Source organism: Protopterus annectens, chromosome 1.part1 (genome assembly GCF_019279795.1).
Source record: "Protopterus annectens isolate FY-2018-M chromosome 1.part1, PAN1.0, whole genome shotgun sequence".
Lineage (NCBI taxonomy): Eukaryota > Metazoa > Chordata > Ceratodontiformes > Protopteridae > Protopterus > Protopterus annectens.
Window position 1 is genome coordinate 1,222,979,256 of NC_056726.1, and position 144,179 is coordinate 1,223,123,434.

A 144,179-nucleotide genomic window follows, 5' to 3' on the forward strand; every position below is an offset into this window, starting at 1 on the left:
GCCCAGTGTCAAAATTGCCCCCAGTTCTATATTGATAAAACTAATAGGCACTTTAGAAAGAGAATATATGAACATTTACATAGCATTAATAGGAAAGATGTAAATAATGCTTTAGCGAAACATATTATTGAATGTCCTGAGTATTCATTTTTGCTTTTTTTAATTGAACAAATACACGCTAATATTAGAGGTGGGCCAGTATCTGTGGAGTTAGAACTTAGAGAATTATGGTGGCAAGTATTAACTAATGCTTACACCTATCCCGGTTTAAATGAATACAGTTCCATTAAATGTATTTTGAAGCTTAAGGCCATAAATAGATGTTAAATGACCAATTGTGTACTAGTTTTAATATTGTTATATGTTTTAATATACTTGTATATATTTATATGCTTTTATATGTTAATTAATGTAATTAATTATGTTTTCTTAAAAGTGAAATGAACTTTATGTAGAATGAAATATGTTTTTGTGATTTCATTGTGATTTAATGGACAATATCTTTTTAAATGTTTTATAGGATATGATGTCATTGATGTGGAGGGTTATTTAAACTAAGCCACTAACTGGGCGGCACAGTGGTGCAGCAGTTAATGCTGTCACCTCACAGCAAGAGGTTCTCTGGTTCGATTCTCGGCTGGCGTGCCTTCTGTGTGGAGTTTGCATGTTCTCCCTGTGTTCGCGTGGGTTTCCTTCGGGTACTCCAGTTTCCTCCCACATTCTAAAGACATGCTTCTGGAGTGTTTCTCCCCGGGCCTCTGCTGAAAACAGGATCTGTGGAACCTAGTCGGACTTTCCCGGTCAACAAATGTTAAATAAATAAAAAACAAAAAAAATAAAAAAGTCAGTTAACAACTGTGTTTGTCTGAGGAAGTTTGTGAATTTTTACATTCGAAGCGCTTACAATAAATTGAATTAGTTCTAGTCCAGTGAATGCCCTTTGCCTGTTTGTTTCTTTAAGTTATTTTGTTTGTTTGTTTTTTGAAAAATATGTCACTTACATATGACTGTAGCCTCAGCTATGCCATATAATTCCTGCCATACCACTGTAGAGACATGGTGATCTGAGGCACATTAGGTGTAAACGTGTGTGACCAGGTCTGTGTGCCCAATTCGTTCACCCCTGAGTATGTACATCCCATGTTGTGACTGATGTGCTACTTACCAGGTACATAGGTCTAACTGATGGAACTGATACTACATATATATTTGCATGGAGTTTATGGCCATTACTATGTCAACGGGTATGTGTTCACAATACCCTCTTGCAGGATAGTGACATACCATAGAGACTCTATGAGTGCTCACAATTTGCAGGCATCATCCAACATTGCTAGCCACAATCAGTAGTCGCATGTATTGTAATTGAATGAATTCCAAGCAGTAGAGGATGCAGGACTGCACACCATTGAGAACTGCTGTTGACAGATTAGCTATTGGAGGCAGATATCCCTATGTTGCATATGGCTGCCAGCAATGGGCCAATTATGGTGATAGTATTATGGATGCCTAAGTGGGTTCTTTGTAAAGGTTCCCTGAGCAGAGGATATAGTCAGATGGTTTGGCTGAGTCTAGGTGGTTGTATGCCCTGATGTACCCTCACCCAAGTCCATTGTGACTGCCTAGGAAATGTCCACCACATGTAACAGACATGCTCCCCCTGTCACACATCCAAACTGTGTAGAGTCAACTGTGTGTAGAACACATATATGTGTGTGCTGATCAGCCATTGTCCACTCAGCTGGTGTGCAGCCAGTAGTGTCGATATTATTGCAAGGGTGTCCCATCCCAATGGTGATAGTAATCCTTGTCAGATCACATGTGGGATGAAGCCTGGAGAGGCCAGTTATGAGCAGCTCTGTAAATATGGAAGTTATGGGACAGGTTGTAGGAATGCCATGTGTCACATGTGGTGGGGACAAGGCAGTGTAGTTGACACAGAAAGTGTGGTTGTACAGGTTAGGTATGAGTCTAGACTTATCATATGTGGCATCATGATGTATGAGGTTACTGACAATCTGGGCCTGCCCTTTGAGGTCACACACATAACTACACAGTGCATTGTGGTTTTGCTTTGTGTAGGTAGCTACTTTTGTCACTTACTGTGTCTACTCAACATCACAACAACATGTGCTTCTTTTAGCTGAGGAGGTAGCACCTCCATGTTGGGGGGGGCACCCTCATCCCAACTGTCACACAGCACTGTCCATCTGTTATTGTACAGTCTGCTAATGGCAGTTGTCCACCAGTCAGGTTTGCTGAATCATGGTGAGCCTGTGTCCCTTCTGTCACGTACAATCTAGTTCATGCCATCGTAATGCTGCTGTCATAATGCATGGGTGTAGAGCTCTGCATACTTGCCTGTCCCATCTGAAGGGGGAGGTGCAGTAACACTATGTCAACTATCCTGCAGGAGGTGATAAATGGCTGTCTTGACATATATGTATGTATAGTCTGCAAGAGGTGGGGTACATGCTGGTAGTTCTAAGGGGACTGATCTGTAGCCAGATCCCACCAGGGAGGACCTCACATTGGGGGGCTGTACTGGTCATCCATATTGGTAAACACATGATGCACTATGTTGGTTCCCATGTGGGGATGTCATGGCACTGCTGCAGGGCATTGTAGGTAAGGACCTGGACCATCCTTTGTGCAAGTGAGCCACAGCATGACTAAGCAACACACTGTGTACATATTACACTTAACTTACCTAGTGTGTTTGTCTGTGCCCTGTACAGACACCTTGCATGACTCTTTTCCTGCAACATATTGAAAGTAACTGCAACGCTTACTTGCACAGAGCACAACTACCATGTAGTGCCAAGCGGTGTCCCCAGAGTCATGTCACCTGAAATGCCATGATAGGAGTTAGCATGGATACAAACACAGACACTGTCATACACCTAGTGACAGTGGATCAAGTACTGTTACTTTTGCTCAAGGCCAGATCATGCTCACCAACTGTAACCAGCAGAGCCCTTTGACTGTTACACTATGCAATGGATGTTGGACATATGTCTCACTCCACCAACCATGGCCTGGCAAGGTGCATGACAATATTTGGCCAGCAGGCCTTGCTGGAAACTGTGTACATCATGTACAGAGTGCTATATCAACTGGTGGATAGGCAAGTTTCTGCAGTCATAATCTGGGATGATAGCATTGGGAGACCTGTGCTGCAATGACACCAGTCACCAGTGGGGTTCACCATCCTCCATTATTGCCATAGTCTGTCTACTTATTCCCTCTCTGCAGTCACAGCCACTGTTATTGACCTCTGACTGAGTACATTAGCAGGTGATTGCATATTGGGAGCTGTCACAGACTCCCACACAGAACCATCAGTTATCCAGGATGGCCTAAGACACAGTCAGTTGTACTTTGAGCCACTGACAAAGACTTACTGCCAACAACTGCACAATACTATTCTGTGGGAAATCATCCACCCCTGAAAAATATTGTAGTGTCTGCACACCGCACACAGTTGAGCCATTACACATGGAGTTATGGTCACAGAGAGTAATGTAGCCTTTGACTCTCACTGGTTGGTAAGATGTGAGGATGCATTCACTGTTGTACACCCTACACCAACAGGTGTGGGATGTAAATCCTAGACTGTCACTGCATGTGGCAGTCATTACAGCTATCACTGTGTGCAATGGCACCCTTGCTATGTCACTACACAGGCATATCATACAACTGTAACAGTCACACAGGTTCCATGGTACACCAATACACAGAGTAGATAGCATGTCCTATGGAGTCCACGTCATGACTGTACATATGTAGTCTGTCTCCTAAATGCTTTGGAGGGGATGTGTATGGCACCAATAAGTTAGGTGTCTGATCCCACTGTGTACCTCCTACATATCCATGACAGGACTAACACATATCTCACCTGTTCTACATGCCTACAACATCACTGTGGTATACATATTACATGTTGGAGAGACAGGTATGTAATACAGACAGTACACCGTACATGACATAGGTCCCCCATGCATGTGAAGCACACATCTGCTGTGACACAGCATGTGCAGGTTACAAAATGGGATGCAGAACATGACAATCACAAAGGGTGTTGGGCAACTGTCTGTACTGGATACAGGATATTTATAGATGGGCCATTTCCATCACCACAGCTTGTAGATGTGTGAGTTACCAAAACCCTGGTGACACTTACCAAGAGTAGCAGACCTGTGCACAGATTAGGGATGCACGAGTAAGCTGAATGCCACCATTGTTCTTGTCAGCCTCTTATACACATATAAACCTATGGAACCATGCACTTATAGTGCTATACCTTGCTAAAGACATATTTCTGCTGTGCTGACATGCCATTTTGTGTTGCTTTATTGCCACTGTGTATCCATAGGTTACCCAAACAGACTCTTGAAACAGAAGCATAAACAGGTCCATAACACATCTGTCATTGTGCAACTATACAGCCATTACAACATCATACACATAAGGTACACAGAAGTATGTGGTGTACTCATGACAAATGCCAGCCTGCAGTATCTGTCATTAACCACTACAGGTGGCATGGCAAAATAACACTGCATTACACAAGTACATGTTAACTAATATAGTCACCCTGTGCATCAGACACGAAGCTTCATTTCCCTGCATCGATGGTGAGGATGACAGGGATGTGGAACAGGTATCATCACTTGCAAGGGTGTTGTGTGGGGGTGCAGGAGGCCTAGGCAGACCCAAAAGGTTGACAGCATGTGTGTCAGTCAGGAAGGGAACCAGGTAAGGTGGACCATGGAAAGGTGCAGTGTGTGTCTATAGGTGACCTGCATTTGACAGTGATGTGTGAGTTTGTGTGTGTACACAGTCAAGCTCAGTGCTAGCCCTACATGTGTGTATGTTGGACAGCTTTGGACCATACATGGTAGAGTTGACAGTTCACCATCTCTGGCCCAGAACACAGGAACTGGCTCTGCCAGGAGTAGCACTGGCACCCCCATGCCCAAGGTCAGAAGTGGTGCTAGTACCTGATGGTGACTGCTGTCTGCTGGGACTGTGTCCACCACGGGAACACCCAGGACCATGAGCCCATGGCCTGCAGCATCATGGTGTGGACAGCACACTCCCCTCTCTAGTGCTGGATGTGCTGCCACTACTGGAGCCTGATTGTGCACAGCCACATAGACTCTCAGCAGATGAGGTTGTTGAGCTATGCCCACAAATCCAACGCTCAGCTCCAACTGCATGTTCCAGCACAGACAATGTGCAGTCCAAGACAGACACTGTCTCAGCCCACCTTCTGAGTACTGCATTAGTCAACCAATCCAGTGTGTCCCCAGTGTGGTAGAGGCAGTCACGGATGTCAGACTGTGCTGCATTCATAACCCTAGGCATACAGCTGATGTTCTGTTCAGAATGTGCCTGTGCATCAATAATGGTCTGAAACATGTGCCAAGTGACCTGTGATGTGACAGCTGCAACAGGTGGTGAACAGACAGTAGGCCTCCTACAAGCACCCCTGTAAATCTGCCTGTGTGGAACCTCACCAGCTGTCTGGCTATGGTCAGTGTCTACACTCACTGGAACCCTAGTTGTCACACTTTCCTGTTCAATGTTCCTACCCTCTCACTGTCCAGTATCTGTGGCCTCTGAGGACTGGGTATGTGTGGGCATACTGACTGTGTGCAGTGACAATGGAGGCAGAAGGATGATGTCTACCTCTGGGACAGATTCAGCCCCCAACACCCCCACCTGTGCCTCACTGTGGCCACCATCATCATCAAAGTCTGAAGAGACACTGACATCAGGATGTATAGGGAACAGAGACCAACCCCCCCCCCTCCACGGTCACCTATGATAAGAAAGAAAAAAGTGATACATGAATACCTGCACTATTGTATATGATAACTCCACCAATACTCATAATAACAAAGACCCACAACTGGATTAGTGGTCAAACTTTTTTCTTCTCCACTTTCATCCAAAATAGACTCCTCAGAACAAAATACACATTCAATGCAAGACCTTTATAGCAATCACATCAAGTAAATCAAGTAAAACATGACCAGTAAAATTTACCTTTTAATTAAGCAATATGACACTATACTTGATAAAACAACACATTAAAACCCAGTACACCTATCTTAACAAATATATTGAAATACACGTTTTACTGCCTAATTTAATGTCCTTTCAATCTTATCTGTTCTTAATTGTCACTGCCAAAGTGTTTCTATTTGTTCAACTACACTCCTGTGATTACCCCCTCTAAGATCCTTATGTACCTGTACCAGAATGGAAAATAAAAACATTCTACCTTGTTTACACAAAATTATATTTAAAGAGGACATTATTCTGACCCGTAACTTTAATAGAATATAAATGTTCCTTAACAAAACAGCGTCATGCTTACCAGGAACAGGATCACAGCCATGGACAATACCTGATGGACCTGTGAAAAGCTGAGGGTGAGGTAATGTCAGTAATACACCCATATATCTCACATTTATAGTACCTACTGTGTTACTTGTTTTATTGGTCATATTCTGAGTATGAGAGTACAACTGAGGTACCCCCTCCCAAAGAATAAAGCCCTGACACCCACGTAAAAGTATGTATAGCCTGACGCACTGACTGCTACACTATTGCAATGCTGATCTCAGTAAGCTTACCTGCAAGCTCCTCTGCTGTGGAAACTGTGTCACCACCTCCACGATGTATGGTGTGATGGATGCCTGGGAGCTGTCATGTGTGCCTATCTTTACCTCTTCTCCTAGTATGTTTTCTTAGCAAAGCTCTAGCCTCTCTTGTTTCTGTGGCCAGAAAGCTCTGGTTTTTCATGCCCGTATGTCTGTTTTTATACTATTTCTCCAGTGAGCACGAGTATTCGTACAAGTGCATGGAAGGTGCCCTAAATGTTTGGAAGCTTATGTAGGCATCTGATCCTTGGCAGGATATGTCTCTCCTTTTTAATTTCTCCAAGTCTTTTGGGTTTCTAATACCATGATGGGAATGGAGCTCTTTCCTAGGTCAAAGTATGATTAAAGTTCATGAAATTAAATACTGTTTTAATCTTGATGTTAGCCAAAAGTGCTCTTTGCAGCACCCGCGATGTGTCCTGTAATGACTCCTGCAATTAATATGGAGTACATGTATCGATAATATATCTAAGTATGATTGTAAATTCTTTTTTATAAGAGCCGTTGTTCCTACTACTACTGGAACTGCCTGGGTATCCTTCTTCCACATTGCCCTCATTTCTGCCTGTGAATCCTGATATTTTATGATTTTGTGTGTGTCTCTCTCTGTGCGCAGGACACTGTAGTCACTGGGTGTAGCAGTTTCAATGATCACTGCTACTTTTGTCTTCTTTTCATGGACTACTTTATCTGGTTTTCTCCCATCTATTTTTTGAACTGTTGGTAATGGGTGATCCCATGTGATATAAATGTCATCCTTTTCTATAATGCTTTGTGTCTAACGTTTCCAATAATTTTCAGCTACTTCATTATTATAATGTTTGCACAATCTCCAGTGCAACAGTCTTGCTACATTATTATGCCTTTCAGTATACAGTCCTTCTGCCATTAATATGTCACAACCAGCAACAAGATGTGTGACTGTTTCCAATACTGTTTAACAAAACCTACATTTGTCTGTTTCTCCCACATGTTCAATTTACTTTGCAAACCAACATGTACATAGTCCACTGTATTGGGCCATCAATATTAACCTTTCCTCTTTTGGTTTAAATTCACCTCTCCTTAACCATTCCTTTGTTCAATCCTGACCAACATGAGGTTATTCCAAGAGTTTTCTGTACTTGCAGCTATATTTATGCATTTTCCACATTTCTTGCCTTCTAATCTGATCCTTCACTTTGTATTCTTTCTTTTGTTTTTTGGCATTTTCAGTTGCTGCCTGATTTTTATCTACTTCTGGTTTGATTTCCATTCCCACTTGCCACTTATATGCTTCTGCTAAACTAAGCAGGGAAATCATCTTAGATTTATTCTCCTCATGTTTTAAAACTTTCACTACGTTTGGGTCTTGTGAGGTCAGTAGATATGCATGCAGTCCTACAATTGGAGATTTATACATGTAATCAGTTTTGAGAAGGTCCATACCTCCTACAGAACGTGGAATATATTTTCTTGGCATACACTTTTTATAAATCATTTGATAAGCATGATGCATCCTGCTTGTTTTTCTGTCTAGTCAATCTAACACCCTTTGGGGCCAGTCAGTCACTCCAAAAATGTAAGTTAGGATAAGAAGAACAAATTGGTTTATAGCTTGGTTTCTAGATGTCAGTGCTGTTTTCAGTAGTAATTTTAATCTTCTAAAATATTCCTTACTAAGTTTTATTTGAATTTGCTCACATTTTATTGATGATCCTTCATCAGTTCCCAAATATTTATACATGTCTTCTTGCTCAAGTTTTTTTTATATCATATTCCTGTCCCAGACTGAAGTTTTCTTGGTGCTGCAGCTTTCCTGCTTTAAAGGTTGATTTTGCACGTTTATCAAGACCAAATGACATTCTCATATCATCTGAAAAAGTTTGACCACTTGCAATTGTGCTTTCAGTTCCTCATCTGATGAACTACACAGTTTTAAACCATCCACAAAAAGAAGATGAGAAGTATTTCTGCTTTGTTGTTTTCTGGGAGCCAAATTGTAGTCATGACCTAATCTGTTAAGTAGACAGCTTAATGGGTTAAGGGCAAGACAAAAGAACAGCGGTGACAAAGAGTCATCCCTGTAATATCCCCCTTTGAATTTTTATCACTGGAATACAAATGTGTCCTTTCTCATAGCTGTACTGCAAAGTGGTTTTCCACTGTTTCATGGTTGCTGTAATGTAATGTAATAATGGACCAAAGCAAGGTGTATCTTATAAATCTTTAAGCACTGTCTTATCCATGAATGTGGGATGCTGTCAAATGCATTTTTGTACTCTATCCATGCCATATTTATATTATTTCCATTTCTTTACAGTTCTGCATTATGACTTTATTGAACAACAAATGATCTTTTGTTCCATTTGACTTACTTTTGTTACCCTTTTGTTCTATTGCCGTTATTGAGTTTTCTTCTAATGAATATAAACTCTGTCAGTATCAATTCCAGTGTATAGTTTACACCTGTTTCCACTGTTACATCGCATGAATTTCTATGAACACTCATAATTACTGTGTTCAATTTTTTTTTATCAAATTTCTAACTTTTTTTTAATTGACTTTCTGTAGTCTATTTATTTTATTGACGTTAATATGTCTGTCTATCTCTATTAAATCAAGCAACTCTTTATTTAAAATTTGTTTACTGGAAAAGTCTGACTGGGACAAATCCCATTTTCAGCTGAGAAATGCTCCAGACACATGTTTTTGGAATGTGGGAGCAAACCAGAGCACCCAGAGGAATCCAACTCGAACACAGGGAGGATATAAAGACTCCACACAGAAGTCACCCCAGCTGAGAATTGAACCAGAGAACCTCTTTCATGTGAGGTGACAACACTAACTGCTGCACCACTTTGTTAGATCATTTTCTTCTAAACTGAGAGCACATTCTTTGTTCTCCATTTCCTACGGGCATTCTACAGAAAGTTCCACAGCATCTTCCTGTGCCACATTCTCTCAGTTTCATCCTGTGTCATCCATTGCTCTTTCATATGGGAACTCATTGGCCTATCACTCCACAAAAATGACTGTGCCAGAGTTGCCACAGTTTTCTGTTCTTTCCCTTGCTGCGCAACTCCAACTGAACTTTTGCACTGGTTTCCCATGGAAGGCTCCAAGTATCTTCATATGGCAACTGATGAGATGTTTCCCACTCCACTGGTTTCTCCTTAATTTGAGGATCCATTGCTCCATCTTGCTGTGATTTTATCAGAGTTAGATTTTCTATGCTAAATCATTCGCTTTGTAGGTAATCCATAACTTCAGTTTCTATTTCTTTAAGTTCTCCATTACTAATCCTCTTTTCTGCTTTTCCTCTTTGTTTTCTTAATTTTTGTATTGTGAAGTTTTTCATATCTGGATGCCTTTGACTGTATTTCTCTTCAAATATCTTTGGTGCTGCTCTTTTATTTTATTTATTTATTTATTTATTTTACATTTGTTGAATGGAATAGTCTGACTGGATACATGTCTATTTATTTTTGTATTCATTAGTTTTGCTTTCTCCTTTGCATAAATATTGTACCATATTAAATCTCTTTTTCTTTCCCATGTCCATATGTCTTCTTCAGATGTCCTCTGCTCATCCTGTTTCTCCTTACTTGGGGGAATCATTCCATCAGCTGTTATATAACCTCTGTTAGATTTTCTACATTAAATCCTTTACTTGGCAGGTATTCCATAACTTCAGCTTCTATTTTTTTATTTCTATTTACTAATCTTCTGTTTTATATTCCCTCTTTGTGATCTTATTTTTGTATTGTGAAATTTTCCATATTTGGATGCCTTTGCTTGTATTTTTCTTCGAATATCATTGGGGTTGCTTTTTTATTGATAAATTTGGCTTTCTCCTTTGCATAAATATTGCACCATATCAGACCTCTCTTTCCTTCCCATGTCCATATTTCTTTTTGTATACCTTTCAAAAATCTCTAGATTTTGTTCTTTATATTTTTTCACGTCCTCGGTCACTTCCTTCTCCAAATGGTCCAAGGTTTCTTAGTCTATGTAATGTTTTTCTTAAATCTGTTGTATTAATGAACACAAATTTTTATTTTAAGCTTCTGACAGTTTTTCTTGTGCAACTATTTTTCTTTCCTCTATTTTCTCTTTCTTAATCTTTTTGTATATCTTCTGTCTGGAATGTCTGGGCTTCTTGCATAATAATAACAATGCATCATTTATTTTTTACCCTCAGTAGTCCACTCTATCATCTTTTTTTTTTCTCAAACTTTTTTTTATTTTTCGAATACATTTGAATGAATTCCATAGTATTTATACATAGCATCTTAAATAACTATGTACACTATTTACATTAACCTGACACTATAACAGATCTTAATGTATACAGTTACTTTATAAGTATGTCCAATCCATTATCAGAGTCTCTGATCAATTATTGTATAGTGTCAATCAATGATAAGACTTTTCTCCAAGGGTTGTTGATAAATGACTTTGGATAAATTCTTAGTTCTTTAATTTTAATGTCCAATAATGCTGTCATCTTCAGTAGGCTGTAGAAGTCTTCCATAGTTAGTAATGTGTTTGTATTCCATCTTCTTGTTATACACTTCCTTGAAATTGCAAGTATAGTCCATACTAGATGCATGTTTGTCCTATTCAAATGAGGACCTTCGTTCACATTTAATAATACAAGAGCTTTAGTTAAATAAATTGATTCATTAAATAAAGCTTGTAGAAAGTTATTAATACCATTCTAAAATGGCTTAATTTTAACACAGTCAAAGAAAATGTGGTTCCAGTCGGCAATGTGTACTTGCTCACATCTCCAACATATTCCTTTTATGGAAGAACTAATTTTACTGATTCTTTCTGGGGTTAAGAATGCCCTGTGCAAGCATTTCCAATTAAAACTTCCCAGTATTGTGTAAAGGATGTATATTTTATCGATAATAAGATACTTGTTTTAATATCTTTAGTTAACTGTATTGAGTGTCCTTTTGTTATATATTTCTAATATGAGTTTTGGGTGTTGTTTTACAGTTTATCAATATTTTGTAAAATTTTGAAATACTGTTTCCCATGTCAAAGCCATTATATATGATTTCATATACGTATCTCATAAATTTAGATATTTCATAAATGAAGAATTAATTATTCTACCTAAATCTTGCTAATATGACAGAATACTCTGTAAAGATAGCCAGTCCTGTTGTGGAATTTTGTATGTTGTTTTTATTACTTGCATATCTAAAACTTTTAGTTATTTGATACATTGACACCAACAAACAAATCCTTTCCGTTCCCAGGAGTTAATAATTTCTCTATATATTTTATGTGGAAAGTTCTTTGTGACTATAAATGGTGTTAAAAGATCAAATGAGATTTTTAAATCTATATTTGCATTAATAATTTTCCTAAATGAGTCAATGTAATAATTAATCATATGAGTTTTAGTGGGTTTAGTTATGTTATATTGCATACTAATACATAATATGCACCAGGGCAAATTGTTTTTATCTGTTATTTGAAATTTGTTTTGTAAATCAAATTCAATTATTGATATTACAGTTAGTAATTCTTTCCAATTTGCAGAGAAATTTGGACGTATCCAATCTGAGATTGTTTTAGATATTGATGCTGTTATATATGTTTTTGTATCAGGAAAGTTTAATCCTTCCTGTTTGCATGGTCTGATATGATGTATTAAACCTTTTCTGTTTCTTTTGGGAAACCATAAAAATTTTATTAGGCATGAATTTATTTCTTTAAGTATATTCCTTTCTGGTAACAGTTGTATTGTCAAGGCTATATATAGGATCTTGGGCAGTAAAACCATTTTTATTAACTGTAGTCTATCTACAAATGTTAATATTATTTTGTTCCATTTTTCCACAGAAATTTTAATTGTATTGATGATATTATTGTAGTTTTTTTAGACTAATTCATTATTATCCTTGCATAACTCAATTCCTAGATATTTTAAGGCAGATTCTTGTTTCTCTGTGATGTGATCCCCTTAGTCTGCAGTTCTTTTTTTTTATATTTAAAAACAAACATTTTGATTTTGATTTATTGAAATGGAGTCTTGAAGTCATGTGAAATTTGTTAATTAATATATCTAATTCTTCTAATGTCTTTTTTGTATTAGATAATGTTAGTAATATGTCATCAGCAAATAGCATTACTTTAGAATTGTATTGTTCATAAACATCTATTCCTTTGATTTTTATATTGTTACAAATTGAATCTGCCAATATTTCAATAGCCAGAGCAAATAGAATTGGTGACACTGGATATCCTTGTTTAGTGCCTTTTGTTATAACTATAGATTCAGAGGTAAAAGAAACTAACTTGACATTAGCTACATTATTTGTATATGTATTCTTTAGGAGATGAACAAAGGATGCAGGAAATTCAAATAGCATTTGGATTTTTGAATAAATAGTCCCAATTTAGGGAATCAAAGGCTTTCTCTATATCTAAGCCAATTATGAGTGTTTCTTTATTTTCTTTATAGGTTCATAGGTTCATAGGTAGGTACTAGGCTATCAGCCCCAGGGCCTAAGTAAGCCAAGCCAACAAGGTTCCCTGGCTTATGCCACCCAAGAAAGTTAATTTCCTGTGCCCCTGTCGAGCAGAGCCACAGAAGTGATCCACAGGGTGTATTTCCTATTTCCCATCCACTCATCAAGATTTTTCTTGAAAAGTGTTAATGAGGACCTTTGCTCGACATAGATGGGTAGCTTGTTCCATAGTATAGGAAGTCTCTGGGACCGGAAACTATCCCTCCAGCATGCCCTGTTTATTGTGCTGACAAGGTTTAGGTCCCTAGAGCATGTAGCTCAGAGGGATTGGGATTTCATTAGGTGTAGCATGTCCAACAGCTCTGGGTTTAACATAGCTTTATATGTTAGGCAGAGATCTCCTCGGAGTAGGCAATATGCTACAGAGTAAAGCTGGAGTTTTTTGAGATAGTCAGTGTAGGGCATCTGTTTGAGGCCAGTAATCCCCTTTGTGAGGGACTTCTGTGGCCTTTCCAGCTGCTGCTGCAGATGTCTTGTGAGGTGCATTCTAAAAGGGGCATTGTACACTATAATGGGTCTAATGAGTGCCAAGTAGAGGGGAACAATGACCTCATTTTTCCTGGATGAGAACCCTTTTGTGATGAGGTGTGCCACATAGAAGGATTTCCTGACTACTGTGGCGATGTGATTATCAAAGGCGAGACTATTGTCCACCTGGGTCCCAAGGTCTCTTATCACACATTCGGCATTAATTAGACTGCTGTTTATGTGGTAGTTCATGGGTACAGAGTTTTTACCAAAGGGGATGACAATGCACTTTTTGGCATTGAGCTTGAGGCCATGCCTCTGACACCAGGCCTTCTGTAGGATGTCCACATCATTTGGGGACTCAACTACAGCTCCTAGTTTACAGTCATCTGTGAACTTCTTTAGCCAGAGGCCTTCTGTGTTAGCCTGTACTTCAGAGAAGTAGATACCAAATAGGAGAGGTCCCAGGACTGAACCTTGTGGTACTCCACTTGTCACTGGTTTGAAGTCAGATTTGGAGTCTGCAACTTTTACAGTGTGGGTTCTGCCAGCGAGCTAGTTGGCAACCCATCTTGTGACATAGGGATTCATACCTAGTTTAGTGAGTTTAGCTATAATTCCAGAATGAAGGATGGTGTTGAAAGCCTAGGCAAGATCAAGCTAGGCTGTGTGAACCACCTTACCCTTGTCTACGGCTTTGATGACTGCCTCAAAGAAGTCAATCAGGTTCAGAAGGCATGATCTGCCTTTCACAAACCCAATCTGTGAGAGATGCACTTACATAGCCAAAATGGAAGCAAAGCTCTCTCCACCCAAGATTGTGCTAGACAGTCAAGAGGAGAAGGTTAACACCCACACTACACCTCAAGCAACACATAGCCCTTCTAAACCCACACCACCAATACCCACATATAGCAACACTAAATCCACATATGCAGAGGCCCTTAACTGTAATCTGCCCAAGCAACAAGGACCTCTGAAGCTGAAACGCAAACAAACACCAATCACAACCAAAGTGTCACATAGTTCAAAACACCTGTGTGCCACCCAGCAACAGCCCCTAAGGCAAGACAATGTACCTAACACTTTAGTCATAGGTGACTCTATAGTCCGGCACACTGATGTCCCTCTCACCAGGTTGAACAAGGAGAAAGTTACAGTCAGCTGCCTGTCAGGTGCCAGGATCCACCACATAACACATGCACTCAAGTCACTCCACAACAAGTACAAATATGACTCTGTCATTGTCCATGTTGGAGTGAATGACTTGAGACGTACCTCCCTGGACTACATGAAAAGAGACATGGAAGAGCTCTCGGATCATGTGGCCCAGGCAGGTATGACCCTAGCCCTGAGTAGCATCCTGCCTTCACCCAGAATGATACCACAATATAAGGACAAAATGACTGACTTCAACAATTGGCTAAGCTTCTGGTGTCATTCAAAGGGGATCCAGTATCTGTCTGCCTGGGACGACATGATTGACAGACCACGATGCTTTGCCGGAGATGGTCTGCACCTGTCGCCTCTGGGATTCAGGTTACTGGCTAAGGCTCTTGCCACCCCTATAGTGCCTTTTTTAGGCAAAGTTCAAAGAACAAAACCACTACTGTAACAGGTACAAGCATGCAAAATCTGAAAGTAATGCTACTCAATGCTAGAAGTCTAAACCTCAAAATGCACTCTCTCGAGGCACTCCTAAAAATGGAGAACATCGATATCTGTGCAGTAACTGAGACCTGGTTCAAGGCTCCAGAGAGCACCCCTGCAATACCAGGCTACAACTCTTACCACACTTATCGCCAACCACATCTCGACCGAAACACTAAAGGTGCAGGAGTGTCAATATTCACCAAGGATATTCACACCACCAGGCTAGTTGCCCAACACAATGCGCCTGAAATTCTCCAGGTGCAACTAACACTAGGTAAGACTGCAATCCAAATTGTAGCTTGCTACAGATCCCCCACCATACCCCAAGATTCTCACTACACCTTTCTAAACATACTGGAAAATATTAAGATAGAACCAAACACCCTAATACTGGGTGATTTTAACTACCCTGCCATTAACTGGGAAAGCTACTCATGTACCAACACCTTTGCCCAACGGTTCTTGGAATTCATAAATTCCAATGCCCTGGATCAACTAATCCATAGTCCCACCAGGGGCTCCAATATCCTAGACCTGGTCATTACCAACATGGGAAATCGATGCTCCACACCTATGGTCACCCCCTTGTTAGTCACGTCTGACCATAAGCTAATCACCCTTAACATCCACATCCCACCCTCACCCCCCCAGTAAGGAAACTTCCATAAAAAACTTCTCCAAAGCCAACTTCATGCTACTCAAGTCAGAAGTGACAAACTTCATGACACCCATGCAGACGGGAGCTGAAATTCCAACTGCTGAATCCTACACTAAGGCACTGTACGAGCACATCCACTCATGCATAAATCGTACCATCCCAAATAGAACCAAGATGCTCTTATCCAAAAAAAAAGAAGCCAATCTGGTGGTCCCCTGCCATAAACAAACTTTACAACAAAAGGAAGAAACTGTTGCAGAAAAGAGGAAAATCCCAGGATGCAAAAAACGTCCTTACCAGCCTCAGTAAGAAACTAAGATCCCTCATAAAATCCTCCAAAGCTAATTATGAAAATAAAATTGCCAAAGATTCCAAAGACAACAACAAGGCATTTTATAACTATGTCAAGAATCTAAATGGCAATGCTCAGATCTGCTCTGAGCTAAAACAGAATGGCATTAAATATACTGATCCCAAGGATATTGCCAATATCCTGGCAGATCGATTCAGTGCCAACTTCACCCCCCTCTCACCCCTAAATGGCCCATCTCAATACCGAAGATTGCCAAATTCGTAATAACGGCCACACAGGTAAAAAACGCACTCTCCAAAGCTAAGAATACAGCATCCATGGGACCAGATGACATCCCGGGCTGTGTATTGCATGAACTACAATATGAACTGGTACCTCACCTAAGTGTCATGTTTAATCATAGCCTCACCTCAGGTTTTGTGCCCACTGAGTGGCGCACAGCAACAGTTATCCCACTCCACAAGGGGGGATCCACCTTGGATCCTGGAAACTACCGTCCCATCAGTCTGACAGGCCTTATCTGCAAGGCCATGGAGCGTATTACCATGGAACTTATAAACAAAGACATTGGCAACCTTCAAACACTGGACCCCACCCAGTTTGGGTTCATCCTGAACTTGATTGACTTCTTCGAATCAGTCTCCAGAGCCATGGATAAGGGTAAGGTGGTCCACACAGCCTATCTAGACCTTGCCAAGGCCTTTGACACCATCCCCCACTCTGGAATCATAGATAAACTTACTAAGCTGGGCATTAATCCCTACGTCACCCAATGGGTTGCTAACTGGCTTACTGATAGAACCCACACTGTAAAAGTAGCCGACTCCAAATCCAGCTCCAGACAAGTGACAAGTGGAGTACCTCAGGGTTCAGTCCTGGGACCGCTATTGTTTGGCATCTTCTCTGAAGTACAGGCCAACACTAAGGGACTCTGGATAACAAAGTTTGCAGATGACTGCAAACTGGGAGCCATTATCATACCTCTCAAGTGTACCTCATTACGAGGAACGTACCTCATTTTGGTGTCTTAAAAAGTTCATGTTCCTCGAAGTTCCTGAAAGTTCCACACTGAAAGATTCTGTCACACATTAAGTGTTAGGAATTTTTTTTAAGTGAAATCCATTGTAAATAGAAATTAATCATATTAATTCATTAAAAGATCTTCTTTACATGTAAAACCAGCATATTTTAACCATCCTATGACCTTCCTAGTTGAAGTTGTTAGTAAGCTATTAGTATGTGTTCCTCATTTTGTCCATTTGTTCCACATTATGAGGGCTAGTGTTCCTCAATTTGGACATGGAAGGTTGAGAGCTATGGCCATTACTGAATCCCCAAATGATGTGGATACTCTACAAAAGGGCCTTATAGAAACAGATGCTTGGTGCCAGAGCCATGGGCTCAAGCTCAATGCCAAGAAATGTATAGTTATCCCCTTTGGGAAAAAAACATGTATCCATGAATTACCATATAGGTGGCAGTACACTAAACACCGAAAGTTTGATAAGAGACTTAGGGACACAGGTGGACAGTGGTCTCGATAACCACATCGCCACAACAGTCAGGAAATCCTTCTATGTGACACACCTCATCACTAAGGGCTTTTCATCCAGAAAAAAGGAGGTCATTGTCCCACTGTACTCATCCCTCATTAGACCCATTATAGAATACAATGCCCCTTTTGGTATGTACCTCTCAAGACATCTGCAACAACTGGAAAGGCCACAGAAATACCTCACTAAAAGAATCACAGGCCTAAAGCAGATGCCCTACGCTGACCGCCTTAAAAAACTCCAGCTATACTCTGTCGCATATCATCTACTCAGAGGCGATCTTTGCTTAACATACAAGGCCATGTCAAACCCAGAGCTGTTGGACATGCTACACTTAAAGAAATCCCAATCCCTCAGAGCCACACGCTCTAGGGATCTAAACCTTGTCATCACAATAAACAAAACATGCTGGAGGGATAGGTTCCTGACCCAGAGACTCCCCAGACTCTGGAATAGATTGCCCATACATGTCAAGCAGAGTGCCTCTTTGGTCCTCTTCAAAAGGAACCTTGACGATTGGATGGGAGAAAGGAAATTCACCCCGGGGATCACGTCAATTGCCCTGCTAGACAGGGGTCCAGGGAAGTAAATAGTGTGGGGAGAAATAGCCAGGGAATTGTTATGGCTAGGCTTGTATAGGCCCTAGGGCTGATAGCCTAGTATCAACCTATGAACCTATGAACCAAACTGTGTGGGGTCCAGAGTTTGGAGGCTACCAATGTCTTTGTTTATGAGTTCCATGATAATACGTTCCATGGCTTTGCAGACTAGGCTCGTCAGGCTAATAGGGCGATAGTTCCCAGGATCAGTGTTGGCTCCCCCTTTTTGAAGTGGGACAACTGTTGCTGTGCACCATTCAGTAGGCACAAAGCCTGATGTGAGACTATGACTGAACATAGTACTTAGGTGGGGAGCCAGTTTTTTCTGAAGTTTGTGTAAAACGCAGCCTGGGATGTTGTCTGGTCCCATGGATGCTGTGTTTTTGGTTTTAGAGAGTGCAGCTTTTACCTGCATAGATGTAATTACAGGGACTCTACATTATTCCTGTATAGATATGGGCCCTTTAAGTGGTGAGAGGGGGGTAAAGTTAGCACTGAAAACTATCTGCCAGGATGTTGGCAATATCAGTTGGTTCTGTAATTTTCATGCTGTTGTGCTGTAACTCAGAGCAGATCTGGGTGTTGCCATTGAAATTCTTGACATAGCTATAGAATGCTTTGTGGTTGCCCTTAGAATCATTGGCAATTTTGTTTTCGTAGCTAGCTTTGGAGGATCTTATAAGGGATCTCAGCTTCTTACTCCTTTTAATAGTGTTGTGTGTGTCTATGATATATAAATCCAGTTTGATCATTATTTATTGTTTTGGATAGTGGTATTTTCATTCTGTTTGTTAATATTGTCATAAATATCTTATAGTCATTATTTAATAATGATATAGATCTATATGAGGTACAGAGGTCTGGGGATTTGTTTCCCTTTAGGATTGGTGTGATTAAGGAATATCTCCAAGAGGGTGGTAGTAAAGCTTGTGACTGAATTTCTAATAGAGTTTTATGGAAGATGGATAGTATCTTTGAAGGAAAAAGTTTATATGTTTCATTAATTATGCAATCTATACCTGAGCTTTATTATTTTTACCCTCTTTTATTGTATCTGTAATTTCTTTGTAGGATATGGGTGCTTGCAGATCTAGTTTTAATTTTTCTGGTATTTTTTTTTTTATATTAGAACATTTTTCATCTAGATTTAATTGATCAATATGTATATTTTCTTTTTGGAAATGTTCCATATAGTGATTTCTATAGGCATCGAGAATATCACCTATATCTGAGACATCTTTCCCTATCTTTTCATGGAAGATAGTTTTAATGTCATTAGCTTTGGATTGTATTTTGATTCTTGTGGATAAATTATGTAAATATTTGGGAGAAGTGGCCACGGTATTAATTTTTACTTTTTCTAAAGCTAAACTAGTTTTATGTGTTAGAATTGCATTTTATTTATTGTTTAATGCTTCTAGTTTCTTTTTCATCTCCAAATGATTTTGATTTTTGTCAGCTTTTACTGACAAAAGTTGGGATTGTAGATATAATAATTCAGAATCCCATTCTCTAATTTTTTTTTAATACCGAGTTAGGGTTTTACCATATATGTAAGCTTTTAATGAGTCCCATATCATTATTTTATTTATCTCTGTGGTGTAATTAATATCTAAGAAGAAATGTAATTCAAATAATAACCAGGGTTGGAACTCTTTAATTTTAGTTATATATGCTGGAATTCAGTAAGCCGCGGTGGTGCAGCAGTAGCGATGTTGCCTCACAGAGGTCTCCCTTTCAATTCTCAGCTGGAGTGCCTACTGTGTGGAGTCTGCATGTCCTCCCCACGGTCGAGTAGCGTTCGAAAGACATGCGTAAATGGGTGTGCCTTCATTGAAGGTTGGACGTCAGGCTGGCACCTTGGCACCGTAAAAATCTACTGCCAATCATTAGCGGACCGAAGTTCCGCTGTGGCGACCCCTAACCAGGCAAAGCCGAAAGAAGAAGAACAACAACATGCTGGAATTCTGGAGTTAAAGATTAATGATTTGTACCCATTTTGAAGTTTTAGTATCAATGAATTGTGGTCTGAAAAGGGGCAGGGAGTTATTGAGAAATTAATGAAATGTAATTCAAATAATAACCAGGGTTGGAACTCTTTAATTTTAGTTATATATGCTGGAATTCAGTAAGCCACGGTGGTGCAGCGGTAGCGATGTTGCCTCACAGAGGTCTCCCTTTCAATTCTCAGCTGGAGTGCCTACTGTGTGGAGTCTGCATGTCAAAATCATTTGGAGATGAAAAAGAAAGTAGAAGCATTAATGGGTGGGAAGTTGGTATAACGGTTAAGGTGTTTACCTTACAAACACAAGGTATAGGGTTTGATTCTTCCATGGGGCAATTGGCTAGACTTAAAATGGCCCACAAGGGCAGTTAGCCTAGTACTATTCTATGAACCTATGATTTTAGAGTGTAAGTCATGGGCAGCAAATATTTTATCTATTCTAGTCTGGGTACCAAATCTGTGATCTTGATGGGAAAACAACAAAGATTTATCTTCTTTAAATTAGAAAGTATCTACAAGATGAAATGATTCTACCCATTTGTTTAAAGCTTTTGATACAGCAGATGTACACAGCGATCTTTTATTTGTAGTTTCAGAAATATCAACTATACAGTTAAAATCTCCTCCTAATATTAAGTTGCCTTTATAATTATTGGAAATGAAATCCAAATGTTTTTTAACAGCTCCTGTTCCAATGTCTGGGAACCAGTATAGATTGGTTAGGGTCCATATTCTGTTATTATATTTAACTATTACTAATGCCATAAGGCCTTCTTTATCTTCATACTTATAAATGATTTCTGGGTTAATCACATTTGTTTTCCATAAAATTGTCACCCCTTTTGTCTTTGTCTTATAAGTGGATTGCACCAATATCATATATTTCTTAGGATTCTATTTGTAATTGTCATTTGTTTTTAAATGAGTTTCTTGAAGGAAGACAGTTTGTACTTTGTTCAGTTTTAAATATTTCAGTAGATGTGATCTCTTACTATGATTGCTTAAGCTATTGGTATTTAAAGATAATAAAGTTAAATCCATCTTAGGTTATTTACACTATGTATTTTTTGTTTTATTGTGACTATTAAACATTTTCCTCTGATAACTGTAAAGTATTGTTTGAGCTTTTAAAGGAAATTATGAGTTTTATACTTTGAGTGTTTACCAATAAAGTAATGTTTTGGTCAGGCATACTAAAAATGTTTTTGTGAAATTAATTTAAATTAATAAATGTTAACAAAGCTAAGATCCACACTAGCCATGGAACACTCCATTTTTAAGGCTCGTTTTTGGCCTATCGGTTTTTGTGTTTTTTGTGGACTGCTATTTCCTTCTACAACAGAAGGGCCATCCTCGCCCTGAGCCTGGCCTAGCCCCATTGTAGGAATGTTTCCATATCTTGAGGATTCTACACTGTCATTTCTTCCCATTCTGGTCCAGTGCACCTACCAGGAGTGGGCACTTTTTTATCCTGGGCCTTGTGCACCCAGCTATCTTTTTTAATTTTTGATCTACTTCTGTGCACGTGTTATATAAAATACAGTCTATATATCAATGTTGTCTTGGTGAGATTTTGTGAAAAACAGGGTCCACCTCGTGAAGGAACTTACCAAGACACGAGGATGAATTCATTTCTAGCAATACTTCTCTCCTATGCTTGCTGATTTCTTCATCTGATCCTTGGCAGGATATATCCTATATAGCTTGGCTACTGGAATAGTAATCTATTCAAATATCTGCTGTTACTCTAAGTTTGCTTACATAACTATATTTTCAGACGTAAGCTGCCTTGAAATCCTTAAGGTTAGAATGACAGTGTTTGGTACATTTTGTAGATGAGGATTCTGTTTTTATTTAATGAAAGTTTTATGTAGAAGTCTTAAAGGGCAGGAGATCTATAGCCTTGAATGGGCTTTCACAGACATTTCACTTTCATAATCTGACATGCTGCATTACACTCCCATTTCCTTTTTTGGTGGGTTTTTAACTTCTTAGACTAAGATAAATAGTGCATGTCTGAGGCACCATTGCATGAGAAGTAAACATCCCGTATATGTTAACTAACAAAGTACCACTTTTGTGAATGCAGACTTTGCATCAACAAAACTTAATATGTTGGTGGGTGCAGTTTGCTAATATCATGTTCTGCACAGAGCTGCATTGAATTCCCTAATGAATGAATAGCAGTTTTAGGAGCATTCTGTAACTGAGTTCTATAAGTCCATAAAAGACTGACATCTCAGAGGAAGACTAATATATGACCTTTTATACTTATATGAAAAGTAGGGTATCTTGCAATTCACTGTCATAGTCTAGAGTGCTGCATTGCGCTCTTTTTCCCTACTTGGGTGGCACAATGATGCAGTGGTTAGAATTGTCACCTCACAGCAAGAGGTTCTCTGGTTTGATTCTCGGCTGGGGTGTCTTCTGTGCAGAGTCTGCATGTCCTCCTTGCAGTTGTGTGGGTTTCCTCAGGGTGCTCCGGTTACCTCCCACATTCCAAAGATGTGTCTGGAGTGTTTCTCCCCAAGGCCTCTGCTGAAAATGCTCTGTCCCAGTCAGACTTTCCTGGTCAACAAGTGTTAAATATATAAATAAATATGGCTTCTAGTAGATATATATATATATATATATATATATATATATATATATATATATATATATATAGAATGGAGGAGATGCTGATGTCCAAAACATCAGCAGGCTACTGGGCAAGTTCTAAGGTCTAACCTGAGAGTATGCAAAACAAAAAGCAAGTGCTTTTGCAGGGTGGGCATCCCCATGTGGGAGGCTGCAACTCCCACACCCCCTGCTAATTTTATATACTAACTCCAAGATCGCTCAGTCCTCAGTGAAAGGGCATATTCCTCTAACCGTGGACTGTCTGTCTCACACACCTGTCACCCATCTTTTATATTGACCAAACAGATATATTTATTATTTAAACAGATTTATTTTTAAAATAGCTGATGAAGTTATCATTCACTTGGTACTCTTATGGAAGAGAAATTTGGAGGATTACTTGTTACTGTGGAAGGGAAATGTTAATTCTTTAAAGCAATTTGTTGTTCTTTTGAATAACTGTGTATTTGGCATTTTGTTTTCCTATACTTACAATTTATTTTTGAGTAAATATTTACATGTGCACATTACAAAATTGTGGGGTGGTGTGGTGGCTACTAGTATGTATAGCTCTTCCACAAAAATTATTTTCTGTATTCCCATAGCTGCCACACTCCAGTACTGTTTGTAATAGTGCATCTCCAATTGTATTAGCCAGAAGGATTTGTGACCTTATAAAATACCTTTTCTCAAGGAGTGAATACTTAAAGTCTAAGTTTCTTAACAGAGGGAGTGACAAGTGCATGGCTGACCATGCAATAACTGTAATATTTCTACCTTTTCTAGAAATGAAATGTGAGCATATGGAAACCAGAAGTATGATGAGATGGTGGGCACACACACAGCCTTTAAGGTTTTTACCCGTTTTTGGTTGCAATGCTTACAGTATTAGATGACTTATAGAGTAGTACTGGGGTGTACTATGTGAGGAGAGATTTTTCAGGGACTTTTTCCCTGAATGCATCATGTTTTCCTATAGGCAGGGCCAGAGTTTAGCCCTGCATTTTGGTTCTTTTAAGAAATCTGATGGTACGGATGGAAATTAGCACTTTCTATTTGGGGATCCACCTGGGGATGTAACCCTTGTGGACATTATGTGTATTGCACCAAGGTTTGTATAACTATTTCACTACAGTGAGTATAACTAAATTTTGTGAAATTTATTGATATGCAATGTCTCAAATTAGATTGGATTGTATACTTAGTTTTGTACAACTGTGGATACTTTTATGTTGGACAAACATCACAACCCTAAAAATATCATATTTCTATACATATCAGTTAAATTGCCATAGAATGAGAGAAGTGCTGTTTTTAAACACCCCTCCAAACATCCCACAGCTTTTTTCTTCCACTGGAAATGATACTGTAGGAAAACATCTAACCATTATTAAGAAGAAGCATATACTTAACAGAAAGGAACAAACATGGATAGTTTACCTTGGAGTTAAATTTTCACCAGGACTAAATTAATTTAAATCAAGAAGGTTGGTACATTACAGTACTTTACTGAACTTTATTTATTTTTCATGTTTTGTTATTCCTGTATGTGGGTTTACTATATCTTTAAGACATTGCAGCATTTTAGCTGGTTGCCACTGTTGGCATGAAGGTTTAAGTATTTTCTTTTTTACAATATATTTGCATGAATAACCACAGGATGGCAGTATATCATTTGAACAGTTCCAGTTTTCTCCTCTTAAAAGATTTTCTTGTATATCTTCAAGAGACATGGGACAGGTGGTCTCAAAAGATAGAATAAAAACTCTTGATTTGGGGGTGTTTATTCACTTAAGAAATCTTCAGTTATGTTTCATTTATGTTTCATTTGCATTTTATTACTGCTATGTGGAAATTAGGTGTTGGTATAATGGTGTGTTTACCTCGCAGTTACAAGGTACAGGGTTTAATTCTCACCTTTGAAAGGGAAATTGGATAAGCTTACAATAGCCTATAAGGGCAGCTAGCCTTGTACTTACCTATGTTATTACTGCAATTCTTTAAAAAGCATGTTTCATTTGCATTTTTGTTGCTGTTATGTGGAATAATATTGCTGCATTTCTTTGATAAGCAATGTGTTTTCCTTGTGATTTGTTGTGACAGTCATATGACTGTTTTGAATGTGTAAACATTTTTTCTGGCCAGTATAAACAGCAGATATATTGATAAAGGCCTGTTAGGTAAACTGTGGCTGGCATGTTTCAGTAAAGCAAATTGCAATATATATATATGTGTATATATATATATATATATATATATATATATATATATGTGTGTGTGTGTGTGTGTGTGTGTGTGTGTGTGTGTGTGTGTGTGTGTGTGTGTGTGTGTGTGTGTGTGTGTGTGTGTGTATGTATGAATTAATCTATGGGAATTGGTAAAATAAGCAAAGCTCCCTAATGTCTATCTCTATTTTGTTGATAGGCTTTGTTCTGCAAAACAGATGGTGAACAGGGGTGCAACACTGACAGTTCTCAAACTTTCCCCGGGGTTTGTGCAGTCTTTGAGTTGAAATAAATAATTGGCAAGTGGGGGCACAGTAGGGTTTGCCGCCTGCAAGACCAATATTTTAAAATTACATGATCAGAGGAATAAGCTGGGAGTATGCACATAACTGTGTCAACATTTCATCAGTTTGATTAATTTAAGTAGATATATATATATATATATATATATAAATATATATAAATATATATATATATATATATATATATATATATATATATATATATATATATATGAAAGAATTTGCAGAGCCTTTTAAAGGCATCATCTTACTTTGACCTCCAATAAAAGGTTCCACACCACCATGGTATCTCAATTTTGCATGAGAAAAATTAGCTAGGTTCAAAGGGAGGGTAAGTTATTCTGCAGACCAAAAATTGTTATCCTTCGGTAATCTGCCACGGCAAAAATTCCAAAAAAGTGAAAATAAAGTAGAATTAAAACAATATAATATTTATTCCAAAGTTGAGAGTATATAAAATAATAAAATACAGTCCTCAAAGTCCGATAAGCGCTTTCGGCAATTTGCCTTCTTCAGATCGTAAAAACTAGGACTGTTATTTTCACTTTTAAAAGACGTACATCCAATACATTTCAGAATGTCAAATAACACTTTGCATCTGACCAATCATAAGTGTTTTCAGCTTTTGCATAATAAATTCAGTCGTGATTTCCACCGAATCAAAAGGACACAAACAAGAACCAATCTTCTCCTTATAAAAGGACAGGCATTCTCTTTCCGGCTATCATATCATTCCAAATTTAATGCAAATGCGATCCTATGCTAAAATAGGGCAATCTTTCGATACATGGTGTGCATCTGTTACTGGCCAATTACATGTTTGTTGAATAGACACAAACACTCATTCCATCAATCACATACATTCTGATTTTAATACTGATGGACAAATCATGTCCTTTGCAAAGTGACAGGCCCCTTTATCCTGCCAATCAACTCGCTTTGAATAAGTGAAGTATGTAGCGAGGCATGTCAGCCATTTGATTCATAGTACGTCTCTTACTTCCACACAGAGTGAATCTGACATATAAACCGCAAAGAACATTTTGCATCAGACCAATCATAAGTATTCTCAGCTTTTGCATAATGAATTTGATCGTGATATCCACTGAATCGAAAGGACACAAACAGGAACCAATCATCTCCTTATGAAAGGACGAGCATTCTCATTCTGCTTATCATGTCACTCCAAATTTAATGTAAATGCGATCCTGTGCTAAAATTGGGCAATCTTTTGATTCGTGGTGTACATCTGTTACTGACCAATCACACATTTGTTGGACGGGCACGAACGCTCATCCCACCAATCACATACATTCTGATTTTAATACTGATGGACAAATCATGTCCTTTGCAAAGGGATAGGCCTCCTTATCCTGCCAATCAACTCGTTTGAGCAGGTGAAGTGAGTAGCAAGGCATGTCAGCCTTTTGGTTCATAATACGTCTCTTACTTCCACATGAAGTGAATCTCACATATGAACCGCAAAGTCACAAAGACACATACAGATCTACCCCAGGGGATTTACCCTTAAATAGTACCATTTCTATCAAATACATGGACATCTTTTTTACAGACAAAAGTAAATTATGTTCATCTTTTCTTTTAAGTTATTATTTATGGCCAGTGGTGTTTCTTCTGGCCTTAAGTATAGGTTTTAATGGAACCAAGGTGTTAAGTCCTGGAAGGGCGATTTGCTCTCATGTTAGTAATCCAACTTATTTCTCATAGTTCAGTACAATTAAAAACATCTCCTCCCCTAATGGTTTGAACAACCACTTCAATAACTTTAAATAAAAACCGATGAGAAGGGTTGCTAGCAACATGTGCAGCAAGTGCATTATTCAGCTCCTTTTGTCGTATATCCTTCATATGTCATAGGATACGATCTTTCAACCACTGGTCTGTCTTCTCGACGTAGAAAGCACTGTATTGGCAGCAGGTAGCTAGATATATAATGTGAGCAGTAGTGCAATATGCATAGACATTGAAGGTGTACTGTTTGCTCAGTTAAGGAAGAAATAATGTGTTAGAACTATCAATAAAAGCACATGCTTTGCACCTTTGGCACTTAAAAGTGGCTTTTCTGTCTGAGCATATTCTATTGTTTGTAGAACCGTCCTTATTACACAAGAGTCTTTTTATATTTTTCTTGTTCTTAAACAGGAACTTCAGTTCATCACCTACCACATTCTTAATTTTTTCATCCATCGTTAAAATGGACCAAAATTTCTTTATTACTTCGCATACTTGCTTATTATCAGAGCTATAGGTTAGCATACATTTCAACTGCTGTGGCTGACAGGTAGTATCCACATTGCCCTGTTGTGATAAGGAGGTCCTGTTGGAGTAATATGGGCACCCTTTGCCTTTTCTTAATTTCTGGTAGCTTTGTTTTAGCAGAAGATTCCTATCCTTATAGGCTCTTTCTTTCAAATGCATTTGTAATTTTTGTTGTTCATCCATGAATTCTTTATCACCAGTGCATAGTCTTGAGACTCTCAGGATCTGATTTTCAAATATGTTGTTAAAAATATGTGCTGGATGCATACTCTGCCTATGCAGATAAGGATTCCTCCAGGTGGCTTTTCTATGGATTCCTGTGCTTATGCCTTCTCTAGGATGTAGATGGATCCTTACGTCCAAAAAATCAATCACTTCACTAGAATAGGTGGCCTTGAATTCTAGGAAATTGATACTGCTGTTGATATATTCAGTAAAGCTGTTCAGCTCATCCATTTTGCCTCTCCATAAAATAAAAATATTGTCAACAAAACGACCATAGTATACTAGATGTTTTTTCCATAAGCAGTTTTCTGTAAAGATTTCATCGTGTTCCCATTCAGCTAATACCAGGCTGGAGTAACTATTAGCACATGGGGTGCCCATTGCCACACCCCATGTTGGTAGGTAGAAGGCTTCCCCATAGACAAAAATATTATTCTCTAGAACTAGTTCCAATAGGGAGCATACAAGTTCGGCTGTAACATCATTCCTTATCAAAAAAGATCTAATGGCATGTAGACCATATTCATTAGGAATTACTGTGAACAGACTGGTAATCTCCATAGTTACAAGTAGAAAGTCATCAAATTTAGTAAGATGATTAGTTTGTGCAAAGAAATCCCTCAAGAAACTGCCTGTGTCTTTCAGTACAGTCCATGCTAACGGTAGGGCCTTTTTCAACTCATTTTCTACATAAATAGAAAGAGATTCCATTATCCACTCTCTTCCAGAAACAATAGGTCTTAGAGGTGGATCATGAAGGTCCTTATGGATTTTTGGCAGGCCACTTATGCTAGGAAACATAGGGTTAGGAGGGTCAAAGATCTCATATTGCTCCTAGGTAATACGTCTTTCCATGAGGACTGTATTTTATTATTTTATATGCTCTCAATTTTGGAATAAATATTATATTGTTTTAATTCTACTTTATTTTCACTTTTTTGGAATTTTTGCCGTGGCGGATTACCGAAGGTTTTATCTTTTTGATTCCACTTTTCCATCACTATCCTTAACAGTGTAAGAAAAGTTTTTTCTTGTTTTAAAATTGTTATCCTGGAAAACTTTCTTCTTTGTGGCCTTCTTCAGCCAGAATAATCTCAAAACTTAAAGCCTTATTTTGCAAATCCCTTTAAATCTTCAATGAGGAAAGAGTTTCCTTATGTACAAATGTATCTTTTTTACTTAACGTAGCCTCAGAGTCTGCTCTAAACCTGCCTGCCCATATACCTGTGTTTTCCATTCCATTTTAACAGAGGAGGATTCCTTCGTCATTGTTTGGCTGTGCTCAGACAGCTGAAATTCTGTTTGTATTAAACAAAAGAAATCAGATAGTGCAATTAGCTATTTGTTTCCTTTTCCAGAGATAGGTTGGAACAAAAAGTATGTAAAGTTACATTATCCAGATGTATTTTTGAATTATTTTCCTACATTAATGCTTCATCCAACAAACACAAAAAAGTGTATTATCATACCATTCGGCAAAACACAGCCCCTACTGATTACCACTTTAACGGCAACCCCCTAAGCACACAACCCGTGGTGAGATACCTGGGTACTCAGGTTGACAACAATCTCACATTCGACCATCATGTGGCAGCAGAGTTCAGAAAAGCCTTTTACTTGGTTCATCTCATAAGTAAAGGGATTGCATCCAGAAAAAAATGAGGTTATTACCTCTCTGTACTCCTCCCTCATTAGACCTATAATTGAGTATAATGCCCCGTTTGGTATGTACCTCTCCAAACACCTGCACCAACTGAAAAAGCCACAGAAATACCTCACAAAGAGAATCCATGGCCTCCAACACCTGTCCTATGTGGACAGGCTCAAATCACTATCACTTTACTCGGTATCATACAGATTGCTCAGAGGTGATCTGTGTCTTGCCTACAAGGCAATATCAGACCTTTCCCTACTAGAGATGCTCCATATCTGTAAGTCCAACTCCTTGCGCATTACCCACTCAATAGCCCTAAATCTAATATGAGACATCAACAAGACCTGCTAGAGAGACAGGCTTGTCTCCTAGAGGCTGCCCTGTCTCTGGAATAGACTTCCCATGCATGTCAGAGTACCTCGCTGACCCTCTTCAAGCGCAACCTTGATGAGTGGATGGGAAACCACAAATTTGCCCCAGGGATTCCACCTTTGTCCCTCACTGATAGGGGTGACAGGTGCTGACTAAGGTTTCTTTTTTTTTTTTTTTTTTTGGCATAAACTCTTGGCTAGACTTATAAGGCTCCCAGGGCCACTAGCCTAGTAACCTCTTATGATCCTATCGCTCCACATAGAGTGCCTCCACTGCCTGCAAAACCATTATGTCCCTCAAAATTCACCCTAATGTTTCCATCATGTATTTCAAATTCACTGTATTAAAAGCCTTTTGAATGTCTAGAAGATCTCATCTCAGTCTTACCTTGACCTTTCCTCTGTGCCCATGTGATATAATCAATTATTCTCCATCATTGGGCACATGAGGCATAACCCTTAAAAATCCAACTTGATCTATATGGACTATTTTAGGTTGAACATTTTCAAGTTGGGCTACCAGCATACTTGCATACATTCTAGCATCTGACTTACATACTAGAACTGAACAAAATATTGCTGGGTATTCTGGGTTCCTATCATACAATGCCACCATTATAGCTTCTGAAATTTTCCTTGGCATCCTCCCTTTATCTTTAATTTAATTAAAACTTGATACCATCTCGTCCCCTGTATGCAACCCTTTCATTTTATAGAAGTCAGTAGGGAAACCTACCAGTTGTTCTGCTTTCCCCTGCTTCATATACTTAATGGCAGCCACATTCTCCCCCTGTCCTACCCTGCAGTATATGTTTTACAGTCCACCCAAAAATTTAACAGGTCTAAAGGTACTCCTGATTCTTCTAGTTGAATAATGTGCTTTTTTTTCTCTCTCTCTCTCATGCATTTTCCTTTGGAACATTGGAAAATGTTTCACTGGTAAAGTCCCTCTAGGAACTTGATTGTCAGAATAATGAGACAAAAAGTCCTCTTCTGCTTGCTGACTTACATTTTGTTGGATAAACTTTTTTATTTCCTTCTTAGCCTGTTCTGCATCAAAAATATCTTGCTCCACCTGGAGCAAAATACTCTGAAGACAGTTGGATACAGCAGCTTGAATATCACACCTGCCTCTGGACATTCCCTGGCTGCTGGGATACATTTGCTTCTCTTCTGCCTTGTGTACAATGAATAATCACTTTCCAAAAACATTCTCCTGTCTCCAGTTTTTAATACTATTCCCCTCTGCCATGGTTTTGTCAGGACAGTTTGCTAATGAGCCTGTTTAAATCAGTCTTGAAGATCAGGTTTCGTCTTTCTTCTTTGGGTAGGCAGTCACAGTCATAATCTATAAGGATTCTAAGCTACTATCTTCTTTAGACTGATATATATCTTAAACTATGACTATAATGTTTTTATGGCCTTGTTAACTGACGGGGTAGAATTAATACATATGGACAAGTGTAGTGTCAAGCAGCAGTAGATGTTCATCATAATGATCACAGCTGCAGTAGCCTTGGCTACATGAGTTATATCCTGCTAAGGATATAACAGCCGGCAAGCTTCCAAAGCTTTGGGGCACCTTCCACGCACCCAAACTGCCAAGTGGCTCAAGCTGAGCTGACTAAAACACAAATGTGGGCGCCAAGCCTTTCAGAACATTACTGCCAACAAAGTCTCTCTAAGAACAAAAATAGTTTTATACTCTTCTAAGGCTTTTGAGGATCAATGCTCAGCTTGGTGCTAGTCTTTAGATGGGCAGGTAAGTTCACTTTGGTGAAAACCTTCCATTTTCTAAATATTGTTTGAGTTTTATCACTTTCTTCTTCACAAGCCTGTATCGTACTTTTAAACAGTGCTCTTTTTTCCTGTGATTTTAAAAGTTGTGTAAAGTAAGTAACTGAAAACCATTTTTTTCTGTAGAGATATTGTTTATTTTACTTTTTTGGGGTTGGCAAAATATTTTAAAGAGATTTTTACTGTGTTTTTCTGTGGAAAGAGTGACTTTTAAAGACCTGTTTTTACTGCCATTTGCTGCTTGTCTTCCCTGAGAAAGAGCTACCATTTTAGGCTTGACCACAGAACCAGTCCCACGGTCAGTTCTTCTTACAGCCACAAAAAGAAAAACTTAAGCAAACAGCCTTTGCCACCACAGCAGGCTAGCAATTTGCTTCAGCCGCAGGTGGGTGACTGTGCTGTGGCCATTTGTTGTACCGCAGACCACTCATCTTTTATCCCAGATCCCTCTTGTGTAGCACCTACAACCACTATGGACCTGGGGCTAGCCATGTCTTTGGGGTCCCCTCATCAGGCAAGGAAGAGATAGTTTTGTCAGTCCTGAGAGAGGGAACAGGGAAGGTTTCCCTGTTGTATCAAAATGCTGTAACCATCCCTGGGGAAGCTGCTGCTGCAATTAGTAGCATGGTTGGCCCCATTTTTCCTGTCGAAAAGAAACAGCAAACTAAATGTGTCTACTCCTCCTCAAATTTCCTTAGGCAGGAGTAGTTTACCAGGTCTAGTTCAGGATTTAATTGAGGCTATTGATCCTTCTTGTAAAATAGTTTGTGGTAAAATAAAGAGGCTCATGATTCTGAATATGAACAAGAAGATGAAGGGACAGATACAGTTGCTTTTCCCTCAGATTTATGATTCAGACTCACATGAGAGCTCAGTGTCTGATTCTCCCTATGGGGATTTCTCTGTCTGAGACTATTGTTAGAATGTGCCAGTGCTTTCAGTGGGAGAACCTTGAGGTTTCTCATTCCCTCAGAAAATATTATGAGTTGTTACAGAAGGAATTTACAGAACCTACACCCATTCCTTCTGTTCTGTATGCTTTAGAGGATGTGAGTGTTACTGCCTGCAGTTTTCCTGATAGTCAGCGAGCTTCCCTAAAAAGGCGTTTTTATACTTCTTCTTCTTTCGGCTTTTTCCCAGTTAGGGGTCACCACAGCAGATCATCTGTCTGCTCAAGATTGGCATTGGAGTTTTACAGTGTCAAGTTGCCAGCCCGGCGCCCAACCTTCCACAGAAGGCACACACATGCACACACTCACACCTAGGGCCAATTTAGAGTATCCAATCCACCTACAGCATGTCTTTGGGATGTGGGAGGAAACAGGAGCACCCAGAGGAAACCCACGTGACCACAGGGAGGACATGCAGACTCCGCACTGACGGCACCCCAGCCGAGGATCGAACTGGAGAACCTCTTGCTGTGAGATGGCAATGCTAACCACTGCACCATACGCTATTCCCAAACTTGACCCAGCAGCTATAGCTTTAGTTGATCCCGCCGCTGCTAAACACTTAGTTAATTCCAGTCCTGCTCTTTCTGATAAGGAAAAGTGTATACTTCTGCAACTTTGATTTTCAGAATTTTGATTTGTCAGGCTTATATGTTACAGTTTGTTCTGACTAATTATGAAAGTACCAGGAATGTTTTATCTGCAGTTACTTTTTGTGAGGAAGAATCTGCTCTAAATAACTTTGTTTCTCCTATTGCACAGGTCACCACTCATTGTTTACAGTGTGTGTGTGTGTGTGTGTGTGTGTGTGTGTGTGTGTGTGTGTGTGTGTGTGTGTGTGTGTGTGTGTGTGTGTGTGACTCCCTTGAGACTTCTTCCAGAGATATGGCCAGTACCTCTCAACTGTCCAGACTTTCACAGAATGTCCAAATTTTTAGCTCATATTTTTGGTCTGTTCCTCATAAAATTTGTTTCTGGAAAACCACTGGGATGATCTGAGGACTGAAGTCACTAAATAATGACATACATTTGAGTCTCAGACTTTAAATACTTCAGAAAATATATGTTAAAACAAACCCTGTTACTCTAGCAACTTTCTAAGAGTAAAATTTAAAATATGTCCTATTTTGGGCCTTTGTACCCCCATTTTGTCAGGCTTTGCCTAGATTTCTTGCTTTAAGAAGTTGAGAGATATAAAGGTCACTGGTACTGTTTTGAGGAGGTTTGCATGGCTGCATTCTCAGAATCTCACAGATGATGATAAAAATGAGATTTTAAATATCCATTTGGATAGAGATGATCAAAAAGTGTGATGAAAGCTGATCCAGGGAATCTCTAAGATCCAGTGTTGTCTTCTCCATCTGGTTTCAACCTGCAGGTCATCAAACCTGACTCTGGCCCAATGTCAGCCAAATCCTCTAGATGGACTCCACCTCCCCGGTGCCCATTCCCCTGCTCCCTACTGGCTACCCCAGATTAAGTTTGCTGCCATTCAAGTCAGCAGCTTTATCTATGGCTCCTCTCTACAGCATATCCTTTGTGTGCTGTTTTGTTGTCCTTTCAGGTCTATATTATTTGAACGAAAGTTCAAAATGTGGATCACTGTAAATAGCAAAAATGCTGAAAATCGATGTCTGTTTTGTGAGATTGCAGTACAGTGAAGATTGGGAAATTTGCCCTTTCCTCACAGTAGTGCAATCTCGGAGTTGGTATATATAATTAGCGGGAGGTGTGTGTGTGGGGGTGCAGCCCCCCACAATACAGGATTCGATTATCGGCATTTTCGCTGTTTACAGCAATCGACATTTTGAACTTTCATTCAAATAATATAGACCCATCCTTTCTACCCCTACCTTTTAGAATATAGGTAGACTGGTATTAGATGATATGTTAGAATGTATAGCTAGGTACAGGTGTTAGGCATTTAGGATTTGCAGTTTTATGATGTGTTCATGTAGTTAATGGCAGGCTTTTCTTGCCTTAGAGATTTTCTGATTGCCTTTTTTTGTCTTTATCAGTGTAGGGTAGTTTTTGCTAGGAGTGTTAGTATATTTTATAAAGTTGCTTTTCCTTAGATATGGATAAGGGTTTTAAGAAGTTTGTCACTTGCAAGTGCAAGATCCCCTCACAGGATGCACACAACAAATGCATGTATTGCTTGGGAGCTGCCCACCTTGATTCTTCCTGTTCGATTTGTGAGGGTTTTGGATCAAGGGCCATCAATGACAGGATGGCAAAGCTAATGTTGAAAAGTCTTCTCCTCCCCACCAGTTTTTCCTGTTCAGCTCCGAAGGATGGCTCCAAGTCCTACCAGCCTTCTTCTAAGCACTGCAAGGCTTCCAGAGGGAACCAAAAGAGGACCTCCTCTATTCCCACACCCAGACACTGGCTCACCAGACCTGAAGGTCACAAGACTTTTGGGTGCCTGAGTGGCCTTGGCACCAGCATCGGCTCTGACTCTTCCAGTCCTGATGTTAAGTAATGGTCTCTCAGGTCAGGGAGATTCCTACTTCTACCCCAGCCCTTTACTGGAGATGTCACCTGAGTCTTCTCCCTCCATGCCCAGGTCAGAGTTTCTCTGGCTCAGATCTGACAGGTGGATCCTTCGCAATTAAATTGATCCTCCAAGTCCCCATCAGCAGCTTCATCTGCTCAGTCATTGAGGTCGGTGGGCAGTATCAAAGCTTCAGAATTGTAGCAGCCAATGGGGTCCTTCTTGCAGGCTCCAACTTAATTAGGCCTTATTTCTTTGGGTCCAGGGTCCCTCCCTGGAACCTCCTGTCCTTCATCCTGGTTTCCTCCCTTAGCTCCTTTGGATCTGTGGTCCTTTGGCCTGGCTGTGTTTCCACCTTTGGAGAAAGATCTGACAGCTAGGCCATGTTTGGCTCCTGCTGTCTCCTTGGTCTCTTCGATGCAGGTTGCATCAGAGACAACTGGACCGCATAAATTGCATCAAGGCTGTGGTTTCTGGGTTTAGTTTGACAATCCCTGCATCAGGTTCATGCTCCCACTTGGATTGTCAACCCTCAACAGCTCAGCTCCAGTTTCGATGTAAGGCCAAGGTGTTGATCTCCTGGGTTCGGTAGGCCTCTTGTGTCTTCATATCCTTGGACTGTCTGCTTCGGCCATCCAGTGTCCATTTCCACCTTTGACATCATGGAGAGGATGTTCTTGTTCTCCACTAAAGAAATTGGTCAGTCTGCTTCAGCTGGTGTTCCCTCCCCTTCTCATCTGTCCCTACAGTCAGTCATCAGCCTGCTCATGGACAGCCCATGTTGGTTGGCCTTCAGTCCTCCCCCCTTGTTGGGCTTCCTGCTTCTTTCTGGAGTGACAGGCCTCAACCAAGAGGCTGTGCAAGAGGAAGAACCTGGTCTCCCCTGAGGTGTCCCTTGCTGAGGATGCTGACCATGAGGAAGGAGAGAGATCCTCTAAGTCACTGCATGATGATGCTTCCTTTGGCAATTTTTTGGAGCTTCTTCACCAGTGTGGGAACTGGACCACCAAAGCCCTTTCTCTGACGGAGTCAATATTTTTGGAGGCCTTTGGAGTGGGCTCATCCATGCCCTAGGTAGTTCCCCTTCCAGATGCGCTCATAAATCTAGTTTCTTGGAGGGCATAGAATGAGCCCAACAAAGCAGAGCCCATTCCTAAGAAGCCTGACAAAATTCTTGCTCCACCCAAGGATCAGCTGCACTGGAGTAAGGATCCAGCCATAGATGTGATTATGATGGCAGGCTTTGGACCAACAAGGGAAGTGCTGTTATGCCTCAGCAATATTCACTTTGAGGGCACGTAACTATCTTTCCCATTTGACAAGACTTCAGAGCAATCCTGTAGCTATAGTGTCTATGAATATTAAGACATAGCAGTCTCTTGAGATTCAGAAGACACTGGAGACTCAGTTGTGTACTCTTCGGTCTATTGCCAATGTTTCCATGAGTCTCATTTCAAATACAGCTGATGGTGTGTTACAAGCAGCCGGCACCAGCATTGCCATGTGATGCTACACTTGGATGTGGCTGTGCAACTTCATGGACTTCTTCAAGGCATTGTTTGTTAACACTCCTTTCAATAGCTCTTCATTGCTTGGGCCAAAGATTAAAGGCATTCTTACGAGGAGTGAGCAAGATGGGAAGATGTGTCAGCTTTAAGAGTCGTTTTGCTACCCGTCAAGGAATCAGAATGGGTGGCAAATGTCTCTTATTTAGAAAATCACAGCAGCCTTCCCAGGATGCTCCTTCTCAGCTTTCTGCCCACTGAAGGCGTGACATCCATAATGGACACTGCCTGTGGGGGTGAGGGTGAGAGGCTGCTACAAGATCAGGGCTTTCATGGAGCTTTCTCTGGAAGGCCCTTCTGTCAGTCCTGAAGGGTTGCCTAAATGTCCTGCTTTGGAGGTAGTCAGGGATCACTTAGCTCTTCACTCAAAAGCTTGTGAGGTCCTCAACATGGATGTATGGCTATTAATAATCAAATCCAGAGAAAATACCATTCCCTTTTTAGAAATTCCAAATTTCAGTTGCAAACATCTTCTAGATGTTCCACCCCATCAGAAACAGCTGGCGGTAGTAGAAGTTCAGAACCTGCTGGCAAATCAAGTAATCCAAGAGATCCCACCAAACCAACAAGGATCCGGGGTCTACATAAGGTTTTTTCTGGTGCTGAAATAGAACAATGATCTCAGGCTTATTTTCAACCTGAGTAAATTGAATTCCTTCATGAAACAGATCAAACTACAGATGGTCACAAAGCAGTCCTTCCTACCTCTGTTGAGAAAGGAGGACTGGATGTACTTAATAGACTTCAAGGACGCATACCAACATGTCAAGATAGAGAGGCATTTATTCTGGCTGGGGGCTAATCATTATAGGTTTAGAACCCAACTATTCAGTCTCATCACTGCCCCCTGGATGTTTACCAAGTGTATGGCAGTAGTGGCAGCTTGGCTCCGACTATACGTGTTTCAGGTCTTTCCTTCCATTGTCTCCTCTCTGCCCCCACAAAAGCTTCTCTGGTCACAGACTGGCACCTCGTACTCCAGTTGTGTAACCATTGGGGATAACTGTGAATTATCTAAAGTCAAGTCTTCAATCTGTCCAGATATTGGAGTTCATAGGCTGACAATTGGATACTGTCTCCAAACTGCCAAGCTCCCAAGCTCCAGACTCATCAGTCTTGAATATTTGTGCTTACTCTTGTAAAACTTCCTGCTCATGCAGTCTAGAAACTCTTGGGACACATGGCAGCCTCAATAGGTTTGGTCCTCTTAGCAAGGGTCCACATGAGGGCTCTGAAATGAACACTCACAGTGCAATAGTCTTATCTGTTTCATCCAATGGTCTTTCTTGTCAGATTGACAAAATTCTGTCATGTTCAAATTCTGTGATGGTTACATTCACCCTTAGTGACCAATGGGAGACCTTTTGTTCTTTCCCACCTTTTGGTCTCAGTCACTAAAGAAGCCTCCATTCTTGGGTGGGGAGTCATTTCGAAGGGAGAATGGTTCAACAGTCCTTCACTTCTGTGGATGCCAATATTCACATCGGTGTCCTGGAGATGAGGTTGGTCCTCCTTGTTTTGCCGGCCTTTACAGATATCCTCCCCAGTGGAATGATTTCAATCCAGATGGACAATATGTTTGTTGTCTAGTATCTGAGCAAGGAGAGGGAACATGTTCTTATCCTCTTTGTCAAGAGGCCATGAGGGTTTTTCAATGGGCAATCTCATCTCAATGGTTTGACAGCAATACACATTCCAAGGAGATCCAACATTCTGGACGACAGTTTCATCAGGAATATTCTTCTTCCTTATGAGTGGCCTCTGAATCCAAGAGTTGAAGCTTGGATATTTCAGAGCTGGGGCACTCCATGTTGCAAGCTTTTTGCTCCCCCCTCTAGCACCAGATGCAACAGCTATTATACCTTAGTCCCTCCACAGGGGCAGTCTCCCAGACATGCTCTTCTGTATGCTTGGCCCCCAGGTCTCCTATACACATATCCTTCAGTGTCCTTGATTGTCAAATTTCTTCAGAAGGCAGCCCATTGCAGAATGACAGTGATCCTCATAGCTCCCTTCTGGCCTCATCAGTTGTGGTTCTCCTTGCTGTGGCCTCTTCTGTGATACCCTCTTTGGGTTCTAGATCCCACTCTTTATCTCATTTCTCATCCATTGTGTCTGGATCCTCCAAACCTGCAGTTCCTCAAGTTAACTTCATGGTTTCCCATCTCCCTTGATGGCTAGGAATCTAAAGCTGTCAGACAGTATTGTGCATATTTTGTCCTCATCCCAACAGCTATCTGCTGGGAAGGTGCAGGTGTTTTGCACTATGGGCAGACTGTGACATCCCCACTCTGGGCAGTAATCAAGGATCCTACATCCTCACCACTGACACTGGAGAGGGATGTCAGTTATGGATTTTCTATCTGAGTTATTTAATTCAGGCTCTCGTTTTTCTGCAATTAAGGTACAACAGGCAGAAATTTTTAATTTACATGTTGGTAGGGATAACATCCCCATTCGCTGCTCTTAAAATCTCCAAGGCATTTCTCAAACGTGCATTTCTTTTGGGCTCCCAAGTTTGGAACCTCTTCCCTCCATGGGATTTATTTTTCATGTTGCAAGTCCTTGCAAGTCCTCCTTTTGAACCTTCTGCTATGTCAGACCTAAAGTTGTTTTATTGAAAAACCTTGTTCCTGGCAGCTGTTAGCTCAGTCTGGAGAGTGCTGGAGCTACAAGATCTGGATACTATACTTTACTATTTGGTGTTCCACAAAGACAGGGTTTCAATTTGCATGAACCCTTCATTTCTTCCCAAGGTAGTCATTTAGAGTAATTTGAATAGGTCTGTTCACCTGCCTGTATTTTTTCCTATTTTGTGAATAAGGGTGAATACTTGCTGCATTGTTTTGATGTGCATAGATGATTGAGATTTTACCTGGACAGGACAAAATCCTTTCAAAAATCCAATCAGATATTTGTTTTCAGAATCCTGATAGGGTAGACCTGTGTCTAAAGTGTCATTAACCAGGGGGATGTCAGACTGTATTTCCTTTCCTTACATCTTGAGAGGCAAGACTTTGCATGGTAAACCTAAGGGTCACTCCACTAGATTGATGGCTACTTCTATAGATTTCTTTTCTAGAGTTTCCTTAGATGATGATTGTGCAGCAGCTACTTGGGTGGGCTCTCACACCTTTGTTTCTCACTAGAAGCTACACATTCAATGTAAGTCCAGGGCTTCTTTTTGCTTCACCATGTTGCAGAATATCCTTGTGTAGATCCTCATAGGGAGTTTTACATGACAGGGGACTCTGTCCTGCAGGTTGAAGTCAGACAGAGAAGACAACATCGGATATGAAAGTTATGTACTTACCATATGGATAGATCCATGTTGTCTGTCTCCATCTGGTTCAAACTTCCTCCTTCTCCTGGCCCGCCTTTTTGGGAGTCTCTCCACCTAAGGTGACTGAGTTGGGGAGATCTGGCTGTTCTGTTTTTCTCTGAGTCCTTTGTCCTCTTTCTTTATGTGGGAAATATAATTTGGAGCTAGATATAGAGAGGGCAAACTTGATCTGAGGTAGCCGCTTGGGAATGGGAAGTGATGAGAAGGGGATATGGAGCTGGTGATTTGAAGTCTAATGGATTTGGCTGGTGTTAGATCTGATAAACCACAGGCTGAACCAGATGAAGACAGACAACAAGGATCTATCTTTATGGCAAGTACATAACTTTTGCATTTTTCAGTCCTCATTTTCTAGATTTTCTAGGGATTCTCTAACTCCTCGTCCAGTTTTGTCAAAAAGCAGAATAAACATTCTCAACATAATACAGGTAAACAGGCATTTAAGAAGAAATGGCAAGAGGGTTCCAAAACTAAGCCTTGAACCTTCCAAAATCAAGGACAGTCTAACAAGTCTGAACTGACTATTCAAGTGACCTTGTGACCCCTCCGAGCCTGGCCCCCTTTTTTCCAGAAAGTCTAAATCTCCATTTTTATCTTTGCAATAGATAGTTTCAGACAAATGGGCCATTCATCATGGTTACAGGTGGCAGTGTGAGGTAATTCCTCCTTTCCATGGGATGATTCCTCATCATCCCGATCAGACACTTTTGTTTTCATCAATTCTTCATCACATTCTGTCTTGATGAGTAATAGAAACTGTTCCTCTTTCCTACCTAGGGAAGCATTTTTATTCAAGGATGTTCTTAATTACAAAGAAAGAAAGTACATGGAGACTAGTTCTGGATCTTTCTTTCCTAAACTTGTTTGTGCTACTTTCCAAATTCAAAATTATGTCACTTGACAACTTTTTACCTCTTTTCCTCTTTTAAGCTTCTGGTAACACTAGACTTAAAAATTGTTTCTCAATACATCCATATTCATCCAGACTACAGACCTTTTGTAAGGTTTTTTGTGTGGATTACATTATCAGTTCTCTGCCTTACCTTTTGGACTCTTCACTACATCAAAGATTCAAGATTCAAAGATTCAAAGAAACTTTGTTGTCATTTAGGACCACACAAGTGCAGCCTAAATGAAATTACAAATAGCTCATGGGAGAAATGCAGTGCAAATAACGTAGATACAGCAGTATCAAAGAATAACATAAGAAAGAAAATAACATGTATGACATGCAAGAGGTAGTTCACATTACATAAACACATTCAGTACCCATTATCCAATGATAAATAATAAATACCCACCACCAAACCCCTACACTGTTAAGATACAGAATAAATAGAGATTAGTGAATAGCAGCTGTTTCGCTACCATATTGCATTTGTTAATCTTAGACATGACTCAGTTTAGCCATCATATTGCATAATAGTAATGCTGGTGGTAATTGCTCAGAGCAGCAGGATGAAATGAAAAAAAGAGGCTTCAATGTATCAGGTATTATGGGTGGTGTCCGTATTAATAAGTCTCACAGCTGTAGGATACAAACTGTTCCTGAATCTGGTAGTCCTACACCAGAAGCTGCAGTTCCTCCTTCTAGATGCAAGTTGTGAGAACCAGTTGTGGGCCAGATGGGTCGAATCACCAAGTATTTTATATGCATGGCCGGCCTTAGGCATAGGCGAACTAGGCGACCGCCTAGGGCGCCATTCAGGCTGGCCTTGCAAAGGGCGCATTGTGTGTATGTATTTATTTTAATTAATATAAAGTTTGCGCTCTTTATGGCGCTGGAACCAGAGGGCAGAGGGAGGGGGAGGCACGGCAAGCACCCTCCCACTTACAGCTGCAGGTTAGCCAGGAGGCTTAAAAAAAAATGTGCGAGAGTCTTCCTTAAGGAGAAACGTGCATGCGTCACAACACCAACGTCATCAAAATGCATTCTGCAGTTCCATGCGGAATTTAAGCCAGGCCAGCCGCTGAAGAGAAGTAACACATCTGTGTGTTTTCATTTGGGTTATAAAGATGGTAAGTGTATGTGTGTGTTTCTATGTGTAATTTAAACTGTTCATTTCTGTATGAGAGAGAATGTGTGTGGGTATGTAGGTATGTGTATGGAATTTAAACTCGCGGTTCTGTTTGTGTTAGATATGAAGTGTGTGTGTTACTGTGTGAGAGTAGTTGTGTGTGTATGGAATTTAATCTAGCTGTTCATTCCTTTGGAAGAAAGTCTTTGTTGCTGTGCAAGAGAGTAGGTGTATGTACGTCTGTGTGTGTTGCTTTGTGAGAGAGTCATTGTATGCATGTGCTGCTGCGGTAGTTTGTGTGTGTGTATAACTTAAACTAGTGTGTGTGTGTGTGTGTATAACTTAAACTAGTGTGTGTGTGTGTGTGTGTGTGTGTGTGTGTGTGTGTGTGTGTGTGTGTGTGTGTGTGTGTGTGTGTGTGTGTATAACTTAAACTAATGTGTGTATAACTTAAACTAGTGTGTGTGTGTGTGTGTGTGTGTGTGTGTGTGTGTGTGTGTGTGTGTGTATAACTTAAACTAGTGTGTGTGTGTGTGTGTGTGTGTGTGTATATCTTAAACTAGTGGGTGTGTGTATGTGTGTGTGTGTGTGTGTGTGTGTGTGTGTGTGTGTGTGTGTGTGTGTGTGTGTGTGTGTATAACTTAAACTTGTGTGTGTGTGTGTGTGTGTGTATAACTTAAACTAGTGTGTGTGTGTGTGTGTGTGTGTGTGTGTGTGTGTGTGTGTGTGTATAACTTAAACTAGTGTGTGTGTGTGTGTGTGTATAACTTAAACTAGTGTGTGTGTGTATAACTTAAACTAGTGTGTGTGTGTGTGTGTGTGTGTGTGTGTGTAGAACTTAAACTAGTGTGTGTGTGTGTGTGTGTGTGTGTGTGTGTGTGTGTGTGTGTGTGTGTATAACTTAAACTAGTGTGTGTGTAACTTAAACTAGTGTGTGTGTTTGTGCATAACTTAAGCTAGTGTGTGTGTGTGTGTGTGTGTGTGTGTGTGTGTGTGTGTGTGTGTGTGTGCATAACAAACTAGTGTGTGTGTGTGTGTGTATAACTTAAACTAGTGGTTTTGCTCACTTCTGTATGAGAGAGAGAAGTGCATGTGTGTTGTATGAGAGCAGAGTAGGAGTGTGTGAAATTTAAATTAGTCATTAGTTGCTGTATGAAAGTGTGTGTGTGTGTGTGTGTGTGTGTGTTTTTGTTTGTGTTTGTTTGTGTGTGTGTGTGTCATACCATAAATAAGTGGGATAAAGGCCCTAAAATAGGGACACTTTTTAAATATTGCTCTTACAAACTTAGAAAGTTGATAAAAAGCTGATAGGTTTTGCATTGGTGCTGAATTTTCTGAAGGGTATGAAGTCTGAAACTCAAATCTCTGTCATTATTTTCTAACTTCAGTCTTGAACGATTTACCAGTAATTTTCCAGAAAACTATAGCTATGGAAAATGGACCAAAAATATGAGGTCCCTCTCAAGTGTCCAGATTTAGCATTATAGTTTTTGTCTTTCTCATAATTTGTGATTTTCTGGAAAATCAGGGAGGACTGAAGTTACTAAATAGCACTGCAAACCATGAAGGCATGTGTTGTGTTAATTTCAGCTCCATAAGTTTATCAATAGCTAGTCAGTATACAGCTCACAATGTCTTATTGTGCCTATAAAATTTGCCATGTGTTGTGCTTTTAATGGGCAGTGAAGAGTTTACAACACAATATTTTTTTTAGTAAGTGTTCTAGCAACTTTCTAAGTTAAAAAAACAATACTTAAACTGCCCCTATTTTTTTGGCTATTGCATCCACATTTATTTTAGGCTTTTTCCAGATTTTTTGCACTAAGAGATTGAGAGGTATGTATACCTCTCAGCTGTCCAGATTTGTCCAGATTTTTGCCTCCTAGTTTTGGCCAATTCCTCATAGAATTTATGGTTTTCTGGTAAATCACTGAGGATTGAAATGGCTAAATGTCAAACACTTGAGTTTCGGTCCTCATTTCTTTCAGAAAATGTATGCTAAGACAAATGCTTCTAAGTCTGTAAGAGCAATATTTTAATCTGTCCCTCTTTTGGGGGCCTTTGTCCCGTTCCCACCTCCCCACTATTTTAGGCTTTGTCCAGCTTTCTTGTGCTAAGAGGTTGAGAGGTATGGAGGTATGGTATGTAATGCCTTAGTTGCCGATTATGTGTTGCATTTTCAGGGGGGATAGGGGTTTTGCATTCCTGAGTGTCCTCTTTTATATAGGATGCCTAGTTGTCGGTTTCTCAGTCATTCCCTATTGCAGTATTACCAGCTTAACAGTTTTTTAATGTAAAGTAGGCAATTACTTTGTCATGGGTAGCAGGTACTGAATTTGTAGATGAAGCACTGAAATGTAAAGTTGTTTGCCAGTAACAGCTTTTTCATTATTTACAAAAATCTCTTTAATTTAGAAGTATCCGGATTAATTTTTTCTTCTGCAGAGATTGTGCTTATTGATTGATACTCTCTCTCGGCTTTTCCCAGTTAGGGGTCACCACAGCAGATCACCTGTCCACTCATGATTGGCAGTGAAGTTTTATAGTGTCGAATTGCCAGTCCAGCGCTCAACCTTCCACGGAAGGCACATGCATACTCACGCCTAGGGCCAATATAGCATGTCCAATCCACTTGTCTTTGGGATGTGGGAGGAAACCGGAGCACCCGGAGGAAATCCACACGACCACAGGGAGGACATGCAGACTCCGCACAGAAGGCACCCCAGCCAAGCATTCAAAAGGAGAACCTCTTGCTGTGAGGTGACGACGCTAACCGCTGCACCACCGCAATTGTCCTTGCGTATTGATTGATACTGGTGGATTGTAATGACAAGTTTGAGTGGCCTTTTATGGTTAAAATGTTCTGAAATGGGCAGTTTTGTCATTATTGGGTCATAAATTTTTTCATTGTTTGCTGGAAAAATATTCAAAATTACAAATTTAAAACATACTAACAACTGGTACTGTATTATACTAGGAATATAATTTATTACAATCAGGAAGGTGAATCAAAGAACACATACATGAATGCATGGCCATAAAACTGTGTTCAAGGAGCCTGTAATTTGAAAATAGCCCAAAGGTAAACTTAATTCTCCACTTTCCAGATGCATTTCATTTGAATGTAGGTTTTAATGCTGTTTCAATGGCAGAAAATACCTAATTGTATACACACTGAGGTTTGAAGATTGTTCATAGTAACTAGGGAGAAATAGCCAAGTAACAAAACATTGGTATGGCTGGGGAGGGGGCTGCTGCAAGAGGGGCTGCTCAGGAGGCCTCCTCAATCTATTACACTGCCTAGGGTCCCATTTGACCATGATTTTCTCTGCTAATAAAGTGAGAGTAGTTTACATGGCCTCTAAATCCCGGAAAAACACTCCATGGTGCCGGCGTCCTCTCTTTTAAGGAGGACCAGGAGTGCTACACATACTGATGTGAGTAATGGGTCATGAAAATTACCATTTTCAACAGTGGGTCTTGGTCCATAAAGGTTTCGGAACCACTGCTTTACACCACCTACCCAACTGCTGACAGAAAGGAGTTTGTGTTTCAGTGCATTTCAGGGAAGGGAGTTTTCAGTGCCTTTTCAAGGGACTGAGTTTCGGTGTATTTTCAAAGGGATTACGTTTCAAAGGAAAGTTTACTGCTGCTCATGCAGTCCCGTTTTCAATGTGCAACTGTTTTATCAAATGGCATATTGTAGAATTTGAAAGCAGTGTTAGTAGCATAATTGCCTTTGGTGCAGAAGGCTGTGGAGTCTACTCCCACGCCATGTAGATGAAGTGCTGATATCGCAGTACCCATATGATTGCAGATTATTTGGTGTATTACAAGGAGGAATAGGGGTTCTACACTCCTGAGTTTTCTCCTTTTGTATGAGATGCCTAGTAACTATGAACTTGTCGGTTTTAGTCATTTCCTATTGCAATATTCCCAGTTTACCAAATTTTTTAATGTAATATAGATTAATGCAAGGGCAACAGGCACTGAATTTGTAGATGAAACATTGAGGTGTAAAGCTGTTTGCCAGTAGCAACCTCTTCATTAGTTACAGATATCTTTTAATGTGGAATTATTCCAATGATTTTACTTCTGTAGAGACTGTGTATCGAGTGATATTGGTGGATTGTCATGACAACAGAAGTCTTGGTTGCCTTTTATGGTTGAAATTTTCTGAAATGGGTAATTTTGTTATTGGTTTATACTTTGTTTCATTGCTTATTAAAATGTTTAAAACACATTCTAACAAGTGGTGCTGTATTATACAAGGAATATAATTTAATACAATCAGGAAGGTGAATAAAAGAACAAATTCATGTATGCATTGCCTTAAAATGTGTGCAAGCAGCCTATTTTGAAAACGACCCAAAAGTAAACCTATTCCTCCACTGGTCAGATGCATTTTCTATGAATGTTGGTTTTCATGCTAAGTCTATCTGTGTTTGTGCTGTTCTAGTTTAAGCTGCTGTACACAGGGAGGAGAGAGGTTGCTATTCTACTTTCACTGAACTGTAAGGTTTGCTCGCCTACCCATAGTAAATTAAACTGTTTAGATTAACTTGAGCATCTTTTTGAAAGAAGGCACATGGGCTTGTATTTTCTGAGGACATGACTTTTACAGTAAAATGTGTGAAGGAGCAACAGATAAAGCAGGCTTATTAAAAAAAATTCCACTTTCCTTCACTTGCAGTTTAACTATATTACAGGGTATCTTCTTCCAGTGCATTTAAATAATTTAAGGAAATGACTGGAGTGGCTTTCTTGGGGAGCGACTTTCATGTGGATGTGGCTTATAGGGGTATTTCAGGAGTATGGTGTGGGTGGGACTTAAGGGGTGCTGTTGTGGGTGGGGCTTAAGGGGCGCTGGAGTACTATTTTGCCTAGGGTGCCATTTCAGCTAAGGCTGGCCCTGTTTATATGTTCTCTTTCTTGCTCTCAAGAGTATTTACAAAGTGTCTAGCACCAGTTATACCTCATTGCAGGTTACAGGGTATCTGCATTTTTATCCATATTTAGATTACTTGCTTATTGTTGAAGAGTCTTTTTCAAAGTGTCAGAGATCTCTGTCTTGAGTGAGAGATCTCTTACACAAGCTGGGATTCCAAGAGAACATTCAGAAGTCTTTCCTGACTCCTTTAAGACAGGATTGTGTACCTTGGATGTCAGTTAGACACCTCTGCTCAAAGAGCTTTTCTTCAACAGGAAAACTAGATCTGTATCTAGATCTATTTCTAAGGTTTTCTACTTAAGCTTCAGGCACTGGAGGTAATACTTCAGGATTTTGGATCTCATGGCTTCTATGTTTCTTATGATACCCCTGGCAGAACTCCACATGAGAAAGATACAGTAGTATATGAAGTCATTTTTGTCCCAGCACCAACACTTTTTGTCTTTTCAAGTCCCACTGCTGGGGTTTGTCAGAAGAGGAATAATTTGCTAGAGACAACAGATATCCTTACTTTCAGGTCTCACCTTTCTCCCTCCCTTTTCCAAAGTGGTCAGTCACCACAGATGCCTCAGACTTTGCTTGGGGAGCAGTTTCAGGAGGGATAAAAGTGCAGTATGTGTGGGATACCAAGGACAGAAACAAGCACATAAATTTCAAAGAGATGCTTGCCCTGATCAAGGCACTCCACTCTGAATTATCTTTGGTCCCCGGGACCTCTTCAGGTGGTTACAGACAATACCACAGTCATGTGGTACAGCAACAAGAAATGAGGAACCAGGTTGTGCCCCCTTTGCAGACTAACCATGTTAGCTTTGGATATAGCTTCACAGCATATTCTCACTCTACAGGCATCATACATTCTATCAAAGCAAAACAGTGTGGCAGACAAGCTGAGCAAGACTGGGGCAGACCCTCATGAACAGAATCTAGATCGGGGGGGCTTTCTATGATTTGATCCGTCTGTGGGGAGTTCCTCAAGTAGACCTCTCTGCCTCCTCTTTGAACAATCAACTGGCAAGATTCTGTTCCAAGACTCCATACAAGAAGGCCTAGAAAACAGATGGCTTTTCTTTTTCTTAGATAGGAATGTTCCTGTATGATTTTCCAGCTTTCCACTAATATTAAGGGTATTGCTGAAGATTCAGAAGGAATTCCCCCAAGATCATCGTGGTGACTCCCTTCTGGCCCAGGCAACTGTGGTTCTCCCTTCCTTTAGAAATGGCCAGGGGCAATTACCAAAAGCTTCCCCACAGATTGGATCTATTCACACAAGATCAAGAGGTTTTGATACACCCCAATATCAGTCAACTTCACTTGACTGCCTAGATGATAGGGCCTTTATTCTTTGTAAGCACCTGTTTACTGAGGACTTGCAGCAGGTACTAATGGGGGCAAGAAGGTTTGCTACTAGAAAACCATATAATAACAAATGGGAAATGTTTTCTGGTTGGTGCCAACAACATAACCAGGACCCCTTCAGGCCCAGGTTTTATCTGGTTTTACATTTGTGTGAATTTCTATCATCTGGCCTTACTTATTCCCCTGTCAAGGTTCATTTAGCAGACATTTCAGCATATCTACCAACGGATCCTCCTTTTTCAATGCAGTCTCATGTTAAAATGTTTTTGAAAGGGGTTTTGCCCAAGAGGCTTATAAGTAAATTGGTGGACCCTCCTTTGGATCTTAATTTTGTGTTGGAGAAGCTAATACTTTCTCCATTTGAGCCAACTAACTTGGCTGACTTGAGGTTCTTAATATGGAAAACAGTTTTACTGATTGCTCTGACCTTTGTAAGAAGAGTATCTGAGTTGAAAGCTCTTATACAGGGTTTCTTTGAGAACTAAACCTTCTTTTATGCCTAAAATGGTATCCAGGTTTACTTTAAGCCAAACTATCCATTTCCTTGTTTTCTTTCCTGAACCTAAAAATGAGGAAGAAGGGATACTCTATACCTTGGATGTTTATAGAAACCTCAGGTACTGTATTGACAGATCTAAATCTTGTAGATCTTCAGATCAAGTGTTCAGTTTTAGTGAAGATAAGAAGAAGGGAAAACATGTGTCCAGACTATTTCCAAATGATTTTCTAAAGCTATTACCTTTTGTTGTACTCAACATAACAAAACTCTTTCAGGCAGTGTCAAGGCCCACTCTTCCTGGGCCTTGGCTTCAGTTATGGCTTTTTGGAAAGAGAATGGATTCTAGAAGTATTCTAGAAGCTGATACTTGGTTTACTTAACATACTTTTACAAATCACTATAAGCCTGATTCCTTCTCTATGTCCAGGTCAGGCTTTGCTAGGACCCTTCTTTGGGTGCTTCTGGATTCTTCTTATTCCACCTGCCAACTGTAGTTAGCTGTGGTAATCTACCCATCTAGCTAAGACTACTGCAGCAGTGATCAATATGATGAACATAGTACAGTTGTGTAAGTAAACTTACCATAACAGTAGGTTTTCAAATTATCACTGCTGCAGTAGCCACTCCCTCCCTCCTCCCCCCTTGTTTATTGGTGATTTTTTTATGCCAAGGTGTGGGCATTTATTTTTTGCTGTCCCTAGTATTGTCCTTTCAGGGTTCAGGCTCCCTCTGTCTGATGGTAGAATAACTCTGAAGGGCTTGGCAGCAAAATTTGGCTTTTGGTCTGCTCAACTCAAGCTACTTAACAGTTTGGGTGTGTGGAAGGTGTCCTGAAGCTGGACGGCTGTTGTATACGTATATGGATATCACCCCATATAGCTAAGGCTAGTGCAGCAGTGATCACTCGAACATCTACTGTTATGGTAAGTTTTGTACTTACAAAACAGTACTATCTTCAATATTATAAAAACACTTAAAATGGTGCAGAAGGCTCATGAAGAAATGCAATCCATTGGCTATGGTCAGTCTGGATGCCAAAAAGCAATCATTTGAGTAGAGTGGTTGTACTTTAATCTGACCATGCTGAAGCTTTGATTCCTCAAGAACTTTGTTGATCTTACATTGGCAACATAGTTCTCAGCTTTTACCCCCAGTATTAGGGGAAAAAAAATTAAGGAAAAGACCTCCAATCAGGGGTTATTTTTAAATGTTGATGCTATTAACTTAGATCTTCTAAAAAAAAAAATCCAATTTTAGTAGATACTGAGAAAAAGTAAGAAAATTAATATTAGAGTTGTCCCTACAAAACAGGAACAGTTGAGAGAGGTGTGATTGACATTCTACAGGAGGGCTGCTATTAGAGTGAAAACCTTTACTGAGCTCTCGAGTAAGTTTGACATGAAATGGGGCGCTTGGTGGGGTTGTCCTCTTTCACCTCTACTTCTTGCCCTGTTCTGAGAATTATTGGCCTAGTATATTTGTAATTTGGAGATTAGGAGGCCTAGGTGGGCTGGACACAACTGAAAATGTCTCTGTGTGGACAATATGCTTACATATCTATCTATTTTTTATTTTACATTTGTTAACCAGGATAGTCCATCTGGGTGTGAGCCCATTTTCAGCGGAGGCCTGGGCAGAAAAGCCCCAGAAATACAATTTACATAGGCATTAATATAAAAGGAAAAAATACATTGATGTGAAAAGAGAAATTCAAATGTACAATTGGCATCTTAGCTAGAGCAATAGCAATTATGAGAATAACCAATAGTACACTTTGATAAATAAACATCATAAAAATTTGTTTATGGAGGCATGAGTTTTTTTTTTTACATAGAAGGTATTTAAGAGAAAAGATTAGCTTTTTAAACAGGATTAGTATTAGTATAATTAGAGAAGGAGGAGAAAGGAGTTAGAGGAAGGGGATACATAAGGAATGAAAGTATCGATTCAAGGTTAGATAAAAAGACATATAGGGGAGATTAGCCAGGGTTGATACAGGAGCAGATTCATTTGCTATATAGATAGTCTTTTATGTGTTTCTTAAATTGAGTTATGTCTGTGATGTTTAAAATGTGGTGGGGAATGTTGTTCCGGATTTTAGAAATGCTTGGGAATAGAGGGAATCCCCAGCCTTGTTCTTGCTTGTGGAGGGTCTATTTTGTATATTTGAATGCTTAAATGTTCTAATCACTAAAGATCGAACTTTAGTGATGGAACATTTAAATGTTCGAATATATTAAAAATTAATATTTAAAAGAAAACAGCACCCCCGCACACCCCACTACTTAAATATACCAACTCCAAGATCGCACTTCTGTGTGCTACAGTGCGGAAATGGAAAATTTCTCATTTCCTACACTGTAGAGCGATCTTGGAGTTGGTATATTTAAGTAGCAGGGGGTGTGGGGGGTGCAGGGGGCTTGCCCCCTGCTTACACCCTTTAGTTTTACATTTTTTTTGTTTATTTTTTTTTATTTCTTAATATATTCGAACATTTAAATATTCGATCACTAAAGTTCGATCTTTAGTGATTCGAACATTTAAGTGTTCAAATATATAAAATAGACCCTTTTTGAAGACTTGCAGGAGGGTTTTGTGTATAGAATGGAGTTAACGAGTACATATGGTTAGAGAAGTTGTTGCAAGGCAGGGATTCTGTCTGGCTGGTATTCTAAGTTGTGGGTAAAAATGAGTTGGGTATAGATCAAGTGTTGGGGAAGTTCTAACCAGTTTACTTGTCATAAGGAGGAACAATGGTGTTACCTGTGTTGGGAGTTAGTGGCAGTTATGGCTATTTTGTTATAGCAAGATTCAAGTTTGGAAAGTTCAGTTAAAATAAATAAATAATAAATAATTATCTATCTAACCCTTAAAGATACTTTACTAAGATACTCTGGTACTTGCAAGACTTTCTTTTTTTATGGCAATAAAGTTAAAAATGCTATATATTGTATTTATTTTTTTATTTTTTGACATTTGATTACCGAGAAAGTCAGGCTAAGTAGGTGCTCATTTTTAGTGGAGGCCCAGGGAAAAAGCTGCAAAGTATTAAAAATATTTTAAGAACAATAATTTTACAATCTTCAAAAATAATACAAAAAAATCTACAGTTTAAATAATTATATTAGACATAATGTGAAAACATTGGTTAAGAATATATACAACGTTTATAACACTGATTTAATATTTAGAGAAATTTTATACAGTTTAGTGAAATTAAAGGTAAATTAGTATAATACAACAGGAATTTCAACATAAAATAGAAGAGAAAAACAGGGTTATGGCATATTTAGTAAAGAGTCAGGGGAGAGAAATTTTTAAAGTAAGGAAAGGAGTGAAGAAGGGAGAGTAAGGAGGTGAAAGGTATGTATAGTTACTAGTTCATATTTAGGGGTATAGTTTATCCTGGGGTTGAAGAAGAAGAAGCAAGAGAGGTTTTGCTAGGGAGCATTTTAAAAGTTTTTTAAAGGACTGGAGGGACAGTAATGACCTGACAGATGCAGGTAAGGAGTTCCCGGCCTTAGAAACATAGTATGAGAACAGAGCATGTCCAACAGATTTGACGGGGTTGTGAACAGAGTTGTTTTTGGTCATTGGATCATAATGAATGTGTGATAACATACTTGTGTAGAATAGTATTTAGTGTTGGACAAGCAGATGGATTCTGGATACTTTCATAGATGGTAAGAATCTGTGTATGTGTAAGTTGATGGGGTAGTTCTAACCATTTTAGGCTTAATGCTATACAGTGGTGGGTTCTGAAAGGGGCATTTGCTGCAGATTTAGCCACTCTAATATCATGTTGTTCAAAGTTTGATTTTTGTGATGCCTGAAGGTTAGTAAGGATGGAAATGCGATAAAGTAATGAGGGGAGGTGGTAAGTAGTGGCAAGTGTAGCTTTAGTTGTGTTGGTGAGAACGTTTCTGGCCCTGTAACGCATCCCTAGTGTTTAATGAGATTTTTATGCAATTTTGTGTATGCGGGTCGAATTTAAGAATATCATCACTAATAATTTACTTTGAGAAGAGACTTTAATGGTTGCATTATCAGGGTAGAGGGATTTAAAATTACTTTTTTCATGACAGAGGGATTTGGGGAAAAAAAGTATTATTTATTTATTTTTTTTGGTTGATCATGAGCTGTGAGTTACAAAGCCATGTTTCAGTGGCTGATAAATGATCCCTAGTTACTTTTCTGGAGATGTGTCAGGTTGTCCAATGTGCATATGAGTGGAATCATCTGCGTATTGCATTAGGGAGGCCTGTAGTGTAGATGTGTGGAGGGTGTTAATGAGAATGTTAAACAGAAGGGGACCAAGGATAGAACCATGTGGTACACCTGTGGTGACTGGGAGGTATGGAGAGAGGGTGGAGTCCCATTTTACTAACTGATACCTATTAGACAAGTAGCGTTTTTTACCATAGATGGGGTGCTGACATAGACCTAGCGAGGACATTTGAAGTAGACGTTTGCTACGATAAACTTTGTCAAAGGATTTAGACAAGACTAACAGTAAGGAGAAGACTATATTGCCATTATATCTAGCTTTATTTATAGTATCTGTAAAGGTTACAAGTGTATTGTTAGTACTGTGGGAGGGACTGAAGCTATGTTGGTTGGGTCATATGAATTCTTCATCCAGGAGATAGTTTAGCAATTGTTAACACATTTTCAAGTATTTTGGAAGGGGGGGATAAGTTTGCTTAGGTCTAAAGTTAGTGATGTCTGTTGAAATGTCTTGTTTGTGTAGTGGGATAATGTGTGATTTTTTTTTTCAGAGAGAGCGAACTTGGGATTCCAGAACTAAGACAAGATAGGTAATGTTGTTGGCTGCTACCTTACGGTACTCACTAGGAAGATCTTCACTTGAAGTAGAGCTTGGTTTGAGTTTAAAAGTAGTTTTATATAGGATGTGGGCACAGGTATGAAAGTGAAAGTGGATGTGGTGATATGTGGCTGTTGGTCAAGGTTGGTGTCTGATGTATTACAGTATATGCTTTGCTATGACAGTGCCAGTTTACTTTAACTGTGCTCTCTTGGACATGATTAGTGCACACCTTCCCAATATCTGTGGTCCACATGATTTATCAAATATCTGCGTATACATTTAGGGTCATTGTAGCCTACTCTAAAGAAAGAACTTATGTAAGCTTTTTTAGGTATAAACAAGGGACACTGTCAAAAATAGAAAATGGTCCCCCAGACTTGGACACAAAGGTGCAAGCATTATTTTTTTTTTCTTCTTTTAGTCCTGGATACATATCAGTCCTTTTCTGTGGCAGATCTGAAGGCATTTGTTCGAGCAGTAAAGAGCCTTAGGAGAAGGCTTCCTGTAAACAAAACTGAAGCCACAGATAGCATGGGAAAAGATGAATATCTGAATTGGGCATTGGACACTGGAGGTTTTGGATTACCTGACACACAAGCAAGTTTCAAAGCTACCCCAATTGAAAATTCTTCATTAGATATAAGCCCTGACCTTCACTTTGGGTTGGAAAGGTATTTTATTGCCTCATATTCAGGGAGGGGTAAACCACACCATGGAATTCCATTATTTTTGGAATGCAAGATATAGAACTGAGAGTGCCTGTCTCTATGTTAAGATCCTTCCTTAAGAAAGACAGACTGCTGTGCTGGCTTACCGAGACCCCTCTGACAGACTTGACTGTTTCTGGATCATTGATTGAGAGAACCCAAAATAGGCTGAATACATATAAATCTTAAGTGTTCTACTGAGAACCATTCAGATGGGGAGCTGAATGGCTGACATGGAATTTGGTCAAGGAAACATTCCTGAGCCAGAATAAATTCTTACTAGGCTCTTGTAGTCTCCTTTCATCAGCAAAGGAATTAAAAGATTTGTGAAATGGCACATGTCTGCGAGCCTGACCAGTGAAATTTAAATTAGATGGTAGGAAACAGGAGCAGACAACAATTGATTTGATAATTATAACATGTATGATAGAATGTAGATGGAGCTGGTCCCTGCTTTTACAGGGAGAAATAGGATAACCCTGTGGGATTAAATATGTACTTTGTTTAGGAAGATAATAACCAAAGCTAGAAAGTTTTATATTTTTTTCCTGGAAGTGTTTATACAGATATGTGTATATCCCTGTATGTTTCCATCATATGTTCTCAGGAGTAACATATGTTTGCTGGTACTGCAGTGGATACATCAAAGTCACATGGATTATTCTAAGAAAGCCAGAGGTTTGACAGCTTTAAGAGTCACCTATAGTATTATTAGATAGCATTTTTTTACATTTATCAATAACCAAGATTATGTTTATCCTGGATGCAGCTTAAATATGTATCAAGCAAAACTGCTTTTTCTTTTAATGATTTTGGGCAAAAATGCCATGAAGAGAAAGTGGTCCTGATATTGAAGATAACAAGAAAATAATGGATGAGACACAGAGAGAGATCATGAATATAATATTTCAAAAACATATAGATGAGCACTCTCCTTGGTCATATTTTAGAAAATCAATCCAATCTTCTGACTAATGATGTTGCAGGCTGCTGATAAGGCCCTCAAGGAGCTTTCATCCTTTCATATCTGGATTGTATTCCCAATCTCCTGCCCAAAAGTCTGCTTGCTTTTTAAAGTTTGCTAACTTTGGTATCATGGTTACAGTTAAAGGAAGCAAGTTCCTTAGTTTACCAGCCCTAACACAGAGGATTTTTTTATTGATTCATAGATAGTCCAGGGCCATTGAATCTCATGAGTATTCTCGACTTGCTAGTATCCTTCCCCAGGTTGCAACTACTTTCTGCAGGAGGTCCATACCAGTCAATCCTGGAGTAAGTTTATGTATACCCACCTAGTCCTCTATTTTATGTTTAAAGGAAGATAGTGACTTGCACTACTTAATATGCATGGAAATTTATTCCAGGGCTTTGGGAGGTGCTGGGTTATAAGCCTGTCCCTCCATCATGTGTTTAAGTCCAATATGATATCTTGGAATATAGGCGAATAATTTATTATTACAGGATATAGGCTAATAATTTATTATTATGTCCTTTGGATGCGAAAACAACGATTTATTGAATAATCCACAAGGTGCAACAAGAAAAACAATAGAACGCCTCACTCTCGCTTTTTTTGTCTACTTTATCAATATACAAACAATTAAAATGTAGAACTTCTTATATATCCCACAGTTTCCCTCCAAAAAAAAAACAATCATTCAATTATTCAATAAATACAACTAATTTAGATGAATTGGTGTATAAGTAATAACTTTTTAAATAACTGAATAGTCATAGTTCAGTGTTATTTTCTTTGGATAGTGAATATAGTGATGTATGTAAAATCTTAATGGATAGTAAGTGAGGTAAAATAAAATCATCATAAACATGAGAGAGCAACCATTCTGAAAGTGGTGGCTCCATCTAGTGATAAAGTCATAAATAACAAGTCCATAAAATTCATGTGTTTCAATAATTAAAAATTGGATTTATTTTTTTCTGGTCTTGTTCTATGGAGCTTCCTTCAAGCAGATCCTGGTCCCAGAAATCAGCAGGCTCAACCAGATGCTTTACAGTGTAACGTGCGAAACACCAATGACACAGTTCCTAACCAGAATGAAATACCACCTTTAGATGATTCTGATATGGATGGTTCCTGACAATCCTAATGCAAGAACAGAAGCCAAACACAACGGAACCACCCAAGGAGGTCACCGTACTGGCAAGCTTGTCTATTTTGAACACAAAATAACCACTTGTTCCAAAGTTTAACAAGAAAAGCTACAATGCTATGTTAGAAGACTTAGACTTTTATTTGTACAAATACAAACTCTTGGACATGGACAATAGTTATTTAAAACATTGTTTACCTATTAACATTGTCCCAAAGGGACTTAGAGTATGTAAATACCCAAATCATGTTATTGAAGGTACTGCCTTTCATGATGAATTGATTACTGTTTTTGACAATTGTGGTTATGGAATTATGAGGGCTATTATAAGAAATAATGAGAATGAAATGGAAAAACTGCAAAGAGACATTGACAAAATTAATAAAGCTGTTATAGAAGATTTGATGTACACAGTGGATAGTGAAAGAGAGAAATACCACAGACTTTTAAAAAATTTAGAATCAAAATGTCAGGATATTCACACTAGAAAGTTGGGTAAAATTGATAGAGATGTAAATGAGTACAAGGACAAAGTACATTACCCCAAACCTAGAAATGTATATAGGAAGGATTTTGGGAAATGGGGTGAAAAACAGATGATGAAGTGTATCATATTAATGACAATGATAATATAGAAGAAGAGTTTCCTGTGCTCAGAAGGTCTGAAAGACTAATGGAAAAGGAAGGTTACATATAACTCAAAAACTAGAACTAGATACTAAAGGTTTACCATCTAACATTACTAAGGATTCACATATATGGTCTTTTGATGGTTTCAATATTTTTAACTACACCAATATTCATTTAAACACAGCATGGTTTCATCTGTTTTCTAAAGGGTTCACTTTTATTCCTAATAAAGGAACCGACACTTTTAAACTTTTAGTTGATATAAAACTTTTATTAGGAAAAAGAATTTGCAGCTAATTTTTAAACAGACCAATACAGGTTTTAATACAGAAAGTCTTTTGAAGACAAAGTGGAGAATGAAATTAGAATGGGATTACTTCATCAAGCAAAACGACTACAATAGTTTATGAAGGGAAGATGATGGACATATTAAATGACACTGACAAATATACTAGAGACATCTTATATGACATGTTGTTAGAAGGCTCTATAGACAAAGACACTTTCCATTACTTGTCAGTCCTCTAAGACCCATTGTCTCTGCTGATGGTTCAGTTACAGCACCCTAGCAAAATATGTTGATTCAAAGACTAATTATACTCAGACAATGTAACTTTTGCCACAATGGATGTTATTGACCTATTCACAAGTATTCGAGAATATTTCAGGCAAGTTAGGGGTGTGGCGATGGGGGTGCATGCCATGCCACATATATAATACCATTATGACATATTGGGAGATGAAATTTCTTCAGACATAAACATTCTCAACCTTACTTGCACTTTTTTCAGTGTCACCCCCCTTCACCAAAAGAAAGGGGTGGGGACAACTCTACTGGTGAATATGACCCAGGCTAATATCCACATTTGATGGAATGGAAAAACTTTCAAAATTTCTGACCTAGAACAGAATTTGTTAACAAAGAAAAAAAGCTATAAATGTGGGAGGTGCAAGTATTGTGCCCACCTAAAATGCAGTGAATATATATTCTTGAAAGCTAGAAAAAGAAATTGTACTTGAACATGCAAACTGTGTGTGACACAGAGGGCATTCTGTTCATTAAATTGTTAACAATCATTAAATACTAAATATTTATTTATAATATTTATTTACTATTAACAAAATCAATTTTATCATTATAAATAACACTGAACTATGACTATTCAGTTATTTAAATTAGTTGTATTTATTGAATAATTGAATGATTGGGTTTTTGGAGGAAAAACTGTGATATATAAGAAGTTCTACATTTTAATTGTTTGTATATTGATAAAGTAGATTATTCAATAAATCGTTTTTTCGCATCCAAAGACTTAGCCCTACTTGCTCCACTTCTTTTTTATTATTATGGTTGGTAATGTGATGCGTGACAAAGGACACCCCATTACTAGATGTTAATAGTTCATTGTTATTACATTTAAACATTAACATTAAGCTGCCTTTTTGTTAAAAGGCACCCAAATTAATGTAGTATCAAGGTTCTCAGTTTTTCTTGTAATTAACCCATCTCATCCCAGCTGTTTATCTGATAGATGGGGACGAACGTTGAATAGGAACCCTGAGCTAAGTAAAGTTTGATGAAATGCATATGATACCCCTGACTGAAGTCGATCCTTACTTTTAAATTGAATTAAAGTGTTCACGCAGAACATTGATATGTCTGAGGACGTCTTGTTTATTCTGTAAATAAATATGCTTCAGAGACTGAATACTTTGTTCTGTACATGCCATAGAAGTGAAATATGAATTGATTGATTATTTGTCTGCGTGTATTTTACATACCCTTGTACTGAGGGGATGCTGTAAATGTTGTTTTAAATTATTTAATAAAGAAGCCTCAAATAAAAAAAAATATAAAAAAGAAAAAAGAAAAAATGCAGGGAAGCAAATGAGAGTCATTCTTATAGCTCCAGTCTAGCCTTGAGAGATGGGGTTTCCCTATCTGTGTCCTCACTTTCTAGAGCAGTATCTAAAGCTAAAGCTCTTCAGAACCCTTTTGTTTCACCTGTCTGCCATGCTTCATCTGGACTTTCATGACCTCGGGTTAATGGCTTTGTATCTCCTATTCTGATTATGGATAAAGGACCCTTTGTACCCAGATTAAGTGGTTCAAATCCTTGATCCACTGTTATTTCTTCCATCCATTCCTCAACAGATGGGTTACCAGATCCAACTTGGATCCAACTTCGGCCACTGTCAAACTTTGGATCCAAGGCTCAGGCTCCTCCCCTTACCCATAATCCCATCTAGATAGCAGATTACCTCAAATCATGTTTGCTGTTCATTTGCAGTGGACATGATAACTTGGCTCAGGCACTAAGAAGCCAGCTAAGTCCTTTTTTGCTATATTTCTCTTTCAATGAGATACTCTTAATGATTTATCTTAATCATTTTCTCTGTATACCTACCTCTGTTTGGTGTTGGTGTTATTGCTGAGGTGTCAGTCGCTATGGCAGAAAAAATTTGGCTTTAAAATATGTATGAGTTGTGGCCACAAAATGCTGAGTACCTATTCAGTGGTGGCCAGAGACTCCAATTATATCTCAGAGTCGACCTCTCCCCAGGCCACAGTGACCACTGATGCTTCTCATCTGTATTGGGGAGTGTTTTATGGGAAAGACTGCCCAAGGCATATGATTTCCTTCAAAGGCCAGTCTTCACATCATTACCTTGGAGATGAGGCCAGTCTTCCTAGCATTGCAGGCCTTCCATGATTCCTTCCACAGGGGTGTGATCTCCCTCCAGACAGGCAATATGTCAGTAGTTTGGTACGTCAGCAAACACAGGGAAACTCATTCTTACCCATTGTGTTAATAGGCCATGAAGGTTTGGCAGTGGGTGATGTCATCTCACCACTTTCTGATAGCAATACACATACTAGGAAGTCCAGTATTCTAGCAAACCAGCTAATCAGATCTATCCACCTTCCTCATGAATGGTCCTGCAATCTGGTAGTGGCAGATTAGATTTTCAGCCACTGGAGCCGACAAAGTGCTGTGACTTTTTTCTTCTTCTGCCAACATGAAATTTAGCAAGTACTTTTCCCTACTTCCCTAAGAGGAAGAGTCTCCAAGGGATGCTCTGACCTACACTTGGCCCCTTTGATCTCCATTATGCCTTTCTATCCACACCTCTCATCAAAAAGGCTACAGTGATTCTCATTGCTCCCTTCTGATCTGAACAGGTGTGGTTTCCCTTCCTCTGGTCTCATGTGATTCTCCCTCCATGGGTGCTGGACCCTGTTCCGTATCTTCTGCTTCACCCAAACATAGAAGCACTCAAGATGACCGCATGGTTTCTCCAGTTCTGATGATGGTTAGATAATCCAGGCTTTCATCCCAAGCTGTATACATTCTGACTTCCTTGCTGAAACCTTCAACCAGGAAGATTTACAAAAGTAAATGAAAACGATTTTCGATTTAGGCTTCTAGTAGGAATTTGGATCCATTTTCAGCTTCACTCCTGGCTATTTTAGAATTCCTGGCTTCTTCTCACAGTGGTTCTAGTTACTCTACTGTCAAGGTTCAGATGACAGCAATTTCCAGTTTTCACACTGGGGAAAAATCAATCGCCCATTGCTTCACTGAAATTGTCTAAGGCTTTCTTAAATACTGCGACTGGGATATTGTTATCTCCCTACAGGCAATGACAAGACTTCCTTTGTTGATTTGAAATACCTTTCCTGGAAAACTCTGTTTTTTATGACAGCTATTTCTGCAGAAAGAGTATTGGAGAGCCACACTCTTTCTATTAAGTTCCTTACTTGGTTTTCCACAAGGATAGAGTCACCTTGAGAAGAAACCTATCATTTCTCCCTAAGGTGACTTCTGAATAATCACTCAAGCAGTCTATCAGCCTCCCTGTTTTCTTTCAACATTTTGGCAATAAAGGGGCATACATGCTACACCTTCTGGACATGTACCGTTAGATAGGTTTTGCTTGCACCGTACTAAGAATATCAGAAAGACTAACCAAATGTTTGTTTCTTTTTTCTCAGCAAAACTGAGTGAAGGAATATCCAAGGTAACTCTTTCTGCTTGTATTTCCCGTGTCTACAATAGAAGGGATTATCTTTAGGCCCATTCTACTAGGTCAGTTGATACCTCCACTTCCTTCTTCTCCAAAGTACCAACTGAAGACATTTGTGCTGCAGCTACTTGATCAAATGTCCATGTCTTCATATCTTCACTATAAGTTGGATTTACAATCCTGTTCTAGAGCTTCCTTTGGTTTGGCTGTCTTCTAGAATATTCTTCCTTGAGACCTCCCAAGATTTACAGTAGCTGGGGACTTGCCCCATCAGTAGAGGAATGGACAGAAGAGACAAGATTGGATACAAAAGTTATACACTTAACATAAAGACAGATCCATTTTGCCTTCTTCAATCCTTCCTATACTTCTCTTCCTCCATCCCTCTTCCAGCTATCATGTTTCCTTTTTTTCTGGAAGGCCCGCACTGATTCTTCCTTAGACTGGTCATGTACTCTTTAAGCCCTGTGTCAGGAAATGTTGTTTTTCTGTAATATATTTTCCTATGGTAATAGTGTATTAGTTTTATTACAGGGTGATGGGCAAACTTGATCTGATGTAATTTATCTAGATGGGATTATAGGGAGGAAGAGGACCCTGAGCCTTGGATCCAAAATCTGAGGTGGCAAACGTTGGATCCTTGGCAGATCTGGTAAACTATCCATTGAAGAAGGACAAAAGCAGTTCATAACTTTTATTGTCCCCCCAAAGGCCCAGTACCAGGAAAACCATACAAGGGCAAGGGAACACATTTCTCAGTTTGTACATGGGGAAGAGGATGAACTGGACCTCTTTTCTGCTCCTCTTCCTGTGGTCCCTGATTGTCCTTCTCTTTTTTTTTTAATCTAGTCTGAGTTTCTCCTCCATTAAAATCCACATGGCAGCTATAGCAAACTTCTGTTTAGGCCATCAGAATTCTTGACTACCATTCCTTAAAGTATGCAAGATATTCCTTGAGGTAGTCTTTAGTCTCAGGCCTCCACTCAGGAAGCCCTTTCCGCCAGAGGATCCTAGCTTTAGATTGGAGAGACTTTCATAGCCTCCCTTTAAGCAAATTGTCAGGGTGTACCTAAACTTCCTTCTCTGGAAGGACATTTTTCTCATACTAGCTAAGTCTGTGAGGCACATTTTTCAAATATGGACCTTGTGTGTCACCACTTTACCTTTTCTCTTTTTTAATAATAATAGAGTGGCACCATAATGGTAGGTATTTTAATGATCGCTCCTGCCATTTTCTCTCCCTCCTTCTAACTTCCCCCCTTTTCTGAGTGTTTTTTTATGATAGGGTAAATAAATATATATATCTGTGTAATAATATCTAATAAACTCTAATAAATAATAATAATTCTCCCTCCTTATCAAGTTAGACTATCTAGTTTAAGTAAAATTTCTCTTTGCCTGTGCCTATCTTCTCCTAATAATGTCTGTATGAATGCTATCCCTATCTTATCCTGTATGTAATTTACTCTATATATGGAGCTTTTAATAATAAAATAATTTTTCTGAGCTGTAAATAATTTAGTTTTTATGCACACTAATACGTATGGGATGGAAGCTTATTAGATATTATTACACAGATATACATATATTTATATTTATAGTCTTCTAATTAGATAATGCTTATGGTCAGATAGTTATGTGTGTTTTTTCTTGTATCTATCTAGTTATCTATTTTTATTTATCTACCTATGTATATCATTTTAGTTCTTGTTACAGACCTGATGAAGGCTATATTGCATTAGTTAGCCAAAAGCAATTTTAGTTAAAAGTCAGTCTTTTTATACATATGTTATTTATATGTATTTTTATATTTATTTTTATATGTATGTTATGCTTTTCTTAATACCTGATTTTGGAACGTTGGTTGCAAATAGATAGGTAGTGTTTTCCTTAACTAGGATTTAGTTTGATCTAATCAGTACTAGTGTATGGAGGTGGGTGTTTGCTGTTCTTAAATGCACCTTTATGGACATGATTATATTGTTTAAAATTAAACAATATGTATATTTTCCCCACTTAATTCTAAGTGTATAAAAGCTGATATGTTTAACATTGTAAAGTAGTTCTGATTTTTTTGTTACTGAGGATCGCTTGTCTGTGATGAATAAAACCTTGTTGCTTTTGAACACTACCTGGCTTTCAGGATTTTTGGAAATTATTGTGACTAAACTCATCAACAAAGTTTTGAGACCACTAGTTTTTAGGTTGGAACTAGACAGATTCCTGTGCGTGTTCATTTTTTAAAATTTTTTTATACACCCCAACTTGAAAACTCTTCAAATGACTGCCTGGATGATACAGTTTTGATACCTTTTAGGAGCCTTTTTTTTCCTGAGGATGCTCAACAGGTATTGAATGAAGCAAAAAAGCCTGCTAATAGGAAATCCTCGCTGTCTAAGTAGAAAAGTTTTTCTAGCTGGTACCATTCAAAGAGGTAGGAGCCTGTTAAGGCCTAGCTGTGAGTTACTACTCTCTGGCCTTTCTTTCTCCTCTGTCAAGGTTCCTCTATCAGCTATCGCTGCGTGTCTGCCCTTGGATCCCCTTTCTATCCATTCTCAAGTCAAGCAGTTTTTGAAAGAGGTTTTACATATCCATCCATCTAGAAAACAGATGGCTTCTCCTTGGGATCTTAACCTTGCGCTTGAGAATCATATTCTTATTCCATTCAAACCAGCTCATCAGGCTGAACTGAGGTTCTTAACATGGAAAACTGTATTAATCATTGTTCATAGGTTCATAGGTGTGTACTAGGCTAATGGCCCTGGAGTCTTTACAAGCCTAGCCCATAGGATTACTCTGGCATTGTGCCACCCAACCTTAGTTCCCAGTGCCTCTGTCGAGTAGAGCCACTGGAGTGTTCCCTGAGGTGAATTTTCTATTTCCCATCCACTCATCAAGATTTCTCTTGAAGAGGGCCAGTGAGGTGCTCTGTTTGACATGTATGGAAAGTCTATTCCATAGCATGGGCAGTTACTGTTCTGACATCAGCTAGAAGATATCTGAGCTGCAAACTCTTTCAGTGAGTCAAACCTACGTCATTTTCCACAATGACAGGGTTTATTTGAGAATCAATCTCTCTTTTACATGTAAAGTGGTCTCAGACTTTATCATGATTAAGTCTATTAATATCCCAGTCTTTCTTCCTGGTAACATGAACAAGGGAGAAAAGATTATTCATATCCTGCATGTACACAGGCAGCTTAAATGCTGCCTCAACAAAACTCAGTCCTTCAAGAAAGCTGATGAGCTCTTTGTCTCCTGTGAAGGTAAGAGGAAAGGACGTCCAGTATCAAAGCAGTCTGTTTGTAGATGGTGTTGCTGTTTGCTGTCCAGGATGCTTATCAGTCCATTCATTCCCTTGGAAGATGAGAGTCTATATTTTATGGAGTAGGCTAGATGTTGTTCTCATGGAGGTCTGTACTTCCAGCCCATCTAACCCCTTCTCCCTAGCAGGCAGCTTGCGGACTCCTAGTGCATGCTTCCACACATGGCTATCTCCCTGACTGGGGGGGTCCTCACACTGCTACAGCAGCTTGTGGACTACCAGTGCATACTTCCACACATGGCTACCTCCCTGACTGGGGGGTCCTCACACTGCTACAGCAGCTTACGGACTCCCAGTGCATGCTTCCACACATGGCTACCTCCCTGACTGGGGGTCCTCACACTGCTACAGCAGCTTGCGGACTCCCAGTGCATGCTTCCACACATGGCTACCTCCCTGACTGGGGGGTCCTCACACTGCTACAGCAGCTTGCGGACTCCCAGTGCATGTTTCCACACATGGCTACCTCCCTGACTGGGGGGTCCTCATCACATTACTACAGTAGCATAATGCTGAATCACCTCTTCCACTGGTGATTGTCAACCCGTCTGTAATCAATGCCAGTGTGCATCCCTAACTGCCTGCCTCCACCAAATGGACCAGCTGAAGTTGGCCACTCAAGCTCATCCTTACCTGCCAGGGACAGGCAGTTTGAGCAATGAGTTAAGGCTGTTAATAGGTTGCTTTCTTCAGCCCAGGGTTTGAGTCCATCAACCTCCATTTGCCTACTGTGTTTCTCCGAGCAAGTCAGTTAACCAGACAGTGCTCCCAAAGCTGAGTCTGAAAAAGGTCCGTATAGACCAGTAGTTTACTCTGACAAACAAATACAAATAAATAAATCCTTGTATGCCATGGCCAAGATTGAGATGCCATTTTTTTTTACTCATGTAACTTTTATTTTCAAATAATATTTGTTAAATCATTCACATTGTATTCTATATATCAATTTAAGTAACTATATACAATATTTGCATTTAGCCTTACATAACATCTGCAGTGGTGCAGTGGTAGCATTGTTGCCTCACAGCAAGAGGTTCTCCCATTCAGTTCTCAGCTGGAGTGCGGGCAGTGCCTTCTGTGTGGAGTCTGTATGTCCTCCCAGCAATTGGGTGGGCGTTCGAAAGACATGCGTAAATGGGCGTGCCTTCATTGAAGGTTGAACATCGAGCTGGCACCTCGGCATTCGTGAAAATCTACTGCCAATCATTAGCAGACCGGATATTCCGCTGTGGCGACCCCTAACCGGGAAAAGCCAAAAGACAAACAACAACATTCAGCCTTACATAAGTAAAGAAAACCAAACAATTTATAAAATGTAGACAATAAATCCAATTGAACAATTATCAGAGAGACTAATTCCAATTGCATTGTGTGTATCAATGATAAAACTTTTCTCCGGGGATTATTAACTAATGGCTTAGGGTAGATTCTGAGTTCTTTGATTTTACTCTTCATCAATGCTGTTTTCTTCAGTAGAGATAAAAAGTCTTCCACAGCAGGCATTGTACTGGAGTTCCACTTTCTGATTATGCAATTCCTGGCAGTTGTTAATATTGTCCATAGTAAATACAAGTTTGTTTTATTCATGTGAGGTCCTTCATTTACATTTAATAAAATCAGAGCTTTAGATAAAACAAAGGATTCAGTAAATATGGCCTGTAAGAAGTTGTTAATATCACTCCACTTAGTTTTAATATCAGCACAATCATAAAAGATATGATACCAATCAGCTCTAGATATTCGCTGACATCTCCAGCATAACCCATTTTTGGAGGAGCTAATTTTAGAAATTTTATCTGGCATTAAAAAAAACTCTATGTAAAAATTTCCAGCTAAATATTCTCCAATACTGTGAGTTAGGTGTGAATTTAACAAAATAAAATGTTTGATTTGTTTTCTGATGATAAATATATCGAATGACCTTTAGTGATATATTGCCAAAAGGTTGGTTTAGGTATTGTTTTACAAGTTATTAGCTGTTTGTATAAATTTGAAATGACATTCTTCATTTTATGATTTTTGTATATCATTCTAAACAGCCAGTTTATGAGTTTTGGAATAGTCTTAAAAGAAGAATTATTAATTATTCTACACAGATCCTGAGAATACATTAAAATACTCTGAAGTATTAGCCAATCTTTAGATGTTAATTCATAAAATGTCTTTATATATTGGACATCAAAGACCTTTTGATCTGTGATGCACTGTTGCCAACAGATACAATTCTTGTGTTCCCAAGAAATAAGGACTTCTCTATGTACCCTATCAGGGAAATTTTTTTTTAATGATAAATGGAATTAATAGATCAAACCAAAGTTTTATATCCATAGTTACATTAACAAACTTCCTAAAAACACTGAAGGGATGATTGATTAAATTTAATTAAGTGGGTTTTGTTATATTATATTGCATATTGATGCCTAATAAATACCATAATTTGTTAGCTTTGTCAGTTACTGAGAAAATTTTTGATAAGGTATTTTCATTTGTTAATATAACAGAATGCAACAATTTCCAATTAGAGGAGTAACTGGGATTCATCCATTCTATAACAGTTTTAAATATGGAAGCCTTTATGTAAGATTTGTTATCAGGTAAGTTTAGCCCTCTTTGTTCCCACCGTCTAATGTGGTGTGTGAAAGCTACTCTATTTCTGTTAGGGAACCATAAAAAATTTATTTCCTTAAGAAGATATCTCTCAGGAAACATCAGGATAGCTTGGACTACATACAAGATCTTGGGAAGCAGAACCAATTTTACCAACTGTAGCCTATCCTTAAAGGTCATAAATATTTTATTCCACTTATTCACCAAAATTTTTATTGTATTGACAATATGAATATAATTAACGGTTATTATCTCTTTTATATCTTTGCATAAAACAATTCCTAAGTAATTTAAAGTAGAAACTTGCTTATCTATAATATGATTCTTGTTTACTTGTATTTCTTTCTTTTTGTTCAATAGCAAAAATTTTGATTTTGACTTATTAAAGTGGGGGCCTGAAATTATATGGAATTTTTCAATTAATAAATCTAATTCTTCTAATATATCTTTGGAGTTAGTGTGAGGAGCACGTCATCAGCAAACAACATTATTTTAGAATTATATTGGTAGTATATATCTATACCTTTTATCTTTGGATTGATGCATATTAAAACAGCAAGTATTTCTATAGCCAATGCAAACAAAATAGGTGACATGGGACAGCTTTGTTTAGTTCCTTTAGTAAGATGAACAGATTCTGAAGTGAAATGTCCTAATTTAACACAGGCTGAATTGTTTCTATAAACATTCATTATGAGGAAAATCAAAGAAGGGGGGGGAGTGAAATGCAACTAAAGTTTTAGATAAATAAGAGATGCAATTTTTGATCCATGATTCAGATATTGCAGCTGCATATGAGGAATGTTTATCTAGAATAGTGTCAATCATCTCTGATTTGCTTATGATACTTCCTGTATTTTAACAGGGGAGTCTGAATGTTGTGTTCAGGGGAAAATTTGATATGGGGGTACGGGTTGGGTTTAGTGTTTTCTGAGAGGAGTAGCAAGATGACAGTGTTTCCAAGATTGTGCATGTTCATTGACCATTTTAAGAATTTTTTTTTAGGTGAACAGCAAATTGGAGGTTTATTGAAAATGTTGTATGTTTGATAAGATAGTTCAGGATAAGATGTTTTTGGAGTAAAAAGGCTTTTGTAAGTGGAGTATGTTTGTGTGTGTAATGCTTGATTGAGTGCATGAGGTATGTAGGTTTGGATGCTAAAAGAATGCTTCATGATGTAGTTTTGGAAATGCAAACAGAAGGAATATAAGCAGAAGTAAAATTATGGAAATCATAGTGAAAGAGTGCAGTTTATTATATGATGTAGGCAGAACTAAAAGAGGGACAATAAAGAGTGAAATGGAAAGTGCTGGAGGGGTTTCAAAAGAAGAAGAAAGTGGGTGTTTGGAAGTGTGCTCTGACAGTACTGTGATATAAGTGGGATGGAGTGTCCAATAACCATGAAGGAAGTGACATGGAGGTGAGACTTGGGGTGGGGTAGGGTAGAGAAGGAAAGTGGAGCCAAGAGGAACATAATGGGATGGCCCCACTGAAAAAACAATCATTGACATCTGAAAGACTCAGCAGGCTGCCAGGACCAGGTAAGTAGAAATACTCGTCAGAGGGCAAAGTAAGTACAGTCCCTGTGTGAAATTTAAAAGAAAACAAAGCCAATGCTTGTGTGTAAGTAGTTAGTAAGGTAAGGGCACTTTATTATGCAGTATTACTACAATAATGTTGAGAAAATATTTAAATATTGTAAAGATTTTGTTGAATAGTGGTACACAGTCTGCATGAAAAGTCTTACAAAGAGATATTACAGAAGCTTAACTTTTGGACCTGAAAAAAGTAAGGCAGGAAGGGACATATTGCAATTTGACCATATGAGGTAAATGAGGTAAATATAAGGACATATTACTTTACTGAAACTATGGATGACTAGAGTAGTATTCGTGAAAAAGTAGTACAGTCAAAAACAACAGCAGAATTCAAGAATTTGTAGCAGAGTATAAAGGATTAGTCCCGATTAAATCACTTTAGCTATCAGGTCTAGGAGACTCTGTCTCTATGATACCCTCCCTGTGGGAGGAATAAAGACACCTTGTTGAAATTTCCAATAGTTTATTTAGTTAAGCTGTGCAGGGTCCTTATACGTCCATTAATTCTTATGGAAGATGAAGAGTCTATATTTTATGGAGTAGGCTAGATGTTGTTTTCATGGAGTTCACTACTCAATCCAATCTAACCCCTTCTCTCCATCAGGAAGCTTGTCGACTTCCAGTGGCTGCCTGGTCAGGGAGAGACATACGTGTTTCCACACATGGCTGTCTCCCTGACTGAGAGATTCTTGCACTGCTACAGTAGCACAATCCTGACTGGCCCTTTCCACTGGTGATTGTCAACCCACCTGTAATCATTGCCAATGTGCATCTCTAACTGTTTGCCTCCCCCAGATGGACCAGCTGAAGTTGCCCAGTTCATCTACCTGCTTACCTGAATAAACTACTGGAAACTTCAACAAGGTATCTTTATTCCTCTCACGGGGAGGGTATCAGAGAGATAGAGACTCTCCTAGATCTGCTAGCTAAAGTTATTTTATCTGGATTAATACTTTATACTCTGTTTCTTGTTAGTAAGCTGCAGTGGTACAGTGGTAGCATTGTTGCATCACAGCAAGAAGTTCTCCTGTTCGATTCACGGCTGGAGTGCCTTCTGTGTGGAGTCTGCATGTCCACCCCACGGTCAAGTGGCCTCCGAAAGACATGGGTGAATGGGCGTGCCTTTGCTGAAGGTTGGGCGTCGGGCTGGCAACTCGGCACCATAAAATATCTACTGCCAATCATTAGCAGACCGGAGTTCCACTGTGGCAACCCCTAACCAGGAAAAGCCAAAAAGACAAACAACAACTCTGTTTCTTGTTAGTCCTGGCACCTTCTGGATCACAGACCAGACTTCACTCAAGCCCTCTGGATCACTTCTGTTTTCAGTTCAAGCATTTGTGGGATAGATGGTATTCATGAAGGTTGAGATAAGCAAAACAGTTGTTGCTGAAGTAGTATATACAACTTATTCATTAGATACAGAAATGAGCAGGCTAGATTTACCAATAAGACTTTGTCTGCTGGCAGAATCTGTTTTTCCATGTAGTAAGTTAAGGACTTGGTGGCAAGGCATAACTATCTATTAGAGCTGTCAAAACAACTGTGTAATAAGTGAACAGCACCATAAGTTGAATAGAAGTAAATTGTACTATAAAGTATGTAAAATATGTAATGGGAACAAATAAAATCAAAAAACGAAGCGCAGTGCAAACAATAAACTAATAAACGAAAAAATGGACTGTGTGAGGACAAAACTGCACCGGACAACCGAGAACCTACTAACAGTTTTATTGAACGTTAAACGTTTTACAATCACCACGTTTTTCGTCACATAAAATTAGACTTCATCAGACAAATACAGCAGTAATTAACACCCATATATATATATGCTGACCATTCATTTGAACTGACCAATGGAAATCTTATTGAACAATGCTCATGCATATGAATGAATGTATATAAACTTGAAATGCCTGACATTTAGAGAATCAAAGTGAAATAATTTGATTCTCAATAACATAAATACATTGAAATGCAAACCAATATATAAAATTGTTGTAAAAATCGAATAACTTTTAATGAAAAACTATTTGGTATTCTCGTAGAGAATGAAATGAGTATATATGAATGAAATCTAAAATAATGAATCAATGATGTGTTTTAATGAGCAATACTCCCATCTAGTGGTCAAAATCTGAATACACTTGGATATCATCATAGATAGTTTATATACATTCATTCATATTCATGAGCATTGTTCAATAAGATTTCCATTGGTCAGTTCAAATGAATGGTCAGCATATATATATGGGTGTTAATTACTGCTGTATTTGTCTGATGAAGTCTAATTTTATGTGACGGAAAACGTGGTGATTGTCAAACGTTTAACGTTCAATAAAACTGTTAGTAGGTTCTCGGTTGTCCGGTGCAGTCTTCTCCTCACACAGTGCATTTTTCGTTTATTATGTAATGGGAACAAATACATATCCCTCGGGGCTCAATCCTGATTTCATTTTTCTAGAATAGAGATGAGGTGGTGAAGATGATTCATAAGGTGTATTGCTTAACTTGATGTGTTTCACTCCATACAGCAGAAGTGTGGTAGAGATTCTTTAGTACCTGTTCTAGAAGAGAATTGATTCAAGCATGTTTATAATTTTGAGCATTTACTAATGATAAATATATCTGGGAAATTGTTTTGAAGCCTAATTGTGAATCATTTGACCACCTGTCTAACCAATGCAGTTCTGGCTCCTGTAAAGTACAATATTTGTGAGAATTAGTGTGGGACCATGAAAACTGTGATGTTATTTATAATCCTTATTGATGTTTTAATGAGTGAGTCAATGTGTATGGATCTTGGTGGGTATTACAAGTCACCTTTTTCCACTGAAAAACAAATGTAGTACACAATTCATTGGGGGCCTTGTTGGACCAACTCTCAGGAAGAGAGGTGACAATTGCTGATCTGTGAAGTTATAATCACCATAACTATAATGTAGCAGTTAGGCAGATGCCATGTGTATAATATAACTGTAAGGGTACAGTAGTACTAGCAACCAGAGACAGAAATAACAGTTAAATTAAACATTTTTTATTCTTTTATTTTTTTCTGTCTTTCTTTAAGTAGTAAGTGCCTGCTGGTAAGCTTAGCCTTTTATAGTACAGGGTTGCAGATTTTACAGGGCAGTCATGCCTTCTTTTTTGAAAAGGTAAGTTGAAAAATTAAATAATGTAAAAATCTAGTTAAGCTACCTCACTGTATTAGTATGTGGACTGTAATCACCAGGTCGCTGTGCAAACAGAAGTGCTGTGTTCTCAATTTGATGTTCGCATCGTTTGACCTATCGACCACTGCACAGTACATAGATATCCTGTCCTGTATGCAGGATGGCCCAGAAGGGAAACTTGAATTTCCTTTATTTCATTTTATTTTATTTTTTTCTAAACTTTTTCAATATTTTTGCCTAGACAGTTAAAAAGCTTAGAAATAAAAATTAGCACTGTGCTACTGCTGTCTGTTTAGTATCATCCTTGTAAATATTTGCGATATTTACCAAGATCTCACTTAATGACTTATGAAGAAGCCAGGTCTGACAAAATGCTTAAACAGCTGAATTTCAGCTGTAAATTAACTAGCCTTCTTAGACCTGAATCTGGGAAAGCCTTAGGACTGAATCTCTTAATCCCAAAGCTCAAATATATGATCTTGCATGATCCATTCTGCCCACTTTAACTTCAGGACTGGTAGCCACACGCAGTAGTCATCTTGTCACCTATCTAGTTCTCTCAAGTTGAAACTCCTACTTTCATTCTCATAATGTAACCCCCCAACTTCTCCAAAGCTCTTTTGCTGTGGACCAGGTAACAAGCTCTCAACTTTCTGCCTTCTTGCACAGAAGTACTGCTAATCTTTTTTGTATTTAATGAGTGTTCAGTTGTAGGTTTAGGAAATTTTAGTCTTGCAATCTCATAATTTAGCAGTGATAGTTTACATTTTTCCTCTTCACTCCCACGTAAGACAGCTGGAGATTTAGGCCCATTAATTTTGGTCCTCTTCATTTTTAATTTTAGTTTCTTTCAGTGTTTCCTAGGGTGAATGTGTGGTGTCTTTAGTCTAAACATGGAAAAGGATGAGGAAAGCTCCTCTGGTTATAAAAAATCGAACAAGTGTAACCATAAAATTCCCCTCTTGGGATGCCCACAAACTCTGCATTCTGTACTTGTGACATTTATCATGACTCTACTCAGCATGCTTTGAGAGAGTTTGTAATAATCTAATTTAAAAAAAAACATTCTCCTCAGTGAACCTTACTCCAGGAAAGAAAGATGAGGAGAACAGGAGCATTAGGGACAGGGATAGGCACTCTCCCTATGTCTCACAGAAAGATCCTCCCCAAGATGGTTCCGTGGTCAGGACCTTGGCACTGAGAAGGCTTCCACCCCAGGGATTTTGCAGTTAGAGATTATGGTCATGTAGGAATGTACACCCAGGAGGAAACTGACTAGTTTGTCCTGGGAGAAGGAATTCTCCAGATACCTGAAGTTGAGTCCTTTCATGATGCACTCAACCAAATGTCTCATAGCTCTGCTGTCAATTTAAATAAGGGCAGGATGGTGAAGGTGCTAGCCAAAGCTCAAATTTAGATGGGTGCCCTGTCCCCTCCATTTCTAGGGTGATTAGTAAAGGACCCTTGCCTACCACCATCTGTTTCCCCTACTCTGGGCCCTATTTCAGCAGCAGGTGTTTAAGAACCAACAGTACTTCCATAGACTTTGGCACTGACATCAAAGGAATCTCTTCCTTTGGTGTTTATACCATGATCCATACCTATGGCCTCCCTGGCAAAAAATTTCTAGACACTCACTGTCGGTGGTCCCCCTTGGATTTATTCTTAGCATAGTTCACTTGAGTACTGTAACTGTCAGTACCACAGCCTCCCTTGGCATCAGCATCAGGTTTAGTGCCCAGATGTTGCCACTTCCAATCAGCAACAGCATCTTAAGCTCTGATATCTACTGGAAACCAGCTCCTTGAGTATTAACAATCTGTGTCATCAAGTGAGAGACAGGAGATTGTAGAAATGCAATCTGGTGTGTGGATTTTTCTGTAACACTTTGCCTCCATTTCCTGCTAATCATCCATCCCTGTCTTGACCAATTGGACTACTCATTCCGCTACACCAGGGAGAGGATAAGCCAAGAGGAGACATCATTCAAGCAGCTATCGTGGGCATTTTGAGTTTTTTCTTATTTTAGTCTCACTCTTGGGCATGCACAAGTAAACTCTCCAGGCTGTAGGTTGACTACACTAGGCAGTAACCTTACATCCATTAGAGTGCATCCCAGCAAACAAACCCCTGTCCTGTATGGCACTGCAGGATGTCATCTCTGATTTTCACCAGAGAAGATCCTGCCTGCACATGTGCCCCATACTCATTGGTACCCTTCTCCGTTCCTCCCTCCCAGAGTAAGCTCCACCCCTTCATACATCTGTTTGCCTAGCCCAGCCACTGCTAATTGAACCCTGGTTGCTTGGATCAGAGCCAAGTTGTTGTTGTTGTTGTTTGTCTTTCAGCTTTTCCCTGTTAGGGGTCGCCACAGCGGAACTCCGGTCCACTAATGATTGGCAGTAAACTTTCACGAACGCCGAGGTGCCAGCTTGACATCCAACCTTCAACGAAGGCACGCCCATTTACACATGTCTTTCAGTAAAAGTGCAACTTATTGTGTTGATTGAGTGTAAATAGCTTGCATCTACTTTAGCTTTGCCCCAGGGCACCTCTTAGTCAGATTTGCTCTTTCATCCTCGTTTGAGAGGGGCAGAGTCATGAAAAGCCGTGGATGTCTAGCTCAGGGTCATCTCACAGCCACTCAGACAAGTTTCCTCTGATTGTGTCAAGGAAGATGAAATGTAAAAGAAGCCATTTGTATGCCCTGACAGAGTCCCTACACTGGGCACTGAAATTTGGATGAATGGGAGTGTCTCCACATCCATCGCTGATTACTTAAAATTTGTGAAAGTGGAACTGGAAGATATCCTGACTAGCTAACACTGCCTCCTCTGAAAAAGAAATCTTACAAAAGACTCTGCTCTGCCTCACCTACCTCTCAGGTAGTCCATTCTGCTGATAAAATGGTAGCCTTGGTATGGAGAGTGCTTGTCAAGAACCTGAAGTGGTGGAACCTATCTGTACAAGAATAGATAAGTTCCTTCATCCTCAAGGATGAGCAGGCTTTGAAAAAGGCTTACCTGGCTGACTGAACAGACAAGGGAAAGCTCAGTAGTGGAATAAATCTGGTATTAGGTACAAAGTACAGATTCCAAATGAAACAACAAGATACCAGAACACACAGCCTCAGGGTAAAAAAATTATTACAAAGTAGTAAGCACTTTCACAATTAAAATCACTTCATCAGACTAACACATACAAAGTACATCAAGCAGATATAGTACCCAACAGCCTTTCAAATCAAAACAGCCTGTAATATCCAATGAAATCTTGCATTCAATTAACAGACATCAAGAATTCTAAAATGCAGAAAGTATATATAAAAAAGCCTATATAACTGATAAAACAATATGACCAATACAGAATCCTCAATGTCTACTAGTGTTTCAGTTTATGTACACGAAGGAAAGGTTTCAAGCTTACAGCATCATTAATGCCTGGTGGTTTATAAGCTTCAAACTGAAGAATCCATTTCTGTTCATTAGACTTGGTACTATTTTTTATATCACCACCCCTAATATTCTTTGTCACAACTTCAAGTACAAGAAACCTGAACATATGTTGTGGCCCATTATTTTTAGTATGTTTTGACAGGGCATTAGTCTCTTTCCCATCCCTAATGTCTCTAACATGCTCCAAGATACACTCCTTAAACGAGCGATTGGTTTTCCCAATGCAGAAGACAGTACAAACCTGACAATAACTAAAATAAACTACATTTTGGGTTTTACAATCAGCATAAAAATTACAATCAACCAAAAAAACAGCCTGTGGATGTCTATAGCTGGAACCTACATGGATACAGCTACAAGCAGAACAACTTCTGCAAGGTTATGTTCCCAGTCTCTTACAATCCATAGAAGTAGTGTGCTTATAAGGTCTATAACGCACTTGTCTCTTTAATGACAGATTATTCCTTCTCAACAATTTTTTTTTATTTTTCAAATACATTTGAATGAATTCCATAGTATTTATACATAACATCTTAAATAACTATCTACACAATTTACATTAGCCTGACACTATAACAGATCTTAATGTATACAGTTACTTTATAAGTATGTCCAATCCATTATCAGAGTGTCTGATCAGTTATTGTATAGTGTCAATCAACGATAAGACTTTTCTCCAAGGGTTGTTGATAAATGGCTTTGGATAAATTCTTAGTTCTTTAATTTTAATTTCTAATAATTCTGTGGTCTTCAGTAGGCTGTGTCTTCCAAAGTTGGTATTGTGTTTGTATTCCTTCTTCTTGTTATACACTTCCTTGAAATTGCAAGTATAGTCCATACCAGATACATGTTTGATCTATTCAAATGAGGACCTTTGTTCACATTTAGTAATAAAAGAGCTTTAGTTAAATAAAATGATTAATTAAATAAAGCTTGTAGAAAGTTAGTAATATCATTCCAAAATGGCTTAATTTTAACACAATCAAAGAAAATGTGGTTCCAATCTGCACTGTGTACTTGCTCACATCTCCAACATATTCCATTTATGGAAGAACTAATTTTATTGATTATGTCTGGGCTTAAGAATGCCCTGTGCAAGCATTTCCAATTAAAAACTTTCCAGTATTGTGTAAAGGATGTATATTTTATCGATAATAAGATATTAATTTTAATATCTTCAGTTAACTGTATTGAGTGTCCTTTTGCTTTATATTTCCAATATGAGGTTTTGGGTGTTGTTTTATAGTTTATCGATATTTTGTAAAATGTTGAAATACTGTTTCCCATGTCAAAGTCATTATATGTGATTTCATGTATGTATTTCGTAAATTTAGGTATTTCTTTAAATGAAGAATTGTTAATTATTCTACTTAAATCTTGTGAATATGACAGAATACTCCGTAAAGTTAGCCACAACTGTTGTGAAATTGGGTATGTTGTTTTTATTACTTCCATATCTAAGACTTTTAGTTCTTTGATACATTGGAGCCAACAAACAAATCCTTTCTGTTCCCAGGAATTAATAATTTCTCTATATATTTTATGTGGAAAGTTCTTTATGACTATAAATGATGTTAAAAGATCAAACCAGATGTTTAAATCTATATTTGCATTAATAATTTTCCTAAATGAGTCAATGTAATAATTAATGATGCAAGTTTTAGTTGGTTTAGTTATGTTATATTGCATACTAATACATATGTGTTTGGTATCTACTTCTCTGAAGTACAGGCTAACACAGATGGTCTTGGGCTAACAAAGTTCACAGATGACTGCAAACTAGGAGCCATAATCAAAACTCCTAATGATGTGGACATCCTACAAAAGGGCCTCACTGAGACAGATGTCTGGTGTCATAGCCATGGCCTCAAGCTCAGTGCCAAAAAGTGCATTGTTATCCCTTTTGGTAAAAACTCTGTACCCATGAACTATCACATAGGCAGTAGTCTACTTAACACTGAAAGTGTGATAAGAGACCTTGGGGCACAGGTGGGCAGTAGTCTCTCCTTTGATAATCACATCGCCACAGTTGTCAGGAAATCCTTCTGCATGGCACACCTTATCACAAAAGGTTTCTCATCCAGGAAAAAATAAGTTAGTGTTCCGCTCTACTCGTCACTCATTAGACCCATTATAGAGTACAACGCCCCTTTTGGTATGTACCTCACAAGACATCTACAACAACTGGAAAGGCCACAGAAATACCTCACAAAGAGGATTACCAGCCTCAAACAGATGCCCTATGCAGACTGTCTCAAAAAACTCCAGCTTTAGTCCGTCGCATATCGCCTACTCAGAGGCAATCTGTTCCTAACAAGCAAAACTATGTCAAACCCAGAGCTGTTGGACATGTTCCACTTAAAGAAATCCTAATCCCTCTGAGCTACATGCTCTAGGGACCTAAACCTTGTCACTGCAATAAACAGAACATGCTGGAGGGATAGATTCCTGTCCCAGAGACTTCCCATACTCTGAAACAAACTACCTATCTATATCAAACACAGCTCCTCATTAGCACTCTTCTAGAAAAATCTTGATGATTGGATAGGAGATAGGAAATTCACCCCAGGGATCACTTCTGTGGCTCTGCTCAACAGGGGCACAGGAAAATAATGTTCTTGGGTGGCGAAAGCCAGGGTACCTTTTGGCTAGGCTTATATATGCCCTAGGGCCAATAGCCTAGTACCTACCTATGAACTTATGGCAAATTGTTTTTATGTATTTGAAATTTTTTTTTGTAAACCAAATTCATTCATTGATGTTACAGTTAGCAATTCTTTCCAAATTGCAGAGTAATTTGGACTTATCCAAGCTGAGATTGTTTTAGATATTGATGCTTTTATATATGTTTTTATATCTGGAAAGTCTAATCCTCCCTGTTTCCATGGTCTGATATGATGTATTAAAACTATTCTGTTTCTTTTGGGAAACCACAAAAATTTTATTAGGCATGAATTTATTTCTTTAAGTATATTCCTTATTGGTAACAGTTGTATTGCCAAGGCTATATATAGGATCTTGGGCAGTAAAACCATTTTTATTAACTGTAGCCTATCTTCAAATGTTAATATTATTTTGTTCCATTTTTCCACAGAGATTTTAATTGTGTTGATGATATTATTGTGGTTTTTTGGGACTAATTCATTATTATCCTTGCATAACTCAATTCTTAGATATTTTAAGGTAGATTCTTATTTCCCTATGATGTGATCCCCCTTAGTCTGAAGTTCTTTTTTTTTATTATTTAAAAATAAAAATTTTGATTTTGATTTATTGAAATGGAGTCCTGAAGTCATGTGAAATTTGTCTATTAATATATCTAATTCTTCTAATGTCTCTTTTGTATTAATGTTAGTAATATGTCATCAGCAAATAGCATTACTTTAGAATTTTATTGTTCATAAACATCTATTCCTTTGATTTTTATATTGTTACGAATTGAATCTGCCAATATTTCAATAGCCAGAGCAAATAGAATCAGTGACATGGGACATCCTTGTTTAGTGCCTTTTGTTATATGTATAGATTCGGGTCTACTTCACGTTGTCGTAAGCTGACAATATCGAGTCTGATATTGTCGGCACAACAATATAGAAAGTGAAGAACATCATGCAAGTAAATGGAAATCTCTGTAAGGGGAGATTTCCATTTACTGCATTGTAGTGAAGTCTCAGAGTTGGTATATTTAAGTAGGGGTGTGTGGGGGGGTGCAGGGGGGCTTGCCTCCCTGCCTACGCCATTTATTTATTTATTTATTTATTTTTATTTTATGTTATTCGATGTTTTACTTAATTGATCAATAAAGTTTGACATTTATTGATTCGATTAAGTAAACTTTTGATAACGTGATATAGATGCATAGATTCAGAGGTAAAAGGACCTAACTTGACATACGCTAAATTATTTGTATATATATATTCTTTAGGAGATTAACAAAGGATGCAGGAAATTCAAATAACATTAGGATTTTGAATAAATAGTTCCAATTTAGGGAATCAAAGGCTTTCTCTATATCAAAGCCAATTATGAGCATTTCTTTATTTTCTTTATTAGCATAATCTATAAGAGAAATTAGCCTTTTAATATTGTCATGTGTGTGTCTATGATATATAAATCCAGTCTGATCATTATTTAATGTTTTGGATAGTGGTATTTTCATTCTGTAGTTAATATTGTCATAAATATCTTATAGTCATTATTTAATAATGATATAGGTCTATATGAGGTACAGAGGTTTAGGTATTTGTTTTCCTTTAGGATTGATGTGATTAAGGAATATCTCCAAGAGGGTGGTATTAAAGCTTGTGACTGAATTTCTAATAGAGTTTTATGGAAGAGGGATAGTAACTTTGAAGGAAAAAGTTTTTATATTTCCATAATTATGCCATTATACCTGGAGCTTTATTATTTTTACCCACTTTTATTGTATCTGTAATTTCTTTGTAGGATATGGGTGCTTGCAGATCTAGTTTTAATTTTTCTGGATATTAGAACATTTTTCATCTAGATTTAATTGATCGATATGTATATTTTCTTTTTGGAAATGTTCCATATAGTGATTTCTATAGGCATCAAGTATGTCACCTATATCCGAGACATTTTTCCCTTTCTTTTCATGGAAGATACTTTTAATGTTATTATCTTTTGATTGTATTTTGATTCTTGTGGATAAATTATGTAGATATTTGGGAGAAGTGGCCAAGGTATTAATTTTTAGTTTTTCTAAAGCTAAACTAATTGTATGTATTAGAATTTGAATGTATTTATTGTTTAATACTTCTACTTTCTCTTTTATCTCCAAATTATTTTGATTTTTTCAGCTTTTACTGACAAAAGTTTGGATTGTAAATCTAATAATTCAGAATCCTAGTCTCTGATTTTTTATACCAAGTTAGGGTTTTATCATATATGTAAGCTTTTAATGAGTCCCATATCTTTATTTTATTTATTTCTGTGGTGTAATTAATATCTAAGAAGAACTGTAATTCAGATAATAACCAAGGTATGAACTCTTTAATTTTAGTTATATATGCTGGAATTCTGGAATTAAAGATTAATGGTTTGTACCCATTTTGAAGTTTTAGTATCAATGAATAGTGATCTGAAAAGGGGCAGGGAGTTATTGAGAAATTAATGAATTTAGAATGTAAGTCATGGGCAGCAAATATTTTATCGATTCTAGTTTGGGTACCAAATCTGTGATCTTGATGGGAAAACACCAACAATTTTATCTTCTTTAAATTTCAAAGTATCTACAAGATGAAATTATTCTACCCACTTGTTTAAAGCTTTTCATGCAGCAGATGTACGCAGCAGTCTTTTGTTTGTAGTTTCAGAAATATCAAATATAGAGTTAAAATCTCCTCCTAATATTAAGTTGCCTTTATAATTACTGGAAATGAAATCCAAGTGTTTTTAACAGTTCCTGTTCCAATGCCTGGGAACCAGTATAGATTGGCTAGGGCCCATATTATGTTATTATATTTGAACATTACTAATGTCATAAGGTCTTCTTTATCTTCATAATTATAAATGATTTCTGGGTTAATCACATGTGTTTTCCATAAAATTGTTACCCCGTTTGATTTTTGTCTTATAAGCGGATTGTGCCAATATCATATATTCCTTAGGATTCCATTTGTAATTGTCATTTGTTTTGAAATGAGTTTCTTGAAGGAAGACAATTTGTGCTTTGTTTAGTTTTAAATATTTAAGTAGATTTGATCTCTTGCTAGGATTGTTTAAGCCATTGGTATTTAAAGATAAAGTTAAAGCCATCTTAGGTTATTTAGACTATGTATTTTTTGTTTTACTGTGACTATTAAACATTTTCCTCTGATAACTATAAAGTATATGTTTGAGCTTTTAAAGGAAATTATCAGTTTTATACTTTGAGTGTTTACCAATAAAGTAATGTTTTGGTCAGGCATACTAAAAATGTTTTTGTGAAATAACAAATTTAAATTAATAAATGTTAACAAAACTAAGATCCGCACTAGCCATGGAATGAAAATCATTCCTAATCTGATGGATAAACCTAAGCCCGTCAGATTACCACTCATACCTTGACAATCCAGAACATCTGAGCTCCATAAATCGAATTATCATATGGAGAATATTTGTAATAGGAATAAGCAATATTTATATTATTTTTAACAGATATAGTACTATTGTAGATTAGACAGAATTCTAATACAATATAAATGTCTACTTATTGTATAAGTAATTAATATTTACATGAAAGATAGATGACAAGAAATTCAATCATAGTAAAGTAGAATGTATCATATATAAAACCTCAGTAAAAGATTATAGCACACAGTTATTTAACATATTCACCCTTATTAATGAAGTCTTTCAAAACTTATTACTTAATATAAATAGATGGTAGTAATATTTATACCTAATGTTTATAATATAATGTATTTTACTGGATATATCAGAAGTTATATTTCATTGTTTGCCAGCATTTAAGTAATCACTTTGTTTGTTGCCAACTTACTTAAAGCATCAAGTTTGTTTTATGTGAACATTGATGAAAGTGCATTTTAATTATCAGTGCATCCCTCGTCCCCCCATTTCCTACACATAAGGGTTTTCATATCTGTTGTTTCTTATTCTAAAATGAGTGAAATTATATGTTAAAAACATAAAATTCACTTATTGTGATTAATGATTACAAATTCCCTTTCCATATTTATAAATTGCCATTTTATGGCATATACTGAACGTTTTTAGATTTAAATGGCAATATTCTATTTAGTATAATCAGTAAAAGGTTAACCTGAGTGATTATTGTCAATTTAATACTATTTGTTCAGAATGTGATTGTTACATTTAATAAAAGCTGGTACAAAACAGATAAGCGCTTTCGGGTTGGTAGCCCTTCATCAGATGAATAACAGACATCAAAACTCACAATTTAAACAAAACATCTTCCAATCAGCATCTAGTAAAAAACCCGCCTATTTTTCAGGGTGGGTTTCACTGGGATGACATCATTAAGACCGCCCCTGTGGGCCATCAGCTGTATAATCCATCTAGACTCAATTAATTCAGTTAATTGTTTGATGTCTCCACCCCTTCTACCCAAACTAACATTAACTATGGCCCTAAAGCTAAAATTGTGTGTGGGATTGTCTTGAATATGTCTAAAGAGGGCATTGTGCTGATCACTGTTCCTAATGGCAGATAAATGCTGTAGGATCCTGACCTTAAACATATTGTTGGTTTTGCCCACATAAAAACAATGGCAAGAACCACAATTGGCCAGATAAACAATGTCCTTTGTTCTACATGTAGCCCTGGCTTTTAAAGAAAGGATTCTACCTGAGACAGGATGCAGAAAAGTAGTGTCCTTATTGATAAAGGCGCAGGCCTTACAGGTACCACAAGGTACAGTGCCTGCTTGTGACTTAAAACTCAGTTTTTTGGAATGATACTCTCCACATAACAGATCTTTTAAGCTCTTGTTCTTCCTGTATGCAATACAAGGGCTAGATCCTACTAAACCCCTAATCCTATCATCACTTACTAGAATGTTCCAGTTCTTTTTAACAATCTCACCTATATCATTAATGTTACTACTATATGTGAACATTACTTTAGGTTTAAGAATATTGGTGCCATTCCTAGAAGTTACATTATGTTCATCTATGGGACGATGCATCCAAGGTCTATACACATGTTTCCTCTTGTGTTTACTACCTTCAACAACCTTGTTCACCATATCTCCCCTATAACCTCTTTCTTCAAAGTAACCTCTCAATTTGCTCATTTCCCCTTCAAAACAGGAATCCTCAGTACATACTCTTGAGATCCTGCCTAGTTGTCCTTCCACAATGTTGGGGAATGTATACTGTGGATGCATGCTATCAAATGAAAGGAGAGTATTCTTCCAACACTCCTTCCTATATATACCAGTGGAAAAACCTGTTTCAGTTTGTTCTATGGTGACATCCAAAAATCTAACTGAGTATAGGAGGTACTTTTAGTAAATCTGAAAAACGTGGTGGTGGAATGTAGGAAAGATATAAACTCATCCAAGCGAGCTGGCTCCCCCTCCCACAAAATAAACACATCATCCACAAACCTCTTATATAGCTTGATGGACGGTAGCCAGATTGTGTTGTTGAAAATATATTGATTTTCCCAAAAGGAAAGCACTAAATTAGCATATGTATTGGCACAGGGTGTGCCCATGGCGACACCCTGTGCCTGTCTGTACAGTTGTTGTAAACCCAAAAAGATGTTATTCTCTAGTAACATAGTAAGCATAGTCTTCACAAGATCAACCTGTGAATCATTAGCTCCTCTATCCTTCAATAACCTGCCAACTGCTGATATTCCATACTGGTTATTTATGACCGTAAATAGGCTCTGTACATCCAGAGTAACCATTAAATAATGAGTCCTGGGTGTACCTCTATCTATCTCCCCCAAAGCCTTTAAAAAATCTCCAGTATCCCTTAGAACATTACTCATACTATCCACATATGGTCTTAATATTGTTTCTAGCCATATGGAAATGTTCTCGGTCACCCACTTTCGGCCCGACACTATGGGGCGTAGAGGTGGTTCTATCAGGGATTTGTGTATTTTCGGTAACCCTTTGAAAAGAGGCGTTACCACCCCTTCAACCTTAAGAGACCTGTACAATCCTTCATCTATTACCATGTCATGCAGTAAGAGCTCTAAACTATTATGGACTTTGTCAACCAAATTTTTAACCATAACAGGGTTAATAGGAACATATGTGGAACCATCCGATAACAGCTCTGCTATCTTACTCTGATAGTAACTAGTATCTAGAACCACTACTGCGCCCCCTTTGTCAGCCATTTTTATAGTAATCTCATTATTATCAATTAATCCCTGTAATGCTTTTCTCTGTTCTACTGTCAAATTATAATACTTATTATTGTGTCCCTTATGAAAATACTCCAGAAGGTCCCGCTCACAAGCATTAATAAACAAGTTCATGGAAGGAGTAAAAGGGGGCATATAGCTGCTAGGTTGTCTCAACCTTAAATCATTGGTATTGATTGCACCAAACAAATTACGTAGGGCTATACTCCTACAATAAACCATAAGGTCCATCACGATCTCGTGATAAACACTGTCCCTGCTAGGAACAAACGAAAGCCCCTTATTAAGCACATACAGCTCATCTGCAGTCAAACAATAAGTAGATAAATTAAAAACAATATTAGTGTCAACATACTGAGTCATTCCACAGTCCTTCTTTTCTTTTGTGGGTCCCTGCCTTCGCTCAATGAGCGTTTCCAGGACCCCTTCTTCTTGACAGGGACAGGCAACACATTCAAAAAATGCCATTCCGCTGACGAATTTTTTGGTCTAGCCCCCAAACGACTACTGTTCGCTGGTAAATCTACTCCAGGAGCAGACAGTTCATTTATGGAAACCACAGAAACAACGTTGGACGGCTCCGCTAAACAATCAAATGTTCCAATAGGTTTTTCTATTACTTTGACCGTGGTGGTAGAAATTGTGGAGCCTAAAGTAACGTGCGTTGAACCCAAACCTGGAGTGGTCTCCAATGAACGCGTGATGTCAGCAGCGTCTTGTGCATCGACTCGTAGCTCACCGGTACTAGATGCTCGTTCCTTCTCACAAAACTGTGTATTGGAAGGTGGAATATAGCTAGATTTGGGTGCTAACTTAGATGAATAGCTTGCTGTGGTATGGCTTTGCCTTTTAAGACCATATGTGGATAGTATGAGTAATGTTCTAAGGGATACTGGAGATTTTTTAAAGGCTTTGGGGGAGATAGATAGAGGTACACCCAGGACTCATTATTTAATGGTTACTCTGGATGTACAGAGCCTATTTACAGTCATAAATAACCAGTATGGAATATCAGCAGTTGGCAGTTTATTGAAGGATAGAGGAGCTAATGATTCACAGGTTGATCTTGTGAAGACTATGCTTACTATGGTACTAGGGAATAACATCTTTTTGGGTTTACAACAACTGTACAGACAGGCACAGGGTGTCGCCATGGACACACCCTGTGCCAATACATATGCTAATTTAGTGCTTTCCTTTTGGGAAAATCAATATATTTTCAACAACACAATCTGACTACCGTCCATCAAGCTATATAAGAGGTCTGTGGACGATGTGTTTATTTTGTGGGAGGGGGAGCCAGCTCGCTTGGATGAGTTTATATCTTTCCTACATTCCACCACCACGTTTTTCAGATTTACTAAAAGTACCTCCTATACTCAGTTAGATTTTTTGGATGTCACCATAGAACAAACTGAAACAGGTTTTTCCACTGGTATATATAGGAAGGAGTGTTGGAAGAATACTCTCCTTTCATTTGATAGAATGCATCCACAGTATACATTCCCCAACATTGTGGAAGGACAACTAGGCAGGATCTCAAGAGTATGTACTGAGGATTCCTGTTTTGAAGGGGAAATGAGTAAATTGAGAGGTTACTTTGAAGAAAGAGGTTATAGGGGAGATATGGTGAACAAGGTTGTTGAAGGTAGTAAACACAAGAGGAAACATGTGTATAGACCTTGGATGCATCGTCCCATAGATGAACATAATGTAACTTCTAAGAATGGCACCAATATTCTTAAACCTAAAGTAATGTTCACATATAGTAGTAACATTAATGATATAGGTGAGATTGTTAAAAGAACTGGAACATTCTAGTAAGTGATGATAGGATTAGGGGTTTAGTAGGATCTAGCCCTTGTATTGCATACAGGAAGAACAAGAGCTTAAAAGATCTGTTATGTGGAGAGTATCATTCCAAAAAACTGAGTTTTAAATCACAAGCAGGCACTGTACCTTGTGGTACCTGTAAGGCCTGCGCCTTTATCAATAAGGACACTACTTTTCTGCATCCTGTCTCAGGTAGAATCCTTTCTTTAAAAGCCAGGGCTACATGTAGAACAAAGGACATTGTTTATCTGGCCAATTGTGGTTCTTGCCCTTGTTTTTATGTGGGCAAAACCAACAATATGTTTAAGGTCAGGATCCTACAGCATTTATCTGCCATTAGGAACAGTGATCACGACAATGCCCTCTTTAGACATATTCAAGACAATCCCACACACAATTTTAGCTTTAGGGCCATAGTTAATGTTAGTTTGGGTAGAAGGGGTGGAGACATCAAACAATTAACTGAATTAATTGAGTCTAGATGGATTATACAGCTGATGGCCCACAGGGGGCCGGGTCTTAATGATGTCATCCCAGTGAAACCCACCCTGAAAAATAGGCGGGTTTTTTACTAGATGCTGATTGGAAGATGTTTTGTTTAAATTGTGAGTTTTCATTTCTGTTATTCATCTGATGAAGGGCTACCAACCCAAAAGCGCTTATCTGTTTTGTACCAGCTTTTATTAAAAGTTCTTATTTTTACTATTTGAAGCATCCAGCGGTGTTCTTCCAGGATTTTTCTGTTTTTTGCTTCGCTTGTGTGTGCCTTTGGAGGAACCATTTCAGCACCTAGCATTGATTATTGGAGTGATTGTTACATTGTGTGACATTCCTAGTTCAGACTTCTACTGATTCCCTTGAACAACTTTGTCAGTTTGATGTCATGTATAAAACAGTAGTTACCTTGGCAACAGCTTAAGAATTATGTATGGTCAAGATGGGTTACAAAACCACAATTCAAGTTAAAGCAATTATATGACTTGTTATGCATATTTACTTATATGAGAAAATCATCATGCTTCCCCTTGATGTTCAATATAGTGTATGTCATTTATGACAAGTTAAAACAGTAGTGTTATTATACACAAGCTCGTGTTATTAAATTGAGTGTCTATTGTCAATTTAATAGTATTTGTTCAGAATATGATTGTTACATTCTGTGGCATTTCAAGTTCAGGCTTCTATTGTTTTTCTTGAACAACTTTGTCAGCTTGATGTTATGTATAAAGCATTAGTTACCTTGGTAACCACTTATTTATTATATATGGTCAAGATGGGTTACAAAAACTGCAATTCAAGTTAAAGCAATTACATGACTTTGTTATACATATTTACTTATATGAGAAAATCATAATGCTTCCTCTTGATGTTCAATGTAGTGTATGTCATTTATGACAAGTTAAGATGGTAGTGTTATTATACATAAAACCTGTCTTTAATATCTAAATTCAGCAGACTCCTTCATATTATATGACGATTATATATTTTATGTTTAGATTTACTAAAATCATACATTACATAACTATTGTGTGGGTTTTTTTTGTTTTTTTGGGGGGGGGGGCTGTTGCTTAGTTATTTGAGAGACTACAAACTGTAATGCTTATTCTTATTATTAGCTCCTTCCAAGCATGTTTATACAGTCCATAGACTTTAAATTATGAGACCCTTCTAGTTTCTTATTTGTTAAAAGTATATTTCCATCCTTACATACACACACACATATCAGTACTTCAAAGCAGGGCAAAAATGCCCATCCAGTTTTGCCAGAATACCATTCACTAGTTCATGTGGAGTGTTTCCAGGCTGTTCTTAAAATATCAAAACCAATATTTGTCCTATTCCATTTTACCAGCCTGTTCCATGCAGTGGCCACTCTGCCAGTGAACCACTCAACACACCTTCCATTCCTACAGATATTTCAATTTCTATGTCCAAGCAAGCTCACCTCCCAGACCACTGTAAAGGGTACTGCACAAGACCAAGCGCTCTTAGTCTTTCACAATAACTCAGACTTCCACTCTTATGTAAGTCCTTGATGTGTTTGGACCAAAATACATTTTAAATATAAAATTGCACTTATTATTGTTTTTTTATCAAGAATCAACTTAATGAGCTAAATGAAGTGTTGGGAGACCATCAATATGTGTAGATGTGGTTTAAAACAGCCCATTTATTATATATTTTTTTCTTTTTTTTTTTTAAACCAAAAACTTCATTGCCAAGAATCATCTCGGAGGCTCCTCAAAGCCTTTAAGCATTATCGTCACTCTGTCTCTGTTACCATAGCAACCTGGGAGTGTCTGTTTCTATTAGTGTCTCTGTGTACTGCATACCAGAGGCTCGCAATTCCCCTGAAGCAAAGCTTCACTTCACTGCAAGTTCAAGCCTAAATTCCCTCCCTTTCTGCGAGGCAGCAGCCAGAAAAAAAACAGAGAGCAAACAGATAAAAAAAAAAAAAAAAAAAACTCCCAACAAGCCGCCACAATAAGAGATAACACATTCTTCCAGCCTTTCCATCTCTCACTCAGCAGATGTGTAAACAAACTATTCTCTTCCAAAATATCTCGAATCACAGTTTTATCCACCCCCTTCCCCTGGATCCAGGCTAAAACATCAAATGTCTCTTCCTAATACACAAGCATCAGTAAACCTCAATCACAAACCGCAACCCACAGCTTCCCAGAGACAAAAACGGCAACATACAACAGCTGCCAGACACAGCTACATCCACACACACCATGTCAGGCTTAATCAAACAGCACTTGGAGCTATGGTAGCTGCCATAATTGATATTAACTATGTTTAGACAGAATAATAATGACATATGTACTAGCTGCCAGACATGGCTGCATCCATGCACACCAAATCAGGATTGATCTACTTGAGGCCGTGATACCTGCCATAATTGATATTAACTATATTTTGACAGAATAATGACATTTGAACTAAGAGCTTGTTACTATTATTTAACCAGGATATGCATGACATTTCTAAATCATACTTTAACTGAAGAAGGCATTAGTCTCCATGACAGCATTTTTTTTCAAAACACTCTACTGTTACTTCTATTATATATGATGTTATTTTGTTACATTTGAGTCTGAACTCTGATGAATGGTACCTTGTTGAATTAGTTAATTAATTAATTACTTAAATTATTAAAAGTAAAATCAATGAAAAATGAACCAAGATAAGTATTCATTGAGTTCAAGTAAGGGAATAGAAACTTATATGTTTGTATTATATGTTACTTTGTTTGGCTTATATATAATGTAAATAGTAACCCATCTTGACCTACCTTTGTTTGTGAATAATTAATGGACTCTTTGAACATTCTGAAGAAATCATTACTGTTTCTCAGTTGTTTGAGAAACCCTCCTTTTTTTAAAATGAAAACAGGTGACAAGTGATGTACCATATCAGCTGATACTTTGAGAGATGTAGTTGTAAGAGTTATTTTTTGGGACTGCTATCTTGGAATCAGTTTTTTGTTTCTTCTTTCTAGCATCAGTTCAAGGATTTGTTTCTTTTAATCTTTTAAGAGTAGGGGTCAGCCATTCAATTTCTTCTGGGATAGACACTATGTTGTTGCTTTTGATGAATATAGTAGCTTCTTCTAAGTCATTAAAGGTTCTCATCTCATTGGCAAAAAATATTTTTATCTTGGCTGGAAAGGCCAGCTGTGCTTTAATGTTGTTTTGTTTCAACAGTTTTATTATTGGCCAGACTTTTTTTCCTTTGTTCTAGTATTCTGGAAGAATAATCATTGTCAAACCTTATCAGACTTTGATTGTATTTTAAGGGTGATTTTCTCCAAACAGATTTTAATATTAGTTCCTTGTACAGAAATGAAAGAAACGTTATAACTATGGATCTAGGTGGAGTATTTGTTGAGTTAGAAGCAGGTTTCCTCCGTGCTCTATGCACCCTTTCAATTCCAAACGAAAGTCCCTCTTTCAAGTCTAAAAATTCAGGAATCTAGGTTGTTAAAAATTAAATAATGTCTTCTCCTTCAGTGTTTTCAGGCAGACCAAAGATCCATATGTTGTTTCTCCTTTCCCTGTTTTCTACGTCATCTATTTTGTTAAGCAGCCATGTATTCTGTTTAAGCTGAAATTCTTTCTGGAATTCTTGAGTCTTCCTTCAGTGTCATTTAAAAGTCTCTATATTTGTTATTTTTGTATGCTGTTGCTGTAATAGTTCCTTAAGAGTATCAGTTTGTTTTTGAGAATTTAATTTGAGGTTTTCTAAGTTATTTTTATAGCCATCCATCTTCAAAGATAGCTCCTGTAAGGTAGATGTCATCAATTGCAGTTCTTTTTTCAAAGCAGCATCTGGATGAGAATTCCTTAGGTTGTTCATATTCATTGACTCAATATATCTCCAAGTTACTTGACAGGAACATTTTTGTATATCTCCACTAAAATTGATATTTATGTAGTTTAGTAATTTATAGATTTCTGACATTTTAAACTTGAAAATAATAAAATTTTCCTATATTATTATACTAGTTTATGGAGCTCTCAAAATTCACTGCTCTCAGTTGGCTATCTAGGCTCCGCCCCTGACAAATTATTCCTGAATAGGGCCTATCTTTCACAATTCCCCTAAAAATCATCTGACACCAGTAATATATCCCAGTTCTTCTTAAAAATGTCACAAAAGACATTTATATTACTCGAGTATGCCAGGGGAACCCTGATATTATTAACATGTAACTGTTGACTGAGACTATTTGTATCTATTTGATCAGAAAAATAAGGTCTACCCTTCAACCCTCTTTCCTTCATGGATTGTTCAATGCAGAGGTCTATTGCCTTCACTGAATAACCCCTCAGCTGGAATTCTTGTTTAAGCATCTGTAGGGCTACTGCCATCTGAGTGTCATCATTATGGAGCCCCATCATTCTTAGGATTTGCCCTCTCATAACATTTCTAGACACATGTCTGGGATGCATGCTGTTCTTATGTAGGACCTGCTGACTCACTCATGGTTGCAGTGACCTTTAAGAAAGAGCCCCGTAATCCATTCTCCCAAATAAGGATTGCCAGAAATTTATTGTTTTGGGAAGGGTATGCTTCAGGTACATTCCCCATTTGGGTGCCAATTATCTGTACCACATGACATGTTTCCAGCATGATCTGGAAGAATGTACCACTGAAATGAAAACAAATTGCCATGTAATGATCTCAGAAAGAAGTTGGAATCACAGGTGGTAACAGGCTAATTTAATTGTACTCTCCATGTGATTTATACGCAATACTGTGGATGGACCAGTACATGCATCTGAGTCCAGCATGAAGCTATACCTCCATGCTTGCTGAAATACTCTAATTCTGTTGGCAGCTTTGGAGTCCATCATGAATGTCCCACAAGATGGGCCCCTCATTTGTACTCCAAATGAAAGACAGGCTGTGGAAGAGTAAGACGGAAGGTAAAACTCACAACTGTTGACATTAAAATCTCCACTACACAAAGGCCATTTTCCAGGAATTAAGAGACTGCACAGAACTTGTGACTCAAAAAATGTTAGCAACAAACCTTTAAGCAATGATTAAATAGAAATTGCTGTGGATTTGGGGGCTTCCTAAGCAGACACTGCTCCAGAGGCAGAGGTGTTCCACAGGGTTTACTTACAAGCTGTCTCAAGTGTTTTTTATCTCACCCTTTATCAAAAATTTAATATTGAAAACAGTGAATGAAAAAAAAAATTAAAAAACAAAAAAAAAGTATTTTTTGCAGGGGGTAAGCCCCCCTACACCCCCTGTCTGTGAGGCTCCATCCGCCCCCTCCCCTTAATTATATATGCCAACTCCATGTTTGCGCCTCAGTGGAGAAGAAAGGAAATCTCTCTCTCTCCCGGAAAAGCACACTGCCAGCTTGCAGAATAAAAACACATTGCAGTGAAGCTCACAGTGATATAAAATATTCACCAAATAAAGGTCAGCCAAAAACCCAGCGAAGACTCCACAGAAGCAGAGATTCCATTTCCATCCATCTGGGAAGCAGACATAGAATCTCTGAGGACTTGCCCGACTGCCCCTCTGGAAGCATTTGGGGGACAGATCTCCATCCATTTTGTTACATAGGAGGCCATCATGCAGGCCATATCTAGAAGCTACAAGACTCTATGCCTTTTATTTCCAATGCCAGTTTCTCTTCCGCTTCCCAAAATCCCAGTGGCCAAAGCTAAGGTTGCATATCTTTTACAAAAAGAGCCTTCCAGGAGGTCTCACTAGTCCAGAAGGGGACCAAGGTTTAGTCAGAAGTATGTCTGGTGCCAGAAAGACAAAGTATCTGAGGTCCATTTTAGATTTAATTGACCTAAATTAGTATGTAGTAAAAATACAAATTCCAGATGGCCACAGTGCATTCAGTCTTTCCATATCTACAGGAAGGTGACTAAATATGTTGGTTGGATCACAGGGATGCCTATGTTCACATCAAAATAATCAGGAAGTTCCTGCACTTCAAGGTAGGAGTCAGTCATTATCAGTTCAGAGTCCTCCTGTTTCATCTCATCATAGCCCACAGGATGTTCAACAAATGTTTGGAGGCAGCGGAAGCTCATCTGAGATTGTTTCCCTGTTTGTATGACCAGGTCACAGCTGCCCAACAAAGTAGTCACTAATTCCAGAATGGGGCTACTCGCTGCAAATGTTTCTGTCCTTACGGATTCTGTGAATACTGTGAAAAACCCAATTGAAGCCCTTGCAAGCAGAGATACTCATTGGTTGTCACTTGAACTCAGTAACCTGTTTAGACAGTCTCCCATCGGACAGAATTTCCTCCCTTCCATCAGCTGCACAGACACTGTTGTCTCTCTCAGTAGCTTCTAAGGTCCTATACCTAAAGGTGTGTAGTCTAATGACAACTTCTACATTACTAGCATTATTTGACAGATACCAGACAGAGGATATTACCTATTCACATTACTGAAGTGTGATGTCAACACCTTCACTAGTAGTTATGCACACAAAACCTACCTTAGGGCAGCCCATTCATCCCCCACATTCATACCATCATAATTACTATGAACACTTCTGCCCTGGATTGGAGGAGACAGTTTCTAGGGCAGAAAGTCCAAGGAACATGGTCAGGTCAAGAGGCCTCCTTGCATATCAGTGTTCCAAACTATTGTTGCAGGTACTTCAGGAGCTCTTCCTTCTCTAGAGTGCAGTTCATAGGTTCATAGGTTTATAGGTAGGTACTAGGCTATGTGCCCGTGGGAATTTTAAGCCTAGCCAGAGTGTATCAGCTTTTGCCACCCCATTGATTAATTAACTGAGCCTCTGTCAAGAAGAGACAATAAAATGATCCCAGGGGTGTATTTTCTGTTACCCATCCACTCGGCAAGGTTTCTCCTGAAGAGTGTTAGTGAGGGGCTCTGCCTAATGTAGTTAGGAATTTTGTTCCAAAGCATGGGGAGTCTCTGTGACAGGAATCTATCCCTTCAGCATGTTCTATTTATTGTTGTGGCGAGGTTTATCTCACTAGAGCGAGTGGCTCGCAGTGACTTGGATTTCTTTAGGTGGAACATGTCCATCAATTCTGAGTTGGACATGGCTTTGTAAGTCAAGCAGAGATCACCTCTGAGTAAGCGATATGCAACTGAGTACCGCTGGAGTTTTTCCAGTCGGGCTGCACAGGACATATGTTTGAGGCCAGTAATCCTCTTGGTGAGGTACTTTTGTGGTCTTTCCAGCTGTTGGAAGTGTCTTGTGAGGTACATCCCAAATGGGGCATTGTACTCTATGATGGGTCTGATGAGTGATGAGTAGAGGGGCACTATAACCTCATTATTTCTAGATGCGAACCCTTTAGTAATTAGATGGGATACATAGAAGGATTTCCTAACTACTTGGGCAACATGATTGTCAAAGGAGAGATTACTATCTACCTGGGTCCCCAGATCTCTTATTACCTCTTCTGTATTAAAGGGGCTGCCACCTATGTGGTAATTCATGGGTGTTTTGTTTTTCCCAAACGGGATGACTATGCATTTTTTGGCATTTAGCTTGAGACCATGACTTTGACACCACAGGTGTCCATCTCAGTAAGGCCCTTTTGGAGAATATCCGTGTCAGCCGGAGAGTCAGTTATGGCTCCCAGTTTGCAGTCATCAGCGAACTTGGTTAGCCATAGTCCTCCTGTGTTTGCCTATACTTCTGAAAAGTATATGCCGAACAGTAGGGGTCTTAGGATCGAGCCTTGGGGGACACCACTTGTGACTGGTTTAGAGTCGGACCTGGAGCCTGCTATTCTTACCGTGTTGAGTTCTGTCTGTAAACCATTTGGTAACCCATCTCGTGACATAGGGATTTATGTTCAGGCTGGTGAGTTTTTCTATAATTCCTGAGTGGGGAATGGTGTCAAAAGCCTTGGCGAGGTCAAGGTAGGCTGTGTAAACTACCTTCCCCTCATCTATGGCCTTGGTGACTATCTCGAAGAAGTCAACCAGGTTTAGTAGATATGATCTGCCCTTGACAAAGCCGAACTAGGTCGGGTCAAGTGTTTGGGGGTTCCCAATGTTTTTGTTAATGAGATCCATGATGATTTGCTCCATAGCCTTGCAGACCAGGGTAGTCAGGCTTATGGGGCGATAGTTACCAGGGTCAGTTGTGGCCCCTCCTTTGTGGAGTGGAATAATCATTGCTGTGCGCCATTCCATGGGCATGTAGCCTGTGGAGAGGCTGATGTTGCCTTTCATGTTGACATTATGGCAGTGGTGTGGTACATAAACTAACAGGAGGTAACCCGTTCATGCCCCCTATGTCAAGAGGCTACAAGGTTATGGGAATGAGCCATGTCAACTAAACATTTTCTCATAGCAGTGCATATCCCTGGCAGTCCAACACTTTTGCAGAGAAGCTCAGTCACTGTCTGCTGATGCCCTGTGAATGGACCCTCAGTCAGTCAACAGTGAGGCTATTTCACTGCTAAGGTAGCCCATTCTATAGCCTGTTTGCATTTTCAATCAACTCCAAGTACAGCAGCTTCTTTTCCCTAATCCTTCCTCAGAGACTGATTTCCCAGGATGCTGTAGTCTTGCTGTGACCCCTAGGTCTCCTGTATACTTTTCTCACATTTCCAGTGATCATGGCATATTTGCAGAAAGCCAAAATAATCAAAGCCATGGTCATTCTAATAACACATTAATGGTCCCTGCAAGAGTGGTTCCCACTTTTGTAGCTTTTTCTTTTGGAAAATACCCTTCTTCTTAGATTTTAAGAAAGGTCTGTTGACTCACCTGTTTGGCAAGCTTCACTCAGACCTTCAGTCCATCAAACTGACTGTATGCCCTCTCTGAATGTAAAATTGTAACTAATGGGGTCTGGGCCCTCCCTGTCTTGTATTTATTTTGCAGACATTCAAGTTAATATCCAAGAAGTTTCATCGACCAAGTTTGCTGATGACTGCAAACTGGGCATTGTCATCTGTTTATCCACTGATACAAAACACCTCCTTAAGGGTATGAACATGCACATGCATGGTATATCAAAAGCAATCTCAAACTAAATGAAAAAAGTGAAAAGTTGCACCCGCTTTATATGTTGTAAATGGTACTCCTTTTTAAGGATCTATATCACATCGTCGAATGCTCTAAATGTCAAACACCTCTTTGTCGAACCCTGCTTGTCGAAACTTCATTCATCAACCAGTCATTTCACCAAAACTGTTTCCCATGGTAAGTAAAAAGTTGGCCAACATAGCGACCTCAACAACAACAGTATTTTTAAAACCCACCTTGGTGGGGGCTGCACCCCCCCCCTAACTAAATATACCAACTCTGAGATCACACTACAGTGGGGAAAAGGGCAAATTCCCGATAATGGCCCACTGGTTACTTACTGTGGGAAAAAGTTCACTGAAATGATCATTTGACAGATGAAGACTTCAACAACTAGGGTCTGATGAAGAGGTATTCAACATTTAGAGTGTTTGACGATGTGATTTAGACCCCCTCTTTAGATGGATACAGTCATAAGAGACCTAGGTGCTTATGTGGATAGCTCCCATTCAGTCATTATGTTTCCACAATAGTCAGGAAATATTTCTGTCCCAGTAAATTTCCAGGGGAATATCTTCAAGAGCTAAAGAAGTCTAAAGATTCTATACCAATGTCATAAATGCCTTTCCTTTGGTCCATTCTGGCTATAACCAGGAAAATTATTACAAATAACTGGAAGAGTAAAAATGTCCTTTCTTTTAATGAGTTTGTTGTTTTAGCTAAGACTGTATGTAACAAAGAATTGCAAACTATTAAAATGAGAACATTGAATATTACACTGGATCACTATTTATCTTGGCAAAAACATAATGATCTATTAGAGAAGTATTAATGGTTATATATATTATAACATCTTGTTATGGACATTGTATATAGTTATTTTATTATGTTTTGTTAAATGTTCATTTTTTTTCCAATTGTAACTTTGAAAATTAATAAAAAGTTTTTGTGAAAATAAAAGATCTAAAAAAGTCATCCTACCACTGTATTCTTCCCTTATGAGGCCTGTCACAGAATACAGTGCCCCCTTTGGTATGTACAAATCAAAGCAAATCGCTGAACTGGAAAAACTCTGAACATTTCTAACCAAAAAATTAAAAGTCTCCAATCCTTCAACTACCCTGATGGATTACCATGATTCTTCTTATAGTCAGTAGCCTACAGGCTGCCGAGAGGTGACCTGTGTCTTGCTTTTTGAAAAATGAAAGACTTAGTCCCATTTAGGTTCATAGGTTCATAGATTAGTACTAGGATAATTGCCCTTAAGGGACATTTTAAGCCTAGCCAATTACCCCGTGTGAGAATCAAACCCTGCATCTTGTGTCTGTAAGGTAAACACCTTAACCATTATGCTAGCCTCCCTCCCATAAACCATACCATTTGTGAACTCAGTGTGGGATGCATACTTCCACTTGGGTTTACACACACACACACACACACACACACACACACACTCACACACACACACACACACACACACACACTTGACTGCAATGAGATTAGAACCCTTACCTATCTATGCTGACAGACTAGAAAGCAGAGCACTTAACTCATGCACCACAGCACAAGACTTTTAGACTGTCCGATCAATCTACTGCATGTCTTTGGAATGTGGGAGCAAACTGGTGCACCCAGAATAAATGCATACAAATGCAGGGAGGACATACAGACTCCGCACAGAAGGTACCCCAGCTGAGAATTGAACCGGAGAACCTCTTGCTGTGATGTGACAACGCTAACAGCCCCTACCATTACACCACCCCTACTGTTTCTTTTCAAAACCAATGGCTGTGCAAATGCCTACAATAAGGACCTAAATCTACACCAACAAATAAACAAGACTTGCTGGAGAGATAGATCCTGAATTCAGTGTATTCCTAGCCTATGGAATGAGTACCACTACAAGTCAAACAAAGTACTGCTTTGGCTATCTTTAAGTCTAGTCTTGATGAGTGGATGGATAGACTCAAATTTACAACAGGGCTACCATGTATGGCTTTGCTTGATTTAATAGTTGAGCACTGTTAAGTGCTTGGAAAGGGTGGCAAAGACTTTTAAGATTGCTTAATGGCCAGCCATCGCATGGTCCCCATGATCACTTGACTAGTATGTTCCTGTGCTTTCTCTCAAATTCCATTAATGGCCAGGGACTAAGGTGGTCCAGATCCTTATGACAGTTGAAAAAAATCCTGTTCTCAAAAGATGCAGAGGGAGAGCACATTAAGTTTCCATCTGTATCACTAAACATGGGACTGATGCTTACTAAGTTCCTGTGCATATATTGTTCTTCATTTCCAACCCAATATTTCTGACAAACTTTCTAGTCATTCAGCTATAAAAGTTCACTTAGCTGCCATTTATAACTTTCTGCAAGATTTACCCCCCCCCCCCATAGCATACATGAAAGCATGTAGGGTGTTCTTTAGAAGTGCTTTCTTACTCAGACTTCCAATCAGAGAACCTGTAATGCCTTGGGATTTGAATTTCATATTGGATAAGTTAACTCTGCTACTGTTTGAACCCATGGCTTGAGCAGAACTCAAGTTTTTAGCTTAGAAAACTTTGTTTTTGAAGACTATCATTCTTGACAGAAGGGTATCTGAACTACAAACTCTTGTCATCAAAATCTGTCTGTATGTCTTTTCATAAGGACAGTGTATGCATCCATATCAATACAGTTTTTATGCCAAAGCAGACAGTAGACCTTAATCTCAACCAATCAGTTTAACCTATGAATTTATTTTTCCAGTTTTCTTTTAATGGATGGCATTGTTTACATTGTCTTGATGTTCATACACAGCTCAGGTTTCATCTCGACAGAACTGAAGACATCAGAAAGGATGACCAACTCCTTGTCTTCTTTGCTTCTAACAGAGCTGGGTAAAATGTGTCTAAGGTCACTCTGTCCAGATGTCAGAATTATTTACATTTTTATCCAGGATACAACAAAACTACTAAGCAACAACCCAAAGGCTAATTCCATAAAGGCACTATCTACTTTGTTAACCTTTTTTAGAAATTCCTGTGTTGAGGACTTCAGTGCATACTTTTTGCAAGACAGTATAAGCCAGATGTGATCTCACAACCTAGTTTGACTTGCAGAGCCACCAGTCCTCATGGTTTTCATTCATGCATCCACTCAGAAGTAATAGCTGAGAAATCTGTACTGAAGTTGAAGTGAAAAGACTGGATTATGCTAGATAAAGCTTTATACCTTCCATATTGTTAGATCGTCATGATTGATGTCTGCCTCACTTTCTCTTATCCTTTTCTGTATGTCTCTAGAAAGAGATCTGAGTTACTATACCTGAAGCCTGTATTGTGAAAGGTATTGCCAAAATTTCTGAACAGTCAAATAATGAAGTGCAAACTTGATCTGGGGAAGTGGAGAAAATGTGGTGCATTATAAGAGTGAAGGGAAGCCTTTGAGATGGGAGAGTTCAGTAGGAGCTGAGATGAATGCTGCCTATGCCAACCAGTCCTGATGTTGACATGACAAATGTGGATTGTGAAAACCTAACATTATGGTAAGTACCTAACTTTCATTTACTTTTGATTCATCTAAGTTCTGAATACAGCACCCATCTCGTTACAATAGACTACCAACAAAATGTACTGATGAGTCTTCTTATCCTGTCCCACTGAACACTGTTACCTTTCATTGCAGGCTTCCAATTACTACAGGTGCTGTACTGCTGCTCCGTTTTTTTTTTTTTTTTTAATTTTTAGACTACTCCATAAGTGATATTGCCCATTTTTTAGCAAATTAGTTAAAACCTTATACTACTTGATAAGGAACTATTATCGATGAGCTTCTTACTAATTAGGGCTCTCACTGACACAGCGGATAGCATTGTTGCCTCACAGCAAAAGGTTCCCTGATTCAATTCTCTGCTGCTGTGCCTTCTGTGTGGAGTCTGAATGTACTCCCTGTGTTTGCATGGGTTTCCTCTGTGTACTCTGGTCTCCTCCCACATTCCAAAGATATGCAGTAGGTGGATTGGACACTCTAAATTGGCCGTAGGTGTGAGTATGCATGTGAGTGTGTAGTGTGGAAGAACTACCATGTCAGGGCTATCCACCTGGCAATGTAAACCATGGCACTAGATGATTGTAGCTGTTGAAGTGACACCCTGATCCCATGTAGAAAAAAGGGTTGTGGATGGATTGGTAGGGCCTCATTTTGATGTAGCTATAAGATCATCTCAGAAATCCAAAGTATGAAGGTCATACACAAAGAGAAAATGACAATGTGGCCGTGGATTCCCCATAAAGATTGTCACGACCAGCATCTTTTTTGCCTAGGCATTTCCCATGACCATACACAGTGCTCCATCTGTCACTCATTTGTCCCAAAGCCCCTCCGTAGTCACTTATCTTCCCTCTCCATATACCTCAAGAGCAAATGTCTTAAAGTGTTGGCTAAGGGTACTTTGGGGGAATCCTCCCATCCTGAGGGATAGCAATCTTCCATAAAGGCTAAAAATTCTAGGCCTGATCCAGTTGCTGTCCAGCCTCTACTGGGCATCTCTCTAGAAGCTAGTGAAAGCCCTAAATATGTCCAGTGCATGCATGAGATTTCTCTGCTTGACTCACTCAGAGGCAAGCTAATGTTTTTCAAACATCTGTTCCAGAAGTTGAGGGGAAATGTCTATGAGGGCCTAATTGAGATTCCTCAAATCTTTGTCTGGGAAGACATTCCTATTATGATCATTGAATTCTGCCAAGGGACTGAGCCTCTGAGGGTTGTTAGCGCAGACATTCCGTATAAGAAAAAGCAAAAGACCAACCATATTACCCCTATGTATTTCTAAAGATTCCCAATGTGACTAGCAGGATTTTACTCGAGGCATGTTTAATGTTTTGATGGCCTTTAAGCCTCCTCAAGAGGTGTCAGTCAATGTTCCTCCTTGGTTTTCCATGCCTGTTAAGATGACAAGGGAACTGGATTCCTCAGATGAATACCTAGATTCTGAGGTGGAATTCCTTGCATAGTTTCTCACATTTCTTCTCCTCTAGACTATGGCTCGGAGGAAGAGGATTCTTTGAGCCTGGACTCACCCTTGGAAGAATTATCCTTTGGAAATAGTTTTGCTTTGCTTGTATGATGGAGTACTTTAAGTATGATTGCTTCCAGGTCTATGGCATCCTAAAGAGATACTGTGAGCTTCTGCAGATGGATTCTAGTTCCTCTTGTGTAGGCAGCTCTATTGGACACCTTCTCTGCTGCCTCTGTAGCTCCTGACTCTCAGCCCCTGGCCTCTAAGATACTTGGTAGGGTCTACTAGGTGCCTGAGGACTGCAAATTTTTGTTTGTGTCCTGCTAACCCTTCAGTTATCTCAACTGATAAGCCTTCTAAACATTTGCCTTCTGCTAAGCTCCTTCCTTTTGACAGGGATATAGTGCTATGGAAAGGTTGGGTAAAAAAGTGTATACTGCAGCCACTTTGTCATTTTGGGCTATTAATTACCAAACCCATATGACCAGGTATGTTTTGGCTCTCCTTTCTCAAGTAGCTAAGGTTGTGTCTGGTCTTCCTGATTCAGAATGGAAAGCTTCATCTCTTTCCCTGCTTGAGTCCACTTCGCAGGTTGCTTGTCACTCCATAAAATGAAGTTATAATGCTGCTGATGCCTTTTTATGGACTGCTGCTTTGGTATTGTGATGAAGCATTATTCTTGGCTTCATCTTCAGACTTTGCCTGATGATATTAAAGCCAAACTTCTGGATGCTTCTTTGGATAATAAAAATCTTTTTGGGACAGCTGTTCAAGTCCCTCCAGGATAAGGGTAAGGTCTTGCAGGAAGTCAAGCATATTTTTGCCTCCCTATACCCAAATTACAGGGGAATTACCCTTCTAAATCTGCCTTTGTCAGTAAGCAGTTTTGGCAACCTCCCAAAGGTAAGATGTCCAGGCATATTCCTCCTGCTAAGTCCAATCAGACTCCTACATCTCAGAAGCCTTTCTTTCATGACAAGCTTGTTTTATTTGACATTTTGTCTCTTCCTCCCCTTGGCAAAGTCCTATTGTCTCTCCATCTTTTTTTGTCTCTCCCAAATTGGCAACAGATCACCTCAGATTCTTGGGTGCTGTCTGTTATTCATCATTGCTATTTTATAATATGACCCCCCCCCCTTTCAGACATTCCACAGCCTCCTCCAGACTAACTCTTTTCCCAGAGGTTTTGCAGTCCCTTTTGAGTCAGGGTACCATTTAACATGTTCCATCGACCCAATCTGGAAGGGGTTTTTACTCCAGGATGTTTTTGCTTTCTTGGACATAGGGGATTTGGAGAGCAGTTCTGGACCTCTCTCTCTCTCTCTGCAACACTTTTTTCAAGGTCCCTTCTTTCAAGATTCTGTCTCTTTAGACTTTGTTTCCTGTTCTTCTGCTACAGGCCTTCTTGATCTCTCTAGACCTCATGGATGCCTATCTTCATATCATTATTCAACTTCTGTTCATGAAATTTTAATTTTTCTGTTTCTTCTTCCCATTTGCAGTTCTCTGCTTTGCTGTTTGACCTTTCTACTGCCCCAAAGGTATTCACCAGATGCCTCGCTCCTGTCATTGCCTTTTATAGTCTTTGAGGGATACAGATATTCCATTATCTCGAAGATTTGCTTATTCAAGTGCCTTCTTCAAGCAATCTTCTGCAAGATCTTTACTTTACCAATTGTCTTTTACAAAGTCTGGGGTTCACCAACAATCTCAAGAAGTTGGTGCTTACACCCTCCCAGGATAATACTTTTCTCAGTTGCAGGTTTCAGACCAAATGTTTGGTCTCTGACAGCCTTCTTCCAGTCTCTTCTTCCTCTGTCCTCTACCATGGGCAGAGAATTTCTCAGGATTCTGGGTTTATGGTCTCCACCATTCCCATACTTCCTCTTGCCAAGATCCATATGAGAAAACTTCAGTAGTACTTCAGATTAGTGAGGCTTCAACATTGCCACACCCTGGAGTTTCTTTTTTCTTTGCTTCCTTGTCTCAAACTTGAACTTCAGTGGTGGATTCAGCAAATTTCTCGCAATCTGGGACTGCCCTTTCATGTTCTAGTTCCTTCCTAAGAACTGTTCACGGACACTTAAGACCTTGGGTGGGGTGCTTCTTGTAATCCTCTGAAAGTTCATGGTCTTCTGCCTCTTCATCAGAGGTCAGACCATATCAGTGCAAAAGAGATGAGGGCTTTACTTTTACCTGAAAAGGTCTTTCATTCCCTTTTTCTCCCCTGTCCCCTGAAAATCTTCACAGACAGTATGACTGCGATATGGTATATCAACAAGCGGGGGGGGGGGGGGTACAATTTCTTATCTCCTTTGCAGACTGGCTGTTTGGGCCTGGAATCTGGCTATTAGTTATCAGGTAATTCTTCAGGCAATTTACATTCATAGGTTCATAGGTTGGTACTAGGCTATGGACCCAAGGGCCTGAGTAAGCCTAGCCAACAAGGTTCCCTGGCTTAAGCCACCCAAGAAATTTCCTGTGCCCCTGTCAAGCAGAGCCACAGATGTGATCCCTGGGGTATATTTCCTATTTCCCATCGACTCATCAAGATTTTTCTTGAAGAGTGCTAATGAGGAACTTTGCTTGACATAGATGGGTAGCTTGTTCCAGAGTATAGGAAGTCTCTGGGACAGGAATCTATCCCTCCAGCATGTCCTGTTTATTGTGGTGACAAGGTTTAGGTCCCTAGAGCATGTAGCTCGGAGGGATTGGGATTTCTTTAGGTGTAGCATGTCCAACAGCTCTGGGTTTAACATAGATTTATATGTTAGGCAGAGATCTCCTCGGAGTAGGCGATATGCTACAGAGTAAAGCTGGAGTTTTTTGAGAAGATCAGTGTAGGGCATCTATTTGAGGCCAGTAATCCTCTTTGTGAGGTACTTCTGTGGCCTTTCTAGCTGTTGCAGATGTCTTGTGAGGTACATTCCAAAAGGGGCATTGTACCCTATAATGGGTCTAATGAGTACTGAGAAGAGGGGAATAATGGCCTCTTTTTTCCTGGATGAGAACCCTTTTGTCATGACGTGTGCCACGTAGAAGGATTTCCTGACTACAGTGGTGATGTGATTATCAAAGGACAGACTACTGTCCGCCTGGGTCCCAAGGTCTTATCACACATTCAGCATTAAGTAGACTGCTGTTTATGTGGTAGTTTATGGGCACAAAGTTTTTACCAAAGGGGATGAAAATGCACTCCTTCAGAGCACAGACTCACAACTGGATGCTTCACTGAGATGTGTTTCTGGACATAGTCCATCGGTGGGGTATTCCTCAGGTAGATCTTTTTGCCTCTCCTCTGAACAGACAACGGCCTCTATTCTGTTCAAGGGTACCAGGTCCTCTGACTTGGAAAGTGAATGCCCTGTCTTTTCCTTGGAAGGGAATGTTTCTGTATGCCTTTCCTCCCCTTCCTCTGCTGCCAAGTGCTCTGCACAACAGCACTCAGAACTCTTCCAAAATCATGATGACTCCCTTTTAACCCAGACAGCACTGGTTCCCCCTTCTTTTTCATCTGGCTAGGGTCAATCACTGCAAGTTACCTGACAGGGTGGATCTTCTCACACAATACAAGGGACCACTTCTCCATCCTCACTTGTCCACTCTTCAGATGTTCTATGAATGATTGGGTTTTGATCCCATGTAGGCACCTCTTTTCTGAGGACGTGCTTTGGGTTCTGCAAGAAGCCAGGATACCTACTACCAGAAAATCATATATGGCTAAATGGTAAAGGTTTTTTGTTTGGTGCCTCTCCTGCCATCAGGATCCTTTCTCAGTAGGGACCCTTATGGTTCTCTCTTATTTGTGTGACCTGCTCCAAGCTGGCTTGACTTATTCTTCAGTTAAAGCTCAACTGTCTACAATCTCTGCTTGTCTGCCCTTGAACCCTCATTTGTCCTCTAGGTTTGAGGTCAAGCAGTTTCTTAAAGGCATCCTTCATATCAGACCCCTAGGAAAGCCTATTCCTCCTCCATTGGACCTCATTTTGTCTTGAAAAATTGGCTTAGGCTCCTTTTGAAACTGCTAGTTCAGCTTTCTTGCAACTTTGTACTTGGAAGACTGTTCTGCTGTTAGCTGTTACTTCTGCCAAAAGAGTGTCTGAGCTTCTGGTTTTATTGCCATTCCTCCTTTTTTCATTTTTCACAGAGACTAGGTGTCTCTTTGTACTAATCCTTCTTTTATACCCAAAGTGGTTAATGATTTGTCCCTTAATCAGTCTATTCAACTTCCTCCCTTTTTTTCTTTCTCCCCAGTCTTGCCAGTAAAAAGGTTCTCTACACCTTAGATCTGCATGGGTAGCTAAGATTTTATTTGGATAAAACCAAGATTATTCACAGATCTGAGCAACCTTTTGTTTTTTTTTTTTCATCCCAGAACTTTGGGTTTAACTGTTTCCAAGCAAACTAGGACCATTTCCTTTTGTTATTCCTTTCATGGCAAATGTCTTTATTTGTCTGTAAAGGCACATTCTCCAGGTCCCAATCACTTCATATAATTCTCAATCCATTGAACCCCTATTAATCGAACTTAAAAAAATCGAACATCATTTCAGCAATCACTTACGTTATAGAAAAGCTTTCCCAGGGAAGGGAGTTAGTTGTCCGCTGTTACAAATTTGCCCTTTTCCCCATTGTAGTGCAGTCTTGGAGCTGGTATATATAATTAGGGGAATGTGGGGGGCACAGCCCCCCCATGTTGGGAGTGTAGGGGCACAGCCCCCCACCTTGGTGAGTTTAAAATTATGTAGTTTGCCTTACGATCGCTCTGGTGGCCAGGTGTTTTTTCCTCTCTAGGAAAACTTTTCAATGTTCTAAGTGTTTGCTGAAATGATCTTTGATTTTTTTTAAGTTTAATGAATAGGGGTTGGATGGATTGAGAATTTAATGAAGTGATATACACCCCATTCTCGTAGGGTGGTTGCCTCTTCTGGTGCATTTCTCAAGGGTTTGGACACTCATTACATCCTTGAAGCTGCTATTTAGTCCTCTGTTAATACTTTTAATAAGCTATATAACTTGGATGTTGTTTCCAGGAACAGGGCAGGTTTTACCAGGGCTAGGCTGTATGGATTTGTAGAGGGCTCATCTGTGCCTTCCTCTTCTCAAGTCTTCTTCTTAGCTCTTGTACTGCAACAATGATATGGAAGGGCATACTACAGTTGTGTAAAATTTTACCATAACAGTAGATATCCTTCTCTTCACTGTTGCAATATTCGGTTCCTCCCTCCTTCCCACCTTTGTTATGGCTCTTGCCCCTGTCTTTTCTTACCATCCTGGCCAAGGAGTTCTTGCTTCCTTTCCCTTCTTATCTTTTTTTTCTTCTGGATACAAATGTCCGTTGTTCATGGGACTATTTTGTTCCACCTGGGATAATTCAGTTCCAAGTATTTGTGTCCGTATGTCACCTTTATGCTCTACATCCCATGCAGGGAGCATACATGTGATATACATTGCCTATAAAATTTAAAGGCTTTGGTATACTGGCTGGATGCCAGGCTATTCCTACAGTGAAGAATACTGCAACAGTGATGAGAAAGGCATCTACTGTTATGGTACGATTTTACACCGTTGTACTTTATACATGCAAATGACACACATATACATTTACTTAAAATAATTTTATCAGTATACATACAAAATTTTGTTGATCTTAAAAAAATGCTTATCTTTACTTGCTTGTATTACCTGCAAGAGTACCAAGTAAGAAAAAGTACTTATTATAGCACTCTGACTTTCTTTCTTGGCTCTAGCCAGTGCGTCCCCCCACCCATGCCACTGCAGGTCATCATACCTGTGACTGCACTCCTACCCAGAGTGGGGCATCCCTGTAGGGAGTATAAATGCTCCCCTTCCTCCTGCCATATGTCCATTGTATTCCATTCTGAGCCATCAGTTAGCAGCTCCAACTTCTGCAGGTCAGTCTCTCGCAGGTGGAGGAGTATCTTGGTCTCTTTATCTGACCAGCTTCTTGATCCTGGGCTTTAACAAAAGCTATCTTACTCCTAAATCTAGAAAAAAACTGAAGTATGTATACCTGATAAATGGGATAAAAGAATATGAAACTCTCACTGAAGTGTGGCACCACAATGCCCAACCCATATACCCATATAGGGTTAGTACTTATGGAAGTGATAGCAGAGTGAAGAGTGGTTTACCATCTGGATTGTAGCAGTCACCTCAACTTCCATCTGTGTTGTTCATTGCCGTTGTTACATTTGTTATGTACATAGTTGGAATAGAATGGATTGTATAGCACATGTATGCTCCTTGCATGGGATGTAGAGCATAAAGGTGACATACGGACACAAATACTTGGAACTGAATTATCCCAGGTGGAACAAAATAGTCCCAAGGACAACAAACATGTGTATCCAGAAGAAAAAAAGGTAAGAAGGGAAAGGAAGCAGGGGGATTGGATTGCTAACATGTTTGCCTTACAAACACAAGGTGCAGGGTTTGAGTCTCACAAGGGATAATTGGCTAGGCTTAAAATGGCTCGCAAGGGTAGTTAGCTTAGTACTAACCTATGAACCTATTAACCTATGAACATGGTAGAGTTTCTGCAATATAATACCCGGACATGGGGTGAAGGGGTGACATTGGCATGCACATGTATCTACTGAAAAGGATGTAACATTTTCCATTCTTTATAGCTATCATGGATTTAAACTTTTGTTATATAACTTATGGGGATGTTTAATCAGTTCATTTAATACGTTTTTAATATATTTTTCTTCCATCCCTTTCAAATAAAGCAGGTTATCACATTAAAACTGGTGTACTGATGTTGTGGATGTTGTGGATGCTGTCCTGGTGTAACAGAGTAGAAGTCTACTTATTGGTAACACACTATTTCACCCTTATGACCAAACTGCATCATAAGTGGATAAATCCTGATATACCTTCACAGTTGTGAATTATTTCTAAATTATTAACAGGGGTAATTGTCAGAAATTAATAGAAAAACATCCAGATTTCTACAATTCATGAAGATAAACTTACCAAAACCACATATTTACTGCTAAGGTAGGAGTGGCAAAGTGTAAGGTGCCATTTTTCCATGTCTGTATACATGTATTTTGGTACTTCCTGGCTTTTACTTTCATTGATAAGGGTTACAGAGAAGTAGGGCAGCAGCATAATACAAATTATCATGGTTTTGGTAACACTACATAGATAATTACATGTTGTGAAAAGTTACTTAGGATAATTAAAATAACATTCAGTACACTTTTGCAATATCTACTACTGTGTTGTACTGTGGGTGTCATGTGTATGTTTGTGGCAATCTGGTTTTATTGTGACCATGAATTAATGCTTTCAGGTTACAATATGTTGTAGCAGCAAGGATCAACACAGTGGAGAAACAGTACCACTCCTGAAGAGAACCACATGTTAATGGATGCTCTCAGGACATATGGGAAAGATTTGTGGGGAAAGGGGTCGGGGGTGGGGTCACAAAGCAGGCTGGGAGAGTGAAGGCATGGATAAATGTAGTGGCTGATATCTGTGCTGTAGGGGGAAGTAACTACACATTGGCATAGTGTACAAAAAGAGCAACTGACCCACTGGGATGTTCAAGGAGCAAAGCTTGGCAGAATGCCATTGCCTGCATCAGCAATAGTGGGCACACTTCCACAATCCAACTGATGGAGGAGTACCTTCTATCCATAAGGGGTGATGACTATGTTGCAGATGATGATGCCATAGGAATCATCAGAAGTCATGTGTACACCAGTGATTTCAGACCTCTGCAGTAGCCACAGTACGGTAGTCATGAAGGTTAGTGTATACATGATGGCAATACTTTATACTGCCATATACTACCCAGGATAGCTGTGTACATAAAACCTATTACATTTTCCATCAGTAGGTGACCCATCTTCGTTAGGCATGCAAAAAAGTAAACACAGTTTGCATGGCAAGTGTCTGTATTGTCTGTTTATACATATATAATTTGTGGTTATCAGAGGTCTTAACATATCATCAGTAATGCCTTCATGGGCTCAGGACTAGAAACAAGTATTTCCACTCTACCAGCACAACAAACTGAAGATGAGAGCACAATGACTACCCACAATGATGCTGTAACTCTCTTATTCATGACACATGGTGGCAAATAGTCATAAAGTGTACTGGCAGGACCCCCATCCCACAGCAAGTATATAACTCCATAAGCAGTGGCACAGGCTCACACAGTCAACAGAATGAGGGCATGAAACTGGAAGGGGGAGGCACCACATAGCTGAACACTGGTCTTTAGTGGACTTTCAGGAAGATGCTGCCATTTTAGTCAGCCTCATCCACTGTGATTCCTGCACAAAAAGGTGCCAGGCAAAGGCATATTTCACAGCAGTCTCTGGAAATGTGTAAGGCCTTAGCTGCCCAGCATCAGATGTGCTTTGACATTGTTCAGGCACAAGCCACTGCCACAGAAAGTCATGTTGAAATAGCTAGAGTATTGCAGGGTATACATGAAGACTTTCATCAGTATGTGGGAATGGTGGAGTGCAGTTTCAATGTCACGATGATCTTCATGTGCAGTATGGTGGCACACGCAGCATCCCTGTCCATCTCCATACACTCTCTAATAAAGACTTACCAGACTCACATAGGAAGCCCATCTGGATGTGGACATGGGAGTGGCCCCATAACCACAACATGTGATAGAGCCTGACAGTCAAGGTCTCAGTGCCATAGCACTGTCAAATCAATGTCTGGAGGTTCTCCTGCATCCAGCTGATTATGGCATCACAGTAACTCAGCATCATGCTGTTATACCAGATGGCAGCATTTGCTCACAATCACTCAAACCATCACTTACAAAATCAGTAGGAGACAGTATGTAGGGCACCTCAGGTGTATAATTACATTGCAGACTGCAAGGAAAAATTCAGGCATTAATATAAATGTAGAACTACTTACAACATGTGAAACACAGTAATGATACTGTGCAGAGTGGAAAGAAAATGGGGGTGTTTTTGATTTCATTCTGCAAAGTATTATATCAAATAGTATGTACTTGCTACTATAAAAAGTCCTGTCTGTGAAACTAGTACTGTTGCCACTTCACCCTCAGCACTGCACAAATGATGATTATTTACTAGTTCAGGCAGCACACAAGACTGGTGTTCATAGGACCATAAGAAGTTATTAGGCTAATGGCCCTAGGGCCGTTACAAGCCTAGTCAAGTTCTACACTTATTTCCACGAAATGCACCAATTGCCCCTCTCCAAGAGGGACACAGGTTCAACTCCCAGGGTGAATTTACAGTTACCCATCCAATCGTCCAGATTGCGTTTGAAGAGGGCCAATGAGGTGCTTATTTTGACATGAAGTGGGAGTCCATTCCAAAGGTGTAGTAACCTCTGGGAGACAAATCTGTCCCTCTAGCAGGTTCTATTAATGTCACATACCAAGTTAAGGTCTTTACAGCAAGTAACCCATGTACCATTTAACTTGCGGAAATGTAGCATTTCCAATAAAGCAGGGTCAAAGATAGCCTAATATGCAAGACATAGATCACCTCTGAGTAGTCTGTATGAAACAGAATAAAGTGGCAGTGATTTCAGATGATCCACATAGGACAGATGCTGAACAGCTAGCTTGAATTTTCCTTTTTAGGAACCTTTGTGGTCTCTCCAATTACTGCAGGTTCTTGGAAAGGTACATACCAAAAGGGACATTGTACTCAATCATTGGCCTGATGAGGGAAGAGTACAGAGAGCTTTTTTCTGGATACAATGCCCTTACTTATGAGATGAGCAATATAGAATGCCCTTCTTACCACTGTGGAGACATGGTGATGAAAGGTAAGGTTGCTGTCAACCTGTGTGCCCAGGTCTCTCACCACTGAGTGTGTACTTAGGGTGTTGTTATTGGTATGGTAGTTAGCAAGAACATCACACTTACCAAAAGGGATGATAATACATACTTTGCATTGAGTCTAAGGCCATGATGATGGCACCACTCATTTGTTTGTGTAAGACCTTGTTGTAGGATGTTGACATCATCTGGAGATTCTATGGCCATTCCCAGTTTGCAGTTATTAGCAAACTTTGTCAGCCACAGACCTTTAGTTTAAGCTTGTACTTCAGAGAAATAGATTCCAAACAGTAGAGGTCCCAAGACTGATCCCTGTGGAATACCACAGGTTACAGGTCTGCTGTTGGAGGTGGATTCCCCTATTTTGACTATATAGGTTCAGTGAACCAGTTAGTGACCCATCTAACAATATTAGGGTTGACACCTAGCTGGGTGAGTTTGTCAATGATGCCTGAGTGAGGGATATTGTAAAAGCCTTGGCTAAGTCTAGGTAGGCTGTATGCACAGATTTCTCCTCATCCAGGGGCTTGGTGACTGTGAAAGAAATCCAACAGGTTTAACAAGCATGATCTCCCTTTGACAAATCCAAACTGAGTAGGGTCAAGTGTTTGGATATTACCTATATCTTTGTTGATAAGGTCCATGATGATTTGCTCCATGGTCTTGCAGATAAGACCAGTCAGGCTAATAGGTCTATAGTTCCTGTTGTCAGTGGTAGCACCACCTTTGTGCAAGGGGATAACAGTGGCCATTTTCCATTCAGGGGGGAGTTAAGACTATGAGTGAAAAGAGTACCCAGTGGTGTTGCTAATTCTTGTTTGAGCCCATGTAGGACACAACCTGAGTGGTTATCAGGTCCCACAGATGCTGTGATTTGGGAATTGACAGTCCCCCCCCCACACACACACACACACACACACACTACTGCAGAGGTGTTAAAACTGTCACTGCACTGAGAGACCCTTGCAGAATCAATTCCTGTTGGACTACAATAAAACCCTGAACAAAGGCCAGCAATTCAGCTACTTTTCTGGCTGTAGCTGGATAACTTCTAAGTATAGTATAAAACAAACTCTGAGCCAAACATAAACAATGGTGATTAGAGACAGAGAAGAAGCAATCATTTTACAGAAAGTAAAAAAGATAACAGTGACTTACACAAATCCCATTTTATGTCAATGACATGGGAATTCACAGTTACTTCCTTATGTCTGTCATGAGTCATACAAAGCATTATGGAAAAGAGAAAGGACTGAGGGAGAACAAGATCACATTGATACAGCAAGCCCCATTGGTAGCCATGTTGTGGAAAACAGGCTAAAATTACAAGCACTTAGCATGATTTTGAGGTATTAAAATAGGTCAGGAAACAAAGAAAGAGTGAAAAAAACAGATTTTTTTTAGTTCTAGGGTGGAGTTTTCATTTAATATAGTTACATCTCTCACATGTTGAGTTTGTGTGGACTAGGAGTAGAGGGTTGTCAGTAAACATGAGGCAGTTGCTACACTGCCTCAGGATGCCCATGTCAACCAAGATGGCTGGAGAATCTGTGGGAAATTGTCCATCCATAGTGTTAGGTAAATTTTTATGGTCAGGAAAGGAGGTCACACTTAGGAATGGCTAGTGTGTAAGAAGTGTTTATTACCTCTGAGGCTATGTTTAGTGTTCCACCAGACAGTAGAACAGGGCCACAGAAAACCTCTGGAGGACCACAAGCAAAGTGCTAAGGGAAAATTTAACAAGCAAAACATTTGCATCTACAACCACCAACGGTAACCACCACTATGTGGCAGTGCACAATGGTGTGCTACACGCAAACAAGCACAAATTCAGGGCTTAAATAAAACAAGAAATAGCCAATAAGGACACTCTCTCTGAGCTCTAGTCTAATCACCCTTGATTACATAGGACCAGTATAGCACTCTATTTCCACAAGGGTGCAGTAGGGCTCTCTCCAACAAAGGTGCCTTGAATGTGATGCTCAGACATTAAAAAACAGACCCAGAAACAGCAAACCTGGAACTGGGTTATGCTACAGCTGAACTAGTACAGTATACAGTAAAATGTGACAAAAAACAGTTGAGGGTTGGGAGGGTGGCCTGATGGTTAAGGTGTTTGCCTTACAAACACAAGGTGTAGGGTTTGAGTCTCACAAGGACAAATTGGCTAGGCTTAAAATGGCTTGCAAGGGCAGTTAGCCTAGTACTAATCTATGAACCTATGAACCTATGAGACAATTCAAACAGACAGTAGAATGCAAATACAATTAAAAGTGATATACAAGAGCAAAAAGGGGCACTTAAAATTAGTTGGGAACAATGGATGCCTCAGATCTTTCAGTATCTCAGTGAAGAGCTGTGTTTAATGCTCAAGTGGTACAAAACAGTTTAGATTCAGGAAGGCTGAATCCAGCCTATGCTACAAAATGCAGAAGCACCAGAAATCCAAAGTGCACAAGATCACAATCACAACAGCAAAAAAAAAAAAAAAAACAGTTTAAATAAGGCAGCAATTCAGCAGCATACTATCCTTAATTTCATCAGGCTACTGACAAGCAGTAATAAATGGAGACTAAATTAAGTCCAATAATAAAATGAAGTAGGATAAGGCACAAATACAGTAGAAGCAGCTGAATAAAGTGTATTTTAAGTACTTATTTTTTGACTGCTTATTTTTGTAATGTAATCTTTTCCCTTAGTTTGTTCTTTTGTTATCCTGTGTTTTTATTTAATACTGAACTACTCACTATACAGCTTGTAGATTGCGTTTGTTATAAGCTACTCTATAGGAACTCACATGGTTTTGATGCATTTAGCGTTTATGATTGTGGCAATATAAACGCACCTGTCTGAGTCTTAGCTGTACTAAGGCATAGTTATCTGGTACTGACGCTTATTGCCTAAAGTACTCAAAGTAGCCCAGCTATTTCTGGGCCAGCAACTATACAGTGGTCCCAACATTTTGCTTAAATGATGTTGAGTAGACCTTATTGATTATTTCTGTTACTGTGTTGTGTTAAGAACTGAATGGGCCACTAGTGTCTTCTCATCTGCGACTTCAGGGTTGTGCTGATAAATGTTATTGCATAAGCACTTAACTGATATGTTATAGCACTGTTTGAGTAGCTCTAAAGAACTTGTCCTTATCTGCGATTAGAAGTGGCATTTTAGTTAATACCATTCACTTTGTCTCTGTTATTTTGCTATTAAGCCTGCTTTACAAACTTGTTGTTCTCATTTTTGCCAATCATACTAAACATATGGTTGTAATATTTGTTATATCCTGTTTTGTGCTTTAACTTTAGAATCCCTGTTTTCACCTTCTGGTCACCTAACATATCCCTCAGCTTCTTTTTTCTTTTTTCTCTTCTGTCCTGCTGCTCGGGTGACTTATATACAGTACGGCCATCTACCGAACAAAAAATCAAGAGAACCATCCTACTTTGCCAACTTAGTCTCCTCTAGATAACAACTTGTATGTAACGTTTTCTGCAAATAATCTTGTTTTAAATAATTACTTTTTTGCATGTACATCCCAGTGGTGTGCACATCAAGCCAGGTCATTTGCTGTGGTCCCCCATTCTTACTAATCTTTCCAACATAAATATTAGACAAACCAACTAACCCAAAAGTTATATAGAGATAGTACAGCTTCATATTGTGCATAGGAAGAGGTATTATTTTAATCTTCTCTTTGCAACTATAATAGTTGATTATCCTTAGCAATTTCTCCAGTCCAGCTCTACCTGCTGGGGTTCACTCCATTCCCCTCCCCTACCCCTATTCCCACCCACCTGCACTTCAATTTCACTTATTCTCTCCATTGCTCCACCCTCTCACTACACTGAATAACATTCAATCCCCCTCCCACCTAATCCACCAATAGCAGTGTACTCTCTCTTTAACACCCTCCTCCAATAACACACTCACACCCTTTTGATACTACCCACATACTATCTACTACTAGAATATCCACAACACCTTCTTCCTATAATCTCTACCTTATTAGATTACTACCACTGACAAAGCCTACCTAAAGTACAGCTTATCCACATTGTACTCTACTTTCTCCAGTATGCTAACCATTGGCATGCCCACCTCTCCACTATACCTTCCTGCCCTACTACTATGCATCTTATCTTTTCTGACAACCTTACATTCAGCCTATATGCCTCACACATGCACATCAACAACTGCCATACAACTCACAACTCTTCCTAGCATATCCGCTAGCCTGTATTCACTTGATATACTCCTATTCACCAAATTATGACTTCCTCACTCCCATAAAAGTCCCTTCATTCATATAGGTATTCTCAGTAACACAAAAACACAATCCCTACTTCTCACCTATCTGTACAAACAATCCATCATATCTTTATGTGGAGATATCCACCCTAACCCAGTACCCACCCATTAGCAACTAGCTCCCATAGTCTACAAAAGTCACTAAATCTCATTACAATGAATCTCCAAAGTATCAGAAACAAAATACCTGATTTCCATGCCTAAATATTCCAAAATAAACCAGACATTTTAGCTGCTACTGAAACCTGGCTGAAACCCTATATAAAGGACATAGAAATCCTCCCCCCAGGGTATTCCTGCTTGCGAGCAGACAGAACTAGGAAAAAAGGAGGAGGCATTGCTACACTTTTTCCTGTCACCCTCACCATAGTTCCATACTGCAGTCCTGTTCTCAATTATCCACAGCTGAAGTACTTGTATCTCTCTTCAAACTGAATGAAGCCAAATATCTTTGCATTACAGTCCTTTACATCCCCCAGGCAACAACATTTCCATCCTAGGAGATATCCTGTCCTGGCTATCTAACAACATAAAAAACGAGACAGTCATCTTAGTTGATTTAAATATAAATTGGAATGACTTTTCAGGTAATTTTCCATCATTTAATATCAACCTTCTCAACTTTACATGACTAATATCAAATATAACCCAACGTAACATAAATAAAGATTCCGGTTCAATTCTTGACTTCATACTAGTTTCAAATCCAAATAAAATTTCAGAAGCAGGGACACTCCCTTCCAGTATTAGTGATCACCTACCAGCCTATATACTTTGCAAAACCAACACAGTACCTTCCCAGCACCAATTTAAACAAAGTAGAAACCTTAGCAACTTTAATCCCTCAACTTTTAATGATATCCTAAGCAGCATCAACTGGAACACACTAAAATGTCTGCCCCTTGGTGAAGCAGTTGAGTTTTTCAATTCCACATTCCTCAATATCTTAAACAAATTAGCCCCTGTAAGAGTAAAAAGGGGTAAAAACTAAGCATGGTATATGGTTCTCCAAAACCACCAAGCAAATAATGACTGCTAGGGACAAAATATGGAAAAAATGGCAAAGGTTCAAGAATTCCACTGATCAAGCTAAATGCCTAGTCACATCCGACTGAAGACAATATTACTTAAACCTGCAAAAAGATCACAAACAAAATCCAAAGTAATTCTGGAACTCAATCTCATCTTTAATTAACCCGGTACTAAAAAGTACAGTTGTGTATACTTACCATAAATGTAGATGTTCGAGTGTATTCACTGTTGCAGTCATCACCTGTGAGTTATCCCTGCTGTGGTAGCCTTTGGCTGGCCCAAATACCAGACTCAATGTTTTTTCTACATCAGCTGCTGTCGCTTGCTGCCTGACGTCAGGTCATCTGTGCTACAAAGGTAGGCAGTCTATGCCATTACATCAGATTTTTCTTGCCCTAACCAGTCAGAGGCCCAAGTAAATATGGTAAAGTGGTCCTGTTGGCTAAAAGCCACCCTTAGAAACTTATATGTCTCCCTAAAGAAAGAAGATATAAGGGGGAAGGAGGGTGGGAAACCAGGACTGCAACAGTGAATACGCTCAAACATCTACATTTATGGTAAGTGTACACAACTATACTATGTTCTTCATGTGTCACTGTTGCAGTCATCATCTGTGTGAGGATTACCAAAGCTGAGGAGAGGGATAGTAGGATTAGTAAGAGACCTAGGAATGGGTCAGCATGCCCTGCAAAACTGCAGAGGCAAACCTTGCCCTAGCCTTAGAAAATAGAAGCAGGTGGTAATACTTGGTAAATGTATGGACAGAAGTCCAGGTGGCAGCTTCCAGGATATCCCTGGTGGAAAGTCCTCTGAGGAATGCTGTGGAAGTGGAAGCTGCCCTAGTGGAATGGTTCAGATAGACTTGGAGGGGTTTCCCATGCAATGTGTAGCAGAAATGGATACAGTGTGATATCCATTTGGAAATGGTTTGTTTGGAAATGGGCTTCCCCTCTGCCCCTGGGGCAAAGCTGACAAGTAGTTGGTCTGTTTTCCTGTAGGGTTTAGTACGGTCCAGATAGTATCTGAGCTGTCTGTGCACATCTAGTGAGTACAGAATTCCTTCCCCCTTGTTTACGGGTTAGGAAAGAATGTGGGTAGATGTATGGCCTGGTTGAGAGTTACATTAGATACCACCTTGGGCATAAAGGAGGGATTAGTCCTCAGGGATACCCTGTCTCCATGGAAGATGATGAAGGGCTCTGTGGCCATCAGTGCCTGTAGTTCTGAAACCCTTCTGGCTGAGGAGATAGCTAAGAGAAAGGCAGTCTTCCAGGAGAGGTATCTTAGTTCTCTGAAGCAGCAGGTTCAAAGGGTGGTAAAGTTAGTTTTTCCAAAACATAATTCAGGTCCCAGGCTGGAGTGGGTGGTCTTCTGGGAGGTCTGATATTAGAAGCCCCTCAGAGGAATTGTTTAATCAAAGGATGGGAGAACAGGGGCCATTCTGTATCAAAATGAGCTGAAATGGTTGAGGTGTGGATTTTAATACAGGAAAGGGAGAGGTCACTATTAAGTAGCTCTGCTAGGTAGTCCAGGATAAGAGGGATGGCAGGTTGTGAGGTACTGCCCCTCTGGACTGGCTCCAGGAATATAATCTTTTCCATTTTCTTGTGTAAGATTTTCTGGTGCTGGGCCTTCTGGCCTCTGTGATAATGTCTAGGACCTGTTTGGTTAACAGGGGCCCCTTGTTTGCCTTTAGAGTATTAGCCATGCGGATAGTTTGAGAGTCTGCAAGTCTAGGTGCAGCATTTCACCCCCCACCTGAGTTAAGAGGTCTGAGATCAGGGGAAGTTGCCTGGGAGGCTGTAAGGTCAGGCTACGCAGTAAGGGGTACCAATGTTGTCTGGGCCGATCAGGAGCAATGAGGATGGCCTTTGGTCACTCCTCCCTTATTTTGATCAGTACTTTGGGAATAATAGGCAGAGGAGGGAATGCGTACACAAAGAGGGTGTTCCAGGGGAAGGTCAAGGCATCCACCTTCCACGCTAGGTGGTGATACACCCTGGTACAGAATTTTTTCAGCTGATGGTTGAGATGTGAAGCAAAGAGATCCACCTCTGGAGTCCCCCACTTCTGAGTGATTTATAAAAAGATTTTTCTCTGGAGCTGCCATTCATGGGGGTCCAGTAAGTTTCTGCTTAAGTGGTCTGCCAGGGTGTTGTTGATCCCTGGTAGGTACTGGGCTATGAGGTGTAGTCCCATGGAAGAGGCTGTCAGCCAGAGGTTCATGGCTAGCCTGCACAGAGGGTAGGATTGGGTCCAACCCTGTTTGTTGATGTACCACATTACTGTGGTCTTGTCTGTTTTGATAAGAAGAACCCCTGGCTTGAGATGAGGTTTGAAGGATGTCACAGCCTTTTGTATTTCCACAATTTCCATCTGGTTGATGTGTAAGGGAAGGTGCTGGGCATCCCAAAGACCTTGGGTGCACCTGCCTTCTAGTTGAGTGCCCCAAGCAATGTCTGAGGCATTGTTGGTAATGGTCTCCCCAGTTCGGTGGAGGGTGAAGAAAGACTCTTGTTCTGGGCACAGGCCCATGCCCATCAGAGAAATTCAGCCCCTATACAGGGGATCAGAGGTAAAGAGGTTTGTAGAGGTTGAGAGTGCTGACACCAAATGTTCTTTAGGTATCACTGATGTTTTCTCATGTGAAGCCTAGACAGAGATATTAGAAGGATGCAAGATGCCATGTACCTCAAGGCTTGCAGGAACTTCCTCACAGTGAGGTGACTTCTGGAAGCCAGCTGGGTGAAATAGAGAGGCAGGAAGCTCTGTTTTTCTGGGGATAGGAAGGCCATTTGGGATGCTGTGTCCAGCAGTGCTCCCATGAAAATGATCTTCCTGGAGGGTGTTTGCCTTGATTTCTTCTCGTTAATGGTGTACCCTAAGGAGGTTAGAAGGGTTTTGATAAAGAGGAGGTCCTTGAGGAGCTTTTCTTTGCAATCTGCCTGAATGAGGCAATCATCCAGATAAGGGTAAATTTGTATATTTTTCTGTCTGCAAAAGCTATGACCAGGGCTAAGCATTTGATGAATACCCTGGGAGCAGTAGATAAGCCAAAGGGTAGAACAGAGAACTGAAAGTGTTTTGAGCCTGCTCTGAAGTGAAGGAATTTCCTGCAGGATTCCCTTATGGGGATGTGGAGAGAGGCATCTTTTAGATCTAGGATAACTAACCAGGCATTTTTGTCAGCATAGGCAGCAGCTACTGCAAAGTTAGCATTTTGAATTTGGGGACCACCAGGAAGGTATTCAGAATGGATAGATCCAGGATGGGGCACCAAGTGCCCTCTCTTCTGGGAACAAGGAATAGTCTGGAATAAAAGACTTTGCTTGTTTGATCTGAGGGGACAGGTTCCTTACTGCCCCTAGGGATATGAGAGTTTGGACTTGTTTCAATGCCTCTGCCCACTGATTTTGAGGTAAGTCTGGGTACCCTTTTGGAATTGGGAGTTTGTTGAAGGAGAATTTGTATCCTGAAAAATGATCTTTAAGACCCATTGGTCCTCTGTTACAGAAAGCCAATTTTCTTTGCAGAGGAAGAGCCTTCCTCCTAGTTTTTTTGGTGAGTGAAAAGAGGTAAACCAAAGAGCACTAAACAATGACAAACCAGGTAAACCAAACGAATGAACTGTAGAAAGCACAAGTCCAAGGCTGACAATAAAAAATGTAAATTTAATGAAGTAAGCACACGCTTTCAGGGAACTCAATGGTGCTCCTTCCTCAGACAAAAAAGTTTTACATCTCTGAATAACAACCACATTTTTATACAATCAATTATGCTAATTAAGTGTGTTCAAACTAACAAATCACATAGACCCATAAGGGGGTGTGTTCCTATTACTAGCACCAGCAAACAAAGTACTTTCGTCCTAAAAGGTGCAAGTATAACAGACTAATATCCTACTGCACCATAATTAAAAACCAACACAAAAAAGATTATTATAATCTTAAATAATCGTCGATCCAATTAACTTCTCATTAAACCTATAAGCTTAAAACCATAAAAACAATAAAAAAGATGAAAACATATGTTCAACCTACCCATATTCGTTTTATCTTTTTAAAGACAAATTCTTTAAGATACAACTGATAGACACATGGTCATTCAGACCTGGGTACAGACTGGGTTCAGACCTAGGCCTAAGAGTATCCATCAGTTTGAGAGAAACGGTAGTCAGAGGAGAAGACATTGTTTTTTGTCTAGATTTGGTAGTGTGAAAAACATAGCAGCTCTGGACCCAGCCAAGGCTTGGAAGCCGAAGAAGATTCCTGTGGCATACCGGACTTCAAAAGGGTCTCAGTAGAGGCCTGCAAAGGTATCAAACTGGGCATCAGGGACTGCGAAGGCACCTCACTAAATTCTAGAGAACTGATGACCTGCTTAGCGGTAGAGTCGTCAGAAGGCTTAGCCTTGTGTGGTCTGTGTCTATCTTTATCCTTACATTTTTTCATAATGTCTATGGATAGTTGGCTGATGGATGCTATTTCGGAATGCAAAGATGGAAAATGAAAATACCTGGCTACAATAAGAGCTCTACAACAAATGGTTCTTGTGTTAAAGAGGGCACAGAACTGGAAACGGGAGACGTCGTGGTCTGGGCCTAAACAAGTGATGCAGTATGAATGGAAGTCTCGGTGTGATATTTGCTTTCCACAGGTGAGACAATTGTTAACTTTTTTGATAATCAGTTAGTGCAAGAAAAAAGGAACACCAACGGGGTACTTAGCTTTAGACGTTTTTAGCTGTAATTCAAACTCTGGTAGCGGCACACTTGCGAACTGCTTCTGCTATGGGCTCCACGCCAAGAAAGACTGATGTAATGGCATCGACTGCCTTCCTTTATAGCACTGACGACATGACATCAGGCAGCAAGTGACAGCAGCTGACACAGAAAAACACTGACTCTGGTATTCGGGCCAGCCGAGGGCTACCACAGCAGGGATAACCCACAGGTGATGACTGCAACAGTGAAACATGAACATCCAACCCTTGCCCATTCCCTGAGAAAACCACCAGTGCAATAGCTACTCTCTTCAACTCACATTTCATCAAAACTATAGCCAAACATACCATCACCTTCCCCAAAGCCACCTCTAACACTAACTTCTCTCCACTAACACACTCCTCTTAAGATACAGCCACCCCCTCCCTACCCTCCTTCTCTTTCTCCCCTATGTCCACCTCCACCCAATTTCTCCTAAAACTAAAACCCAGCTCCATTGCCCCTGATAATTTACCCCCAGAATACCTCCAAATGTCAGCTAGACCCATTGCCTATCCAATCAGCATACCTATTAATAGATCCCTCCAAGAATCCTATATTCCAACTATTTGAAAGAAAGCTTATACTCTTCCCCTCCACAAAGGCAGTAATAGTTCTGACATCTCCAACTTTCATCCCATAGCCATTCTCTCCCCCCTCTCCAAAATTCTTGAAAAATGTATCCACCACCAACTTCGTGACTACCTACTAACACACCAGCTTATCTCCCTAACTCAACATAACTCAACATGGTTTCAGGCCAAATCATAGTACTATTACTGCACTTATTTCTTTTATGGACACAATCTGTCATGCCAGAAACAATGGCAAATTCATTTCCTCACTCTTCCTCGATCTCTCAAAGGCTTTTGATACAGTCTCTTATCCATTACTCATCAGTAAACTCTCTACCCTAGGCATCTCTCCCTCAAGTCTAAATTGGTTTACTAACTAACAGGCAGGCAACAATCTACTAAATGGCTCAACTCTTTTTCCCATTCCTTGACTCTTCAACTAGTGTTCCCCAAGGCTCTATATTAGGACCCCTTATCTTCACCCTCTTTATAAACGACTTTCACTGTACCCTTAATAATGCATCTGTAGTACAGTATGCAGATGACTCAACCATTATTTGCGCAGCCAATTCAACATCTGGGCTTCTGCTACTAACTCACAAAGCCTTTACTGTCACTTAAAAATGAATGGCCAATAATCACCTAGCACTGTGTGGAGTCTGCATGTCTTCCCCACGGTTGGGTGGCGTTCGAAAGACATGCGTAAATGGGCATGCCTTCGTTTAAGGTTGGACATCGAGCTGGCACCTCAGCGTTCATGAAAATCTACTGCCAATCATTAACGGATCAGAGTTCCGCTGTGGCGACCCCTAACCGGGAAAAGCCGAAAGACAAACAACAACAACAATTAAACCCAAATAAAACCAAACTAATAATATTCACCCCTAAGAAAAACCTCTCTGTCAATAAGCCAGACTTTGTCATCCTTTCTCAAAATAATACCACCTTAGAGGTAGTTACCACACTAAACTACTAGGTGTTATTATCGATGAAAACCTGACATTCGACCTCCACATCCACAATACTATTAAATAAACAAAACAAAAATGAGGCATCCTCTGTAGGCACAAACACTGTCTCAACAGCTCTACCATGCGTACTCTCCCCACAACATTTCTTCTTCGATCACACCTGTATGGAGCTCCTCTCCTCACCAACATCCAGTCCTCCTTTAAAACCAAGCTCAAGTCTTCCTATAATAAAGTGTCCAAGTTTGCAACTAATATTATACACTCTTCACATCACTGCATCTCTTTAAAAGAGCTTAACTGGCTTGAACTCCCAAACTATCTAAACTAAACAAAAAAATCTTGCTTTTTTCCCACTTTCTGAAAGTTAAGAAAGTTCAGTTACAGATTTACTGTTCTAAACTGGAAGTTTCTAGAAGGCCAGTGCTTGCTTGGGCTAAAGGGCAGTCTCTGTGTTCACCAGTGGGAGTGGTTAACACTGAACAGCCTACCTGTCCCTGGAGGAGTGGTTACTACCTAGAAGCTGTAGTTTTATTGGCCATTTTGGGTCAATTCTAAACTCCTTGATCTGTCTCTCTTAAAACCCGGCTGCCTCGTGGTTTTGGCATCTTTTCAGGCTTGCTAGTTGTTGCTGAAGCACCTACCAAGGGGAGAAAATGCTGAGAGAAGAAAAGGAGCCACTTTTGTGATTTTAAGTATTTTCTTCTGATTTTTTGTTAAGTTTTACTGCTTTGCCGCCTATTTTTGGCATTTTCCGGCTTGCTAAAGTTTATATCTGTAGCAGTAACAGTACTTGGAACACATCTAGAGCCTGCTTACTGCATTTCCTGTGATGCACTTCATTTAAAATAATTTTTTTTCTCTAAAAACTGCATTTTACCTCATTTTGGTCTAGCACTCAAGTGTGGGGTCATTTATTGCACTGTTGTGATTATTTTGCTGCTTGTGTATCTCTGCTACCTTTAAACTACAACAAAAAGAAAAAAAAAATCTTTCTTTTTTCCCACTTTCTGAAAGTTAAGAAAGTTCAGTTACAGATTTGCTGTTCTGAACTGTTTGGAAGTTTCTAGAAGGCCAGTGCTTGCTTGGGCTAAAGGGAAGTCTCTGTGTTCACCAGTGGGAGTGGTTAACACTGAATAGCCTGCCTGTCCCTGGAGGAGTGGTTACTACCTAGAAGCTGTAGTTTTATTGGCCATTTTGGGTCAATTCTAAACTCCTTGATCTCTCTCTCTTAAAACCCTACAACTCTCTTTTTGCGCGGTTTTGCGCACTGAGCAGCATCGGGCAGCGCCGCCTAAACAGGTTTAAACTATTCCAGGCTCCACAAAGTCTGTTCTTCACTTTTTTCCCTTAGAACTGTTCAAACTCTCAAAGTAGGCACTCTATTCTCTTTCTAAAGCCCTGCACTTGCTCAGCTCTTATAAGGAAACACTAACTAACTAAAGCACTACACCCTCCTTGACTTCTCATAAGTATTAGGCTCCCGATTGGTCCTTCCTGATCAATTGAAAAATCAGTTCCCTTCCCTAATCTGATCAGTAAAAAAACAGTTCCCTATACTAATCTGGTATGTCCAAGGGTCAGTTTCAAGGTTACTCTCCAGTCCAGCTGGTGAATTTGGGAATTTTGAGGCAATGTTACAATTGCCTTATGTACACAGACAACCCTCTCCTCCTTCCAACAAACTTTAATACATGTGAGAGATGCTGTTACACAGCCAAACTGGAGGCAGAACTCTCTCAACCTAAGACTGGCACAGTCAGTCAGGAGGAAAAGGTAACCACCCACACCACAAATCCAGTCTCACACAGACCTATTGCATCTGCATACTCAACACATAAACACACAAAAACATACTCGGAGTCTCTAAATAAAAATCTGCCTAAACAGCAAAGACCTCCTAAGCAGATATCCAAGCAACAGCCACCCCTCAACAATACCCATGAATCACATATCTCACAAAATCAGTGTGCCTCACAGGCACAGCCCTTAAGGCCAAACAACACACCAAATACACTTGTTATAGGGGACTCTATTGTCCGGCACACTGACGTCCCACTCACCAGACTGAACAAGGAGAAGGTCACTGTAAGCTATCTGTCGGATGCCAGGATCTGCCACATAACGCAAGCACTCAGGTCACTCCAAAGCAAGTACAAGTATGACTCCGTCATTGTCCATGCTGGTGTGAATGACCTGAGACGTACCTCCCTGGACTACATGAAAAGAGACATAGAGGAGCTCTCTGACCATGTAGCCCAGGCTGGTATGACCCTGGCCTTGAGTAGCATCTTGCCCTCACCAAGAATGATGCCACAGTATAAAGACAAAATGATCAGTTTCACCAATTGGCTAAAGTATCGCTGTCATTCAAAGGGGATCCAGTGTCTGTCAGCCTGGGATGACATGCTCGACAAGCCACGTTGCTTCGTTAGGGACGTCTTGCACCTGTCACCCTTAGGCTTTCGTATACTGGCCAAGGCTCTTGCCACCCCCATAGTGCCTTTTTTAGGCAAGGCTCAAAGGACAAACCCACCTCCATAGACAACCCAAGGATAAAAAAACTAAAGGTAATGCTACTCAATGCCAGAAGTCTAAACCTCAAGATGCATGCACTCGAGGCTCTCCTCAGTATGGAGAAAATTGATGTCTGTGCATTAACAGAAACCTGGTTCAAGGCTCCTGAGAGCACCGCAGCACTACCAGGTTATAACTCATACCATACATTTCGGCCCCAAAACTCAGACCGAAGCACAAAAGGAGGGGGAGTATCTATATTCATCAAAGATACCTACACCTCCAGGTTAGTGGCACAGTACAAAGCATCGGAAACCACCCATGTGCAACTAACAGCGGGCAAAACTGCCTTTCAGTTTGTAGCCTGCTACAGAACACCCTCCCTATTACAGGAACCCAAATTGGCATTTCTGAGAACATTGGAGAATATGAAGGTCTCTCCAAACACTATGTTATTGGGTGACTTCAACTACCCAAGCATTAACTGGGAAAACTACTCAAGCCCAAACACCCTCACCCAACGGTTCCTTGAATTTATAAACTCTAACTCAATGGAACAACTAGTCACCACTCCCACAAGAGGGAACAACATATTGGACCTGGTCATCACCAACATGGGGACTCTATGTTCCATACCAGAGGTAAACCCCTTATTGGTAAGATCAGACCATAAACAAATTTCCCTGGGCATCCATATCCTGTCCCCACCCCCTGCCAAGGAAATCACTGTAAAGAAATTCTCAAAAGCCAACTTTGCACTTCTCAAGACTGAGGTAGAATCCTTCAAAGCCCCTAGGCCAGAGGATAATACAGCTCAATCCGCAGAATCCTTTACAAATGCATTCTATGAGCACCTGCAGGAATGCATGGATCATGCTATCCCAAATAAAACCAAGACTCACTCCTCCAAAACAGGAGACCAGTCTGGTGGACCCCGGCCATAAATAAGCTATACAACAGAAGGAGGAAGCTACTACATGACAGAGCAAAATACCAAAAAGGGAAGGCATCTCTGATCAGTATTAGCAAGAAACTTCGATCCCTCATAAAATCATCAAAGGCCAGCTTCGAAAGAAAAATTGCTCTAGACACTAAAGATAATCACAAGGCCTTCTTTAGTTATGTCAGGAACATGGGCGGAAACTCCCAGATATGCTCTGAATTGTTGCATAACGGTACAAAATATACCAAACCTACAGACATAGCCAACATCCTGGCAGACAGATTCAGCGCAACCCCCCCCTTCCCCCCCAAAGGAGCAAATGCCTATCCCAACTGAATGTAACCTCCCTGACATCACAGATGCACAGGTGAAAGCTGCCCTATCCAAAGCAAAAAACACAGCATCTATGGGACTGGACGGTGTCCCAAGCTGTGTCTTACATGAGCTCCAAGAAGAACTGAACCCTCACATTAAGTTACTGTTCAAACTTAGCCTTACTACAGGATATGTACCCAAAGAATGGCGTACAGCTACAGTGGTCCCACTCCACGAAGGTGGTGCCACAATGGACCCCGGAAACTATCGCCCCATAAGCCTGACTAGTCTGGTCTGTAAAGCTGTGGAGCGTATTATCATGGAACTCATAAACAAAGACATTGGGAGCCTCCAGACACTGGACCCTACCCAATTCGGCTTTGTTAAGGGCAGATCTTGCCTCTTAAACCTAGTTGATTTCTTTGAAACAGTTACCAAAGCCATAGATGAGGGCAAGGTAGTCCACACAGCCTACCTGGACCTCGCAAAAGCCTTTGACACAATACCCCACTCTGGCATCATAAATAAGCTTACCAGCTTAAATATCAAACCCTATATCACAAGATGGGTTGCAAACTGGCTCAGAGATAGAACCCACATGATCAGAATCACAGGTGCCATGTCCGAATCCAAACCAGTTACAAGTGGCATCCCACAGGGCTCAGTTCTGGGACCTGTCTTGTTCGGTATATACTTCTCTGTGGTTCAGGCTAACACGGGGGGATTATGGCTGACAAAGTTCGCAGATGACTGCAAACTGGGGGCCATAATCGAATCTCCAGCTGACACAAGCATCCTCCAAAAGGGTCTCACAGAGATGGATGCTTGGTGCCAGAGCCACGGCCTCAAGCTAAATGCTAAAAAGTGCATAGTCATCCCCTTTGGGAAAACAAGGTGCCCACAAATTACCACATAGGTGGTAATCCATTAAGTATGGAAGAAGTAATTAGATATTTGGTGACCAACGTAGATAGTAATCTCTCCTTTGATAATCACGTTGCCAAAGTGGTTAGAAAGACCTTCTATATAGCCCAGCTTATCACGAAAGGATTCGCATCTAGATCAAGAGAGGTCATTGTGCCCATTTACTCATCACTCATCAGGCCCATAATTGAATACAATGCCCCTTTTGGGATGTACCTTACCCGACACCTGCAGCAACTGGAGAGACCCCAAAAGTACCTCACCAAGAGGATCATGGGCCACAAACAGATGTCCTATGCAGCTCGACTAAAGAAACTCCAGCTCTACTCAGTTGCTTACCACCTACTCAGAGGCGATCTATGCCTGACATACAAAGCCATGTCAAACCCAGAATTAATGGACATGCTCCACCTCAAAAAATCCAAGTCCCTTAGAGCTACACGCTCCAGGGACCTAAACCTCAGCACAAAAATAAATAGGACATGCTGGAGGGACAGATTCATTTCCCAGAGGCTCCCCTCACTCTGGAATAGAATCCCAATTCATGTTAGACATAGCCCTTTGCTGACCCTCTTCAAACGAAATCTGGACGCGTGGATGGGAAATCGCAAATTCACCCCTGGGATCTCTTCTGTGTCCCTGCTAGACAGAGGCACAGTAAACTAATCTTAAAAGGATACCTTCTGTGACCTACTTTACAGAGGCACAGTAGGCTAATCTAATAGGGAGGCGAAAGCCAAATACACTCTGGCTAGGCTTATAAATGCCCTAAGGCAGATAGCCTAGTATCTACCTATGAACCTATGAACCTATGTACAGTTAACCACTACACACAAAATGATTTACAAACCCCCAGACTGCCCAGTCCTTTCTTCCATTTTACCCCACTACCACCCAAATAGGCAACTCATATCCAAAAACCAATGTCTTCTGCAAGTATACAAGCCAAAACTCACAGCAGGTGACATGCTCTATTCCTTTTCCATTGCCAAACTATGGAACTATCTCCCTATAGATGTTAGAACCACAAGTAATACCTCATCAAACACTGGCTATTTAAGGCAGAGAAACAAGAACCAGCCAAAGTACAAATTATCCAATCACAAACACTCTAAACAGAGCCCTGTAGCAGTAACTCTAGCTCGAGCAGACCAAACTGTAACCTCCTCCCAAAAGGCACAGGGAGGTCTCTCCAGACTAAAGATTAACTGTACTACAAGCTCGAAAGGTCACAAACAGTATTAGATTCGGCAAACCTTGAACCTAGTCTTTGCTAATGTTTTCCAAGTGCAGCAACAAGTAAAATGAACAGAAAAAGCAGATGAATATTAATTACAGTTATAAGAGGAATTCAGTTAGCAGACATTGTAAAAAATGCAGTAAAATACAGATGTAATGGGATCCTATCTCGCCTCATTCATAACAGATGGGTTCGGGGCCGATCCATCGGCTCCGACTCGGCCACTATACTAGAGCGAAGTCTCTCATTGGCTGGGCTACCCCTTATCCCACAATGCACCACTCCTGCTTCCCTAGATCTCGTTTGCCGCTTTTCAAGACGGACGTGGTCTCAACTTGGCTGGAGCTAAGTGATTTTCTTGACCTTTTGGTCGTTTTTACTTAGGGTTTCTGTCAGGAATCTCTTAAAAAGCTGTTTTAACAGCTTTGTGAGTGTTTGTATTGAGTTTGGGGAAAATTTGTATTTTATTGTTTCACAAGCTTCTGTGGACTGGGCAAGGCCCGTTTTAAGTTAAGTTTTTGACCTTTTGGTCATTTTTTCACTTAGGGTTTCTGTCAGGAATCTCTTAAAAAGCTGTTTTAACAGCTTTGTGAGTGTTTGTATTGAGTTTGGAGAAAATTTGTATTTTATTGTTTCTGTGGACTGGGCAAGGCCCATTTTAAGTTAAGTTTTTCCCTTATTAATGGTGACAGAGTTAATTTTGGGCTAGATCCATTTTTTAAGTTAAAGGGCTTTTGCCCACGTAGTTTCCCTTTATGTTGTTTCACTGTTGTGGCGGGCTAAGCCTGTTTAAGTTAGAGGGCTTCAGCCCATATTTCAGTACTGCCCTTTGTGTTATTGCTAGTCACCTGTGCTTTCTTGTCAAAATGTCTAAGGAGCAAAAGTCGGGTTTTAAGAAGTGTGCAAAATGTAATTATAAGATGTCTCTTACAGATAGCCATGCTATCTGTGTGTACTGCCTAGGCCCTAAACATTTACAGGATTCTTGTAGTGTATGTCACGCTTTCTCCTCCAGGGTTCTCCAGGAGAGGAAAAATAAGTTGATACTCAGGGGTCTGGTTAAGCCTTCTTTTGAAGAAGCTTTGGCTTCCTCTCCAGCTTCCAAAAAGAAGAGATCGTCGGCTCCGACCAGTCCATCGGGCCAGATGTCTAAAAAGCATAGATTGTCGGCTCCGACCAGTCCGTCGGATCCGACAATTAAGAAACAAGGCTCGACTTCTTCTTCCTCGGCTCCAATGGCTTCGGAGCCGATGGCTGAAGGGTCTGCCTCGGTGCTTCTCTCCTCGGCTCCATTGGTTTCGGAGCCGCAGGTTAGTGCATCGAGAGGCCATTCACCTGTCACGGCTCCATTGATCTCAGAGCCGATGGAGGTTTTCGGCTCAGACTCTTCCCCCTCGGCTCTGAAGCTGCCTTCGGCGCCGACACTGCTGCAGTCAGTTCCAGTCTCGGCTCCAACAGTGTTGGAACCTTTTCGGAGCCGATCTCCTGCCTTATCGGAGCCGAGGCAGATGTCTTCTCGGCCCCAATCTGTTTCCTCCAAATCCTCTAGGCTATCTGATTCGGATTTGGATAGGGTTATCCAGAGGCTGTTCCAGTCCCCAGTTTTTACCAAAATGATCTCGGCTCCAGCCCACGCGGCTTCGGAGCCCACTCCACATCCCATACATTTGATTCCTCCTCCAACCCCCTTGGAGCCGTTGGAGTTGGTGCAGGTAGATCGGAGCGGAATTGTCCAGTCAGAGCTGGGACCCCCTTGGAGTTCCTCTGCTCCGACTTTCATTCCTACCCTGTCCTCGGTGTCAGGGTTTGGTACCGGGTCTTCCTCGGCGGGGGCCGAGGGCAACACTGTAGAGCTCACCTCTTCGATGCCCAGTCTTCCCCTCGGAGCATCTGCCGCAGGCATTCCGGGTACCTCCGTGGTCTCTCAGCAAGTGCCCTCTGCAGAGTCTGGAGGTCCTGCTTTTGAGGCCATGAGGAGTGCGCTGGCCATGACTTTGCCGGTTCAGCAAGTTTCTACCCCACCATCCCAAGTTCTGGGTAGTGGTGCCTCTGGAGACATTCTTTCCCACGACAGTGGGGCCCTGGGGCCTGAGGATACCCCCTTGGGAGGTTCCCTTCTTCCGGGGGGTCCTTCCAAATCTTTTTCGGATGAACCCCCAAAGAAGAAACTGTGCAAGAGGAAGCATGTCGATTCCCAGGATGAATCCGTCACTTCAGATACTGACCTCGAGGATGCAGAAGGGTCCCTAAATCGTCCTCGGATGATGTCTCTTTCTCGGATATCCTTGAGATCTTGAGACAGAGAGGCGGTTGGCAATCCAAAGCCCCTTCCGCTGAGGAGTCAGTTTTCCTCAAGGCCTTTGGGGCCCAGCCCTCCTCCTCCTGGGTGTCTCCACCCTTCGACGAATTATTGGACTTAATCTCTCGAAGGGTGTGGGAGCATCCTGACACAGCGGAACCGGTGCCCACCAGGCCCAATAAGTTTCTTTCAGCTCCTCCCCAGAAAGAATTCCTCACTAAAGGTGTTGCAGTTGATGCTATGGTGGTGGCATCTGCCACTCAGCAGGACATGGCAGAGGCTTCAACGTCTATTCATCCTCCTAATAAGGATTCTAGGAGCATGGATAGGTACAGGAAGTGTACCCTTTCTTCAGTGACCTTTACCATGCGGTCGCTGAACTATCTTTGTCATTTTACAAAGCTCCAAAGGGACCTCCTCAAGGAGTTAGGAGAGTCCCTTGCGGGTAACCTTCCTGAGGTGTTGGCTCAGACTGTACGCGCCCAGATGTCTACCCTGACCTCTATTGTCAACTCGTCCATGAGGCTCATCTCCTATGTGGCCGAAGGGGCGAGTAGAGCAGCGGGCACAGGAGTGGCTCTTAGGAGACAGGCCTGGTTATGCTTGTGTACATTCGCTGAGGCCTTTAAGTCTTCCTTCACCGACGCCCCCTTTGATGGGTCTTCTTTGTTTGGACCCAAGGTGAAGGACACTCTTACTCGGTGCGAGCAGGAGGGCAAGACCTTGACTGCCGTTGGGGCCCATTTTTCCACTCCCTCTAGACCTTATCCCAAGGCTCAGAGAGGAGGGAAAATGTGGTTCAGAAAATCCCAAAAGTTCTTCTCTACTCCACCGAGTGATCCCCCCTCTAGAGGCAGGGGGGGGACTCAGGAAGATGCCGTCCTAGAGGTGGCAGAGGCCCCCATAACTCTGGAGACCACGAATCCTTTCGTGGTTCCTCCTATCCTCAACGTCCCTAGGATGTGGCCCAGCTGTGCTTCTCCGGAGCCAGTCGGGGGTCGTTTTGCGAAACACCCACAGGCTTGGGAATCAATAACCAAGGATCAGTGGGTGCTTCACATTGTAACCGGAGGTTACCTCATTCCCTTTTACAAGCCCCCTCCTCCTACAAGGAAAATCCCGGACGTGCCACCCAGTCAACGGGATCTGGCAGCCATAGAAGTTTCAAAGCTGCTAAAAAAAGGGGTCATCCAGCCCGTCCCCGCTGACCAGATCGGATCAGGAACTTACTCAAGGTTATTTTTGGTGCCAAAAAAGACAGGGGGCGTAAGGCCCATTTTGGACCTCAGCCTTTTGAATCGTTTTGTGAAGAAGTCCAAGTTCCGGATGGTCACCCTTCAGTCCATTCTCCCATTATTGGAGAAGGATGTCTGGATGTGCTCCATAGACCTCAAGGACGCTTACTATCACATATTGATACGTCAGGAGTCCAGGAGTCATTTGCGCTTCCGCCTAGGAACCAGTCATTTCCAGTTTCGTGCACTGCCCTTTGGTCTCACCACAGCCCCCAGGGTGTTTACCAAATGTCTGGCAGTAGTGACAGCTCACTTGAGAAGTCTCGGATTCCAAGTGTTTCCTTATCTCGACGACTGGCTCCTCACTGCCACCTCCAAGCATCTACTGATTCGAGCGTTGAGGGCCATGGTAACTTTGGGTCTCTTGCTAGGAATCTCTTTTAATTGGAAAAAATCTGTGCTGCGGCCATCTCAGCATATCACCTTTATAGGCGCAGAGTTAGACACAAAAAGTATGCGGGCATTTTTGCCATCAGAGAGAATTCAAGCTCTACAATCTCAGGTCCAAAATTTGTTACCCAAATCTCGAGTTCCTGCCCGACAGATTCTTCAGTTATTGGGTACGATGGCTGCAACCATCCTCCTAGTACCGTTAGCCAGACTGCACATGCGAGTGCTGCAATGGCTGTTATAGGTTCAGTGGTCATACCAGGAACTTTCCTTGGATCACCTAATTCTGATTACGGAGAGTTGCCGTCGAGATCTCCATTGGTGGCTATGTCGGTCCAACCTGGACCGGGGGCGGCCTTTCACTCTTCAGCCTCCTGTTGCCACAGTGACCATGGACGCCTCCAAGATAGGGTGGGGGGGTCATTATCTGGACAGGACTGTCCAAGGCACTTGGCAGGATCGCGAATCGCACCTTCACATCAATGTCCTGGAAATGAGAGCAGTGCTTCTGGTTTTACAAGCACTTCATCATGCTCTCCCCCAGGGTACTATTGCGATTCTGTCTGACAACATGTCGGTAGTTTGGCACATAAACAAGCAGGGCGGAACCAGGTCCTACCCCCTTTGCAGGGAGGCCATGAGAGTATGGCACTGGGCCATAGCCTCTCGACGTTTCTTAGTAGCCACGCACATTCCAGGGAAAGCCAATGTGATTGCAGACAGGCTCAGCAGGACTCTCCTGTTGCCCCACGAGTGGTCCCTCAACAACAGAGTGGCTGCGTTGATCTTCGCCAAATGGGGTCTCCCTTGTTGCGACTTGTTCGCCAGCCCCAACAATGCGAAGTGCAGAGAGTTATTCACTCTGACGCCCTCTCAGGGACAGTCTCCAAGGGATGCTCTAGCCCACACTTGGCCCCCGGATCTACTTTATGCCTTCCCTCCGATTCCCCTTCTCCCAAGGGTGATTCAGAAGGCTCTCCATGTCGGGTGCGACATGATTTTGGTCACCCCACATTGGCCCCATCAGGTTTGGTTCCCGTTTCTTCAGAAGTATGCGGCACAGGGCCCTTGGATTCTGGACCCAGTACCGGATCTGTTATCCAATCCATTGGGACTCCCGCATCCGTCCCTCTGGTCGCTGTGACTGGCTGCTTGGTTACTCCACTTCCATCCTTAGAGATCTCTCTCTTTCTTCGGAAGTAATGCATATCTTGTCTTCTTCCCACAAGCCATCTACCGTTAAGCTGTATTCCAGCAAATGGAAAAGGTTTTGTTGTTGGGCACAACAGCGAGGCGTTGATCCTCTTACAGCCTCAGTTCCGCAGGTCTTGGAATTTCTGGCTTCGTTATTTCATTCTGGCTCTTCAGTCTCCACACTTAAAGTTCAGCTGGCGGCTACATCTAATTTTCATGTTGCTATAGATCCCTCTTTAATGGCTAACAGACTTTGCAAGTCCTTTCTTAGGGGAGCCTGGCTCCTCAGGCCTCCTGTGGCTCATCCCGTGCCCCCTTGGGACTTAAATTTGGTTCTGGCCTCCTTAACTGCCCATCCCTTTGAGCCGGTAGCCACTTGTGATATCAAATTCCTGTCGTGGAAAACGGCTTTTCTGGTGGCTATTACTTCTGCTAAGCATGTTTCAGAGCTTCGGGCTCTCTGTTCTTCCCCTCCGTATTTGATCTTTCACAAAGACAGAGTTTCCCTTAGATTGAATCCATCCTTTTTGCCTAAGGTAGCATCCCCTTTATGCATTCAGCAATCTTTGGAGCTTCCAGTTTTCTTTCCTAATTTTTCCAGTAGAGCAGAATATACCTTTCACCAGTTGGATGTTCACAGGCAACTGCGTTTTTACTTGGCTAAGACCACTCAGACTAGAAAATCTGACCAACTGTTTGTGTCCTTTGCGGAGAATAGGTTAGGTCTTCCAGTTGCCAAAGCCACAATTGCCAAATGGATTAAGGATTGCATCTCTTTCATTTATTCCCAGTCAGGCAGAGAGTTGTCTTTCCCAATCAAAGCTCATTCTACCAGGGCTATGGCCACCTCTGTAGCTTTTCATTCCAAAGTTTCAATAGATGATATTTGTGCGGCTGCTACTTGGTCTTCTCCGCACACCTTCATTTCTCATTACAAACTTGATGTGGCTTCCCGAGACAGAGCTTCATTTGGTTCCGCAGTTCTCAGGAGTGTGTTCCAGTGAGCCACCCGGGGATTTTAGGTGCTAGGGACACTGTCCCATCTGTTATGAATGAGGCGAGATAGGATCCCATTACATCTTTTAGTTATGTACTTACCATAACTTTGGATGTATGGGATCCATCTTGCCTACATTCATACATACCCACCCTCCTTCCCCCTACCTTTTGGATTTGGAGGAAATATAGATCTTGCTAACCTCTCCTATGGAAGGTCTCTAGTTGGTTACAGTTATTGGTATATGTGTTTTCTGTATCTGTATGAATGTATAAAGCGGACAAACAAGATCTGGGGAAGCAGGAGTGGTGCATTGTGGGATAAGGGGTAGCCCAGCCAATGAGAGACTTCGCTCTAGTATAGTGGCCGAGTCGGAGCCGACGGATCGGCTCCGAACCCATCTGTTATGAATGTAGGCGAGATGGATCCCATACATTCAAAGTTATGGTAAGTACATAACTAAAAGTTGCACAGTTTAAACAAACAGATATGCAGCAAATATTGTTTTAGTTAATCAGAAGTGCAGAAAACAGCTGAAAATAATCACTTATCTTTTGTAGTCTCACAGCAGGTTTTTGGAAAACAGCAGAGCAAGGGCAGAAGGCCTAACTCACAGCAGCTTTGAGCAAACATGCATTAATGAAAGAACTAACTAATCTGATGAACACCTGAGCAAGCACCATACATCAGTGGCCAACATTACACATGCAGAACATCTCTTAAATGACATTGAAAACATTTAGTAAAACAAAACAGTAGTAGTCCCCCAAAAGTCACTTTACAAATTAATGACTTCATTGTTATATCTGAAAGACAGTAAAACAACAGCAGAACACAAAAGAAAGAATACATGCCATTATTCTGTCAGAAAACAGTGAACTATTTTTTCTTAAATTAATAATTTCTCCTGTACATTCTGCAGTACACATTCCTTTATGTTACTAATTTCAATGCAGCCTGAAAAATTGACAATCCTACTCCATCCCTGCTACACCGGAACAGTACTTTTTATACATTTATATGAGCATGATATTTAAATGAGTCATTACACTTCTCATTATGCCTGTACTATTAACCATACAGATCACAGTTAACAGTTATGCATCAATGTAGAGGACTGACAAAGCAAAACACATACAGCAATCAATTAATTGTCTAGAAAAATAATTCATTTAAATAATAATGAAACTGTCTGATATACACTGACAGTAGGCCATGTAACAAACAGCACAGCTCAGAAGTAACAGAAATAACTCAGCATGCCTCAAGTTTAATCCATGTTGTTACAGTAAAGCTACCACTATCTGAATGTCATGTCCCATAGTGGTGGACTAGAATCCACCTCTTTGCCTGAGGGGTTCTGTGATACTGCCTTCAACTGGTAACTAACACTGTCATCACTGGTTAAAGAAAGATAGTTGGGGCTACGCTAACATTATGGGTGAGCTGCGTACTGACACATAACCATTATGTGCAGAATAAACCATGTGGTTAACATCTGTATACAGTAAGAGGTCATGTGGAAGGCACATCAGACTCCTATGGGCAATGGGAATGAGACTTCAGTAGGCCAAATGCTCAGCGACAATCCATGTCTGGGATAGAGCAGCGTTGAAGCATTTCTCAGCAACTCCCCTAGGGCTATTGGTGTCATCAGAAAGGGCTTGAGTGGGTAGCCTGCATTACCTTCAAAAGAAAGACGGCCAAGAGACACAACAAAAGAGGTGGAGCTTACTACAAAGCAATGCATTTTCCAAATTACACCTACAGAAATTACTGTGACTGGAAAATGTAGCTCTTAGCAACAAGGTGGCTATGGGGTATCTTACAATGCAGGAAGAGGCAGTTGAGTGAGCTTGTGTGCCAGATGTGACAATCATGGGTTCAGCCAGGATGCTGGGATGACACATTGTTGATGCATTTCTATGCAGCGCACACTACCTGTCTGTTAAATGCATTGGTAGCCCTTCCTGTTCTGGTAACGCTCCTCCCCATGGTCATGGGGCCACAATGTCAACGTGTGCAATCTACTGCAGCTATTGTCCACCACTACATCAAACATTAGCTGCTTTCGAAGTGAAACGTGAGATGGATATCAAGAAACTCCTTAAAAAACCTCCTAAAAAAACTTTATAACTTAACACAGGGAGAAAGAAAAGCATTGCTTGAGCTAGGCAATGATAAATCCAGGCGTGTACTGAAGGCAGACAAGGGAGGAGGTATACTTGTGACTGATACCACTAGCTACAACCAAAAGATAGATAACATGCTGGAGGATAACAGATTTTATGAGTTATTTACAGTGGATGACAAAAAAGAGCATATGATTTATGGAACACTAATCTCACCACATTATGGGAAGAAAAATGTATTACTGAAAATATAATTATTTATGGAGCCCATGCCCATGTTTACTTTTTTGGAATACCAAAGCCACACAAGAACAGAGAAGACCCACCTTATAGACCGGTGGTAGCAAATGGAGGTTCTCTTACTGAAGCCACAGCCATTTACCTTGATTACTTGCTGAAACCTCTAGCAGAGAATAGTAAGTCATATATAAGAGATTCAATGGATTTTTTGAGGAAAATAAAACAAATTACAGTGGAAGCTGACAATATTTGATTAACTACTAATGTGGAATCCTTGTACACAGTGCTTCCTCATATTTACTGTATAACAACAACTATAGAGTCTTTTAAGAAACATAATCAAAGTGTACAGGCACAACTGCAAAAGTTAAGCAAGCTCATTTATCTTGCAGTGGACTTCAATTTATTTACTTTCAATGGCAAACACTACAAACAAAAAACTGGTATAGCAATGGGGGCTGCCATGGCTCCCAGCATAGCTAACATAGCCCTGGGCAAGTGGGGGGAGGACTTTTTGTTAAATAACACAGACTACATGCAGCATATCACATGCTATTTACATTTTATTGATGACATCTTTATTATGTGGGAAGGTGACACCTTGCAGCTTCAAGATTTTATCACTTACCTCAATCAAACAACCCCCTTCCTGAAGTTTACCTCTTCCCATAGCTATACTTCAACCACTTTCTTAGATATGCAGATTTCCAAGGACACCAACAATAACAGAATCACCACTAATCTATTCAGAAATCAAACAAGGGTTAACTTATTACTCCACAGTAAAAGTCTACATCCTACAAAAACTAAGTATAATGCAGTGAAGTCCCAGGGCTATAGATTAGCTAGAATTACCACAGAGATGGAACCATTTTTGAGAAACCTGAACAACTTAGGTTCATAGGTAGGTACTAGGCTATGTGCCTGAGGGCATTTATAAGCCAAGCCAGATTGTGTCGGCTTTCGCCGCCCCATTGATTAATTAACTGATCCTCTGTCAAGCAGAGCCAATGAAGTGATCCCAGGGGTGTATGTTTTGTTACCCATCCACTCGTCAAGGTTTCTCTTGAAGAGTGTTAGTGAGGGGCTCTACCTGATGTAATTTGGAATTTTGTTCCAAAGCATAGGGAGTCTCTGTGACAGAAATCTATCCGTCACAGGTAGACAGTGGTCTCACATTCGATATCACATTGCCACAACAGTCAGGAAATCCTTCTATGTGGCACACTTCATCACTAAGGGCTTTTCACCCAGAAAAAAGGAGGTCATTGTCCCACTGTACTCATCCCTCATTAGACCCATTATAGAGTATAATGCCCCATTTGGTATGTACCTCACAAGACATCTGCAACAGCTAGAAAGGCCACAGAAATACCTCACTAAAAGAATCACAGGCCTAAAGCAGATGCCATATGCTGACTGTCTAAAAAAACTCCAGCTATACTCTGTGGCATATCGTCTACTCAGAGGCGATCTCTGCTTAACATACAAGGCCATGTCAAACCCTGAGCTGTTGGACATGCTCCACTTAAAGAAATCCCAATCCCTCAGAGCCACACACTCCAGGGATCTAAACCATGTCATCACAATGAACAAAACATGCTGGAGGGATAGGTTTCTGACCCAGAGACTCCCCATACTCTGGAATAGACTGCCCATACATGTCAAGCAGAGCACCTCCTTGGTCCTCTTCAAAAGGAACCTTGATGATTGGATGGGAGATAGGAAATTCACCCCGGGGATCATGTCAGTCGCCCTGCTAGACAGGGGTCCAGAGAAGTAAATATTGTGGGAAGAAATATCTAGGGAATTGTTATAGCTAGGTTTGTATAGGCCCTAGGGCCGATAGTCTAGTACCAACCTATGAACCTATGAACCTATGAAATGGTCAATAGACTACAATTTCTGGGCCAAGAACCTCTCCTCTCATAGTAGACAGGCCACCTAGTGCTTACCACTCCCACTGATAAGCTAGAAGGCTTTCCTCCAACACAGAAAGGCTTGCGGGGCTCAGAAGCTTACCAACAGTCCTGGATATAGCAACTCTGTATCTGGACTAGGCTAGTTACAGGAAAGGTGTGAAACAAATGCAAGTGTGGCCTTTAAACAAGAACGTTGAAAGAGATGGAAAAAAACTGCCCAAACGGCCAATAGCTACAATTTCTGGGCCAGGAACCACTCCTCTTGTGGTAGATAGGCTACCTAATGTTTACCACTCCCACTGACAAGCTAGAAGGCTTCCCTCCAACACAGAAAGGCTTGGGGAGCTCAGACTCTTACAAAGAGTCCTGGAATACAGCAAATATGTACCTGGACTAGACTAGTTACAGGAAAGGCAGGGAAAAAGTACAAACATAGGCTTTTAAGCCAACAAGTTGAAAGAGATGGAAAACTGCCCAAACGGCCAAATAAACTACAATTTCTCTGCCAAAACTCACTCTTCCCATGGAGGATAGGCTACCCAGTGCTTACCACTCCCACTGATAAGCTAGAAGGCTTTCCTCCAACACAGAAAGGCTTGGGGGCTCAGAAGCTTACTAACAATCCTGGATACAGCAACTCTCTAACCAGACTAGGCTAGTTATAGGAAAGGTGGGAAACAGGCACAAGTGCGACTGTCAAATTAGAAAGTTGAAAGAGATGGAAAGAAACTGCTCAAACAGCCAATAGCTACAATTTCTGGGCCAGGGACCACTCCTCTTGTGGTAGATAGGCTACCTGATGCTTACCACTCCTACTGATAAGCTAGAAGGCTTCCCTCCAACACTGAAAGGCTTGGGGGGGCTCAGAAGCTTACAAAGAGTCCTGGATACAGGAAATTTGTACCTGGACTAGACTAGTTACAGGAAAGGGAGGAAGCAAGTGCAAACACAGGCTTTTAAATCAGAAGGTTGAAAGAGATGGAAAAGCTTCCCAAACGGCCAATAAACTATAATTTCTGGCACAGAAACCACTCCTCCTGTGGTAGATAGGTTACCTAGTGCTTACCACTCCCTCTGATAAGCTAGAAGGCTTCTCTCCAACACAGAAGGGCTTGGGGGGCTTAGAAGCTTACCAACAGTCCTGGATACAGCAAATCTGTACCTGGATTACACTAGTTATAGGAAAGGTGGGGACCAAACGTAAAACGGCTTTTAACCAGAAAGTATAAAGAGATGGAAAAACTGCCCAAATGGCCAATGAACTACAATTTCAGGGCCAAAACTCACTCTTTCCATGGTAGATAGGTTACCTAGTGCTTACCACTCCCACTGATAAGCTAGAAGGCTTCCCTCCAACACAGAAAGGCTTGGGGGGGGGGGCTTAGAAGCTTACCAACAGTCCTGGATACAGCAAGTCTGTATCTCGACTTGACTAATGACAGGAAAGGCAGGAAACAAGCTTAGAATTTTTTTTGTGACAGAAAAGCAGCTAAAACAGCAGTAAATACAATTCAAATTGTAGTGCAGGCCAGCACACCCAAGCATGTAGCAACACTACAGCAAATACAGTTCAAATAAATGCAATTAAATTAACAAATAACTAAAAAACAAGTGCAGAAGGCAGTAAATTAGGAGGCTACTAACAAGCAGTAATAAGTGCAGAGTAAGAGCGACTGAACAGATAACAGCGCGCAGAAGAGCAACTAAGACAGTTACAGTAAGAGCAGATGAGTAAGATATATATATATATATATATACATATAACAACAAACTAAGAATGCAAACACAGTCCACAAACTGAAAGAGTTACTGGCAGCTGTTGTGGGACAAGAAGCGACACCAAAATTATTAAATCACTTTAAAACTGCTGAGCAAGAAAGAATAACAGTCCAAAAAATAACTTAAAATTGGCAAAACAACACTCCAAGAGTATTACAGCAACAATACTCCAAGCAGTATTAAGCACTTTCGTCAACTGAATGACTTCATCAGAATATATATATATATTCCACGGTGGTACAGCGGTAGCATTGTTACCTCACAGCAAAAGGTTCTCCCGTTCAATTCTCGGCTTGGCTTGGGAGTGCCTTCTGTGTGGAGTCTGCATGTCCACCCCGCAGTTGGGTAGCGTTCGAAAGACATGCGTGCGTAAATGGGTGTGCCTTTGTTGAAGGTCGGGTGTCGAGCTGGCACCTCGGCGTTTAAAAATCTACTGCCAATCATTAGCGGACCGGAGTTCTGCTGTGGCGACCCCTTACTGGGAAAAAGCCAAAAGACAAACAACAACACATATATATATATATATATATATATATATATATATATATATATATATATATATATATATATATATATATATATATATTTTTTTTTTTTTTTTTTTTTTGAGGGAAGGAACAGAGCAGGATTAAGAGGCTACTGGGGTCGTCTTCCCAAATGCTCTCTTTGTACACAGTAGGAGTGCCTGAAATCAGAATATGATCTCACTGCACTCAGCTGAGTGAGCAAATGAGATGGGCCCAGAAGGAGTATCCAAATACAAATCTACAAGAGAGGTGGGCAGTTTCAAAGCCACTAACATTAATACCAAAACAAAAACAGGGAGGGTGGGTAGGGAACTAACTGTAGAGAGACAGCCACAACTTCAGTTGAGTTAATATTCAGTGGAAAACACAAATAAATAAATAATATACAGTACTATATGCAAATGAGCAGATAAAATTGTACTTAAATTCACTTATACGGCCAGCTGAATATTTGGGATGTCTCCTTCAAGATCACCCATGTCTATGCAATCCAGGATCTGGAACTTAAAACCTGTGTCTTTTATGAAGAGAAAGGTGTTTGGCTGGTGCATTATTTTTACATCCAGAGCGGATTTCTGACAGATGACATGAAATCCTACGCTTGAGTTTATTTACAGTCTTGCTCACATAGAATGCATCACATTCATTGCACTGTGCCCTGTAAATTACTGTAACACTACAAAAGTAATTTACAGGGCACAGTACAATGAATGTGATGCATTCTATGTGAGCAAGACTGTAAAAGACACAGGTTTTAAGTTCCAGATCCTGGATTGCATAGACATGGGTGATCTTGAAGGAGACATCCCGAATATTCTGGAGAAACATGAACCCATGTGGCAATTAAACCTGAACTGTTTTAGGAAGCCTGGACTAAACTACTACTGATCAATTAAAAGTGTACTGGAACTTAGAAAAGTGCCACATTATTTACATGACTAATTTTATTTTATTTTATTCTACCAATTGGTTTTAAATACCATTTTAAATCAGTTGTAATTTAAGTGTATATTTTGTTTCCATCATCATACATTTTTTCTTATTATTTTTTTCTTTTTCTGGTTCTCTTTTTTTCTACTTTATTCAAAATGATGTGTAATAGCAATGCTAGTTATACAATAATATTTTTATAGATAGTTTTTAGGGGTCTTTTACACAGATCTGATGAAGTCTAGAAGGATGAAAGCAATCTTTGTTAACAATAGGTTATGAAACTAAAATATGATTTTTACAATTGATTTTTTACATGCAAAGTGTATATGTATATATTTATATGTATTTTTTGATTGCCAAATGGACTAAGACTGATATATTTCCAGCCATGTAGTATATTGTCTTGGATAAAATCACAGACTTAATTGTCTACTTAATAATCTGGTTAAATAAGAGGTACCACATCATTATAAATTTTATTTAAAGTACATAAGGGTTATATTATTATGACAGCTATAAAGTAGGGCAGGACCAACTCGAATGTCACACTGATGGGGAAGGGATGTGAATTTAACATGTGTACCAATAACACTTTGTTTTACAGCACAATAAACCACTCCCTTGCCTGATAAAAAGTATATATATATATATATATATATATATATATATATATATATATATATTTAGAAAGCTTGTGAGGAAACTATTACTCTATTGTTGTTTTACTTGGATCGCTTGTCTGTGTACTTAATAAAGGATTTTCGACTGGAAACAGACTGCCTGCCTTGCTTGGATTACTTTCGAATACTTAGTAATTCTATACAATTATATATTTTTTACTATTTTCTTTGACTTAAGACGAGTTTAAGTTTGCTAATTCTACTACTACTGTCTGATCTGATTAATATACAGTGATTAACTAGAGATATATGGACTGAAAATTTTCCACACAGAGAATTTTCTTGCACTGTTTTGTTTTTGGACCCACTATACTTGTTTAGTGGGTTGTTTTGATACTTCGGGGATACCACTGAGATTACTTGTTTTTTTTTTGTTTTTTTTTTATAAATATCATAAGCTGACTAAGCTGGCTTCACCTAAGCACAACATGCCTCTATGAATATTTCCAAAACTGCACTTAGGTGCAACTTGTGCAAATTGCTACCACACAATGTCTATGAATACCAAGCTTACTTTTGGAATGGCACAGGGTGGTATACTGGAGCTCATCTATTCTTGTTGTGTTAAACCAATTTCTTTTCTTTGTTAACAGGTTAAGTCCATTAGGGTGACCGAGGAGTGTTGTCTAGTTAAATTACTTGCTTAAATTCACACAATATGCAAGTGGAAGGATGAAAGGATCAAACACAGAACTACATGATGAAGCTTGTTTGTAGATTATAACTTTAATCCTGTTTGCTAAACTGACAACTGCCACAATTCCTTTATTTTCTCCCTCTACTTGTTATCTCTACAGTTTGCACCCTGCCCCCATTTATTTCACTTAGTAATGAGGGTTAAGGGTGGTGGATGCAATATCTTCATGCTGCAGTTTGCACCCTGCCCCCATTTATTTCACTTAGTAAAGAGGGTTAAGGGTGGTGGATGCAATATCTTCATGCTGCAGTTTGCACCCTGCCCCCATTTATTTCACTTAGTAATGAGGGTTAAGGGTGCTGGATGCAATATCTTCATGCTGCAGTTTGCACCCTGCCCCCATTTATTTCACTTAGTAATGAGGGTTAAGGGTGCTGGATGCAATAACTTCATGCTGCAGTTTGCACCCTGCCCCCATTTATTTCACTTAGTAATGAGGGTTAAGGGTGCTGGATGCAATATCTTCATGCTGCAGTTTGCACCCTGCCCCCATTTATTTCACTTAGTAATGAGGGTTAAGGGTGCTGGATGCAATATCTTCATGCTGCAGTTTGCACCCTGCCCCATTTATTTCACTTAGTAATGAGGGTTAAGGGTGCTGGATGCAATATCTTCATGCTGCAGTTTGCACCCTGCCCCCATTTATTTCACTTAGTAATGAGGGTTAAGGGTGGTGGATGCAATATCTTCATGCTGCAGTTTGCACCCTGCCCCCATTTATTTCACTTAGTAATGAGGGTTAAGGGTGCTGGATGCAATATCTTCATGCTGCAGTTTGCACCCTGCCCGCATTTATTTCACTTAGTAATGAGGGTTAAGGGTGCTGGATGCAATATCTTCATGCTGCAGTTTGCACCCTGCCCCATTTATTTCACTTAGTAATGAGGGTTAAGGGTG